Below are 144179 nucleotides of genomic sequence, written 5' to 3'. Positions count from 1 at the left end.
GTACCCACATCCTTCTTCAGCCCAGCAAGAGAAGCTGCTTACAAACTTGCTGTCACTTACGTTTCAAGACAGAAGGGACACAAATAATGTACAGCAAATAGGAGCTTCCAAAAATAATCCTGGGAAGAAACACTACCTAAGAACTTTTTTTGGTAATCTTTCATGTACATTATGAACTGCAAAGACTCCAATCGTTGAATAAATTGCCACAGATTTAACATTTCCCATATCAGAGAAGATTTTAATTTCTCTACTGGACTCATGAAAGTAGTTACAAAGATTTTTTAACTACAGATCATAGTTTAATTCCCTTCCGTAACGTTAAACATGCAGTGTATTTTTTTAATCTTAGAAATAATCCTCTGTTGCGGCTCCTAAACTCTGATGAGCTAAGTACCACTAGCTCTATTTGTTCCATCTTAGTAGCATTTTTATGTTATAGTGTTTTAGCACTGCCAAATATGTAGCTCAAACTTTGAGTATATCACTAGAATAGAGATGAAAATGGGAAGAGTTGTTGGAACAGTGGCTGGATCTTGTGGAAAAAATGGTCATCCATAATTCTTAGCAACCATTAGCAACTAGAAGTTCAGTACCTCTCAAGGCCAAGTCATGGTCCTGTAAGAAATCTCTTCAACTGAGTGTTCAACTTTAGGACTTATTCACCATGCAGTTACAAACGAGTCTCCTGGTCTGAGTTCATTGTATTAAAAAAGGAAAATGATAAGAATAAGAACATAAGAATTTCTTGGGAAACAGTTATGCGCAGCCCCAAGCTGCTTTTTCATTTGTTGTTATAGAAAGACTTGGTTAAAAAACACTGTTGCTAAAAATCGTTCGCTGCAATTAAAAGGTATAATGCAGATTGACTGAGTAAGCCTTAATTCAGCAGGGTGCTCAAGCCAATCCAAGTCTGTAAGAAACTGAGTAGCCTTGGGATGATTCGCAACCTTAAAATAACGCCTGTGTTTAAGTTTCTTGATGTATCAAGGCCCCTCTCTTCTGTTTGACTCCATCAATTTTGCATGTTTGTTCTATTAGATGGCATCAATAACCAGTCTCGTCTCAGAGTGCTATGTAGAAAAGGAGCATAACTGTCTGAAGAGAGGCCTATTAAGTGTTTGCTTTTAAATCAAAGAACACTTCTGAAATATTAAATAAAGGGGGACTACAATATATAAGTCATTCCAACCCATCTCAAAAATACTGATGCACATTAATGATTTACTTTGGGCTTATACATTTATTTGCTTTCGTATTCAAAACGTTGCATTGTTACCCTAGTAACCCCAACATCTCACAGAGTTTAGCTTATTCTCCATCTAAAGTACACCCTCTTAAGGAATTCATAGAGGTTCTCATGAGAACACTTTTCCCTTTTTCCCCCATTGTTTGTAAAGGAAGAAATAATGACTGGTTTTGTCGTGAATGGGCCATTTTTGTCTTTTCTTCCTCCCCTCTCCCATCCCATTAATGGTAGCTGAGATTTAAACACGACAGCAGACTCGGCCACTGTGTTCACTGTTTAACAACGTTCCCACTCTTAAATAAGTTAGGCTGCTTTAGTCTCACGTCGATGCATATGGATATGCCGCAAAAAGCCTTTCTAAGAAATTCCTCTCCTCATTTTAGATACCTTGATTGTCAACAGTCTGGCCTCTCCCATATGCCTTTAAACAAGGGCAATGCAGCTCTGCTCTGATACACTGGTATTTTACTGGGCTATCATTAACCGGGGCGTATTTCAGCCCTTGGGGCAATGGCAAACATCAAGAAGAAGTTGCCAGTGAGCCTCACAGCCCCGTTTCTGCCCCACGGCATTCCCTGGCAGGTAAAGAAGGAGTGGGGGAAGAGCAGTAAATACCCTGTGGGAGACTGTACGTGTCAGAAGCCCGAGATGACTTAAATTGTCTGCCCTGAAATTGTCTGGCCTCCCTCCTGCACCGGTGGCGATCGCCAACGACCCAGCTCAGGGAGCTGAGCCAGGCAAACACGATGGCCGCAAACTGGTGTTGGAGCTGACAGCTCTGGGGAAGGGGCACTCCTGCTTTGCCCCGGGTGCCGGTTCCCACCCTCGCTCTGTTGTTGGAGGTCACCTGGCAGAAGAACGAGCTGATTCAGAGGGCTGATCCAGCAGGAAGGCTGGAAGCCAACTCCAGGACCCTCTGCCCTCCAACCTCCAGCCCACTCTTGGTTGCTGGTGTCCCACACCTCCCCTCCTCCCGTGATGTGCTGCTGCGAGTGTTTCTGTGGCCACACATCCATCTGGCTTGGTGACCTGATCTGACTGTTCAGCTTTTGCTACATTATTTCCATACAGATCAGTTCCTGATGCTGGTCCACCACATGGTGGCTCACCACACCTTAATACAAGGGATAAGATGGGGACCTGCAGGAATGAGGGACAGGGAGCATGAGAGGGCAGGACGTGATAACTGGCATTGCCACCCTTCCTGCAAAGTGTGACAGGGCAGGTGATTTTGGGGAAGCAGGTCAGAGCTGGAAAGTAAGATAAACTCTGCAGTTTGTGCTGGGCAGACGGCCACCTGTACTGCTGTGACATGGCCCAGAGTTCATAGAATCATGGAATCACAGGATTAAGGTTAAGGTTGGAAGAGACCTTTAAGATCATCAAGGCCAACCATCAACCCCACACCACCATGGCCACTAAACCGTGTCCTGAAGTGCCACATCTACGTATTTTTTTAACACCTCCAGTGATGGCGACTCCACCACAAGTTACAGAAGACCTTACCCCAAACTCGACCCTGAGCAAGCCACAGGCAGCTCCTGAACCAGAAAATGCCATCCGCATCCCTTCTGTCTGCCCCCCTGGCACAGGGCAGCACGGGGCTGCCCACACGTGTCTGAGCACAGGGCAGAAAGATGCCAGCCAAGGGAAAGCTCTAGAGAATTAGGTCCGGGGGAAAATGTTCCTGACAAGGGCTGGATGGACAAAACCCTACAGAGTCCGTCCCCTGAGCAGATACAGCGCAGGCGCAGCCACACACTCACCCACAGCACTCTGCTACTGCCAGAAACAGCAAGAAGACTTGTCGATCGCTGTGGTTTACGTGACAAATCAATGTTTGTTCCAGATGTTGATTTTTTTAATTAAGAAGATTTATTCAGACTGATGCAGAAGAAATGAAAAGAAGTAAATGCAAGCTTAAAGCTTCAGAAGACTTTCAAAGCTCGTTACTCAATATTATTTACTTGCGCTGTAATCTCTTCTCATCACTCATTGACCTGTGGCAAACAGAGAGTTGGGCTGACAGCAGCTTCCAACTTCCTTCCTCAAGCCAAGATTCTAAAAAATACCTTCCTTTTAAAGTTGCATTTCATACACTACAGACACTCTGTCCAATAATGTCTCTTAAAAGCACCGTCCTACTTGTCTTTTGAATTTAAGAATCTTGCTAAGAGGACTTCACCATAAACTAGGTAGGTAGATTATCTTTTCTTAACAAGAGTAAAGGGGAAAAGATTCCAAGAGAAGTGAAGCCAACCCACTTGTACAAAGACAAAAACCTCTTTTCTTGACTTCTTTTTTCTTTGATTTTTAAAAACATCTCGTTAATCACTGCAGGGTTTCTGAGGGAAAAAATGTTTGAGATCCCTAAACAACAATATAAGTTAGACTCACATGGAGCAGAAAAGAAAAGATTGACTGATTTAATGATTAAACAAAAAGAGGATGTGTGAATGACTGAGGAATGTATCAGGGAAACATATTAACTGCAGTTTCTCAATATGTCTACCTTTGCATTCTTAATAATTCACTTAGAGGAGATGCTCAGGTGGAGTGTCTCAGTTAGATCTTGCTAACCTTACGTGGAAAGAGGTTTTATCCATTTTTATCGCAAGAAACCCCCATGAGAATATATTAACTTTGTAACAATTTATAAGTCTATCTGTCTCAGAGCTGATTAAAGCTTTCCAAATTTTGGATAATGCTATCTTCTTAAAATTTTGAGTTTGGATGAAACAAAGTGTTTTTCAGATTTTTTTCCAAAACAGTAATGATTTTTTTCTCAGATAGAAAATTCTCTGAAATTGTCCAGGTTCTGAAAAATGTTTATGAATATTTTAATGTGAAGAAAGAAATAAATTTTCATTAAAAGCTTTCCAGCATTTGGATAAAACCAGAGAAAATAGAGTGCATCCTAATCTAGGTAGAAATGACAACACACAACTACTTTTATTACCACAGTTTAAGTATAGAACTGCAAATACTAAGTGCCAGCAATACAGTCTCAAGGAATTATGTGAAAAAAGTAGAAACTGAATTTGGTGGTTTAGCAAAAGAAATACTTAGTTTCACTGAATGAATTGGTCAAATCAGCTTGATGAGCTCAAGGGACAGCATTTTTTCCAGTCACACTGCAAATGAAGGCATTTTCTAGGAGTTAACCTCCAGGAGATGAACGACCTTCTTCTGAGCAGAGATGGAAAGTAAATGGCTTTGACAACGGAAGTTACTCAGGGATCTAGAAGCTCCCATTGACCCCAAACAAGGACGAGCATCTCTGTGACCCCTGTGCGCAGGAGCCATTCCCGCCTTACAATGGGATGGCTTCCTGCGGCCCCGAGCATCGCTGTTAACGCACAGGGACTGAGCCTGGGCTGGTTCGCTCTGTAGTGGCTAGCCCTTGGAAAGCCCTCACGCTGTAAATCAGATTTGATTGACAGACACCAAGACAAATTTAATCTCCTCCTTACATCAGTCTGGGAATTTATTGGAAAATAATGTTTGGGTTTGCCCCTAGAACGAGCACAGCACAAACACCATCAGGCCCATATCCTGGGAGCTTTTCCCATACCAAGGGACAGAAAAAGCCTGGGTCTCAGCTGGCGTTCAGTTTCTAGCACTTCCACTGACAACCGTCGTAAAGGTAGAACCCTAAGACTGTGCCTGTTGAAAAGCGATCCGTTATCGGCTCCGTTGGCGCAGGACCAGTCTGTCTCGGGCAAGCTACCAGGCAGGGAGGTGTTATGTGTACCGGACGTTGGGGTAGCGGTCAGAAAGCCACGATTCCCTGTGAAAGATACACAAGAACAGGAGAGTCTCTGTCTGGGGGAGTGTGGCTGCTACCAGCTTGGGTGAGATCTGAACAGATGACCATCCAAGTCAAAAGGTTCTGAGGTTCATTAGTTGCTTCACACGCCAAACCTCTCTATCGCACCGTTTCGGATTAACCTTACTACAGAATGTGTCTTTATATACCGCAGTGGAGTTTTGCTCGCTGCAATGTGCGAACGTGAGTTACTGGTAGCCAGGGCTAGGGGCAGAGCTGCTCCAGCAGCACAGCAGGGATAAAATTGGGATAGAGAGTTATAATTGCCTCCTTGGAGTATTCTCTCCTTCTTGCTCTAGTGCTCAATTACTACCCATATTAGGGGCATATTACCTTCTCCTCCCTGAAATCTTAGCTGTGTTGCTTCACGAATTATTGGGAGAAAAGTCAAAACTCCATCCATTTATGACCACTGCCACGTTCCTCCCCTCCCACTCCTGCAAAAGCCGCCCCACAAAGCTTGCTCGTGCAGCCCTCACCGTCCCTCGCGCGGCGAGGCGGTCTCAATGTGTGCCTGCCAAGGGTGGTGAGACGAGAGAGGGGAAGCCATGGCTGCGAGTTGGAAGGGAGGAGCCTGAAGTCCACTTTCCTCCTTGCCTTGTCGGTTTGGAAACGGCGTGGGGGCCGGAGAAGGTAGTTTCTGGTTGTAGCGCACATTTTCCTAGCTCAGCTTAGGAGGAGTACGCATGCTTGTGGTTCGTCCTCACAAATGCCACGTCAGGCCCTGGGCCAATACAAACACCAAGTCTGTCTTCAATATATATAGTGAAAAAAATAGTTCCAGCTCACTCCAAATTAGAGTGTGTTTGCAGAGAGAGGGGGGAAACGAGGAGGGCTTTGGTAGTTGTAGCTGAGTTATGCCGATCTGTGCCCTTAATAGGTTATGTTGAGGAAAGCACTGCTATTTTCCCTAGTTGTTATGCTTTAGAGTTTATTGTAATACAAATAAAAATGCATTCAAACACACCAGGCCAAGGATCTTGAAGGAACATATCTTAATTCTGTAGAGTAAGAGTTTCTGTAGGATAAGACAGGGCTGTGTGGGAATTAAGGTGCCCGCACACCTCGTAATTTGAGGGAGATAGAGGTGCTTTATGCCACATGGCACCGTGAAACCTTCAGTGTTCATTCCTGGTAAAGACATGTTAACGAGCGACATGGTATTTGTTGATTTTGTCTATAAAATATTCCCATGTTGTAAAAGTCTGCAAAACCACCTCCCCCAAACTCAGGTGTTGGTAAAAACGTTCAAACCTGATATGTAAATAGGCTGAGATCTTGAAATCTTTTTAGTTTTTCTCGCACATGGAGATCCAGTTATCAGTGAAGCAGAAATTGCATGAATATAATAAAAAAAAGAAAAACAAGAACTTTGCAAGAAAGACAACAACTGATCCTGACGAGTGTTTTATCACAACTGAAGACAGGAAGAAAGAAAGAGAAAAGTTAATGTTGTTCGCAGGTGGTTGGTCACTAAAAATTAAATTGAAAACAAAAGTGACTATATAAATTAATAAATTATTCATGGAAATTAGTTTGCCAAGCATAAATCCATGCAGATTTCACTGAAAATAAAGATCCTAGTCTGGTCTCCTGGCCTGATTCCAGGTAAGGTAATTGCATTGTGCCTACTTAAATTTCCCCTTCAGTTCAGCATGATATATGTGTCTTCCTCCCCGAAAACTGCTGTCGAACAAATCTACAGCCTGCCACTCACCATTTGATGTTGGATAGCTTTGGGTTTTGCTACAGGACTCTTTATACCTCTACGCCAGTACGCTTCATATTTCTTAGCCTGGTAGCACTAAAAAACAGAGTTCAAGCCGTAGCATTTCTAAATTCCAATATTTCTAAGGTTTTCATACAATTAAATATTTTAATGCCCTTGAGTGAAGTCTCAGCCATGCCAAAAACACACAGTTCAGCCCAGAAAGGGCACTGGCTTTGCCCAGCCTCCAAAAGCTGCTGCATGTTTTTATCATCACTTAGAAACCAAATTTCAGTCGGGCTACCCTCTGCAGATATGAACCTTGCATCTTAATGCTTCCCTGTGGGCTAAGGATTATCCGCCTGTGACTTTACGTTTCAGAGCAAGCTTAAAAACGTTTCAAAAGCAGCTGAAGGCTGTTCCTGCAGCTCCACCTTTTGGGAGCTGGGAATCAACCAGATTGCTTGAGCTGGTTATTTTTTACTAGAGAAGGACTTAACCTTATTGTATTTGTGGCTGACATTACTCTCTAAAAAATAAAGAATAAAGCACCTTGGAGATTTTAAAGATGTGTTGATTCCTCACAGAACGCCCTCAAATGCATTAGGCTGGATATATTTTTATTCTGAGTAGTTTCTGAAGGCTGCTTAGTATCAGCAAGGACTCTGATATATATACTTCATCATAATAAAAACGCTTTCATCTGGCCTTTCTGCTTAAGATTCGCATGAAATCATTGTGCTAGGTTGAGATGTGACCATAAGTAAGTAGACCATATCAAATATAACAACAGGTCCACATCAAATTTAATACTATTCTTGTATGAGTTGGATTTGGTTTCTAATCGTCCACTTGCACGCTCAGAAACGATTGCAACCTGGAGACTTCATGTGGTAAGGTGCTGATGCATTCAGCACTCTCAGGTAATTTCTGTGCTCTGGTGCGAAGTCAAATTATCTGGCCCCTTTTAAAGAGGGCCCAGCACACTGGAGGCGGAGATAGTATCCTGTATTGGTGGGCTGAAGAGACATTTGAAATATGCAGAAAGCAACCTGGATGCCATGAACTTCCAAAATACCTAGATCTGGGCTACAGCACAAGACTACCTCTGCTGGAAAAACCAAGGGGTATGTTGGAGACCGCCAAAGGGCCTGATCCAGAGCCCACTGGAAGTTACGATACGTACGGCTACCACTGGGACTTGCATCAAGTCTGCAGTGAGTTTTAAGATGAAAAGATATTGCAGCAGCCAAGAGTGACCTTTAAGAGAAGAGAATCTCCCCAGAAAAAATATCCTCACTTCTTGGTTCCAGAAAGTGAAGGGATGAGTGAAAAAAATTAGTAACTCACAGATCAACAGCATTAAATCCTTTTTACCTCTTTTCACTGTTCAGCCGTGGATTAAATTGCTTTGATGAATATCAGACATATATTTGCCTTTCATCACTTTTCATATTCTAAGCCTTGCCCCCAGACTCAGCATCTCTGTTTCAGACTACTAAATATTATATGTGCACAGGAGCAATTTGGTGCATATAATGATAGGCATGACTGTTAAATTGGTTTCCAGTGTCTTTCAGGCTGCGTCCCTGCAGAATTGCAATTAAACACTTGACAAACCACAAGGCTATGCTAATCCCGCTTCAGAAATCTCTGGTGGCAAGGATGGCAGTCTGCCTTGCTTCTCCACCGAAGGACGGAGAGACCCAGCGTTGCTCAGGCTCTTCTTAAAAATACCCTGTTTTCCCCCTTGGCTCGGAGGTTCGTGTTTCAGCTGTAACATTCTGCCGGAGCTTGCTATTGCCATGTAACAATCTCCTCTTTGTTTAGCCCTGCTACCTCATTTCTCTCTATTAGCCTTTAATCCCTGTCAGGGTTTCACCTTTGCAACGATGAGGTCACAGCTCACGTTGATTGGGAAAGGAAATCCTGATGATTGTTGCTGACAGAAAGCTGATAATGCTGGTTTGGGCAGCAATAAATTCTCAGTCTCTAAATGAAGACTAATCTTTGAGCCAGAAATCACCTCTTTCAGTAGTTTTTTTGGGGCCTCATTCACAAATATTTTCCCATGCTCAAGCTGCTTGACCTTTGGAGCATTCAATGCACCTATGTTATTGTGCAGAACTGTTTTCCAGGGATCAAAATAAGCAGCCATCTATCAGTGAGAGGCAGGTGAAATTATGAAATAAATCAATGATGTTATCCTCACCGGGAATGCGGCACTCCGAGGTCTCTGTAGCGTCTGCAACTGTAGGTGCAAAATTGGTATCTGCTGCCGAGCAATTCTGGCCTGTCAGCATTTTTATTTCTTCAAATGACTGTTGTTGTCAGGAGCGGTTTGGGTTTTATTTTTATTTTTTTCAGGACAAAAGTACATCGTGCAGAGAGATAAAAGAGGTGAGCAGGAGGGGTTTGTGCTGGTAAAATCATGTTGCTGATCCGATGAGTGATTCAATAAAGATAGTTCTTAAATAACCCTGAGCAATGCAGATGCTTCTTTTACGACATCATAAATGCTGGTTTTGGTGAGGTTCACCACTTTAAATCAAGTATGGCCATTGAGCTGGCCCTTCACTGCTCCAGTATCCATTATAGGCAAAGCCCGTGCACCTCCCGCAACGGCACAGCTCCTTGCCAGCAGCGAGCCGCAGGGAAGTTCACCAACGGTTGAGTGAAAAGAACTTTATTGGAAATCAAACAATTGACAACACTGTCAAAAAACTTAACTTTTGCACATTATATTGTCTTCTTCTGTCTGTTCCTCCTGCAGTTCCCCAAAACAGATGTTCCTTCAGCACGCTACAATCTAATCTACTCCTAGTTGTTTTATCTACCCAGCAGAGCTTCAGTGCTCCCAAATGCAGCTTCTTTGTACATTAATGCACTCCTGGACAGCTGTATCCAGGCTCAGTGCTCCAAAAAATGAGAAGCAGGTAGTTGAAAGCTTCATCTCTCTCTCTGCCAGTCCAATCTGGCTATTGTTTTTGTCTCTGCAGCAGGCTGTACTCACTCCTTTGATCAAAATAACCCTGGACTTTGGTCTGAATGCAGATTCAAGCTTTACAAATTGGGTCTCCCCCAACTAACAAAGTGGGCATTTTACTCCCTTTCCTGCTAGCAGTAACAAAACTCCCTGCTCCCGTGCACAGCTGGTAGCATTTTAGTCAGGCAATCCCTATGTAATCTATTATAATTTTTTTCTTCCTTCCACAGTGTGTTGGTCTTCCCAATGGTGAAAATCCACTGTTGCCTGGCCATAATTCTCTCTGAATACAGGCTCCAGCTGAGCTCCCGAGGGAAGCAATTCAGGTGCCTCAACACAGATGTGCAGTGCCATAATAGATGGTTTAGGCTAGCCAAGATACCTGCACCGGGCCGGCAGATGTGATGTAGGAGCTATGGAAGATACACACCTTTCCGGAGGAGCAGCCAGAGCCCAGGCGGGCTGTAATACAGTCTTGAAAAGATCTCAGCTAATTTCGGACACTTGAGTCATTCCTGCAGCCTGTCCAGGTGACCCCGTGCCACCAGAGGGGCAGGTTGCTTCTGTGCTCATCAGCTGAACGGGCAAGTAAGTTTGCCCCGTACATTATCAAGAGTCAAAATGGATCGTTACATTATGGTATGGAAACCAGCACTTCAGTGTTTATACTGACATCCCCACCTTTGCAAGGACGAACATCAGTATGTTTGTGTTATACTCCTTTTGCCTACAGGTAACTACTTTATGTATCTTATACATGTCTGCATCTGTCTGCATGTATCAGATTTTCCAATCCTTTTGTCAACTAAACCGACTGTCCTGTGGATTATTCTCTTCAGAGGAGAAAGGGAAGCTTTGTTCCTTGAATTATTTTGACTTTAGGATTCTTTCTGATCTTGGTTTAGTGAAAACTCTTATCGTTAGCTACACTTCGTGTGCAAGAGAAATTTCTCATTAGAGAAACCACAACATCATTTCCAATTTCTCCTTCGAGATGGCTGGACCAATCTACTAAACCTGCCTAACATCCCCAGCCAAGAACCCCTCTTCACGCATCCGCATCCCACTTTGTCAGGGACAGCAACAAACACAACGGCTGTGGGGCAGACCAAAGGTCTCTCTCTCTGTCTAGGAGCACAGAGCATAAGCAGATACCTGGAAATGCTTCGGCAAACTCAGCCCAGGGTCCAGGGAAATATGGTTGTTGGAAAGCGGAGGCTGAGGAGCCAGCGCACACAAAGCAGAGATCCGCCGTCTCCTCGGGGCTGGGGGAGCAACGAGGAAGCAGGAAGGGGGAAAGCAGGAAAGCAGCTGCCATACAGAGAGCACATGCAGGGGTGGTGGCCCGCTTAGCCTGGTTTTCATTACCTGCCTTGGCTGAACAAGGGTGAATTTCCTTAATTGCAAGAACATTATCTCTGCAAGGGGTTGGGCTGGATAGTCTGGCCCTTGTTTCTGCCCTTCATTTGTATGCCCTGGGATGCTGGCAGGACGAAGTGCTGCATAAATGCATGGGCAAACATGCTGCAGCGTAGCGGTCAAACTCAACGGGACCACGGCATCGTCCCTCCCACGCTCCCGGGACTCTGCCCCGGGTTACAGACCCCACTGTTTTCTGCTGCCTCCTTTGAGCATCCGGCCATTTTCTGGCCATACTGCGCAGCTCTATTTCACAAAATTTAAACCTCAAACTAAAAATGGCCATAGTAATACATCCTGGAAGGGAGAGGTGTGTGGAGATATGCTCATTGCTGATGGATAGAGTCTCAATAGATGGCACTTAGTTCTCCTGGACCAGATCAAACTTCAATCCTTGCATTGCAAACAGCTTTCCGTGTGCATCCCTTTACAAGCAGCTCTTAACAACACATACACTCTCCTGCATTTCTTACAGATCTGTTGCTAAAAAGGACGTGCCTTGTGGTTTTAAAGTAACTTTTTTTGGCACCTTACCTTTTATTTATCAATATAACATAAAAGCTAAAGCTAAACAAAGTAATCCTGATATTGCTGAAACATACACCTAACCCATCCAAACTGGCATCCCAAATCTTATCAGAAGGGAAAAAAATAAGCAGCTCAAGATATGGAAAACCCTTTAAAAAAGAAAAATTAGGATGTCAAGTACAGTGCTACTATTCTGCAATGTCTTTTTAATCCAGTTACACAACTAGAAGTGAATAATTAAAGTCATCGCAAAGCTTTCTCCAGCTCTGCACTGAATTTGTTATTCCCATTTCAAAATACAATCACTTAAGCTAAAGTAACCACAGAGTTATTGTCACGGCTCTGTGCAGCTCCAGCTAGATAGGATACCTTTAATCTTCCTCAAGCAATATAGCTGAAGGCGGACTGTCGCAGCAGAACAGCTTGAATGCCATACCACAACTACATGACAGCCTTTGGGACTGAAATTGCCTTGGGTTTGAGAGATTTTATGTAAATAAATGCTCTGTCTTGAAAAACAAACAGTTAATTTCATCGGTTTTAACCCCATTGACTGCAGGCATTTTTCCTTCAAACCCCATTCTAAGATTTCTTCTTATCTTTTTATAATCTTTTTTTGTTCAAAGGTTTTATAACAATTACAACCAGGTCCCCTTCAGAATATTTGGCCTATCCTAGAGGCAGCATACAATTAGTCTAGTCTAGTGCCTGAGAAGAGGAGGGCCTGGCACGCCTGACAAACTAAGTTTTTCAGGGAACTGAGAGACTGCAGAGATGCCTGACCCGTGAATCCCACGCGACCAGGGCTGGAGGCAGGATTTTCAAAGGTCAGCTTGACGCTTCAGGGTGTGCTCTGTGGCAGAGACTTAAGCTTCTAGTGCACTTAGTATTGAACCATCTTAGTTTTCATTACCAAACAGCCTTGGTGAGATGTGATGATTTGATCTATAAACAAGCGTGCACTTAAATTCTACCTGAATAAAAAAAAAAAAGTGGCAGCTAGGTGCTAAAGCCTAACATATCCCTATTGACTGAGCATTTGCAGGTTGCTGGTTTTCAAAAGTTTCTCAGTTCTTGTATTTTTGTAGGCTTTCTTGGAGACGGAAGAAGTTGCCTTGGCTGACAGAAAGGCCTTCCCACCTGGCAACAAGGAGCTCTTTCTCAGCAGCCTGAGAGCATGTCAGGAAAAAAGAGAGAGAGAGAGAGAGAGAGAGAGAGAGAAATCCATGCTTACTTTAATATATAGGAAAACTGCAAATTTAGACTTTTCATTAACAACAGGCAGCGCATCATATGGCCCTCCATGGCAGAATGCATGTTCACCCCTTCTTCTGGCACCCTAATCCCTAGCCTCTAAGCAAAGTTTTGTGTCTTGGGACTCACAGGTATGAAAAAAAAACGTGCCAGAGCTCACACAGTCGATGGAGAAGGGGTTAAACTGTATTTCCTGCAACATCAACCAGGTTGATCGATAAACTGTCCACATTTTGAATTTCACAAAGAACATAACTGTTGCATGGGACTGTGGAGGAAGGCTGCTGGCTGAGGCCAAAATCTGGACACAGGAATTATAGTCACTACAAGCATAAGGACATTGAACTATGTGTAATTTTTTCTGTGGTAAAGCCAAAGTAATTCTTTAATATTTTTTTATACCCTTGTGTTGTTATTTGTAGCTGCTTTGTTATAGTTATGTGATCTTTTAAGATAACCTGTATACTGGACTGCTAAGAGCACCTGGGTTAAAACACCTTCCACAGCAAAGCAGTGATTTCTTAACGCAGACAACATGGAAGACCTGGTTTACAACACAAGTGCTTCAAGGGTTGCATCAGCCACAGTGATGGGACATCAAAGCACCACACAGGGTTTGAAAATACTGCCGAGAAGTAGGAGCTTCTCAAACTGGCTTTGAGAAGGAAACTTGTTACAGGGTACATAACCCCTCCGAGTACTACAGAGCTGCCATCTCAGACCTGGTTTGGGTCACCAGAACGTGGAGAAGTCTGAGCTTGGCCAACAGCAACTCTAGATGCTTGTGTCCATAAACTGTAGATTTATACTGCGTCATAGGGGTGCACTGAGGCGTTCCACCAGCAGCTGATTAAAAGCTTCAATGTGAGCCAGTAAGGGATTTTTTTTTTTTGCCTGTTTGGTGGGATGCTGAGATTTGGGCTGAACAGATTTGTTTGCATAAAAAGCATCTGGGTTCTGGGGAAATCAGAGTCCTGTCTGAAAAGGTGAATGCTCAGTCCCCAAAGTACTGAGGCTGAAGTAGTAATGTTCAGTTTTCAGTACTTTACTACTGCAACGTCGCTGAGACAATAGGGCTTTCATCCTTTCCCATCACAGACCATTTCCCAACTTTGGGGCAAGACTTGTGGCGTTATTGTGAGACTGTCCACAGAAGGAGCTCAGCTATTCTGGAAAAAGGAATATCCAGTTTCCTTCTCCCTTGGGAACCACAATATCATTTCCAAAGAGATATTTCAAATAAAAATAATTCAAAACCTGAATAATTGAAAGTATCTGAATGATTAAATTTGAAAAATCTAAAGGCTTTTAAAGAAAGAAGTGATCAATTCAAGAAATCTTATAGCATATTAGATCAGAGGTCTGTCTTGTGCCATTACCCTATCTCTGGCAGCCACCAATAGTGGCTACTCAGGGCAAGCATGCAGAGATTCTTCCTGAAGGAAACTCTCCGATCCACTAGTGATTCACAGCTTAGAGCTCCTGAGACACAAGAAAAGTCTTTGCAAAAAATATCCCTACATGAATTTTACTTCTGGGAATCTGTGCAGCCACTTTTGTGACCTTGTGAAGTTTTGGTATCTACAATATCCTGTAGCAAGGAACCCCACATCTTAATTCCCCATCGTGTGAAGAACCACTTTTTTGTTTGTTTTCAGTCTAACCTCTGCTCATTATACACCTGTTAACATAATTTAATCTTTGCTGAAGTATTGTCAAGTGAGTGCTGAAGTAAAGTATGCTATCACATCTGCTATCACCGTAGCTAAACATGTCACATAGGTGAACCTAGTACAGCAATATGCCTATGAGACAGCAGGAATAAAAGGCTTATCTGCATTAGCATTTCAGTTTGCACCGTCAGTGCATTTCTGAAGTTAATCTCCTGGTTGTCCCCACCTACCATGCTTTGGTTTATACCGTGGAGAGGTAATAGAATCACAGCTGGATTCACCCTGGATGAAACTAAATCAAGATGCGCACTCCTAATGTGCTCCAGCCTCATGGATGGTTGGTACTACAGATCAGACTAGACCTTTTTCAGAAAAAAAACCCCAACCTGCAGGGTTTGTGTGTTTGTGGAGGGTGCACATCAGCTCCTTATCTTCAACTGTTTCAGTCTCCAGATCTCATCCTTTTATGCTTCACTGCTTGCTAGTATAGACAAAGCCTACACAACCTGCTCAAGGCCATAGAGAGGATCAAGGGCAGCATGAAGATAAAGCTCAGCCCTCCTGAGATTCTTCTTACCTCTTTGAGACACGCAGCATAATTAAGTGTGCAGTTATAACCTACTGCATCCAAACATCTCGGGCTACATATTAGCCTCATATCAGGATGCACATCTGATCTGTCACCAGCTGCAGTCAAACAAGATGACCCCTCATCATATGGACCTGTCCCTCATCTTTTTTCTTTCCCCATAGAAAAGTGCTTTTATTTGCATCAATGAGCTTCACAGTGACCTGGGACAATTCCACCCACTGGCTTCTGACAAACCAACTTAGTCATGGATGATGGTATAACTTGACTAGTAATAGGTCAGCAGTGCAAATACTGTGAGGCCAGAAATATTATAGCATGGTGATGACAGTCTCTTCGTGATGAAAGGAAAAGTGGGTAGTATTACTTTTCAGATGAGATATATTGACCATAAGGTGAAGGTGAAAAGCCTGCAAGTCATTCCATCAGTAGCCATTCTTCCAGTGATTATTTGTTCTGCTGTGTAGGTTGTTTACAGTTAGTTGAATCATATTGCCTTGGTATTTTATAGAAAATCAGCATTTCTATTCCTCAGTCCAAGTTGAAGAACCAATACCATTGTCAATTTTCTTCAAGTATGTAATCTCCGGTTTAAATTTAAGGGTGGACAGTGGGAAAGTACATTACTTTCTAGCAAGCCCAATATATTTTACTTTTACGTTCTAGTCAGGAAAGAATGGTATTTTTAAAAATGCCTTTCTGAAAATACCTTAGCACATACTTTCTTATTTGCTATACAGCCAAATTTTGAGGACATTAAGGACTAGATTAAACAAAGCATTGGCATGCCTAAATATCAGATAGCTAATCTGTCTTGCCTAGTGAGATTGTCATAAGAGTCATCTGCAGATCTTCAGAAATCTGGCCATGGGGAAAATGGTTTTGGATCCACAGAGCCTGTCAGATACTTGTTGAGTTCTGTTCCCCCCTCAAAGTTTCCTTTTTGGCAAATAAATAATAAGATTGATGTGTTATAAAGGGTCTAATGCATTTAGCATTGTAGAAAAATCAAACAAAAAGAAAACAGGGGGTGGGGAGAGAGGCAGAGGAAGAGGTTCAGTCATTAATGTAATTCTCTAGTCAAAACTAGTGGCGATGCTCCGTTGACTTCAGGAAAGGAAATTCAGGCCATGAACTGCGATTGGAAGAAGAGAATAAAAGCATATTGTCTGGGCAAGACGTGTGTGCAGGGTAGGTTCAGATATGGATGCTACTCACTTATTTCAACATGTTGCATTTATGAACCAGACCCAGGGCTGCAATTACCTGAGTGCTCCTTATCCGAGCGTGAATTAAGTTTCATATAACATTTACCAGCTGTAGAACAGAGCAGTGCTTCTCTACGTCGACACAACGTCTTACACGATATTCCAAAGAAATGCCAAAGAGTGTGGCAGGTACTGAAGAGCTGTAGAGGGCAGGGAGGAAGAAGACTTGTGTATGCAATTAGAATTGCAAAGAAAATTAAATAAGCAGAACATAATTGCCAGGTTGGTATTTAGTCTGTAAAGAGGCTATAATATATCTGCTCTTACAAACTCCTTCAAAAAATCTGATGTAAACTCTTTGACATACTGCAAATAATTACATTCTTGGATTTCTTTTAATCTCACATGTGTGGGACTTCAAACCCTGAGTGAGGCATCTGTGGTTTGAAGCTGATTTGTTGAACTTATCTGTATCTGATAGTCCCTGACACAGCATTGTAAATTAGTCATGGCTAATTTGGTTATAGCTATGTTTTATCTCTTTTTTTTGTTACGACATCCTCTCTCTCAGAATGAGCGCTACCCTCACTGCAGTTACCACATCAGTGTTTACTTTTCCAAGTGTTTATGATCAGGAGCAGAAGTGGAGGAAAACAAGTGTTTATAACTCCCTCTCTTCCTGTCAAATCAAGACTGCAGCCTCCCTCCCAGTCTGGGGATCTGTCAATAGAATAAGTTTATTTTTTTCAGACTCCTCTTTTTGACTGAAGTCCTCAAATTCCATTTAAATGGGGCAGAACAGGGTGGTTTAGAGTTTTGCGTTTAAAGATCACACTGGTTTCCATAAAAAGACCCTGATATCAGAGTGAATTCAGTTCGAGAGCCCCTTTAGGAAGATTCAGACCCTTGCTGGCTGTCCAGTAAGATTCACTGGGCATATATCAGAGATAGAATTGAGTTCCTTCAATGACAGTTTCCTCTGACAAGACATTGATGGTCTTTATTTATGGCATGCAGTTTATGTGGCTTCCTGTATTATTCTATTTTTTATATTTTTGTAAAATGTCTCTATGTGTATTTTATTAAAAATAATATTTTAAAATGTATATAAGATGTAAGTTAACCAGGACTAACAGAATGACTTAAAAGAAGATGAGATTTATTTCACTGGGGCTTCATCAATAAGTCACCCTGAACCATAATCTTGATGTGCTTTCTGTGAATGGGGTAAAAAAAAAAAAATACTCATTTAACTCTGCTTTTTCATACATAACAGAAAAATAACAGGACCTAAACTTTGTAGCCTGCTGTTAGTAGTTCCTACTGATAGATCCACAAAGATGGATCCCACGGAGACCCTCAGAGGCACTTCACACAGAGGTGTCCCTGGGTGCAGCTTTTGGCAGATTGGGAGGTCTAATTGGGTTTTTGTCCTGACAAGAACCAGCCAAGTGATAGCACCTCTCCTTCATATACTGGAGTTTGTGGTCTATAACTAACTCGTTATCTGATTTACATACAGGTAGCTATCAAATGCTCTTCTTTCCGCTGAGCAGTTGCGCTGATATTATCCAGCAGCCACTTAGATGTAAACCCACTGGGATGAAATTACTTTAATCAGATGAAAAAGGGAAAAGCAAAACCATAAACTGCCAACTCTCCCCAGCTCCTTATTCAATCTTTCTTTCTGCCCACATTGTTCTTCCATTTTGGTCAGTTCTCGGTTAACATTTTCAGCTTCTCTGCCCAGTCGCTTTCCAGTCTGCATTTTCCATCTTCCAAGCTAAGTAAGATAATACTGAAAAATCATGTCCTCCAGATTTGCTTCATTGCTTATAGACACCTTCCCCTACTGATAGCATCTGCTTTTGCTTATCCTGAGGAGCATGATGAGATGACAGAAAACAGCTTATTTTTTGTCTACACAATTCTGTATTTTCCCGTTATCTCTGTCAGATTAAACCTCATTTTCCCTTTTAGAGTGGCTTGTCAACAAATGGTTATGAAAGCCCATCAGCATGAAGCTGTTCTGGCTTTTATTCTACTGAATTCAGTGATGAAATTCCTGTTGACACAAACAACTGGATCCAGCCCCGCATAAATAAAGCCAGCTCTTGCCTACTGGAGGCAGAGAAGAGCACCACCAGTTTAGATATGGCCATACCAAGCTGTGCCCACCCTGTGTCTCCCCACCAGAGCAGGCCCCAGGAGGGCTCGGTGTTTTAGGGTGCCCTGGACCTGGCACTGGGGTGGGGTTCAGATGCTGAAATCCAGGCAGTTAGTGACAGCCTAGATGCCCACTGGTCTCCATCCTCTTCCAGAAGGATGTGGGTCTCCTGGAAGTCCTCTGTCATATCCCAAGAAGCACGCAGGTGTCTCGGACATCCTGAGACATCTAAAACGGCACCACCTGAAGCCCATGGTTCAGCAATTGAATCCCAACCCATCAGGTCCTTGCTGACAGTGGTATTTCTGACTGAACATCCATCTTCAAAACATGTCATCTTAGACCCACGTGGAGGGGAGCAGGTCAAATTCAAACAAGACTTTTGCTTACTAGTCTGCCTGGGGTCATCATCACAGGACTGGGTGGGCTAGCTGAAGGCCACAGGGGGCTAATGCACAGGACTGGTATGTTGAGGAGGAGCGTCTGCAACTGGACACCATGAGCTACCAATTCAAATTCCCTGGAGACCGCAGACTACTCCTTGCAGATCAACAGCCCTGTCTTGCTTCAGTTGCATTTCAGGTGGACCTGCACCTCCATCAGTAGGTGTTTTCAGACTGAAGAGGGGTGGCTATTCCAGGGAGCTACTGTTGCCTTAGGAGGTGGCTTGACAACATGGTCTCTGGTCTCCCAGGCTGCTGCCGCCTCTCCTCCCTCCCAGCTGGCTCCGCTGCTTGGTAGACCTTTGCTTCCCACCCACTCACCAGGAGAAAACTACCTCTCCCACCCCAAAAGCAGGTATTTATGTCGTTTTAAAGGCTTCTGTCAGTTCAGGGAAAGAAGGACCCAGGGACCAAGAGCTGCAGGCAAGAGCACTGTGCTCCAGGTATTGAGCCCTTAGAGACTGACTCTGCAGGATCACCCTTTCGGGACCCTCCCAACTCAGGACATCCTGCTGCAGACTGCAGAAGCCAATGGAAGCCACCCCGTTCGCACGTGTTGATGAGCATCCCTCAACAACATGGGTGTAGAGCTGTGATCTCTGCAGAGCTCGGGACTGCAGGAGATGATACTTTTCTTTTTGGTCTCCCCAGTTACTATTGCCACCCTGCAGTGGTCCCAGGCAGCCTTTCCACTGTTTCCATGAAATTTCTGGATTATGAATATTATGAAATATTTTTTTAAATGGTCTTAACATTTTTATCTACTTGATAAATCTACTTGAAGATACATATTAAGATGACCCAATTAATTTTCATGTTATCCCTTGGAATTTCCGCCACCCAAGGGTTCAGTACAACTTGCTTTTATTAACGAAACATGAAAACGTGGATTTTTCAGGTACCCACCTACATAGTCTCCATAGACAGAAGAAATGGACAAAAAATGGTGTGAAGATGCAAAACACTTGCCCAAGGTCTCCTTATGATGTTGGGTCCCTGACAAATCACGAACTTTTCATTAACTACAACGGACACCTATTTAGGCTCGTAGTATGATTGACAGGAGATAAAACAAAAGTCAAAATGTCCTGACCCCGACGCAGTTATGGAGAGCATTTGGATAACATTGCTTTAGGTGGCACTGTAGAAGCCATCCAGACCGCTGCCACAGCGGCCGAGCCAGGCCTGGTACAGCAGCGGAGCGTGGAGCCAGTGTGGCTTCCCTGTACGCCTGGTGTTGCGCAGGGAGCAAAGACATGATGAGGTCTTTCCCCTACTGCAGTTGCGTTCCTCCCCTCCACGGGCACACGCAGCTCCCCTCAGCTGCTGCTGGACCCACCGCGGCTCTGAACAGCGCACAACCGGCCATCCAGCTCCGCCGAGCGTGTCCCAGCTGGGGGACCAATCCTCTTGGCTCATGTTTTTCCTCATCCTTGCTTCAGTAGGCGTGTTTTCTCCATTTTGCTAGAACGTAACTAACTTGAGGATGAACCAGGTGGTCCCCAGTCTGTCTTGCCAACCCACTGCCTCCGTGTTTCCGAGGAGATGGGGGTCCAGAGAAAGGGGGGTTAGTTTTGCTGCAGAGCTATCGGAGAGACCCTGCTGACCAGGCTGCTTTTTGAACTACTGTTCTCCCTCTGGTCTTCCTTACAGAAAGGCTCCTGCAGAGGCAGCCTCTAGACCAAGTATGGAGTACAAAACCACCACTGAAGAGAGGATGACCAGATCCCACCTCAGCTGACCCCTTGCGCCTGTTCTGAGTCCTTCTGCCACCGCCTGGGTAAGCCCATCTCTAGCCTAGACGTGGAGCTCTCCCTTAGCTCCTCTCTAACCCTGCCTCAGTAAGCTGTTCATCTGCAGATCTGGCAAATCTTGTGGGTTTAGAAAAGAAAAAGCTCATTTTGTCAATGCCCTTCAATGAGAGCAATCTTTCAGCCACCCACGCCTATCAGCTAACTGTGTCTGGCCAGACATCAAAAACAAAGTCAAGCCTGAACGACCGATGATTTCAATATAACCTTTGCCTAGGAGGATTTCAGGAAAGCCCACAGGTTTTCAGACTGCGTTAATGCCTGCTTCTTGGCTTGCTAACACAGATGCTTTCCTGCGTCTATCTGCCCATCTCATCCACCTAACCCTCTTCACTGAGTCTCCATCTGACATGGAGCCAGCAGGTCTACAAACATGGCGACTTATGGGGGCAGAACATCTCATTGCGGTTTGACTGACACAGATATCGGCAGCTGAAATACTCTTTCCATTGTTCCCAGCTGTTCCACATCTGAGAAGCTTAAGGAGGAGTAGGTGGAATAAGGGGTCAGGTGTGAAGCTTACTCAGGGTAGGGGTAAAAAAGAATTATAAACATTTACAGAGAGATCAGCAGCCAAAGGTACATGAGTTGGAAAGAACAGAATTGCCTGCATGAGTTGAAGAAATGCCACTGAAATAAGTCTCACAAATATAATTCAAGACAAAATGAAACTCACTGTTACTAAAGAAAGCAAAGTTCACCATGACCTGTGAACTGATGGGGTTTGATCAAAAAAAAAAAAAAAAAAGTGAAATTTAGTGGCTGCAAATGAGGCCTCTAATCCATAAGAGGCAAAGTGCATCGTAAGTTGAAGGCTACAGAGTCCATTTTTCCTCATGTTTTGTGCAGTTGTTCTACAAAGTACTTTGTCATCTCTTGATAAAACAGATAACCTGATGCTTCCTCGTAGAGCTGGACAAATGGTCACCAGCTCAACATGTACAAATGTACAGCAATTTTTCCACTTTGGAAGGAAAAAACATTCTTTTCTAATTTCTAAATACTAGACAGCTGGCCACAGTTAAAGCACCATCTAGTACTTTCTGGTTAGCCTTACTTAAACACATATTTGTAATTTTCAAAACCTAAACTGTAGTTACAGAGTTATGATGGTATCCATTACACTGGTGCTTTTTTATCATTATTACAACTTCTGCCCAAAATGTTGGCAGTATTAGGACAATTCAGCAGCATGTAATTTAACTTACCTCACATCCAGAGTTGAGGGTGGTCCCTCTGATCAGGTCCAAGGTCACTGATGGGGCAGGTTCAGAGAAAGTTGCTCTTTGCCTTTGCCACGGTCAGTCTGACCAGGGGAACCCAAAAGCATTTCTCTTTTATCAGCTCGCCCTCACCACCACTGGGTGACCTGCACTACACGTCACTCATGTGAGAGCCATCAGCTAATGGCAAAACAAAAGAGCTAATCACCATCTTGGGAATAAACCTGCAAAGGTCATTCTGTGAGAATTGCCACACCAAGATATGTATCAGACAACTATTTTTCTTTCTTTTTTTTTTTTTTTAATTTAAATGGAGTGAGGGAATCCATTTCCATCAGAGCAATACCAATGCCAGACTTAAGCTTGGTGTGATCATAAAATAAGTGTGCTTTGCCCTCATGGGATCTCAAACACTTTGCGTACCGTTAAATCCCACATTGCACCTTCGCGCCACGTGAATTGTCGGACACCAGCTGGTGACTGGCTCCTCTCACCACCGAGCGGAGGAGCTTCTGTAGCCCAGTCGCCGTTGAGGAAGCAAAGGGGAGCGAGTTGTGACTCCTGTCTCCTTGCTCCTCTTGGTTGACAGCTCAGTGAAGTTATGAGGTTACTAGAGCCACTAGCAGATGTGTAAGGGGAGGCATGGAGGGGCTGGGTATGCTATACCCAGTTACCAGAATAGCATCAAAGAGCCTAGATCTTTAATCCTCACTTTTTAATCACTACCAAACAACATTTCAGCATGAGCTGGGGCATATCTCAGTGGTATCATCATCAAACTTCCAAATTGTTCATAGTTACCTACATGACATTTAATTAGTCTAGTTCAGTGATTAAGCACAGTTCCAGAGAAGAGCTGTTCTTGTGCTTCTGGACCCCAGTCTACCCAGAGAGCAAGAAGCACTGGCTGCAAGGAGGGGAGGGAAAGTCCCACCTTGCTGTTGTTCAAAGTCCCAGGTCTTCTGATGGGACAAGCCAGCTCTGCCAGTTGCCTTTTAACATAAGCAGATGCCAAATGTCGTCTGAGAACCTGACTGTAGTGTGAATTCATGGAGGGGCCATGACATTTTGTGGCAAGTGAGAACATGCTATCAGTAGGACATGGGAATTAGTGTAGGGAACCTGTGTCCACAAGTGGTGCAGACTCCATGAGGTGGCTTCCCACGCCCCTGACCCAGTGGCCGTTGCTGCAATACACTAGTCTGGGCCCATGATGAGGGACTGGCCCCTTGCTTCAGCAGTACTGGCCAAAGTGTCACCTGTGAGTGAAGCTTGCAAAGAGTGTGGCTGGTCCCCCAAATGGCCATGCAGGCTTGAAGGACAGCAACAGATACCAGCTGGTTCTCTCATCTGCAGAACCTGCCTACCCCACTGCCCCTGCGAGAAACTCTCAGAAGAACCAGATCTGGAAGCAGGAAGGAGAAAGTGTGTTTGTATCTTGTGCTCACGTTGCTTCTCCGCATTAGCCACGGGCAGCAGGGGTTTAACCTGGATCCTCTGACCCAGCGTAGCTGACGCATGATTGATTGACATATTCTGCTGGCCAAAGATGCAGGAAGCTCAGCGGTGCCCTGTGTGGCCTGTCTTCCCATAGGGAGTGACAAAGAACCATCCCAAATGGGAGTATCTTACAGAAAAGGGCTTCTGAGTCTTCTCCCGTTGGCTATTGCACCTTGCAGTAATGAGGTACACGGACTTAACTGTCAGAAATAAATGTAAAAGTGGGTGGCCATAACCTGTCCCATGCAGGTATCTAACCTGGCATGATCTAGCTGTGACGCAGAGTGCCATGGTAAAGCACGTGGGGTACGAAAGCACAGCGTGCCTCCGTCTGCCTGCAGTGGCCCCAGGACGGGTTTTCTTTCCGCAGCCCTTCCAAGATTTCCTTTCTGGGTCCGGTGGACGTGTTTAACTTCAATTGCTCAGTTACAAGTAAACACTCGGTGATAGAAGAAAAAGAAGAAGATGGATGCAGGGAGTGAAAATAAGGAGAGGCAGAAGAGAATCCAATAAAGGGAAAGGGAGAGAGAAAAAAAAAAAGATTAAATAGGGTAAGGTGAAAGCAAAAAAAAAAGAGTTCATTACAGAACAGATAGTGCATTCTTAGCCACAGCAGGAACGAAAAATCTTTCATCAGATCAATGATTTTGGAGACTTGGACGGGTGTACTTTATGTCTCTCTTGTCTAGTAGCGGCAGTTTCCGCGCAGCCTCACACCTCCTGCGCGCACCGCCGGCCGCGGGGAACAAAGACGCTCAGAAAGCAGAAGTGATGGGAAGGGCTTCAGCATTCCTCGCCGCTGCAGAGCCGGGGGGACCGTTCACCGTCAGACCGGACGGGGAATTTGGGGGAAGGGCGTCCTCCAGAGGCACGCGGGGCCGCCCGGGGAGCCCTGACGGGCAGAAGCTGAGGGGCGCGGGGTGCGGGACTGCCTGCGGGCGGGTTTGAACAGCCGAACTCGGGACCCCGAGATATAAATCGGATTCTGGTCCCTCTCACCGCTTCTCCCTGGGAGAAACGGTATTTCTGACCTGACGGCTAAGCGCGTGCTGGCCAACCAGAAGCGGCTCTGGCATTTTTATGGGAACTGCGCTTGCTTCAGACTCGGCCAAGAGAGAACAACCAGCTGCTATTTTCGAGGGCAACTGACTGCAAGCCCTTGGAATGAGCATCCCTGGGAGACCTCAGCTGACATCTTTTAAAGAGCCAGCAAAAATCCCAGTTTAGGGAAGAGAAGGATATTCTTTTTTTTTTCCCCCCTCAGAGAGAATGGCCTTTTCCACAAATCGAAAGGAATATCTTTAATTAGTTCTGGGTGTTAAACATACTAAAAAACAAAAGCAAAGCTGCAGCCAGTGGACCCAAACTCAAACCTTGCTATGGAAAACAAATACCATTCAAATGACAAGACATAATATCAAGACAGTAGGTATGTCCCCAGTAGAAAAAAAATGTGGAATGCTTTTATAAGCAGATTTTGATTTTCTCAAAAAGAAGAAAGAAAATAATATTAAGTAGCAAATTTAGTTACTTTGATTCTACTGAATTCTGACAGCCTCATCTTGAATTCTGCTTGGAAATACCTCAGATTCATTCCAAAACTTAAGTTGGAATATGTCTGTCTGTAGCATCATTTGCTTATTATGAGATGCACTAGATCATCATGCAAAACACAGATAAAAGTAGAGTTTACCACTGCGTGAATATTTTTCCTGCTCTTCTTACAACTAGTATCCCCACCATTTGCTAGCAAAAAAAGTTAAATGAAACAGATCTGGGCGGGGGGAGGGAACAACCGAACAATTTTCTACATTAACTCTTACTTTTGTGCTGATCTAATACAGCACACGGACCGTATACAAAAGACAAGATCACTTTCCAGACACTTTACCATCTCATTTAGATGAAGACAAAATACAGACATGGCACGCGCTTACTGCAAGCGAGCCGACGTCCCTTGGTCGTCCGGCCACTTCTGTAGAGGAAGGGCGAGCAATATTTTACGTTCACAAAAGCTCTCCGAAATAAGTCACGGAGACACGACGTAAGGGGAATTGCCGCTGGAGGGGATGTGGAGGAATCTGTGCTCATCTGAGGTGAACGGCAAGGCCGGACCCTGAGCCCCGGTACGTACACAGGCTGCCGCGGGCGGTGGGTTGTGAGCCCTGGGACTTCCCACGGAGGCAGCCTCTGGAGAGCCCGGCTGTCAAGGGGTGCAGGGCCCACGGGGAGCCAGACAGGGTGTACCTGGCCACCAAAACCGGTGCACATTGCCCACTTGTGTGTGGGCTCTCAAATGCCATGTGACACCCAGCATAGCCAATGCAAGGGACATCCCTACAGGACACCTGGTTTTTGACTTCATGTGGAAGTAAGCTGAAGTAGTTGATGTTCATTTCTGAAAATCCTTGTGGTGCTATTGACTCTCTCGTAGGGAATTTATGAACTATTTATTGCCTATGTGCGAGTCGCTCTTGTTTCAGCAACCTATAAAAGCAGTTGCTGTGACTTGCCTAGTCTCTTGTAACTTCCTCCCCGTATTTTCCTTGCTCTTCCATTTCTCCATTGCCGTAAGATTTATTTGCCCATAATGGCAGCTGCGAGGGTACCAAGTCCTGTCACAGCCTCAAGTGCACCAACAAGCTGTAATTAGCACGACCAACCCGCCCCTGCAGCCATTTCCCCCCGCTCCTCCTCGGAGCTTGGCCCCTGGTGCTCCAAGCCAGCTTTGACGTGGGCCAGCTTGGTGACACGGAGCCAGTCGCTGTGGAGAAAGTGGTGTGAGGAAGGGCTGCCAGACGGCTCAGCTACTCGGGGCTCTGAGCAGCCTGATCTAGTTGAAGATGTCCCTGCTCATTGCGGGGAGGTTGAACTAGATCACCTGTAAAGGTCCCTTCCAACCCGAACTATTCTACGATTCTATGATTTGGTCATCATGGCACAAGCTATCACATGTGGAACGTACTGATTTGAAGAGTTACGAAACTTGTTTTTTCCTCATTGCTATCGTCCTTGGCTGTCATGCCCTCCTCTGTAAAAGGAGTAACTATGCTACGATTACATACATGATGCTATTTTGCCTCCTCTAGCTGCTAATAAATTACAGATCCATCAGGAAGTGATTTCTAAACTGAAGAAGTGAAAGTAGATCAGTCTATCAGCAGATTGATGTGAAATATTCCTGTCTTTTACTATTTTATCTGACTAAGGCTATGGCCCGATTACTCAGAACTATCTAAGTACACTGAATGCTTACTCAGGCAAACTGTCCTAATCCCACTAGAAATAATTTCAAGGCAACTTTCCCTGCCATAAGACTTGTCCTGGAAGCAGTCCCGGACAAAAAGTCTTCCCAGCTATGCAGGATGCCTGACTTTCGGCAGAACCACCTGAGACCTGCTGCTCCTCTCATCGGGAAGCTGGCTAGCACCTGTGAGCCGTTGCTCCTTTGAGTGATTTCTGTCCCTCCATACTCATCTGGTGCCAAGACAGTTTATCAGGGAATTCAATCCTATGCAGTACCTGCAACTGTGTGTTATTATTACCCATTCTTCTGACGGTGTGCGATTGTTTCTCCAACGCACATGGCATCATTCTGTGTATGACCGAGCAGATGACTCTTAAAAAGCAGCTAATGAACACTCGGCAGTCTATACCTGGTCTCCTCGTTTTCTTCTAAATGCTCATTTACTTGTGATTCTGTTTCCCCACAATTAAAATTATTTGAATCAATCCAAAGCCAGCAGATCTCAGTGACAGTTTCCTAAGCACATTCTCCCACTTGAACAGCTTTAATGATTTGCCAATAAAGATTATGAATAGTTTTAATTTGTCCCATTTGCAACAGATGAAACTTTAATGTCACAGGTTTGGATGAGAGAAATATTTAATCTTTCCTATCATTACTGAATTATCTTGTTTTTCTACGCTGATCTATTAAAAGTTAAGACACGTCACAGTGACCAAGGCACTAAGCACTCTTTAATTTTATTACACACAAAACATAAAATCATCTACTGGACCAATGTTCTCTTAAGACATCAGGACTATTTAAAAAGCTGCTTGCAATTTTCAAAGATTATTTGGGACAATAGTTTTCTAGGAAGTAGCGGTAATCCTTCTTCTATCCTATTTTTACTCAAAAACGCAGACAGAAGAAGGGGAGAGGTGTGTGTCTGTGGTGGTGTGTGGTTTCTCCTTTACAGAAAGGAGAAGTTCGTAAATTAGTTTGTTCATCAGTTTGATCCTAAAATTAGACTTCTGCTGTCCCAAAGTTCTTTCCACTGCAACTAAATACCACTTACAGAGGAAATAAAGGATCAAAAATTACAGTCTAGAAAATCAGATGGAAACAGTTTTTGTATTTTTGGTACTAAGGCTACTTACTTCTCCTACACTGACAAGAAAAAAAACCTTGACGATATCAGGAGAGTCTTTCATCCTCCTCTTATAAAACATTTTACTTTCCAATCTAAATCAGAATTATGTAGGCTAGTAATCCCTGAAGTCAATAGTATCTTTTGTAATCTGGAGTTTTCCAAAATCTCCATCAGTTAGTTGAATGATGAACTGCTACAAATAGAGCTGCTTCACATCATTTTTCTACAGAAAACTATTTATTGAAATCATAAGGACTGTAAGAGGTAGCCACTGACAACACAACATTTTAAGCTGATGGCATCCTAGAAAAAAGGCTACGTATGGAGCTGGGATGCCCTGTAAGTGTGGGGGGAACAAATACCATCAAGAGGGTATCCTTTAGTCAAATTTTACTTATGAGAATGTGTTATCATAAAATCTTAATTTAGAGAATGAGAATGCTGCAGGCAGAGAAGCCTCCCTGCCACGGAGAACGGAATGAAGACTTCTGTATGTAGACAGTAAAGTTGCTATGGTCTTTTATTTGCAATGGATCAGAGGGGACGATCTTTATTATCCAAAGATCACTCAAGTCAATGGAAAGATCCTCTTAAGTTTCAGGGGCTTTTGTATAAAAAAGTGTTGTATTTATTGTATATAAACGCCTAGCACCAATAATGACTGATGAAATAGTGGACTGTTTTGAGTGGGAAATGTGTATATATACCTATAACTAATTCGCTTACGGGATCATACAATTTTTCTGGTAAGCAGAAACCATAGCATACTTCTGAGTATTTCCCATCTGACTTACTTTATTTCCTTGTATCTTAACAAACATAACAAACTGAAACACGGAGCTATTTATTTTCTGTTCTGCAATAAAAAAAGATACGGTACTTTGATGCCCAGAAAATACATTAAACATTCATTTATTTGTGTGAGTTTCATTATATTATTACATATGCCTTGGCTTGGTGCATAGGAAGTGTACAGTTTAACATGCTGATTTTATTACCAATTTTAAAAAGGTAAGGAGCTTTACTCTATAATAAACAGGAGATACAGGTCTGAGTTTCCCATGTATCGCTGAGTACAGATGAGATTGGAATTTAAGCCATTTGCCTTATTATCCTTGTAACAGGTTAATTTCAGTAAGAGGTATTTGCTTAATTAGAATCAAACATAATCTTACAATCAAGTAATAAGTACCAAAAAAAAGGAGTATTTTTTTAATATGTGCAATAGCTTGTTAGTCTCTTACTATTTCTAACTCCTTTTGCACTTCCTCTTGTAGCCGTAGTTGAATGGCGCTTTTTAAATACCTAGGCTAAACTTTTCAGAAATGATTAGCAATTCTGGGTGCCTCTTCAGAGTTATCCTACTGGGGCCCAAAAGCGAACATGTAGCACTTTCTGACAATCTGACTCCTTCAAGGTAGTGAATATTGAGGTGAAATTACTAATCCTTACCACACGTCTTCCATCCAAAGACACCATATATTCATCCTAATGAACCCTGACATCTATTTTGTTCCACATCCTCAGTCGCTCTGGTTATCTGGCCAAGGAGCAATAGTTAACATCTGCCTAAACATTTAGAAAAGTTTTACATTTTACTAGGCAGCTGAGCATTTTTACACACTACTTATTTATACAGACAACTACATCAGGCTCACTTAATTTGCTCCACCCTATGTCTAATCAATGTAATAGCTTGTTATTTGTCTTAAACTATAAACCAAATATTTAAAAATAAAACAAAAAAACACTATTGGGTCTTACAAACAAGTATATGACATAATAGTTTGTGGTAATGATTTAGGTTTGGAGCGGCTTGCTTGTCTGGGGTTTTAAATGCTCTCTCAGAACCAGTACTCGGAGACAAAGATGTGAACATTGACGATGTTACGATGAGATACCACTCCACCCATGACGTAGTTCATCTCCAGTTTCAGGATGGCATGGAAAGGTCCAACAATGGGCCTCACCTGGCGAACTACACCTGTTGGGATAGAAATAACAATTGCTGAGATTTATAGGAGAATCAGATGGGCTTGGATGAACTACACTCCCCTTCGTTTTCGGCTTATGGCAAGTTATTTTATCTATGGGATCCATAAATAGCTCGCAACAAAGCTTGAAAAGTAAGAATAAACCACAACTTTTGAATCAAAATACCTTGAAGAAGATCTAAAAAGAGCACTAAAATGCTGCTAATGGCAGAAAAACTATATATTCTGAAATTAGTAATACTTTTTTTTTACCTTTTCTTCAGAGAGATAAATTCTGTAAGCAGTTTGCAACACTGCTTTTGAAGTAGGACACAAGGTGACTTTCCCTAGGTAAGCCAGCAGAGACATTGCTCTGAGGGGTACATGAGCGCGCACACCTGGGAATGCCATGCAATTTCTGGGACCGTGTTAAACGCTGCATTTCATTTGGAACAGTAGAAATTATTTGTAATGTAGCAGTAAAATCAACATCTTCCCTGTAAACATCAGATGACACTAATCTGTAAATTGTTAGCGTGCCGTATCATGGATGGACAACCCCACTGGAAGCAACAGGAATAAAAGCAGGGGAGTTTAACGAGGAAAGGGGGACCATCACGGCACCTGTTCCTCTGTCGTTCCTCACATGGATGGTGGCCTTCCCCTCACCATCATCAAGGCTTGATAATGAGGAAGGGAGTGGCAAGGGAGAAGTGAGCTGTGTCTTTTAGGGCTCTAGTCCTTTGGTTTGTTTTACGTGGAGGAGCCCCAGTGCTGGGGCGCAGTAGGACGAGGACTGCTGGGGGCCAAGAGTTGGTGGGGTCCTCAGGGGGGTGGCAGGGCAGGGCTTCTCCAGACAGGGCTTGTCCCACCACCCCAGCCAGGCAGCAGGGCAGGCCAAGGGGCAGCCAGGTTCAACCAAGGGTCCCGATCACCGGGCAAGTTCACGGTAATGATGCTGGGTCAAAGTCAAACTGTGGAGGCAACGTGTGGGTCAGGGTCCAGAATAACAGGGCCTATGGCTGTGATGGAGCTGGAGACCAGCCCTCTTACAGCAGTGCTCAGGCAAGGACTGAAGCTGAAATGGGGCTCCTGGCCTCTGGGCAGGGTGTGGGAGAGGACGCCAGGGAGGCCCATCTGGGCCATGAGGTCTTAGCAGTGCCTTGACACGGTGTGGCTGAACAGAATAGCGTTACAGTCTCAGGCCTAGACCAGAGAAAGTCAACAGGCGCTTTGCCATTGACTCTGAAGGCTCAAGATCAGATCGTAAACATGTTCTCGCTTCATGGTTATTTTCAAAGTCCGGTGTTACAGAGCAGGGAGCTATCAAATGGCTCCCACCTGAAAGGATGTATTCAAAAGGTCAAAACCCCATGAACCCCAGGTCAGCCAGCAGGCACAGGGAGTCCGGTGGAGACCCCCTCCTCAGTCAGGCACCTCCCTCTGACAACCGCCTTCTCTGACAGGGTGTAGCATTCAGAAGGAAATACACCGTTTAGGAAAGGATTATTTGAGACATATTCCTTCTGCACGCGGGGGGCTGTGTTTCATGAGCAGGCAGCACACCAGCGCCTTCCCCGAGTCCCAGCTGAACTCCCGCAGCAGTCCCCTACGAACACATTGGCTTGAGATCTGATGGCAGAGATAAACGTTTGCTTATGCAGGCTGTCAGCACCTTTTCAGAAGGCAGTGATGACATTACAGTTTTGTCCTGTTCAAATACTAACTAATATCTTCAGCATGCAGTAAAATTGCAAACTTTTCACCACATTCACTTCGCTTGCCATATTTGATGAATACACTTTTTAAGCATCCTTCCCCCTACAATTTATATGTACATACGTACATATATATATATACACACACACACACACTTTTTTTTCTTCTTATTTTAGCTTTCTTGGCTGCTCTCCTGCACCTTATAAAAATGACTGGGCTTGGCAGATGATATATTGAAAAAGAAAAGCCTTGCTAAAATTGCCCTCCCTTTAGGGTAGCATTTAAAGCATTTTGCTAGCAACACATCACATTATTGCAGGCACCGCTTTAACTGACAACCACGGAAACACAGAGCATTGGAATCACTCAGTACTGGCAAGCTGTTTAACCCACCCTGTTAGCGTCTCATGCAGCGCTCACCAAGCCTCAGATGGCAAAGGTTGCTGTTTCCATTTAGCAATCTTTTTATAGTGTTCTACACTTTCTTGCTTTACTCTAGTAGAGTCTACTCAAGTCTAGAAGTGGGATTACAAATTGTGGTTTTTTTTCCTGACATGATGCAATTCTACTCAAGACGGTTTATGCCACAATACGGCATCTATCCGTACACTATTATCATAGCATTCAAAGCAATTAGTAACCTTCTCATTCTTGTTTGGATGCATTCTGCTAATAGGCCGAAAAAATAGACCATTTATCTTCAAGGTGGAATGGGCAAACACACTGCGATCCACGTAGCAGTATTCTTCCACACAGTTCTCTTGCTGCCGTTTTAAAATCAAGCCTAATAACGGTCTGAGAAGCAAATGCATGTCAAGACAGCTATGCTGAAGCAAGAAGTTGAAGGAATGTACAAAGAAACACAACACTGTCACAATATTTATGTATTCAGTTTGTTGTGCCAGTGCCCTAGATGGTCCTGAAATGCCCACCAGTGCAAAGGAATTATTTCCCTTCCTCTCCTATTAAATAAATAGAATGATGCAGTCAGATGGATTTGCGCTACAGCCTGTGTATAAGGATGCAGTCACTCTAAATGAGCAGAAGAAAAAAAAAAAAAGGGGTGAGAAAAAAACCTTGAAATGTTCTACTGGACAAAAATTACAGGTTTTCAGCTATTGGAAGCTTTATGCATTTTTTTTTTGAGCTTTACATTTTTTTGTTGAAAAGTGCTAAAATGGAAAACCTGAGCATTTTTCTCCACCAAACTCAAGGACAAATGCAGGTGGAAGCCATGCAATAGCAAAGCTGCTCAGAGCCCGAAACCTGGCTGCACGCTTATCCAATCCCCAGTGATCCCGCTGCAGTGGTGCTAGGACTTGTCTCAGAAATGCTGTTAAAGGCTACCTGCTGTAACGTGTCACTGCCTTTTGATGCTACCTGTGCCTGATTCTCTAATGTCTTGTGCCCTTCACATCAGGTACGAGGGAGCCGCAGCTATTCCAGACCCAAAGGCAGCCAGCAGTGCCTTGTGCCTACCCTCACAAGCAGATGTCTGAAGAAAAAGCTTGAGACTCGGGCCTGGTACATGTAGCTCACATACATGACTCAATGAATCAGGCAATATCTCAACAGCATTTAGCACCCAACGCATTTGAAGACACCATATGTAATAATTCTGGATGCTTTTAAGCGACACGGATTTATCAGTTACTGCAACCTTTGCATAAAGATGTTGTTCCACTATGCCTTTTGGCAGACTACTGCTGGGTCCAGATTTGTGGTCTGGCATCCTTCAGCACTTATAGCTGAATATTAAGCATAAAAACATACTTTACAGTAATAGGAAGGTTACAATTTTTAAATGTACTGAAAAGTCAGGAAATGTAGAAATTAAGCAGCTGCTTTTTGATCTCTTTTTTACCAGTCTAAATCCAAAGTATCTGGATGGAGCCACTCAGATTTGACACGGGGATAACTGCAGAGTGGGACTTGGTCCTGGATCACTCTAGGAGTACACACTGTCCTGTGAGTCACTCTCTATAGGATGCCAGGAGAACAATGGTGTTGCTCATCAAATGACCTGAAAACAGAGTCTTCTCAAATACTGTCATCAGCTGGTCCTCTCTGGGACCAAAGCTGCAGACTTCACAGTCGGTAAATGGGGTGAGTTTGTTTAAGGAAATTCTCCCAAATCCTTTTCCAGCAAAATTAGATTTCAGCTAGGTTAGCATTTTGCAGAAAAAAAAGCCAGGAGAATATTTGTCTATATTAAAACAGGGTGAATCACTGGTAATAAATGAAGAAGGAGATTTGCACTGCTGCTGAATCCCATGTGCCAGGCAACCTCCAGCATCTGTGTTGTCTTGCCTACAGGCACATCTATGCAAGCAAGCATTGTTACTCTCCAGTCTGATGTGCTGCTGTTGCTGTTTATACTCTTTGGTTCATAATCTGTGACCCAAACACAGGCTCAACCTACAGAAAACCCTATGTGTCACAGGCCAGGCAGACTACTTTCCATCAGCTCACCTTTGTTTGGTTTTGGTTTCTTTGTTAACTGAGCAGAGATGTTATTACACGTCCCAAATCTGCTTGAGTATCTTCATGGTTTGCTGACCTCCTTTTAGAAAACAACGCTAAGACTTCTTTTTCTTGCACACTTTGCCCTTATTGTAAACAGGATCTACGCCAATCCTTTCCATCTGCTGATCTGTGTAAGCAAACAGCCATGGCTTGAGAGGCAGTAAGTTTTTGGATGTCACAGTTATTTCTGCAGTGATAGTCTGACCATGGCCCAGAACTTTTAAAGCCCTGTAATTAATACACGGAGCTGCTCTCTTGTCCTGTTTCTTTTTCTTTCATGTTTCATTTTCCGATTTCATCTAATGTAAAAGTATGTCACAATGTGTAGTGAAGACATTAACCTAAATAATATATAATACTTATTTTTAAGTGAGAAGAATGACAACAACCAACAATCTTAGCGCCACTGTCATTGGATTACTGAGGCTTTGCTTATCAAAGAAGATGTGATAAATGAGACAGCAAGGTTAATATTGTTAATCCTCCTAAGCCTTTCAGCAGAATTTCTATTATTGTAATCAGATGCCACAGGTATTCCTTGGCTTGTCTATACCTCTTTAAGATATCATTACATTTCTCTGCTTTGAAATATGTGAGACCCTCAGGCAATTCACCTCTGTGTCTGGTTTCTGCTTGTATTTTTGCATTAGGCAGCTGACTTGCTAAGAAGCTCCATTTTGAACTTAGCAGAAACACTGCTGTTTTGTTACCACATTAACCCATTCTGAATGACAAGTCCCCGCGTTATCATGCATTAACATTTTGTCTCCAGAAATCCAGACTCCTGATGCTGACTTCTGTGCTAAGCTCACTGTCCAGTATGCCAAAGGAGCACTTGCAAAACTCTTCAAAATAACTTTAAAAAAAACCCTTTTCTTCTGTTTTTTCCACTGCTAACCACAAAACCTGCAGCAATTACACTTGCAATGAATCTGGGTCATTGTGTTCCTTCTACCTCTTACTGAATGCTGCATTTGCATTTTCTTTAGAGAAAGTTCCTCTAGCAGGGATCTCCACGGTTTACCAGAAAGCAAAGCAGAACCAAAGCAACTTATTTTCACACTGCCACTAGAAAAGGCTGTTTTGGGTTGGTAAAGAGGACGCATTATGTTTTCTGTTCCAGAGGTGAAGGTCACAGAACTTTCCACAGGGTTTGATTCTTGAGTCTAGTCAAATATTTAAATCTGTATCATCGTAAGAACACAGTGTAGACATAAGTTGCACCCATTCCTCAAAAAGAGAGCCTCATGTAACCTGAACTTTTAAGGATCCCCACAAAATCAAGCTGAGGCGGGTCAGTGGAGCAGGCAAGGAATGGGAGGCTGAGGGGAGAGGCAACAGGGACTGCCGATTACTGGGGAGCTGTATCCGACGACTGCTGGAAGAGGGGATGCGCTGAAGTAAACCTCCTCTTGCCTTACCTGCATATGCATATGAAAGCATATGTATTTGTGTATATATAAACAATCCAAACTACTGCCAAATCAAACGTTATTCTTCCAAACAACCTGTGAGCTACGCTCGGGAAAATAAAATAAACACAGTTATCAAAAATGTGATCAATTCCCTCAACCACATTTCAAGTTTTCTGTTAAGTAACAGGCACAAGAGCTCTCTTCCTCTTACCACCTTCCCATCTTTTCCCCCACACACGGGGTTACAGCTGTATTGTTTTGTTCCAGTCATCACATACCAAAGGACAGTAACAGAACTACCTTTTTTTTTTTCCTTTGTGCTCACAGCAAGCACACAGTCTCCTTTCTGTGATTCTTCTCAGGTGGCAAGTTAACAGAGGGACATGCAGCTTTTTACTATCAGTTGAATCCAGCAGTATTGCCCCTTTTTCATTAGTGCAAGACTTCATACTTGATGTCATAGGCAGGTACTAATTTAGCCAGTTTTTCCAGAACAAACAAATTATTTAGGAAAATTTGCCTTTTTTTTTTTTAACATTGTTTAATTGTATGATCTGTGGTCAGCTAAAAACTGACCACAAACTGACTAAAATTGGGATGGATGGTGAAGAGTTACTGAGAGAGCATGAAGTGGTGCAAAGATGAACAATCCACTTTTCTGAATCATTAATCCATAGTTAACATATTAATCAGGTCCTAAATAGAACAAAACACATCTTCTTATTCATTCTGAGATCTATTTTAAATTAAACACTCTGTAAAAAGTATCTAAAATAATAAGAATGGCATATATGTTTGAAATACCAAAGGCAGACAAACAAGTCTGAGCATAGCTCATTGTTTGCTTTTCTTTCAAAACAAGCACACACTGCTATTGAAATTTTGTGTGTGTGTTTGCATCCTGGCCATGCATTATTAAAATTACCTTTCACAAATCAGTACTAGTAGGACAACTGAGAATTAGTCTTCATTCACTCTACTGCAAGTGGAACTACTGACCATATATAAAAAAAGGAATATTTTGCATTAGTTAGAATTAACAGCAACTTGGTATGTGAAATATGATATGAATTATTGTGTGGAATACAGCTCCATAAGACCGTTAGTATCAGCTCCATTGTAAAATATAGTCGTAGACAGCAAAAGGTCTAAGGGCTGAGGAAAGCTAAAGAATCTCCTAGGACCTTCTTGGTAATTCTTATGTGCAATGATGCTTCTTTGCCCCTGATAAACCGCCTGTTTCAGTGGCTGCCTAGCTCTGAGGTCGCAAGCAATTTCTAATCAAGTACACACCAGCAAGCCAGGCAGGACAGCGGGGTTGAAAAGCTGAGCAGGGTATGAGGCTTAACAGGTGAGAGGCAGGAATATACACTAGGGCTGAAAAATGCATAGCTTGTTCATGTAGAATGTATGACATTTTCGTAGCAATAGACTCACTTCTATTCCTCATGAGATAAATAAAACCCCATGTGAGATGCATAAGAGCCCAAACAAATCAGTTTTTCCCCTACATTTCCTAATCCTTGGGCTATGAGTCTACAGGTCTGATGGTAAGCAAAAGCTGAAGTCCATCACAAAATGTGCCCCCTTTGGAAAAAATCCTACAGGAAGGCTTGTCAAGAGAATATGCGATTACATGCTGAGAGATACTGTTGTCTGTTTTCAGGTGGAACTTTTGGGATGAGCTCCTACTGACACCTACAAGAGAGATTTCAATGACACAAAAAACACTTTTATAATTTTTCCTCTAGCCATTTTCCCTGTGCTTTAAATAGATACTTGGAACATGAAATGATTAATTTGGAAAAATTCAAGTACCAGAGAATGTGGTGAGAGCTGTGGAGCTGGAGCCTAAACGCAGCTGAAACTCAGGTAATTTATTGGGCTTTATATTAACTTCCAAATAATCTCAGCCTATGTTCTGAAGTCCTACATTTGGCTGTTCTTGGATCTCCATTTCCCCACAAAAAACACTCTGGTCCTTTTTACAGCTTTGTCAGAGATGAGTAGTCCTAACTGCCACAATGCAACAGTAACTACCCTTTTTTAAGCAATGGATCTTCATGAATCAGAAAAATAGCCTTCAAGTAGTCCGATAGGCTGTATCAGGCCATGGGTATGAATGATTATGTACAAAGGATGGACATAGGCTCTCCCCTAATGTTAGCAAACTTCTTTAATCCCATGTGTATGTTGCAGTAACAAAGCCGAGAGGTTATCGTCTCAGATTCTCAGAACCTAAAGCCATTGCATGGCTATTAAAAAGTAGCCCAAAACACCAGCACGCTAGCAGTAATGTGCAATGAACAACTTTTTGGAGGGGAAAAGCATGTTTATGAGTTTCCCTTAAGCAATACAGCAAGACTGATCTCCTCATGTTAATGCAAGATCCTGGACTATAATTTAAAGTTTGCTTTTTTCCTCAAGGCCTCTTGCTTTATACCACTGGCCAAGATTTTAAAAATTAAGAGTAAATATCTCAGATGTATCATTGTTACTTAAGAGCCTAGCCATAGTTTCAAAAGAGATGTTCAGGCAATTAGGAAGTTTAGGACTAGAGAAATGGTCGTTGCAGTGGCTATTTTAAAAGGTACAGTTGATAGGATCATTCCAGAAATGAGCAAGAGAAGAAAACATCGAGCCACAAATAAATGCTTCCTTGGATCAAACCATAGACAACAAGTTGCACGTTAGGCTTGAATACCAGACTATCTCAGTCTACAACATGTAAATACATATCTATAGTGTGAAGCCAAAACTATATAGCCAAATTGGTTTTTGGCTCTGTAGACCTCAACTAAAAGAAGTCATGTTAAGATTTGTAAGAAAAAAGTTCTTTCTTATTCAGTATTCATTACAAATACACAAAGTTCATCAATAAGGTTGAAAGATAATTCACATCCCGGTCACAAACAGAAAGTACGTATTTTAGGATATTTTATCCATTTTTTTCTGTAAAAAGCTTTGGGGCTCTGCATACGTTAAAGTTTAATTAAATTCCTTTCCTAAAGGCTGCTCTTTATTCCAAAAGATTATGCCAAAGTAATGATTTTCAGTGCTTAAATTGCTCTGCCAACACAGTTACTCGAGTACTTACTGACTGACCTATACCATGCCAGGGGAGAAGGGAAGTGAATCAACCATTGGGTAATTGCTTAATGTATCCTAGCTTTGAAAATATAATGCTTCAAACATTGCACATTAGGGAATGTCACATTTGGTAGAGTGAAAGCTGCAAAGTTTTTCCTTTCATAGCAATCAAGTCCTGTCATGTTTTCAACATCACCGCAATCCATGATCAGGATCACATGACAGTTGAAGCAGGAAGCACCTCTGAAGGCCATCTATACAATCTCTTGCTCAAAGCAGAGTCACCTAAAGCATGTTGCTCTGGGCTGTGTTCAGTCTGGTTTTGAGTATCTCTAGGGATGGAGACTCCACAGCTCAACGCAACCGTAGCGTTCAACTACTTTTACAGTAAAGAACTTTTCTTGTAGGTTTAAATGGAATGTCCTATATTTCAATTTGTGCCCACTGACTCTTGTCCTCTCCACACCGCTGAGGAGAGTCTGTCTCTGTCTTCTTTACTCCCTCCCATTACATTGATCACATTGCCCCTGAGCCTCCTCTTCTCCAGGCTGAACAGTCCCAATTCTCTCAGCCAATCCTCATATGACAGATGCTCCAGTGCCTTAAATAATTTTCATCACCCTCTTCTGGACTCTCTCCACTATGTCCATGTCTTTCTTGTACCAGGAAGGCCAGAACTGGACACAGCAGTCCAGTGGTGACCTCACCAGTGCTGAGTAGAGGGGAAGGATGACCTCCTTCAGCCTGCTGGCAACGCTCTTCCTAATGCAGCCCATTGGCTGCTTTTGGCACAAGGGCACAACATTACATCATGATCAACTTGGTGTCCCCCAGGTCTTTCTCTGCAGAGCTGCTTTTCAGCTGATAAGCCCCTAGTGTGTACGGGTACACAGGGCAGGACTTTGCATTTCCCTTTGCTGAACTTCATGACGTTCCTGTCAGACCGTTTCTCCAGACTGTTGAGGTCCCTCTGAATGGCAGCACAACCCTGTGTGTACCAGCCACTCATCACAATTTTGTTTCCTCTTCAAACCTGTTAAGGTGCACTCCATCCCATCATCCAGGCCATTAATGAAGAAACTGGCCCCAGTATTGATTCTTCAGATACACCACTGGTGACTAGCTCCTACAACCGTTTCAGCCTGGCAGTTCAGCCATTTTTCAATCTAATCTACCTCACTGTCCACTTATCTAGTCTACATTTCCTTGGGTTGTCTATGAGGATATTAAGGGAGAGGGTGTTGAAAGCCTTACTAAAGTCAAGATAAGCAACATCCACTCATTCTTCTCTCATCCACTAATCCTGTCATCTCTTTGTAGAAGGCTGTCAGGTTGGTCAGGCATGATTTCCCCTTCATAAATGCTTGCTGACTACTCCCAGTCACCTTCTTGTCCTTAATATATTTGGAAACGGTTTCCAGGTGGATTTGCTCCATGACCTTCCCAGGGTGTAGTTCGCTAGATCCTCCGTCTTAGCCTGCTTGAAGATTGCAGTGACATTTGCTTTCTTCCAGTCCATGGGAACTTCTGATCACCACAATCTTTCAAAGTTAATTGACAGTGGCCTCACAATGACATCAGCCAGTTCCCTCAGCACTTGTGGGGCACCTCATCAGCTTCCATGGACTTGGGTATGTCCAGTTTGTTTAAATGTTCCCTAACGTGATCCTCCTCCACCAAGGGTGAGTATTTCTTGCTCCAGACCTTCCTATTGCTCTGAGGGCCCCGCAACTCCTGAAGGCCAGTCTCATCAGTAAAGAATGAGGCAAAGGCGGCATTAAATACTTCAGCTTTCTCCATGTCTTTTGTCACCAGGTCTTCTGCCCCATTCAGAAGCATGCCCACATTTCTCCTAGTCTTTCTTTTGCTGTTGATGTACTTGTAGAAGCCCTTCTCATTGCCCTTCGTAACAGTGGGCTGTGCCTCCATAGGCAATCTCACGGCCATTACGTTCCTCCAGTCCTCTCTAGTTCATGACTGTGCCTAAAGGCACAATCTAGCTGTCAAACTGCAGGCATTTCCCAGACCACCAGATGTCTGCTGACTTAAGAAAGTTAATGTACAACTCAGATTCCTCCATCTCTCAAAAGCTAAATAGTCCTTTTCATTTTCTCTCTCTTTTTTTTTTGTGTGTGAAAGCTATCTGTATTTCTCTCAATTATTTGTGACAATAACAACGTAGGCTCCTGCTATGTGGTGCTCTATAGTTTCTGATATAATCTGTTTTATTAGTAAGTGGCTGCTCTTTGGAAAATGAAATATTTCTTGGTAATCATCACTGCAGGCATCAAATCATATACAGAAAAATAGCTCTGAAGATATCATTAATCCTTGAGCTGCCACACCTGACAAACATAAATATGGTTAAAGGATTCAGAAAACTCATTAATCAAAATACAAGTACTGAAATAGATTTCCTCTTGCTTTGAAGTATATTGCCCTCATAACATTGTGAATTAGACCTTCATTCAAGTTTGATGGTGAACATTTCATAAAATAATAGATTTGGAGAATCAAGTTAGAGTTGGATGTTAACAAGGTTTCCATGTCGATTAAGAACTTCTTCACAGGAATGTGGCTGGTTATACATATCTTTGCTGAAGTATCTGGGCACAAGATTTTCAAAAACATGTAGTTTTCAAACATGGACCTCCCAGATCTTTATTCACATTCCTAAGAAAATGGCCTAATTTCAATTGTTGAGCAACCAAGTGCTTATAAAATGCTTCAGAAGTCAGTTTGGACACATAAAATCCCATAAGCTACGTGACACGCAGGGCAATTTCGCTGTTGGTTTAAGCTGATCAAAAATAGTGGTCCTCCACCCCCTCCCTTGGATTCACACCTGAAAGACAAGAACCAAAAATGTAGCTTGCCGCACAAGCACTAATGCCGACAACCAGGAAAGGGCTGGAATGTTTGTTCAGAGGTAGACAGCAGAAGGGGAATTTCCCTCTTGAGCAGCAGCAAAGCTTCAGATCACTTCATATAACCCCAGTGTTCCCTATCAGGAACAGAAAGGCGACGGTGATTTTGGTACTGTAACAGTGAGTATTGCACCAGTAGCATAAACAGGACTCCTAATGACTTGGGCCAGTTGGTGCAGTGCTGACCACATGTCACCTCAGGAACAGGCAAAAATGCCTGTGTCCCTAGAGCAATTCAGTAATTGCTGCCCAACCGCGCAGCTCAAAGCTGTACCATATGCTCCTCTGGGAGGTGTAAAGCAGGATCAGGGGTAGGGCAAGACACCCCTCAGAAAAAAGAGCAGTGTAACAAGGCGCGCCTGCGCCTGTGACCATGAGAAACACCTATTGCTCAGATCTCTCCCGTGCTCAGGGTACCTACTGACCACAGTAATCATTTATAAACCACGTAAAGACAAAGCTCTCCTTTAAAGACTGTCCAAACAATTGCGTCTAAGACTCTCCAAGTACTCACAGCCTTTGAAGTTTCCACCTAGAGTATAGGTCTTAGTTTAAGTTTAGCTAAAACTGAATCTACTTGTCTTTTCACCTCTAAAGAAAAAAGGAAATTACAGTACAGGAATTACATTTCAGCATGAAAAAGGATCTTTCTGCCGTATTCAACAGATGAGATATTTGGGATTCAATTTATTATAAATGCTATCCTTCAACCACTCAATGAAGTTTAATTTCATTAACACTTAGGCTTCTCTAGAAAGCTTTGATTGCTGAAATGCATCAAATAAAGAGGCAATAAAGAGGCCTCATGGTATTAATACATTTTTTGGCCAGAAACAAATGGTAAATATTTTCAAAGCTATTATCTGTCATGTTGGATCATATGGAGCCTTGGTATTATGAAAGAATTAAAAACAACCTTTGATTTTACTGAGGTTTGGCTAGTTTACAAATACTATGATCTTTATTAAGGATACCAAATAACTTCAGAGAGATGTGCTCTTATCTTGGTTTGGCAAACTTGAAGTGCTTTTAGATCTCTGGTTTGCCTTCCAGCCAAACCTCGCAATGGGTTTTAATGTTGACAATGCTGCGAAATCACTCATGCCTAAAATGCAATAACTGTACTTGAAGTAGCCTCATTAAAAAATAGTTTCCACCGTATATATTTTTAATCCTTCCTGTTCCACCTTCGGGAACGTGACATGTAGTATAAGAATCTTACATATTACAAAAACAGGTGGAAAAACTTCACAGCTGAATATCCAAAACGTGCAAAATCACGTCTATCAGCCTCCTGATACTTTATTCCCACTGTCTTACTTACAAGGGGTTTAGTGTCCATCACGGTACATCATCATGTACACGCAATCTCTTCATTTAGTGAGAGTGGCTTAGTTTACCCTACCTGTCCCACAACCACATTATTCTGTCTCAGCCAAGCTTTGATATAGCAGTGTATCCATGACACCTGGGCAATTAATTATGGTAACCCTAAGTATTTCTTGGCAAAGAGCCACATTATGGCACACAGCACGATATGGCTCTGTGATTCAACTTACCATGGAAGAAAAAGTACCTAATTCTGACGATTTGACATGAAAGCCCTTACAGAGCTGCTCAGTCATCACCTAGAGGCAACAGCTCTGCTGGTATTGTTAGCAGAACTTCTGACAAGGGAAGTTTTCTGAATCTTAATGTGTGTTAATCCCTGACCAAATTCTCAAAACAAGGCTGAAATAGGGGGTCGCTTCACCACGTTTGACCCCTTTAAAAATAAAAAGTTAGGGTGTTTGTTTTTTTTTTTAAGTGAGCCATGCATCTGTGCATCATACAGGGAAAGAGTTACGATATGCCTTGAGTCTCTTACCTCCCGTCTCCATGTTTATAGGGTGTGTAGGAGCTACTGCAGGAATGAGATGCTTGCTATCATCACACAAACTCAGGAGCAGCAGCAGAAGCAGCTGAATCAGTTGCACAAATACTTCACATTTGGAGATCCTCAGAAAAGCAGGTCTCTGACTACTAAATTGGAGCAAAGCACCTCAGAAGGCTGAATCCACACAGACATCTCTCAGAGGAATTGCTACAGTACGTTTCTCGGTGTACTGGATTCCAAATCTGGCTTTATTTGCTCATTTATGTAATATCTCAGCCCACTGTTTAAAATTAATACCAAAAAATGTATGCTCTGTAATCTGAACCAAGGACCTTTGGCGGTCCCCTGAGCTGCTCCCTGACTCAGTCCATTTCTTTCCCAAGTTGGCAGGTTTTATACTTCACGCCACAAGTTCAGAAAACTTCATCAGAGTTGGAGTGTGATTTATTTGTCTGCTGGCTTTATGGAAACTGTAACCGAAGGTGGTCTGTATGAATGTTTTTGTATTACATTACACTTTCCTACCCAAGGGGTGAGATGAACATTGACCAAGGAGGAGCATTTTGTTAACCAGATACTTGCAATGCACTAGAGTGAAATTTGGCATTTGGAAGGTTGTTCCACTCAAGCACAAGACTCATTCTCACCAGAAAAGCACCTTCAGCATTTCTCAGATACGAAATGAAAATTCACCTCCTGCTTGAGTTGCTTGTTTGCCTCCAGAAGAGCTCTCCGTCTGACATTTTTTCTGGAGGGGAGGGAGGGTGTTGAGAGATTTGACTACTGAACAACGCAGTCATCAGCATCCCAAAAGGGCAGGTTCAGGCAATAAATCTAGGATCCCGTTTACCAAATGGCTTCTGGGCACCCTCGTCTCAAATGTGCAGCTACTAATTTTGACAGGGCAACCTGGCATAGAGAAAAACTCACAAAATGAGGGGCTGAGGGGCTCCTCTTGCGAAAGGGGCACGCCTAGATGAAACCAGAACAAAGATACTGAAAGGGACTGTGTCTTTTTTAATGTGAGGCTGCAAGACCCTGTCGAAAAACCTGCTGAATTATGTCCCTGCTCTGTGTGCTCACTGTGAATGACCGGACAGCATCGGTTTTGTATTGCCAGACACTATTGTTGTTTCATGCTAATGACATTATAGTTGTGACAAAAGGTGGCTATTGTTGCTTACTTTCTAGTAAGAGTATCCACACAGGGAGATGATAACGTACGTGCTGAAATCTTTGCCCCTGTGAACAGCGGAGCTCTCCTGGATGCCCTACACCTCGCCTCCATTTCCCCACAGAAAAGCAACTGTAGGTGAACTGCTACTTTTAGCATCACAGCTGTGCCAGGAAGCCCAAATCAGTTCGGGAATCTCATTATGCTAAACACCGTAACAAACGCACGATAAGAGCCAGCCAGCCTCTGGCCTAAAGATAAAGAGTCTGGAGCAACAGAGGATAAGGGAGAACCAGAGAGGAATATGAAGGTACTTGCCCGGCACTGCAGAGTGGGTGCAGGGACAAAGTTCAGTACCAAACTTTTTGTAACCTAGTGACTCTGAATTTAATGTCAGACCATACAAACGTTTGTGTGGCAGACTGCGAAAAGACTTTGCCACACTGGGAACGGCCAAACTACTTTATGAGATACAGAACTACCACCCCTGTGCTAAGAACAGGTTTCCCCAAAAGGCAAATAAACCTCCAGTCTCCTTCTCCTGCCCCAACCAATATGGGATCCCACAATCACACTTTCTTACGGTATCTGTTTTTGTTTACCTTCTGGTAATTTTGTAAAAGTCTCTCCCCAGCCTCTGGAACGTACGAAACAATCATGATACCAGAAATTAGACTACTAATAAATCCAGTGCTTATTATGCAACTCTTTCTGTAATGGTTCAAAGGTAACATCATGAACTATCACATGCATAAAAGAGGCTGGAAAGTCAGGACAGAGATAGCAGTGAAATCCTTGCAAATAACAATGTAGTTAATACATATCTGTAAAATTATTAGCAACAGGAACATCAGTATATTCAAGCACCAGCACAACACCCCTGAGAAGCTCTACAGGTACAAGTGAAATTTGATAATTGCATTGGCTCTGGATGTTTTTGATAACAAATAGTTATGCTTAATAGGCAAGATTATATGCTCAGGTTAGTATAACTCCATTGTCATAGAATCACAGAATCTTTGGGTTGGAAGGGACCTGTAAAGGCCATCTAGTCCAACCCCCCTGCAATGAGCAGTGACATCTTCAACTAGATCAGCTTGCTCAGAGCCCCGTCCAACCTCACCTGGAAGGTTTCCAGCGATGGGGCATCTACCACCTTGGGCAACCTGTGGTGGCTTCACCACCCTCATTGTGAAAAATTTCTTCCTTATATCTAGTTGAAATCTGCCCTCTTTTAGTTTAAAGCCATTACCTCTTGTCCTATCGCTACAGGCCCTGCTAAAGCTTTCAGCCTATCAAAACTCCTTTTAGGTGTATTATGAAATTTTTAAATCTTCCTGAAGTTTACCAGAATACAAGGTGGTATTACAGTCACCTAAGGAAATGAATGCAATAGCTGAAGGGGAAAATGTTTTATAGTATCTGATAATACCTCAGGCATTGATAGGACATTTTTGTACAGGTTGAAAATGCATTCTTCATTTTTCACTGACAGCTGGTTAAAGGAGGAATGCAGTGAAAAGTCTATAAAAGCTTTTAAAAAAAACCCAAAACCTGGATAGGTCTGCACTTCTGTTTTTCTCCCGCCCATGCTAATAAGTGATGTGCAGTTCTTAACAGTATCTTTTGGATGTGGTGCCACCTTGGCCTGTAACCACACCAGGCAACAGAGAGCCTACAGTGCTTCTTGAACCAGGAAAGAATGAGGTTTCGCACCTCTTTTTAATACAAGACGGTAGAAATACTGGAGGCAACTTTTTCCACAATTCTTTTTCTTCAGCTTGCATGAGGTCTACGCACTGTCACTCCAGCAGGCTGGCCTTCATTCCTTCTCTTCCACTGGAAAATACTTTATGTAGGTCAGCATAGCTAGTTTTGGAGTCTGTTCTTACTTCTTTTGTCTCCTCCATGTCTGATACTGCTGATCATTGATTCCCATTTGATGGATCTTCTTTCCTCCCTTTTGCAATACTGTCCTTGCCTCCTTCTTCTAGTTTTGTGCCTGCTCCTCCTACATGTCCTTTAGGAGACCGTTGTCCTTCTTTTTCTAACATTCCCTGGGGTAGCTCTTTCCTCTGTTTCTAGTTTCTTCCTTTTCCTTCCTCACAACCTGCTCCTACACACTCTGATCTCCTCCTATGACTTCAGCTGCTATCTCCCCATCCACAAATCACAAACCAGCCTGATCAGCCACTCACCATCCAATCCTACATATTTTGCAGCTTTGCTAACATCTTCTCGATGTCTCAGCGTCAACTTAAACAGGTAATGGCTAAAACTGATAACCTGACTCTCTTCAGTCCACAATTATCTGTCAGGGTTGAAGTCCTCACTTTTCTTCTGTAACTCCATCTCTAACAGCTCCTCCCACTCTCTAAACCTTTACCAAGAGAAACCTGTACATTTTCACTTTTTTTTAGTTTTACACTTTTGAGAGCATCTTGTTCCTTTCCATTCACACAAACACAGTTTAGGACATGCAGGTCCTTCTACAGGTATCGTCTCTCTTCTTGTTTGTGACAACCTAGCAAAAAACTGTTTTACTAATGAAGGACTTCCTGCAAGGGCATCTTCATTGATCTGTCCTTTCTCCCCCTCTTTTCCTAGGGTTCCCTCGTTTCTTTGATTCCCTTCATTGGTCTCCTCTGCTCTGACATCAAGTCAAGGTTTATTACACTCCACTCTTTCAGTAACACTAGTAACTATTTTCCTGCTTTTTTCCATATGCTTTTATGGATTTCATCTCTCTCTGAGCTAGTCCATTGTCTTTTCTTTAAAAAAAAACCCTCCCATAGAGGTTTTCTATCTTTTCTCTTGTAAAGAACATTTGTCTTGGAGAGAAAAGATGTGTGCTGATCTAATTTCCATTAGCAGATAAAATAGCTTTGATACTCTGTCATTTCTCCTGAAATATTTACAACAGAATGAAACATGCTTATTATTCCTTTTAGCCATGCATCTGTGATTTACTATCAGAGTAAATGTATTCTTTCCTCTACAATATAGGCAGCAAAAAAAGATTAGAAAATAGGCTACACAGATTGAAGAGGCATATGTCCATCAGTGGTCATCAAGCACAATGTGCTTTCCAGAAGCGTATAAACTGATGATTGCAGCAAGTTGGAACATTCTATCTGGAGAGAGATTCTTGTATACCTGTTGTCACTAGCCCATACATTGGACACTGGTTACCGGGGTACTTGGGCATTCGCTCTGCTGGAGTCCCTATGCTACATCCCCACAGTTCTTAAGTTCCTATAACTTAATGGGATAACCAATAAAGCTTTCGGATAACAAATAAATTTTTCTGATACCGTCTATGTCCTTTGTCTTTTGCCACCCTTATACAAACCCTTCCCCTTTCATTACAAGAGGGACTCACTTTGTCAACTCCTGTGGACTAGGATCCCATCTTATGTATTTGTCTTGAAACTTCCCAGGACTTCTATGGGAACACCTACCATTCTGATTATTAGTCAAAAGAAGAACGATAGTATGATGAGAGCAGCAGAACCGCTGCTGGCACAATTATTTGCAATCCTAATTTCGCACATACAACATGCTGCCCTGAATCTCTGCCCCTCCAGGTAGTATCAGCTGGGGTTTTGTTTTGTTTTTCCTCTTCCAATTCTGCTGCAGGCAGTTTACTTTGCAGCTTCCATCCATTAATCTCAAAGTACTTTTACATAGAGGAATTAATTAAGACTCTTACATACAAGAATTAATTAAGACAGTAGGAGGCATGTTTTATCATCTCCATATTGCACATGGGGGAACTGAGGTGAAGGAAGAGTTGCCCAATTCTTTTGCAGAACTGGGAATGTACTTACGCATATATCATATCCTCTCAACTTGGTGTATAAGAATATTCTTTCTCTCCTAACTTTGTGAGGCAGATATCCAGTTTACCAAGTAAAATACCATTGACACACAGTCCTATTATTCAAAATGGAAACGCTTCCCTCAGGCAAATACCTTGGCCAGTCAAATTTCTAAACACATCCTTCTTTCTTATTTCAGACAGAAAGAAGCACACAGCACGAAAAGCAAACTACTGTAACTACTGTGGGATCTGATAACATTTATACTCTTCTAAAGAATCAACCCAATACCTGAAATCTGTAATCTTATCATCCTGCTTTAACAGACTCTCCCTCTTTCTCTGCATTCACATGTATACTTCTGTTTGATAAAGAAAAAAATATAAACCTAATGACTTATGATTTTTATCTCCAGTTGATAAAACCTTTGCACAGCTGACGCTGAACTATCATGCTTCTGAAATGCAACAGTGCCACCTTCAGATCATACTAAATATGACTTTTTCACAAACCATCAGTATGGACGAAGCACAGCAATGGTTTTTGTTCTCATCCAGACAAGTCCTCCTACAAAGCCCAGAAGCACATATATAAACCTGAGCAGAACCTGCACATTCACATACCAAAACACAAATGTTCACTGGGAACAGTGGTGCTTTTATTTTCATAACTAAACATTAATAAAGAGCAATCAAATACTACTTTTTAATACCTGACATAGTCACTCTCTAAGCATGAGAATCATAGCATATTCCCCTGCCACTGCACTAGCAACTCACATTGGGCAGAGCAGCACACCAACTGGGATCTGCTCCTGCTCTGCAACTTTCACATAATTTGCCAACTACTGCTGGGTCGGTTGGGTCCCAGAGTGAGAGCCAAGCTACAGTATACACCAGAAATATCTATCTGTATGCATGTATGTATATATACTAGATACACTATACACATTACATACTGGATACAAATGGCCCTGCTCTGAAAGAAACCCACCAGAAAGTACGACCCCGGGTTGTGTTGCAGCCCCTCCCTGCTATACGAGGAGATGCAGGTCCAGCGCTATGACCCATGTACACAGGTATACCTCCTGCCATGTCTCCTCCCAGCCAAGCTGAGACTGTAAATCAAACGTGTATGTCCCATTCTGCAGTTTCTTGTAAACCATAGCATTTGACAGATCCCTTTTACCCTGAACAGAGGTATTTATTTAAAACTGAACCAGCCAGTCATTAAATATTAAAACAGGTAACAGTTTCAGTGAATTCAGTCCTGCCTTAAAAATTTTGATTATTATCCAAAAATTGGTGCAATGCTGTTTGAACGAGAAAGAACAGTTAATTAAATTTACAGTCTCTTTGCTGACATACTACATATTTTATATTTGGTTTGATTATAATGGGCAAACCTCATCATTTTAATGCAGAGCCATTTGCATTTGTAATTAGAGACAGTTCTGAAAAATGTTAAAATACTTCTCAAATTAAAGTTTTTATTTTGAATAAAAAATTATCTGTGATATTACTTCAAATTACACATGTTGGACTGGAGAATATTAAATCGATACAGGCTTGAAAATCAAGATGGGAAATAAATTACTTGAGTTAATTTCTTCAACCTTGTTCTACAATATTATTGACAGAGGAAAGTAAACAGAAAACACTCGACTCACCCACTGTCATGCCGTCCATGTAACGCTTGATGATATCAAAGGAATCTCTTAAATTTCCTTCTGTTATATCAAATATAATATCTGCCTGGTTGGCCGGATATGTAGGTGTGATGGCACGAAGAAAAATAATCTCTGCAAATAGAAGAGTATCACAGAATGTACTGAGAAGTATCTGAAAACATCACTGAAGAGCCCGACAGAATTTGATCCAAAATGACTTGTCCTCAAAGCTGGTGGAGGACACCCCTCCCCCACCACTCCCAGTTTGTCCTTTAAAATGGAAAGAAAGAAGATCTGGGGGAAGGGAGGATTTGCATAGATCTATTTTCTCCTCCTGCACCATCTAAGAAGCCCCAACGCCAAAACACTTCTAGAGTCCAGAAAGACCACTCTTAGAAACCCGTCAGGCTTCCCAAATGTACCCAAAGAGGACCACACTGAGGGCCCCCAGTGTGGGCAACGGAGAGGCACCACACAGGTAAACCCCTGAGCTCCGATTCCCTTAGGCAGTTACACAAAGTATTGTCGTTACAAATGACAGAGTCCTTTTGGGTACTGGAGGAAGGTTTTAGGTTTTAAAAAAAAAAAGTGAGACTAGTTTTCAAGCCCCTTGTGAGGGAGGCAAGTATTACCATTCTCATTATTATCCTTGCTCTTACCGATGATGGAACTAAACCACGGGGCTGTAAGAATTCACCCAAGGCCATGCACCGAATTACAGCTTAGGAACGTCTCCTGGGCTTCGGCAGCACTCTCAGATCGCTAGCTCTCATCTCTTTTTATTAAATCATGAGGATGGACTAATGAGGGAATGGTTTGGGAAGCATCCTGGGCCAAATCCTTAGCTCTGCTGCCAGTACACCTGGTGAAGCTGAAGGGGTGTGTATGGGAGTAGAAGTGGCTATGGGGCATTCCTCCATTGCCTGTGAAGTAGGGCCAGCCAAGGCCCGAAACAGGCCTGACGCAATACGTAGCAGCTCTATGCGGCTCGGTTAGTGGTGGCTAAATTGTTCCTATACGTTCCTATATGCCCCACTCCTCCTGCCTGGTACAGAAGTGAAGAATCAGCTTCGGCTTACGTTGAGGACAGCCTTCTGAGATAGCAAGGCCCTGCGTGCATCAGAACTAGGGACTGAAGATCTGTAAGAACCCCTCCAAAATAATCTTCCTTTCCTCTGTCCCCTTCTTCTCTCCCTGTGTCAGCACCACACAGCAAGGTGCCGAGTGGCTCATCCCACAGCGCAGCGGGGCCGAAGGCAGTCATCCCACCTCCGGATGCGTAGAGGAGCTGCCAGAAAATGAATACAAATGCCAAGGAGCAAAAATTGGCTCTTGATCTGTAAGTTTGTATGTGAACTAAGCAAAGTGAGTGCGATCCCTATGAAACTGCAGGATTTAAGAACTCACAGGTGCTGCAGAGGCGGAAGGAACTGAAGAAATACACGCGTGCCCATCAGAATGCAGCATCTGGGGCTGGAAAACTCGCTTTGGGTGACTGGACAGCCACTCACTTGGATGCTTTTTGAAAATCTTAGCTTAAAAACTTTCTGTGCAGTCCTTGGAATTTCCATTACTTTATTCCATATTTTAAAAAACATCACTTATTTTTTTTCATAGGTCAAAACCAGGCAAATCACAGTACTAGATAGAATATTCGATATCATGTGTTTTGTGATTAATATTTGCATGTAGATAAAGGCTATGTCCTTGGAACAAGTCACCTGTCAATAGTGAACAACAGACCATAAACAGATGAGGGATATATAATGAGCACCTGTCTCCTATGGCAAAATATGCAAAAAAAGGAAGAAAAAGTCATGGGGCACATGCCTATTATTGTGAGTGAGGTAAATGGGAATTCAGACTCACTATTTCCTTACACTGGGAAGCTGTATGAGTTAGAGCTCAGAACGACTTTCTTTGCTCCATAAAATTAAAATCCTGGTTATCGAAGGTTTTAATTAAATGAAAGTACACTATAATTTGGAACTGTGCAAACATTTTACTGCACCGGTAGCTAGGCTGGCTTTAGGCAAGGATTTCCGGTGGAGGTTTTATATGTTGTAGTCTATTAAATGGAACAAGGAACAAACCACTTACCTTCAGGTCTTGTAAACTCTCTGAACGTGGGCAGTGAAATGACAGTGTGGGAAATTGTGTGGACCGGATCCAAAACACAGTTGACATCATTTGGTCGACAAGACTTAATGCAACGGATAGTATCTGTCTTTTCAAGTCTGACACTAAGAGAAATGAGAGAGAGACGCATGTATATCCTGAAAATGAATTACTTTGTGTTTTGCAGTCTGGGGAGCTAGAAGCTATAATTGACACAAGTGCTCATTCTTCACCTCAAAAACTTAGGCAAATGCAGATCATCAGAACTGCCGGACCACTGAAAAATCTGGCTTGGCTAACAGTTGCAGTCAAACCCCCCTCAAAGCCAGTTCTTCAAGCCAGGCGTGTAAGAACAGGGAGAACTGTCGTCCGTAAGATGCCACGTAAAGTCGCTTTCCAACTATGAACAGGACCGAACAACTAAGCCCAGATCCTCAGCCACAGTGCACTCGCGTGGTCTCACCAATTCTAGTGGAGCTACACTTATTTGCAGAAGCCTTTTTGTACTCCATGTGATATCAGTCATATAAAGCAGAAACAATTGTTTCCATTCTGGAAATCTGGCAGGAAATATCTGAAGGGCCAACTGTTTTTCATGATTTTCAGCACAGCAAGAGCCAGAAAAGCCTCTCTTCAGTCGTCTTCTCACATCCCCCCCTTTCCATCTAAACTGAGAAAATAGAGAGGAATGGAAACTGGGGGAGGAAAAAAGTTAACCACATTATTTAAAACCTCAAAGACGGAATTCTGAGTTTGGGGAAATGGTAAGGGTCATTTCATATTCCACCTCAACCAGCTGCTCATTCGTCCTTGAAAGTCTATTAAAAGTTAAATGACTTCTTCTCACCCTTGTCCACTAGAGTGAATTTAAAGTCACTTACAGTTCAAGAACTTCACACAATACCCAGTCTGTGTTCATGCGAGATGAAAGGGCTATGCTGGGACTTACAATGTGACTAAGCCCCACAAATGATCTCAACTTTGACCTGCCCATTTCTTCATATTTCTAAGTGGAAAAAAGACTGCAGTGTCAGAGGGGGGGAATGAAAAGATTAAAAGGAAGAAAAATTCACTGAGTAAAAGGGAAACAAAAACGGAAGCTTTAGTTTGTCAGATACCTCTAGAAACAAACGGTTCTTGCTCTTTTCAAAATGTGTTACCCAAGTCCACACCTACAAGCCATCTTTTTTCAGATGTTCAAAGGGACTTTAAGGCTCTATTAATGATAAATACATCAGTAACTTCTTCTTATATGCTACCCACATTTGCTCATCAAAGAAAACAAAGCCAAACATGCTGATATTGTATGAAGCTAAAATAAAGATAAAAGAGAAAACATGAATCAATATCAAGGAAATCATGCTTCAACAGATGTGAAATGGCATAGTCCACGGGAAGGCAATGAAGCTGGGTTAATTTACACCAGCTGAGTCTGGCTTGTTATTCTCACTCTGTAGTTGATGTTTTGAGACTGGCCAGGAGATACAGGCCAGGAGAGACCTCTTACTTTCCACTGTTATCTGGGTACAAAATTTTGTCATTTCCTAGGCATCTCACAGGGAACAAAATAGGGCTTTCTGCTGAAATGCCTCATGCTGGTCATTTTAGAACAAATTAATTCTGGATATACGGACATTATAGTCTGACCTACGATAACAGATTCCATCCCCTTGTTATAAACCTTAGCTGCCAAATTAAGAAAGGACTTCCAGCTAGCTGACCCTCATATCTGTCAAATAAGGATCAACTAAATTACATAGTCTAGTTCCAGCGCAAAATAATCCATTTCAAAATACATAACAAATAGAATTGAGGCAAAACGTGCGTCATTCATGTTGGCTTCCCTCTCTCTCTCTTTTTTTTTTTCTCCTTACTGTGTATAAAGGAGTTTGGATGACATTTACATCTATACAGCCATACAAACAAACACTGCATCTTTTCTCAGGATCCTACTGAGCTGAGGCCACAACAGCCAAGCCAGACTGGTTTTACTTCCAATAACATGTTTACAAATTCTGAAAAAGTTCTTATCTTCGCGTTATGTAACACATAGATAATAAGCATAGCATCATCTAAAGGCTTTAGGGACACCCAATCAACAGTAGCTTGCATAACCCATTTTGGGACATTATTACTAATGACATATTGATAAAATATATACAGCATCCTAAATTCCCATTGTATTTAGATAATAGAACTTGTATGCAAAAACATTGTGGTGGGAGTGTCTGAAGCATTCAGTATTGGTCTGCCTTTGCTCCTTCCTAGGAAGGAAAGGGAGCTTTACTCTCGACTTCAGCGGGAACAAAATTTGGCAAATACAAACACTTCTGAAATTCTCATCCAATAAAGCCATGAATTTGTTTAAGGTGAAGTCTTAAGTAAGACTTACATTAATTCTCACTTCTGATTCAGTGGAGTAAAGCATTCTGACATGAATTAGTACCCTGCATACAGAAATGGAGGATCACAAGTGATTTGTGTTAGTTCCTAACTAAAACTAGTTTCTAGATCCATCCAACTTGTAACAATACATGTGACAGACAACTATTTCTGTCAGCTCTATTTCTTTGTACCGTTTCTCTCTCCTCTTATAAATCCCACAACCTTTTCTTTCTTCTGCGTGCTCTGTCCACACTGCTAAACTTGAGTTTGTGCTCTCATTTTCCCCTGCCTAAATATTCATTCTCTGATCTCCTTTCTTTTGATATCCCTCCTAATTGCTTCAGCATCTCCAAGTGCAATTGGTAACACTTTGTTCTCTCGTTGCTTGGACAGCACATCTTTAGACATCTTTTGGAGCAACTTCTTTGACAACCAGCATCTATTTCAAATCCTGATATTTGCTATTAATGATGTGCTGTGATCTCAAAATACTCTTTATTTTATCCTTACACATCATCTTTGCATTTGATCTTCTGATCAGCTGACATTTTTGGTTTTGCTCATGTCCTCCTATAGTGGGAACTGTAACTGACATAAGTCTCTCCCTACGTGCTGAGAACTTTCTTTATTCAAATTATTTCCTTCAGGTTTCCCCCCCTCTAACAAAAATTGCAGCTTTGGAGCTGGTAACTCCTCCAGGCCTTTTTCATTTAAAAAAGAAAAAAGTTAAGAAACAGCTCAGTTGCTTGATTATTTTGCAAATAATCCTTTCCTGAATATAATTTTTTCTTTCTTCTGGGTTCTGATATCATTCGTTTCCATATTCTCTGTCGGATTCAGTTAGTAAGTTCTTTGGACCAGAAGCTGTAATTGCATTTTCGTTTGGAAAAGAGCTATGCACATAAATGGCATTACATAATTACATACACGTTCTTGAAATTTCCAGCTACACTGCAGCATTAAAGCATCCAATACAGGAGAATCTGAGCTCCGTGTTCTTGAATTACTTGTTGAATGCAATTAATATTGGTAGCATTTTACAATACAATACCAAATTCTCACACTCCCTTCTTTTCCTGCCAAACAAATATATATTAATGCCTGCAAAAATGAAGTTTATTTTTGAATCTTTATCCTACTTAATTATGGCCTCATAATGAACTGGTAGCCAGAGGGCATTTATATACAAGCAACTTCTGTGGCAGTAAGAAACCCCATTAGCTCAAGTAGCACGGGCTTGTGCTTTCAATATTTAAAGCTGGGACTCTATTCCCACTGGCAACTTCTGGCAGCTTTTTAAGTATGTGTCAACAGACTTATTAAACATTGGCATTCCTTGTGAGACTTGAACTCCTGTCAGCCAGTTGGGATAAACTTTGCCTTAGGGAACATGTAAGAACTCTGGCAGAGTGCTGCGATCATGCCCCAATCTAGTCCTTGGCTGATGATGAGCCCGAGAGCCCGCAGCTTACAGCTAACAGAGTAATTCCTTGTGTTCAGGTGATTAAGGCTTGTGATCCTGGTTTAGACGGTTCCCAGTTTCTAACCTTGTACCTTGCTGGTGCTGTCTGTATTTATATAGTGAGGAATCTTTTCTGTATGTGCATTCACATGGATTACTCTTCATTCTTCTGTGGACTGACTACTCTGCGTATGTACCAGGCAACAGAGATACCTGAGCCATTAATTTTTAGATCGTATTTCTGGGAGTGATCTTTTAGTATTTATCAATACAAGGACTGAAGAGTAAAATAAATCCTTTTCCAGCTCATAAAACAAAAGAATTCCAAACAAATCCCAGCTGTATTGTCTACATTGTTTTTGATGTCATAGAAGTAAAAGAAAAAAGTCATAGAAGTAAAGGAAGAAAGATTTGGCTATCGGAATTCTGGCTGACCTTTCAGGGCTGCTAGGGTTCGCTTGGGGGTTTTCTTGGTGATGGAGGTGGGTCAAGTCTTTACAGTTAAAAATTTATCAGCTTTGACACGGAGTTGGAGAGCCAAAAATGTTACGAGATCAATTAAATATATTTTTCAAACGTTCCTGTAGACACATTTCAGGAGAGAGCCTGTGAAACAGAAAGGAGCTCTCTGCTGCTAGCTGAATGCTGTTATGAAGTTCATTGCTGTTTTCCCATCATTAGTTTTTCAATTCAGTGGAAATTCCACAGAAAGGAAGATGAAAAATCTCCAACATAAATGTTCTTTAGAGGAGATTCTCTTTTGTACCATCCTTAAAAGTTAGAACTGTGATCTGTACCTGGCGGAGATCAGCACAAGCTCACTGGCTACAACAGCAACGATAACTAGCGCAGCTTGGGAAACTGGCTCCACACTTTCAGACTGACTTGTGCACTGGGGCACCTCTGAGGTCCCAAGGGAAGGGCCCAAGTTATGCCTTTTAATGGATTTTCAGAAAATGCACAGCATTTGCCCCATAACTGATGAAACCCTCTAAAGATGTCTCTGTTGAGACAGCTCAAATTAGGTACCTATTTTGTTTTGAAAATTTAGACCTAAACATGTGCAGCTGTGTATCATCAGATGAGACCAACCCCACTATTGCGTGAAGTAAATGAATAGCTTTCAGTCCTCAGTATCTTCAGATAAGAAGTTCTTGGACACCAATTTCTGCTTTTTACAATGTTTTTTACACGTAAGAATCTCCCCATATTGAGACATTCAGTGACAGGGGAAAGTGGTGAACTGTAACGATAATGGCAAATAAAATGCAAGTGCAGCATGCAACAGATGAACTAAAACTTTATTAAAATTGGGAAAAAAAAATCTACTCCTAAAAGAGAAAAAGTAGCCACTGACGCCTGTAAGTTAGGGATCAAAGCTGTGCAGAGACAAAGATAAAAAGTTTGGCAATAAATGTGTTGACAGTTCCGTGGCGGGAAAGTTGCATTTGAATTGTCAGAAGAAGGTCTCTGGGCTCTGTGATTTGCCGCTGCATGACCACAATGCCACTGTGGTTGTTCACTTTTTTTGTGGTGAAAAACCCCTCCTGGTTCCCGCTGATGATGGACAGCAGAATTTTATCCCCAGGGACAGCATTGGAAGGGCCCATGCGGAAAATGTCGGTGGGTACTTGAATGTTGGTAGGAAAAGAGAGGTGATAGTAGGTTATTCTCAGAGGCAGGCTCTGGCACTCCTTATTTTCATTACAAGGCAAGCGCTCACAGCGACTGCAAGAAAAGTGAGAACACAAGACAAGAGGAAGATTAGCGTACATTTAGCAAGCGTGATAGGAGAGCAAGGGCAGTGGGGGTGGGAAAGGGTATGTTGACTTGCATACTGTATCCATTCTTCAGCCTGGCACCTCAGTCATATTGCAAATGGACATTTATTAAGTAAGGATGAACTTGTCTGTAGTTGGTGCTTTTGGGGAAGCGTTGCCATTTTCAGAAGTGTTGCTCTTTCTTTGCAGGCACAGATGGATTGAATCTGGCACCTCAGTGTGGGTGAGGGTTTATTTGCATTTAGAATAGCTAAGCTCTTCCTAGGGAGAACACTGGCTTTTTCCCCCCTCCTACCAAGCTTTACGCTTTTGTGGATTGGACCTATGTTAAATAAAGGAAGAGATCCTAAGTGGTTCGTGAGTTGACTGTGTGCTCCTTGGGGTGTCTGGCTGGATTTTAAGACTGAGCAAAGTATTGTAAAAAACACAAATGCACAAGGAGTCGGTCTTTCTGAGAGAGAAGAGGCTCTCTAGAGACTGCACTATATATATTTATCTCTGACAGCATACAGAGGAATGTAAAATTTATTTCCAAACACTGCCTGTATGTTAAGGTTTATTTGCTTTGAAGACAAAGCACAGTATTTGTGCTACCAGGAGAACCAACCTGAGTCAGTCTAACACACACCTAGGCAAGCACCGGAACCAAGATCCAACGGCCCCATGTCTCCAGCGTGCGCCCTACACACTCAGCCCACTCTTACGCCGTCTTCAGTCACACGAATGATGCTGGTGAGTGAGAAAGTTGCCCTCTGCTGTTTCCTCCCCTTATCACTAGGCACTGTATTACAGCATGAAATCCAGACAGCTAGGAAGAGATCACCCATACAGGCTGAAAGTGAACAATGAATATCAGCGGTAGGAATCACGATCTGTATGGAGGGAGCAATCTCCTCCCTTTCTGTTACTGACAGAAGTGAAGTTTGTCCTGCAAAATATGGCACAGACAGGTATGGGCGATAAAGTTACTGCTATTAAAGAATGTTGTAGTTTACCAGCATATGAAGATCTGACATGTCATGATACCTGGTGGATTTAAGAAGTCTTTAGAGAATTGCATACAAGGGAAGGTTATATGAATTTCAAATTAAAGATATGCCCAAATCACCACATGCGAGTTGGTATATGAACATTCAGACAGGTACCTGGAAGTAGAGGTAGACATGACGATCTTGGCTGGATGTTGACTTTGCAAAATTTGGAGATGATCAAGTTGTGCATTTAGCTCCAAACCTGCTTCAACTATGCACAACTATGAATCAATTAAATTATATACAAGAGTCTCTCCACTCAAAAACAATATTCATTCCACAGGCTGAGGTTTTGGAACCTGAACTATTCATTTCTTTACTAAGAAATGCTCCAGCATGAAAGCATGGTTTGCTTCTTACTACCTCAAGGAAATTTGAGTGCCCATTTCATTTATTTTATTCTGACATGTAAAACTGAGCTCCTATCAAGAGTATCTGGTATCAATAGAACTTGTGGCTTATAAGCAAGCACCACTTTGTTGCCAGTGCATGGTGACCTGAATTCCAGGAACTTCTCATCAAAAAAGAGTAGTTAAAAGCACCCTCAGTTCTTCAGTTAATGTTTTCTATGTTTTCTCTTAATACCACTTGCAAACCAAAGTACAAAGCAATTCTTTGAAGACTTAAATGCATTCTTAATTTTATTCATGTGTGTAAAGAGCACGCACAAGTCTTCACAGGATGGTCGGCTAATTAGGTGTGGATACTCTTGGAGTATTTTCAGGTACAGTGAGTTCTGCATTCTTTCCTGAAATGTCATCAATAACTCCACTAAAAAGAATGACTTTGTTTTGCTGAAATCATGAGGCTACTTGGTTTTGCTGAAATCATGAAGCAAGTCAAGGCAGTTAATTTCTTAGCTGAAAATGTGTTCTTCATGTAAATCTTCTGGGAAGCACTTACGTGCTTATGAGCGCTTACATGCTCATAAAGATGCCATGATTTATTCTTTTATAAAAGTAGAATGCATTTTATAATAATAGCCAGAATTTTAAGAGAACAAAAACACAAAGTTCCCAGCTTCTTAAGATTTGAAAAAGGACATTCTGCTGATTCAGAAAGTTATTTGTGGAGACAGATATGCCTGCGGGTAGGAGTTAGAATTATTCAAAATTCATCATCTTTTATCTTATCCTTTGGTGGTGCACACTACACACTGCACACTTCACTATATGTTTAGTTAATGTGCACTAATTGTTCCATCAAATAACCACAAAGGAGAGATAGCAAATATTATTGCTTTCAAGAACCAGAGTTCATTCTGGGGTCATGTACCACAAAGACAAAAAGCAATGAGCATTTAAATCCCAGTGTACTCTCTAGACCTTAGTTAAATGCTTCACTTCAGCGGGCAGAATAAAATCATACAGCAGGAGAATCCAACAATCTACTGCTAGTGAGTGAGCAGCCCAAGACCCCAGGGTGCTGCTCCAGCTCTGTAGCATCTCAGGATGGATGAGCTGGCCACACAGCTGCCGTGCCCTGCCACCACGCCGTGTCGCTGTGGGAGAGAGCACGGGGGACCCGGCCGGAGAAGGGGAGTGCTGAAGAGGCAGCAAGATGCTACCAGGAGAAACCCAACGCAGAGCCCAAGGAAAAGATGCACTGCTTTGCAGATAGGCAATTTTACATACATCTTTGCAAACCTCTGCAGCTGGACACATGGGCTAGAAAAATAAGCATATACTGCTGCTAAATGCTTATTCCTGAACTTGTTCCTGATTATTTTAGCTCACTTACTACTCTGGTCTCTCTGATTTATTTATGTGGCTGAAATACTGGTTTCAAAGAGTCACTCATAGTTTGAATTTCATGTACCAAACACTGGTTACTCAGAGGAAAAGAAAACTATCAAAACTAGAGAGATTCCTTTTAGATAATGAATACAACATTTCCTAACAGAGAAATGAGGAGAAAAGATCTTCTGCTTTCCCTCCTGTTAACTTCTGAGCCTGGTTTTCACTCCATTGTGCCCAAAGGATTTGAGTGGTATACAACAATTCCTCTTGTGCTGAAGGGAAAAGAACTTTTTATTAGCAGGATTTATGGCTTTATAATTTACTTCATACAGGGAATCCATCTCAACACGCTGAACAACTAACCAAGTATCATTACCAAATTATACACTATCCACCTCTGAAATACGACTCCACAGATTTCCAGAGCTGTAACAATCTTCCAGACCTCCTAGAATATACTCCATCACAAAGGCACTCCCTATCATCTATGTGTATTCCTTTTCAGCATGTTGCACCACACCTTGAGGCCCAGATGAGCCATCAACCAGGCTGTATCACCGCATTGTGGACCTCTACATTTATGTTAATACAGCAGCTGTCTAGGGAAGGTGGTTTTTGTCTTAAACAGGCCAGAACTTAAGGACAATGAAACCAACTGATGGTTGGTTTTCACAGATACTTCTTAACAAGAGGAGAATCTGGAGTCCCACCTCAGGTTCAAGTGGGAATACAGTATACAGCAGCACAGTAGACAGGATGGACAAATAGTCTGCATGTTCCTCCTGCCTGGAGCTGGAAAGTCTCAAGGAGTTTTCAAACTACAGAAGAGACAGACCCATCTTCATTTTGCCCTCAGCACTGAGCCTTTATGTCCTATCCTTGTCTCCTTCATCTGTCTTTCCTAACCTGACTCCTTCTTGCTATCCCCTTTCCTTGCCTACTGCCCCTCCTGTTCACTCAAACATTTGGCATCAGGAATGTCTACTCAGCCAGTGCCAGTCGTCGTCTTCTTGCTCCATTCCATCCTGGCTGCCACTCAGTTCTCTCAGTTTCTACCTCACAGCCCTAGTCCCAAAGCACACACCCCTTCCCTCGGTATCTTTGTGCAGCCATCCCAAATTATTCCTTGCTCTGATGGTCTTCATCCAAACCTGGCATCAATCACCCTTAACCATAAGCTCCTGACTCCTGTGGTTGGTTTCCCCCTTGTCTCTCAACTGTTTTACCCAATTTTACCTTCTACCCCTCAAGCACCTCCCAGATTCATTCTCCTCACCTGGTCATACCTTCAGATCCTTCCCTCCCTACATTCAGTCTCCTTATCCCTAAGTACGTCTTTCCTTCTGAGTTGGCTCTTCTCTCACCCGTGCCAGAAACAGCTTTCTTATCCATGGAGTCTGGGTGGCCTTTGAAAGCACAGGAGAAACAGGCTCTGGGGTTGTCAGTGCCAGCAGCACCTGGCCCAGGACACATAGGAGCTGACATTATGGGGAAGATTTGGCTTCTTTCCTGTGGCCAAATGTGGGAGCAGGCTCAGACAGTCAGCAGAGTTGGTACCTGCACATTTTAGACTGCTTTAAAGAGCTGCAAGAAGCTCAGGTCTGCCAAATCAGAAGGGAATTGTTCATTGCTAAAAAAGAAAGACCTCTCTACTGATAGGAAGAATTAAATTGCACTGAGGAAGATAGTCAAACACAAAGAGAGATTGCCACTGAGGCTATGAAATCCTTATCATTCAACTTGAAGCAAAAGTTAAACAACTCTCAGAAACACTTCAGGTAGACCTGACTCAGTTTTGGCATACAGAGGTGGATTAAGACTACCCATCAAGGTCCTCATTTCCTAAGGTTTATGAAAAAAGCTAACTGCAATTTTATAAAGTTCATGATTATAGAAGTTTCAGAGGTAAGGATGACAAAAAAGCGCCAAAGTAATCTAACAAATTTCAGATTTCTGCTCCAAAACATGACATCAAACTATTAAAAGAAAAAACAAACCCACACCAAAATGTCTCAAACACACAAAACAATGTGTTCCTCTTCTACCTTTGTTCCTGGAAATGAGTGAAGAGCTTTGGTTAAAATTTGCCAAAACTTGAGCCTGTCAGACACCTGGCATGCAACATTTGAGCTGTTGGTTACGTTTCGGCAAAATTCTAAGCAGTTAAAAACAGGTCCTAATAATGAGAAGTGACAGGCAACCTTAATTATACACAGACATGTCCAAAATATAAAAATACGTCCCAATCTGGCTCAGTGCAGCACATATTTCTGACACGCCGCCATAACCACTTCTTTATCTTTTCTACTATTTTTCCTGGCTTAAATATTACAAATGTTAGACTTCAGTGTCACATAAAGAGAATTTAATTGTTATGCAATTTGAAAACAAAAAGCATTTGGCAAGGCAGTACAGCAAGTTAAATCCTATTGTGAGTAGCAGTAGATCTTAATTATCCTTGGAAAAATACCAAGCCTATAGGCTGATCAAGGGAAAAAAAATGCAGAATTTAAGCAAAAGAGATAAGACCTTCAATAAAATTGTTACCATTAAGGATCAGACCATGCCAGGCACTTTGCTGGTCTTTGGGGAAGGTTATACAAGTTGCTTCCTCCTGAAGCTCAGAGTATCTATACAGCACCCTGAGCTTTCAGCCTGTAGCATGGGATGACCCTGCTGTTACTTCACCTGATGACAATCAGCACTGCAACAGCCACCATGCAAAAATCTCTGCTTTAATGGTACTGGGTAAGGAAGCTTCTGGATCACTGAGGGCTGTTGCCTGTACGTAAGGTTTTTAAGGAAAAATGAGAATGAACAAACTTGGATTTGCAGGACTGAGGCCTATTAAATTATAGCTGTTCCGAAGAAAATACTGGAGAATAGGGTAAAAAGTCCCATGAGGTGCCAACCTGATGTGAATGGAAAATCTGTTGCCTTTCTTATGATGTGCCAAGTTGGTGAAGCTGGAAAGTGTTTTGGATAAAAAGGAGAGGAAAATTGTATCTGTAATAGATACCATGTTATGAGAAGCCAACTATTTTGATTTTAGAGTCCTGGCACAAGGTGGGGTGAAAAAGTGATTTAATGTCATTATCATGCAAAAGGTAATGAAGATGCGCTAGCTATCAGCTATGCTGGATTATAGATGCAAAAATAAATGATTCAAGAATATGTAAATTAGTTGGGATTTAAAAAGGGTGCTAAAGAGCTATTGTATCCCAATAGGCACAAGATAACCCAATACGTAAGCCCTGATTCTGGCATGTTGGTATAATACTCGTATACTGGCTAAGTATGAGAGTAGCTATCTCCCCATTGAACTAACTTGGATTTTTCGCAGTAAAGATAATGAACTCATATTCTCTTTGGTTTATGCAAACACATTTTCTACAACAAATTTAGTAACTGTGTCTGTAGCTGTTGAGAGGGGAAAACCTAATAAATCCAACAAGATAATAACTCGAGGAATTAAAATAATTAGAACTTCACCGAGCAGCTACAGGATTTGCATCTGACTCATAGCCTAATTATAGCCCTAGCATATCACAAGAATCTCTCCCTATGAGTCTGAGTTAGGCAGAGTAAGCCATTACAGTGCCACAACAATCCAGACACAGAAAAACAATTCAGACATTCTACTACTTCCCCAAAAGATCCCGTACATCTCAAATAGCCATTAATTTCAACACATGCATAAAAATATAGATAAGAAAGAAGATTATTTTATAAACTGAGCTTTGCAACTCAGGGATCTCCATAAGAGTAGGAATCTCCTCATTTTGCTTAGTGCAAATGACTTTTTTTCATTTAGGATACAAATGAACCCACAATATTACAAATAAAGAGAACATCTGCATCACAAGGCACTGCTTCTTTATTGATGTGACAAATATAATTTCAAATTTTATTACTATTGACACTTCTCAGAATACAAGCGTATCTTATGAATACCTGCTTTTATACCACGAACTCCATCTACAGCACTCTAAACAAATACATTTGCTGTGCCACTTATATGGCATTTCACAGCTTAAGGTTTAAATGCAAACTAACTAAACCCCCCAAAGTCCCTCTGATGAAGACCAGCATTAGCCTCATTCTACAGAGGAGGCACAGAGTACTCAATTTTATCAAAAAGATGATGGGCATATGAACACTGACTGTGAAAAAGCAATAGCAGGCTGATGACGAATGTGGTTTATCAGCTTTCCTCCCTAGCTGGTGGAGCATACACTTACCTGGGTATGGGGCACACAGAGCATGGAGCAGCCTTCAGAAGAATCGCTGGAGTACCGTGTGGCCATAAAGCCCCAGGTGGGAGGAAAAGCAGTCATCTGCATCAGCCATAAACTCTAGCTACTCGACTGACATTTTGCAACTACTTCTCCATAGTGCTATCACCATTTGATAGGTATAAATGAGCTGCCAGCAGCTCCTCCTCCCATACCTATGTCACATATTTTTAACACCAGGTTGCATGGACTTTCTCTGAGCTAGGTTAAGAGACTTAATTATGGGCAGCAGCTAACATACCACTTTTGCTAGGCTTCCCAGCTTTTTTAACAGAAATGAAATGGTACATGAAATGTATGAATATGAAAATATGAAATAAGACATTCCTGCAATGCTTTGCAACAACGCTGGTAAGACTTCAGAAAGGGAGCTAAAACCAACTCTTTCACTGGAATGTAAGAGTAAGGAACAACTACATGTGAAAGGAAGTAAAAGTCAGAATTTTGAAGCTGAATGTAACCCTCCTAACAGGTTGCCTGCAAGGTAGCTGGAGAAAGAACAGAGCTTACGGCTCTATAGTTCATTATGATGCAAACCACTGACACATGGCATTTCTTAAGGGAATGCATTTTTAGACTGAAACAGGAGCATGAGAAAGGGACCAGACCTGTGTGTGCAAAACATAGGGTAGGCCTACCAACAAAGTACGTATTTGCCAGAATCCGTTATGTATTCAGTCAACAGTGGTGTGACATAAAGGAGATCATGTCACCAAAAAACTGTTCAACCTTGAAAAAGGAAGTACTTACGTATCTCCCGACTTGCGGTAATTTTCTGGACATTCCAAAGACAGACAGCGAAAGCCCCCCTGGATGTTAAAGCAGGTCTCATTGAAAGAGCAGTTGTGGCTTTCTGCAACACACTCATCAATATCTGCCAAATGGAAAAAGGTGAGTGGATTAAACACACGCCTTTCTTCTACTTGCAGGTGCCAGATGATAAAAGTATATTAGGTACTCCAGAACATGGGGTGCAATTAAACGCTATTACAGGATTGGAAGGGGAGGGCAGGACAACAAAAAAGAAGAAAACTAACACAAACAACATGCAAGAAAAGGAAAAGGAAGAGCAGCAGTACCACTAAGTGGACAAGACCTAAATAATTGCTGAAATGTTCAGAGTATGATATTTCCTTTTAACAGCTAAGCTAACTCATACCATTTCACAGTGGGAATCTTCATCTTCAGAATTTGTTATAATTATTTAAGGATGTTATAAAAAGTATTCTCTACTGCATTCTATACTTTATAAGTGAAATTTCCTGTATATTTATTATAAAATACTGGTTTCTTCAGATTTCAGATTGATGTTTACTGCTTTACCTATAATGTTGTAGGAAAGGCATTTTTTTGAACATAAAAACTTGCTAGAACTTTTCAGAAGTCCACAATCTAGTTAGGTCTCCCTGCAGTTATTGAACTCACCTTGGCAGTTGCGTGCATTGGGTGCCAGCCTGTAACCAGTGGAGGGACAAGTACATTGAAAGCTCCCAGGAATATTAATACATCGAAAGGAACAGATATGCCCTCCAGTAGGTAAAGCACATTCATCAATATCTGCAAGAAGAAAACACCACTAATTTACTGGGTGTTCATGACATTCAACCAAGGGCACAAGTACAGTGTTCCCACTGCGAACTTCAAACACAAGTTCATTATTCTAATTGCAGGGCAAGGAAAAAGTTCATCAGATAGGGGAGGCTCTAGTCAATAAAGGCTGTCAGGAATAAATGGAGGTGTGAAGAAAATTAAAAGCAACATAAAGGACCAAGAGACAAAGTAAATGGATAAGAGTAAGCACTTTACAGTGATGTGTACCATAGTACTTTACAAAAGGGAAGGAGAGGAATAGTTTTCTCCCTGTTCTTACAAAAAGGAAATCAACATGAGGTGTTCTGCCCAAGGTCTTACTAAGTCCTGGAGGCCTGAGTCCAAATTCAGGATCTTATCCACAAGGTCACACCCACATCCTCCTTGTGTTTGAGGAAAACCCACTTACATGTTAGTTCAGAACCAGCCACAAAAAAAGGAGATGTAAAATACTACCTAGTAATATTATATATTACATATGTAACATATAAATGTGTTTGCTGTCACTTGCTGAAAACCAGAAATTCTGTTAGTTCCTCAGGGAAAGAAAAAACATTTCTGGCAAGTTACAGAAGTATGCCAAGCTACAATTCAGTGTCAACACCAAAACTGACACCACACAGGCAGAGATATTTCTAGACTAGGACATTTTATTTCATTAAATACAGTTCATAGTTTCATAGGAAAATACCAAAGAGAATCAAATGTTAAAACGAAACAACTACAAGTACATGGAGCTGTTCATGTACGTTACGGTGAGAATACAAAAGGCTCACTCATGCTCTATCTGCAAAACCATAATGCTTACCTTCACAGGAAATCCCATCTATGTCACTAAGTTGAAAGCCACGGCGGCAGTAACACTGATAGGAGCCATACACATTGGCACACTCTTGACTACAGGGGCTGCTCTCACACTCATTTAAATCTGAAATGCAAAATTATATACCTGAACCCCAAATTTCTTGCTATATTCGTCACTCCTATTACACAACTAAGGCAAAACTGTGGAAGACAATTTTTTTAATTAAAAAAGGATGATATGCATGTCACTGAATAAGCTGGAAATAGAGTTCTTTGGGTGTAGTACTCTGAACATGGTCTGGCAGTATAGGTTAATCAGCATTGTGCTATTATTTCCAACTGTCCTTCAAGGTGTGTGACTTGGAGGGAGTCTTTAGGACCACACTTGCATTTTTGTATCTGGGTATCAGAAAGGGTGATTTTAAAGGTCTTGAATCTGATCTAGCTGAATCACCCTTCAAAATACAGTAAATGCAGACCCACACACCTCTGCATGATCCAGCCAAAGGGCAATATATTGGAACTGTGGGCTACAGTGGCCTTGATTAATCATAACACCATTCATGTAATCAGAGACCACACTGGGTTGATTTCTCATGCCATTACAGTGCAGTCTTACAAGCTAAAATCAAGTGGAAATAGCTAAACAGCAAGGAATTGTATCTCACACTGTGTCACCAAAGCATATGCCATACCTTCACATGACCTGCCATCAGCCGAAAGTTTGAATCCCACGGTACACGTGCAGTAATAGGAACCAGGAGTATTCTCACACTTGTGAGCACAAAGGCGTCCTGGATAGCGTCTGCATTCATTAATATCTGCAATGATAAATGCATACAGAGGTCTATGTACTGGCTGGCTTTACTGCAGTAGTAGTCTGTCCAAGAACATGGTCATAAAAGTTTGACTTTTATTTTCTAGATCTAAATTTCATACTAGAGAGGGAAGGACTTGCTCAAAATGCTCATTTAGAAGCACTTCAGTGCATAATTGAATTTGATCTATAAGGATTTCATCTTCCAAAGGAATGTTTTGCTGTAGGTGCATATAAAAGTATCACAGAAAACAATTACACACACTCTCATAATCTTACCTTTTAACAGGATAACAGATAACGTGTTGACAATACTAATACACCTTCCTTTGAAGTATCAACATCTCTTTAATATGGTATTAGATTTATACAAATAATATAGCAGTCAATTTTACATTCAGATGAAAGAGGTTATGCAGAGAGCAGTAACATTCTTTACACGGCATCATTTTTTAAAACCCCATGGCTGCATGTGTTGAAGTCGATAGGTGCAACTTACCAATACAAGTTCTACTGATGACATCAAAAGAATAGCCAGATTTGCACTCACAACGATAGTTGCCTGGGGCATTTATACAAACATGTCCTTCTCCACAAGGCTGATTAGAGGATGAGCACTCATCCACATCTAAAAAAAGGAGAGAAGTGATTGAAAGTACACTTCTGAGCATGCAAGTTGAGAGAAGAGCAACACGTTAACATATTTCTGTGTCCCTTAGTAGTTACAAAGTGTTTGGAAACGGAAAGCAAGACCTTGATCTAGCTCTCAGCTTCCATAAGAAGATCAGAGTCACAAATCCAAACTATTCTTGCTGAAAAGGGTTCTCTCTCAGGTGTCCTGTTAATGTTCATGGACTTGGAAGGGAAAAGAAATCAGACAATCTTTGGAGGAGGTCAGGTGCAAAATTGTTTTATTACGCATACTCAGTATTCATGGATCAGATCCTCAGCTGGTGAAGATGCCAGAGACCCACGGTCACAAGTGCTTTGATAAACCATTTACAAAGATCGAAAACACATGCAAAAATACCCCTCCTTGCAAAAGCCACCTTAGTTAAAAGCCAGCCAAAGGCATATTTGCCTTTCAACATTACTTGAATGGCTTCTGTGGGACATTAGGTGGGCCTTGTCTTACACGTCCGTATTGGGGAGATTTGAGACCACACAGCATTGTTCCAATACACTAATATAATCACAGACAATGCCATTTTGGGGGAGTGATTATCATTTAACAACTTTTCAGAATATAGGCTTTCATGAGTTATATGAAGGACAGAGTGTGGATCCTTGTCATTCTTCACTTGTTGGGACTGCCATGAGGGAAAGAACAGGATCAAGAATTGACTGAGGGATGAGAAAAAATTGGGCAAAGTGCAAGAAACTAGTAAACATAAACAATAGATGTGATTTATTTTCTTTAACTGTTTTTAATTCCAAACTGTTACTTACCTACGCATCTTGTTCCATCTTCATTGAGATGATAACCTCGGCCACAGCTGGGTGAGATTCGCTGGCAGGTATACGAGCCATCAGTGTTAATACAGATCTGCCCAGCTGGGCATGGCATGTTGGTGCTCAGGCATTCGTTGATATCTACAAAAGCACAAGTCATCAGTGTAACTATCTGCTGTCTGAAGAAGTTTAAGTTAAAATGCTTTCCTGATGTAACCCTTCAGAGTTTGAAAAGTTCTGCCCATGGGAGAATACAACTATTTGTGCCATTTAGCTTCACTGATAGGGTGAAGATTGGGAGCGGTATGAGAGGCCCAGAACCCACTGAAAAGCAGTAGAAATTGGGTACAGAGCTTGTGTTTGTTTAAATGCCTTTGAAAGTCTCCCCGAAAGATACAAAGAGATGACCAACAATTCAGTTCACCAGCTCAACCAGTTATGCTACAGTCTATGGGTTGTGGCTCACAGTGAATGAGCTATTTGGTAGTATGTGCTCATACAGGTAGTAGCCGACTCCATTTTTACAGAGAGAAACTACTGCTCACAGGTATTCACCATGAATACCTTACCTTGTCTTATGGTAAGTTGTCCATGTGCACACGTAAGAATGTGAATAGCTTATCTATGGATTCACAAGACTAGGCAGCCCTCTACCACCCATCAAATGTATGTCTGTTTTTTTACAAACTGGACATCATATCTCCTCGTGACAAAGATGTCTTTACCTGGTAAGAAGCCACTATAAAGCAAAATCTCAGAAAACGTAATGAGATGAGACTAAGCTGTATTAGAGTACGATCTGGTGTGGTGTATTTAGCCAAGAAGGTAAGGAACTCACTGTTACACAAAGTTAGCATGTGCTTCAGTCTGAGGGAAAGGAGTTTCAGAGTCAATGAGAATCAGTGGCTACAGGAGGTACTGAGGCAGCCTTTGACACCTGGAAATGTTAATGTAACTAAGACTTGACAGTTTGTAGGAGCAGCAGTGTTTGTGAGTGCATGGGCTTGCATCCCATAACCTTCAGCAAAGTCCAGCTTCACATGAGTACTTCTCTACCTAAAATTTTCTCAACTATTTCACTAGGATATTATCATCATTTTACACAGCAGTACTGTTAACTGTTGAAGAGCTACTGCTTTCCAGTTGGTATGGTATGGTATTAAGCACAGCATCCAACCTGCAAAACTCTGGATGCCTGAAGATGGGGAAGGGGACATAGTATAATATGAAGCCAATCCCAGCTCACTAGAGTGTAAAATTTTCAAATTACAAAGACACCGGATGGACAGGAAAGTTTTCATACTTTTTCCCCTCGGCACCACATAGGGCAGCATTTGATTCACAGTGTGTAAAAATCAGTCTATGAGATTGTTTTGGTAAATATTCCGAGCAAATGGATTTTAGGGAACGTAACTATTGCTGCTGCAAATTGATGTGGCTTTACAATGCCAGTGAAGGCAAGCAAACTACTAACTACCGTGGGCCTGGTGCTAGCTATGGCAGATACACGTCTTCAAAGGGTTTGCTGTGCACAAGCTCCGGCCCCCTTCATTTTAAAAACTGCAATTTTATTTCCAGTCTCAGTGCTTCGAGTGTCAGATTTCGGCACTACAGGGTATGATACGGTCAGGAGAATGAGGAGTTGACAATGAGCTAGACTTGGCAGCTGCCGCCACCCAGCCAGTTCCACAAGCCCAAGACATGCTACGCCGCTGGGGGAATTCAAAGCTAAGTTGAGACTTGAAAATACTACTCAAGGGAATAACTGATAGATTTGTAGGTCACGTTAGACAATACCATTTAGAGTCTGTTGGAAACCAGTAATTCTAACATATTTACATGAAGGTTATAATTCTGTTCTGTAGGAGTCTTGGAAACAAGGCATTAGCCCGACAGACTGTAATCAGTCTTTAAAATAAAACTCCTCTCCACAGTGTTTTATAACTGGCCCATCGTTCTCATACATAATAAGGTTCTTGATAGGCTGTAACTAACAAGGCACAGGTCTGGAAAGACCTACATACCTGTAAAACCACACATACTAATACAACAAAGTGTGTTACAGAGGATGTCATAAATTACAGCTTTTTATACTAGGCTTTAGCTAAAACTTTCTGGATAGAGAGAGATCATAATGTATCACAATTTAGCACATATGTGATGATATCACATGTGTTGTGATCGTATCACATATGACCATGACATATCACATATGTTTTATGAAACGTATCACAATTTTTAAAAAAAATTTGTTTCAGATAAAATACCCAAAGATTTAAGGAAAATGTTCAAATGCAGCTAAGTGCCTTAGGTAATCAAATCTCATTAAAAATACAGGTCTAGTATGCCTTTAAAGGCGCAGAAAAAACACACAGCTGAGCAATACATACATGCGTGAAGAATGACTTGACAAGCTCAGAACTCACCCAGTGAAACCACAACTTATCTCATAGGCAACGTTTAAGTATTCACTGAGATAAGAATATGTCTTACCAATACAGTTGCCTAGCGCATCTTGTATAAACCCATTCATGCACTGTAGCTTGGGTCGGCAACGGAAAGATCCTGGAGTATTCTGACAGATAAAATCGGGGGGGCAGTTATGAGTACCAGTCTCACATTCGTCAATATCTGGTACATCACAAAAAAAAATTGTTAGCAGGAGTTTGACAGAAGCTTTTTCAGCACATTTAAAACATAAGACAGAGTTAAAAAGGTCAGACAGATTAATCCTCAGTGCACCTTCATACAATTCAATGCAGTGACCCAAGATGAATCTGGTCTACTATCTCAAACAGAATCTGAGTAAAAACAGGTAGAAAAAGTTGAGGTTTTTTTATTATTTCGTTATTAATGTTACATATGGGGGCGTGTGTTTACTATGCTTTACAAGTTTAGTTCTCACATCTAATTGATTCAAAATGATTATAAAGCACCTGAAGCATCATATTCAGCAGTGTTCAGCCTTAATTCAGCAGTGTGCTTATACATGGGCTCAGCTTTGAAGTCAGTAAGGTTTAATTATATGTCCAAGTGCGATTTTATTTTTAACCTTAGACTTAATGCAGGCATTGCTCATTTCTTTTGTAAGTGAATTAATTGGCCTTGATTCCCATCCATTATCAAGGCTTGCAATATCTGTGCATTATTGTGCTTCAAAATGCACATAAATACGATTTCTGCTCACTTTAATATTCCATTCCAGATCAGAATTGACAATAAATATTTGTGAATAAATTATGGTTCAGATAAAGCAGACAAGGGCTAACGAGGCTTCATTCACGAATGTAACCCTGTCCACATAAAAGTAACCAAAATTTAATGTTTGCCAACTTGCAATGGCATGAAATCTCCTAAAGCTATTAAAATGCAGAAAATGTCTAGCAATAGGATGCCTCAGCTTTCCCATTTATGCAGTTGACACAACAGTAGATGCAATTGCTTATCCCTAGAGCTTTGTGAGACTTAAATGATGATTGTGGAGCCCGTTTTAAGTTTAGGATGGGTTAATAATGAATTGGGTTCAGTAGGATTCTACACGTTGCACAATTCAGTCATTTTACTTGGCATTTAAAAATAATACATGGAGATTATTCATTTTCTATTTTTATTACTATTAACATAAAATTAATAATTAACATTTTTAACATATCTTATCCAGATAAGACATTTCTAACAGTAATGGCATGCGTAATTTACTGCCCATACTCCTTTTTTCCACCAGAGAAAGATTGTTAATACTTGCTGGTAAGCTATTTGTTGGCCTAAATCTGATGTCATTCAAATAAGCAGAAATTTTACTTCAAAGGGATCAAAGTTAGACCATGATACTTTGAAAAACGTTGTCTGTATGTTCTGCAGGTTTTGTGTTGGAGTTTGTTCTTCATTTTTTTTATTCATTCTATTTTTCACCACTGATCAGTTCCTACAATAAAACCTTACCCAGAGTTTTGGTTGAGTTCATTTACTCAGTGGAATGAAATTACTCTGTTTATAAACAATTCTAAGCTCTGGAGGAACAGACTTTCTCATAGTGGAAACCAATTCCACATCAAAAGGTCTTTGCTGCTAATTTATACCTCTGTGAAGGTAGCATATCAGGTGAAGTTATAGATGCATGTAACAGCATACTTTGAGCTAAATGCAACTTGAAATCAGTCATTTCTTTAGTAAAAAAAAAAAAAAAGACTACTACCCTTGTGTTCAAACATAACTAGTCAAGAACAGTGCTTTTAACCCTTTTTTCTTTTTTAAATCCTTAAGACTGTTGTCGTTAAGAAATCAACCCCTTTGTAACAAATTTAAACCCTCTGTGGATAAAGCCTTACTTTTCTTATAAAATACATCCACCTTAGCGTTTTCAAACTGAATCACCTGATCACTCCACTTGCCACACTTCGCTTCACACTCTGAAGTGTGCAAATGTGATTCCTCCAGGTGAAACTAAACTATTAGGTATGCTCCAGGAGCAGAACTCAGGCGCTCCACTCACTAAATGAGCAACCAATTCACAGGACCAGATAGTAAACACTAGAAAAATGTGTATAGTGTGAGTGCTGGGCCTTCAAAATCAACTGTTTCAGTCCCCAGAGCAGCTCCTATTGCACAACACAAATTGCCCGTGTAAAATAAATGTAGTTATCTCTCCTGGAAGTCTTTGCAGTAGTCCCCAGACAGCCTGATCTGGTATCTGCAAGGTGACAGGTGGAAAACTACTGTCGCAGAAGAACTAGCACCGTCTGTGCGCCCCTGTGTAACTACAACTTACACGTGTATTTACCAAAAGTCAAAGAGCATGACACGATGATGTACTTATTTTTTTACGTAAGCCTGGAAGATTTCAGTTTGTCTGCACAGGACGTACCTTTGCAACGACTGTCATCCGTTAGTTCATAACCAGTTCCACAGCTTGTGTCCCGCTGACAGCGAAAGGATCCTAATGTATTGATGCAAGTTTGTCCAATCCCACAGCTGTGTGTCCCAGTGATACACTCATTAATATCTACAATATGAACATTTTTTTTTTTAAAAAGAGAGTAAGTAAGAAAAATGAAATCACTGGGAAGAGATGAGGTCCAAGGCTAGCTGTGGGCACACCTCCAACCAGTCATTACTTTGAGCATCAGGATACAAAGAATGGTGTGGATTTGACCTCATGCTCACACACCCACACCCACACCGTGGCTACTCACCCCTGTTGTCACAGCACGAGCCAGTAAAGACTTTTTGACCCTGTCGGTAACACAACTTATGACTGCTGATTCACAGTACTTAAGAAAGAAGAGGAAGTTGCACTGAGTGAGAGCAAAAGACCCATCTCATCTGACTGGGTCCAGCAGCAGATGGTTATAGTCACTATATGAATGAGGCAAACTTTCAGAAATCCTTTCCTTGCTTTACCTCCCACCGACATACGGCTTAGGCTTAGGGACTCTCTGAGCCACAGGTCGCAACTTTCTACTTTATAGCTACTGATAGACATTTCTTTTGTGAATTTTTTTGTTTTCTCTTTGAATGCATGAGAATATTTGGCATCCGCATGTAGCACATGTAAAAGTTATTCCTTTTTATATTTCACACTAGGTTAGTGTTAGTCTGACCAATTATCAGTATCTATTTTATATTTTGAAGTTTGTATCTGTGCTACTTACCTAGGCTCCCTTTTCAATGAGACAAAAAGGCACTCCTGATGAGTAATGCCTTTCATCCTAGAATAGCTATGCAAAACAGGCAAGATGAACCATGCCCTCAAAGTGCTTGTTTCTCTCAGTTAGCAACAAAAGGAGCCTAGGCTGACTAGCTCAGAAGCAGATGTCTACATTGCACATGTCTGAAGTCAAGTCTGATAAGCTCTATCCCAGCCCATTGCATTTGATGTCCCTTTAAATCTTCTTCTGGGAGAAATGTAACAATTCTTCCCCCTTGACTATTCCCATGCCACTCACAATGTTCAAAACTTTCATCCTTTCTGTCAGTTGTGTCCTTAACAACCTGAAGAATCCTACTCTATTTCACCTGCCTTATCAATTACTACCTACTATTATAAAAAAGAACAGGTACTTTCTTTGTTTTTATTCACAACAATAAATTCAAGATCTTCTGCCTCTTGTCCACTGTAAATCCTCCATCTCTTCTACTCATTCTTTCTTAACTCCATCTTCCCACAACTCTCATTCTAACACTCTATTTAAATCAACTTTTTATGATCTCATATTTTTGCCCAGCTGGCGTAATAATATTCTGATCTCTTCTGTTTGGATTTTTTTAATCTATTCTTGATCTTTTAAAACAAGGATGTTGATAATAGAGGCAATGGTTTTTAATTTTTTTTACCTTCACAGTTGACACCATCTGGTTGAAGCTGATACCCAACAAAGCAGGAGCAGACGTAACTGGATCCTGTGTCTCTGCACTGCTGAGAGCAGGGACCACCACCTAATTGGATATTTTAAGAAGTCTTATATAATTAAGAAGCTCTTTGCAGGAACTGAAACAAACCATTGATTCACAGGACGCTTGCTGATTTATTTAGAAAAGCAGGTAACTAAACACACACATACACAAAAGAAGGAAAGGGTTAAACACTAAAAGAAGTGTTTGTAGTCACTGGATTCTTTTAGCTCTAAAAATGAATACAAGAAGGAAGTAAGTTAAGGAGTCGCTCATAGCCCATCATTGTTAGAAATTGAAGGGAAAATGCTGATGAGCTCAGACACCTCCTCAGGTTTTGGCTGGAAAGTTAAAACTTTGTATGGCGATTACTGTAAAATAAGGAAGACAAGCTGCATCACCGTAAGTTAATGAAACATTTTCACTATTAGCTGCATTAGGCTTTATTTTTAGCCCATCATTATTAGGACCATACTCCTGACTTAGCTATAGCATATGCACTTTTCCTACTCAGCAGGCAGGAAACGTGAAAGGGAGAAGAGGGTACTGTGGGTGACAAAGGCTTCAGAGAACCTAAAGGAACCAAGACTTACTACTGGGTTATCTAGAGAGCTGTGTGCAGGAGTCACAAAGGATGTGAGAGCGCTGGGGTTATTCTGGCAGACAGAAAGAGAGGATACCATAGGAAGTTTACACAAAATTTGGCTCATCGTTAAGAAAACTTACTACTTCTGATCTTGTTAAAAAAATAAATTAATATTAAAAAAATTTAATATTCTCATAGTAGAGAAAAGGTTACATACTTCCAACTATTTGTTGTAAGAGTATTGATATTCTTAGTACAAATAGAATCTGTCTTCTTCCATTTTTCAGAATGGCTGGATAGGCATTAAACAAAAGGTTTTGCCCACAATCAATGTGAGCAAATGCAGTTATAATACTCTAAACTTTTGAGTGAATTAAAATAATTTTTTGAAGTGCAACAATTTCTAATGAGGACAGGGCCATTAATATACCAGAGAAAACTAGGTCTGTACACAGTACTTGCAAAGGCAATGACATTAGAAGGAACCATAGTCTCATGATCGAGATGGACAGCTAGCACTTTCTGAACCTTTGCCGATACTGTGAGCTCCTGTCAGCCACAGTAAAACCTATCGTGGAGGCACTGGAAGAACAGAATTAATTTCCTCATATACCACAAAGGTGCTCCAAAACAAAATGCTGGAAGTTCCACTGCCTAGGAAATTTAAGTTTCCCCATGTGAAATCACAAGTAATTTTGGCATGACAAGTTTATCAGAAAATATACTGTAGACAGAAATTAATTTGCAATTAGTCATACCAACCCATCTCTTGCAGCCAGCTGATTAACTGACAAATGCAACAAATGATTACATAAGAAACAATGCTAGGAAAATACATGACACATTTTTCTATGTCATCGCTTATAATTAGCAGCTGGAGACAAGGAGGAGAGCCAGTGTTGGCTTTGACTAGCTAATGACCTAGCAGACATTTCCATCCTCTCTAAGCTATACAGCATGTAGCACAGTACATCATCTCTCAACTGGAATATAAGACTATTAAATTGATTTTACCCTAAATACATTACTTAGTTCTGAAATGTTTGTATAAAATAATATATCACTGCTGTTTTAAGTTTATAGACATGTAAATCACATGTGACAAGCAATAAATCAGAATACTTAGCAGAACAATATCCCAATAACACATTCTTCCCAGGAGGCAGAACAGCCTGGCTAATGAGGACAATAGCCACTTTTCTTCCTTTTTTTCAGGTGATGAATCTCAAAAGGAAACAAGTTTCATTTCATATTCAATCACCCTGATCATCACAAGAGGAGAATAAAAGAATGCACATATTTAATATAGGATCCCCATGTTCTGAGGAATCCAGAGTACTCCATGGGTTCAATGGGTAACACCTCTGAGGTATTACCCACTAGGAGTTAAATAAATTTAAATGTATAGTCTAAGCTTCAGTTGGGTAAGACGAATTCCACTATGGGAGACAATGCCTCCCTTGTATCAAAGAACTATTGAGGAATCACATAATGGCCTACTATTTCTCAGAAAGGATATTCATTCTGTTATTTTTACCCATAAATAGCCTAGGCAAAAGGTTTTGGCTAATCTCTAGATCCAAGTTTGCTTCACTTTTATTGGAGGCAATCACAGAAGAGCTGGCTAACAGGACTAGTCACCTGACTTACCTCTGCAGCCATCATGCAGATAAGGATCTTCTTGGTCTAGTTCCTCCTTTGAAATTTCAACTAAAAAGAGGAGAGAGAGGCATTAGAGGAGAAAGCACTTTTCTTCTCACAGTAAAAAGCTGCCTGCTTGGGATGGGACTCAGACCAGGGTTTTGGATAAACCAGGACAAAATTAAAGAGCATTATTTACATATTTTACAGCTATTTCATACTTAAATTTGACATTCAAATGCACATGGCCATGGGGCATTTTCCATCTGACTGATTCAGTATGAAAGTCATGCTGTGATCATAGATTACATATGGGCTGAGTTTTTCAAATGCAGGTTCTTAACATTAGGCTTTTAACCGAAGCTTAACCTCATTTTCATAAGACACATTGTTGGGGCATGCTTGGCTTCCACTGACTTTATAGTAGCTTGGGGTACTCACAGTTTTAATGAAAAACAGATTAACCTCAGTTATTTATTTAGACTTCATTCCAAAAAGAACTCCACGCCCAACTTCTGGGCACCTACTTATGGCATTATTTCAAATGTACTTCATATACCTTAACTTGGAGAGATTTCATCAGAGGTACTTCTGCTACATGTGTGTGTCCTGAGAGTTCTTTCTGGACACACGGAGGACATAAAAGGGCTGAATACATCCACTGCCTGAACCAATTGCTTGCCCAAAGGACCAGCTAATGGACTTTCTCCAATCCTGCCACTTTGAACACAGGAGAAATGGTAGGTTGGTAGTGAGATGTGTTAGAAAGTCTCAAAATCCTCTGTCATTGAATAGGAAGTTTAGTCTCTTTTCAGTGTTTGTCCATAAGCCGATTCAACCAGCAGTCACTTACAAGCAAATAATACATCACAGATGTGAAAGCAAGTTTTTGTGCAGTGGCACAAGGCTGGGTTGGTACATTGAGTCCTCAAGCCATAGAGGTACATTTTGGTCACACAGAAGCTAATGAAATCAGTTTGCCCAAGTCTGGTCTGATTTTGTAGAGGTCTCTGGGGACACAGTACCAGAGATTGCTCTTTACATTACTAAGAAAGCGTCATACAGAGAGTCAGCTTGCCTTACCGTCTGCAGCATGCCTTGCTATTGCATAACACAAACAGAAGGTGCTAGTCCAAAAAGCTGCCTTACAAAATGGAGACTGGTCTCCCCTTCATGACTAACAAAGGTGTCTATTCATGTTGCTTGCTCTGCATTTCTACAGGCAATTTTTATTTATCAAGAGGTATATTTGACTTACGTTCAACCACTTGCTTATTTCTTGGTTTAACAATGAGAACATTGTCCTGCCCTGCTTGTTGACATAGACCCATCTTTGCAATGCGTAATGGTTATTACATGTGCCATAATAACCATACTAACTATATGCGTAACGGTTATTATGCATGCCACTTGCCCATGAGGGTGAGTGGGGAAATACTGTACGCGGCACTCACAATTCTGGATTTTCAAGTGTTGACATATTTCTCACGTTATGCAGGCACACAGAGTCTGCAAATTTTTGTTACTAGCAGAGTGCTCTAAGTACAAGGTATCTACCAGCCCAGTCACTTCACCCAGTGCTAATGGACAAGCGGAATTCCCCTGCTGAGACAGCCATAACACAAAGAAACTGCCAGGGCATTTCTGAATGTTACTTGATAAAGGTGTACAGTGACATAAGCTTGGTTTGAAAGACCTGAAACAAGTCTGAAAACTCACCACCTCAAGCAGACCAATGCAAGCTTTTGTGGTGGGATTTGGGTCTGAGTTTAAGTGATTGATTAGGATAATGTCTCCCAAAATCTGTCACTGGTGATCTGCAAGCCAGACTGCATGTTTTCAGTGCTCAACTGCCCATGAAGGAGGCAACATTATACAGCACGACTTTTTTGCAGTTTCAGGTCTGTCTCTAAGTGAAAACAGCATAAAAACCCCAAACCCAGTTCTGTAACGGTCAGTAAGTCCACACTCATTCTCTTCAGCTCTGTGGACTAGGTATGGAGAAGGGTGTAAGGAGCTGCTGCCATCTAGATGCCCCTCTAATATCAAAGAAATGCAGATACCATTTTTCGCAAAAATGTTCAGTTCTCCCATGCAGTCCAGGTATTTCAAATGCCCCCAGTTTGTGGGCATTTGCCTCTCGCACAAAAGGCAACATTTGAATTCTGCCAAGCTGGCAAAGGCCATCTGGCTTTTAAATACAATTAAAAAAAAAAAAATCGGTTGTCAATTTTCTTTTTGATTAAGAATTTATCAGTGGGCAAAATGCCATTAAAAATTAATAGCTTATACTCAATTTCCATTATAAGATCATTAGTGGCCAAAATAACCTATCTTATAGTTAACTTCTGACACCAGGAACTGACCGATCACTTTCCAGCTCTCTTAGCCTCCTATGGTAAAAAACATTTCAGCTATCACTAGCCAAAAAAATGACCTCCAAAACATGCATCATTAAATTACTCAAAGGAATTCCAAAAGATATAATTTAAAGTACAAGTACTCCTTGTACCCCATATCATTTTATGTTTCGCTCTTCCATAACCTGCAACATAAAATACCTTGCTCCTTTTTAGGAACATCATCACTGATGGACACATCAATGCCTTCTTGACCCTTCACACAGCAAGCTCTGAAGACAATTCCACACTGGTATCCTATCTTCGGGTTGGGTTCACAACTCTGTCCTTGAACTTGAGCAGCCTTTCCCAGCAAACAACAGTAACAACATGTCTGGTTAAAAAAAAAAAAAAAAAAAAGGTCAAATCCTAGCCCTGAACAAATAAATGTAAATTTTGTCAGCAGTGTTATCTCATCTTGGCAAACTGAAGGAAAATCTTCTGCAAACTCTTTGAGAACTGCTGGTATAGTCAGGCTCAGTTTTAATTTGTAGCTGAGTTCAGTGAGCTCTGCAGCTGGCTTACACACAGCCAAGCACAGAACCTGGATCCAGTTCTCACAAATATTGTGTATGTGTGAATGTGTGTGCAGGGTGATGTGGAGGACCAGAATGGTCCACATATGTATATGGAATTTCATTGCTCCCTGCCTGCATAGCCCAGTTTCAAACACCAGCAAGCAGCGGGAACTCTTAATACCTCTGCTTCCCTTTCGTGTCCAGTTCAATTAAACCAGGACACGATCAATGAAGTGCATGACTCGGTTTATAATTAAACTGCCTACTCAACTTCCCAGCAAAAAATACCCCTCTCTGAACTAGCAGACAAACAAGCGAACAAACATGATTCATCCAAGGTTAGTGTTAACAGGTCATAAAGAGAAGCTATTCTGCTCTGAAAAACAGATTACATAGTCAAACATTATTTAAAAGCATCACAGTCCTGACATGGCTTCCAGCAATGAAACATGATGCACCTCTTCCAGACCTGCTGAACTACAGCCGCGGAATACACCACAGAAGGGAACACAGGACAAGTTAATCCTGTGGAGGTTTCCTTCTATTTTAAATTGAGGGGACACTGCTTGATTATTCAGTTTTCTTCCTTGCTCTTAGAAGGCAGCAAAGATGTTCGGTTCTCTGGAACTGGTGTCTGCCAATTGCTACTGTCACATAAAAGCAGATTTAAGCTTTTATTGTTAATTTTATTATTCTGCCAGACTCTTGCCTGATGAAAATAGCCTGCACCATTAAACAGAGCAGAGAGAATATAAAGTAGCTAAACATTGAACTAAATTTCTGTAATTTGGTGCTTTAAGCACCACACTTACTGAAAAGAAAGCAACTATTAAATTTCTTTCACCACTCTCAGATGCATACCCTGCCTATACTCTAAGTTTTCCCTTATAAGGTATTATATATGTTTCTCCCTCTCTACTGCAATGAAAGGTTCTTTTAGAGCCTAGAGCAGCATTAAAGTAAAACAGTAAGCCTTTTTCCTTGTTTCTTCAACCTTTTTTTACTTTACAGCATTTTGAAGTATGTAAGCATGCTATTTTGTACTTTGTCTTTAAATACACAACTGAATCCTTTCCCTGCTGCAGAACGCTGTTTGGCAGGAACTCCTCCCTCCTGGCCAGTGCTGGGGTGGTGTTTTCATGCCCGCCATAACAGTAAGATACATGTTTTCCCTTATGAACTACTGTTTGGTGGGATGGTTCCTCACTACCCACATTTTTTACTTGGTTCTCCAACTACTTCCATACAGTGGCAGATGCTCTCATTTCATCCCTCCTATGTCTGGGATACTTCCACCTTTTCTGGCTTTTCTGGTTTACTTTAGAAATAAGTACTTTATGATCTCTTCCAAGAATTGCGACATTTCTGACTATTTATTCACTCTAACACGTCTAACATTTTCCTGAGGCATCTTTCCCAAAGTTTTTAACATCTGTCTATAATTTTGTTGTATTTCCAATTTTCAGAACCATAAATTAGAAGACAGAAATGAAAACTGAGCTGAAGATTCACTGTTTGACTTAAGCTTGCGTGGTTTTCATAACTGAATCTTAAGTTACTGAATACAGCTGATACCTTGCCAAATTTTGACATTATACACTTCTGGATATACTCACTGGCTTCTACTGTTAGGGGTATGAATTGACTAAATCTATTTCTTTGTCTTGTCACACAATGCTCAAATTGGGAGTTAAAGAGTTTCTCTGGATTTTTTTTGTAAAGAGTGATCATTAATCTTGCCATTCTTGAAGTGCTGGATAACGTTACGTTCTTCTTTTCTGCCAGGTCGAGCCACTACTTGAAAGACCTCTGTCTCCAGTCAGTGTGAGTCTTCAAGCACAGAGCTTGCTAAGTCTTGCAATGTCTGTAAGAAACTGTACCTTCGTTCAACATAATTGTATGCATCAAACCATTTGTTCCAACCTGTATTTATTCTAACTGTGCATGATGCATCTTGATTTAACATCTTGATAGTAATTTATGTTGCTATACCACAGCCAAAATGATCCAGAGATGGGAAGTGTCAAATCTTTTCTTAACTGATGTTTATGGTAACTGGCTTTTAATATTGACTCTAGAAGACTCTGCACTGGCACTCCTAAAGGCTAACATTTCCTGTTCAACTAAGGAAAAATATGGAGAAGTTGATGAATGGCCTCATGCTCAGAGCACACTCAAGACTCTGTAGACCTGTTGTCCTGGTTTTGGCTGGGATAGAGTTAATTTTCTTCCTAACAGCTGGTGTAGTGCTCTGTTTTGGATTTTAAATGATGAAAATAGTGTTGATAACACACTGATGTTTTTAGCTGTTGCTAAGTAGTGCTTATATTAAGTCAAGGACTTTTCAACTTCCCATGCTCTGCCAGCCAGGAGGTGCACAAGAAGCTGGGGGGGCACAGCCAGGACAGCTGACCCAGAGTGGCCAAAAGGATATTCCATACCATATAATGTCATGCTCAGTATATAACACTAAAACTGGAGTTGGCTGGGGGTGGGAATCCCTGCTCAGGGGCAAGCTCTTGATCAGCGGGTGGTGAGCAACCATTGCATTGTGCATCACTGTACTCTTTTATCATTACCATTATTTTCCTTCTCCTTTGCTGTCCTATTAAACTGCTTTTATCTCAATCCACAAGATTTTTTCCCCGATTCTGTCCCTCATCGCACCTCGGGGTGGGAGGAGAGTGAGCAGCTGTGTGGTACTTAGTCACCAGCTGGGGCTAAACCACAACACCGCATACATCTCCAAATACCTCACCTGTGAACCTGGAAAGTCACTTTTTCTTTCAGTCCTCCCACTGTGGAGAGATAATAATATAGCAGTGATAAGGCTAGTTTAACTCATGTTCACGGAGCGTTCTGGTATTCTGAGACACAAAGCAGCATGTCATTATAACTATCACTATCCTTGTAAAATTAATCTCAACATTTCCTTTTTCACACTATTTTTTTCAGGTTTATTAGCCTATTCTGAAAAACTTTGATCCTTTAGTCCAGAGTGCAGTCTAGGCTCCATATTAGTTCAGTTCTTGATGTGTTTGCAGCCATTTTCCAAAGGTTGCCAGCTGCCTGGAGGCAGGTTGCGATGACCGTTCACCCATTTGCTAGAACCATCGCTGCCTTCATGGAAGGTACAACCTAGCAATCGAGTTGGTATTACACACTTTCACTGCCTGTAAGCCTCTGCTTCTTAAGTGATCACAATAATAATCTCAGCCATTTTTCCTTTGCACCTCTCCTGTTCTTAACAAAAGCCCATGCAGCTTCAAAGCCTTATCTTGATCTTCATGTTTAGAGAGCAAGCTGTGTCCTACCTGCTCTTAGACCTTACCTTCTCACAGAAAGGAATAAAGATGGAAGGAATAAAGGAATAAATAGTTACATGTGAGAAGTTTGAAGATTTTTTTTTTTTTGGGTGCAACTAGGAAGCACCTGGAATTGCTTTCATCCATCAGCTCTCTTAGTTAAATTTTATAACAGTTCTTTATTATTTATGTCACCATTTAAGCTACCAGAAGCATGAACCATGTATTAACACTGCTTTTGTGTATCTGTCCACAAGAGGTCTCTCACTTGCTGAAATCCAGACTAACTCAGATGCTATGAAAAACAGACTGAAAAGAATACAAATAACTCAGCAGAATTTTTCAGAACTTTTGAAGATCTGGACAAAATTAAATAATATGTTCAACGTCCAAAGCAATAAAACTTTTGTGCTTACCTAATATACACAACCAAAGTATTCTTGACAAAACTGGTGAGATAAGGTCATACTTCTATCTTTGGAAAAAGAAAGTACCTATGACAAATTTGGGGGAAAATGTCCAAGCACCATAAAGAAGGTAAAATTTCTACAAGTTTCACTCTTTTCTGCAGGGCTGCTGTCATAGAAACTTTCATAAAACCACTTCTGCATCTCCTGTATCAGCAACAAGTCTGGAAATTGATTACTGTCTTTTGAAGAGGATTTTAAAGATTAATGATTAATTTTGCATCCTTTTTGTAAAGGCAAGAAAAGCTATGCTTCCAAAAAAACAGAGGAGCAAAATTATGCCCATTATTGCCTATGCCTACTGCCTTCAAGTGTAAAAGCTGAGGCAAGTGTTTTCATAATATGGTCTTTTTATCTTCTTTCCAATTGCAAGTTTTGTATTCAAAAGAAAGATCAGCTGCCTCATTTGCTGCAAGTGTTGCAATTAATCCTACTAACTGAATTACTAAATCGCTCTTTCTGCTTTCTTGAAGGAGACAGAGAGGATCCAAAAGATTTCCCATGCTACTTAAGCTAAACTAAAACAGACCAAATTAGGCAAAATGAGATTCAAGCCCATGTGAGACAGGCTTGGTGTGCATGTAAGCTTAGCACAGCAGGGCACAACTGCCAAATAAACTGTATGTCTCAAGATCATCAGATTAAAAATGTATTCAACAAAAGAAATGATGAATTGTTCACTGATACTAGATCATAAATCATTGATGTCCATCATGATCAAAGAGATTATCTACAAAGATACTCCTACAGACACGTCAGTACAGTTATTAAGTGTAGGATATTCCTATTAGGAAGAGGGGGGAAGCAGAATGTGGCTCACAAAGATTAAGTAACACTGACTGTGTTTATATCAGTGAATTAAACAGGGACAGAATATGGGCTCAGGCACTGTCCCACAACCATCTGTAATGTTTAAATATTAGCAAGCTCTAATGGCAACTAACATCCTCTCAGACAATGCTGATGCGTATCTTGGGCTTAGCACAGGCCAGCGAGTGTTCCCAACAGCCCTCATGCACCGTGTTTTGCAGGGGAAAGACGTCAGTTATGTGACATGAGCTGTGCTGAGCCACTTATTCTCAAGGCCAGAGATCAAGGCACAGTCCATTTTTTTTAATAATACAGCTGTCACCATGAAAACCTGCCATCTTTAAAGAAGTCTGGCCATTTTAAAAACCAGTGTAATTAACTCTTCTTCCTCATACTGACAGGCCCACATATGGAAACATCAATCAATTGATGGGAAAGTGGGTTTCCTGCTCCCCTTCAGAGTACTGACACAGAAGGCTAAATATTTTTTCAGGCCACATTCAGATTGGGATGGACAGGCTTCTAACGGTACAGGCTGCAGAGAGGAAATCTCCATGCCAGGAGCAGGGCATACCCTGGATGTGGTCAAGAAGTGACATATGTCCCCTCTGGGACCTGCTCCACCGTGGGACAAAATCACGCTGCACATGCAGACAAGTTTGTGACATCCCAACAATGCCGGCCTCATCGGCATGTGTTACCTTTCTTCTATTCATGGCGAGAACGTGGATTACTTCACAGCCCTGGTACCAGCACCACCCTACTGCCAGGAACATGATCAACCCGGCATTTTGGAGAGAGACACAACTTGTAAGTGTTGTCTGCCATCTCCTACACAGTAGATTTTTTTTTTTAACTGAATGAACCAAAACACTCAGTATCTTTGGCAGTGGGCAGAAGTAAAATCCCTCTCATCTATTTCTATGACCACTGAAAGAAATGTGTAATAGGAACAGAGCTGTTCATGACTGGGTCATGGTCAAGCTGATGATCTTACTGGTGGAACTTTCTTTCGAAATCACTCTGCAGAGTGGTATGAATATGTTCACTTTCAAGAAAGGAGAGACAAAGATAGTAAAGAAGGTGGAGGGCTGGGCACAGGTTAACTAAAGATGCCAACAACAGGCGTTCTTATTCTCATATCAAATGCTATTACCACAAGCTTACAGACGTCTCCATTCAGTTGTAAATCAGAGTCATGTTAACTAAGGACATGTACACAAGCTGGAATTATAAGTACGCTGAGAGGATTAACTTCAGTCCTACCCCTTTGGACCACCAATACTGAAAACCGCTGAGTTTGACCTTAGGCCATGAAGCTCTAATGAAAGCTAAAGCCTGAAATGAGACTTGAGTTTCTTACCCACCCCTTCTTACAGTTTTGATGTCTTCTTTTCATGCAAAAGTAGTTTCCTAGCCAATTACCCATTCAAGACTTTCCACCCTTTTGCACACCTTCTGCCTTTGCTAAAGTGTAAGGAGACAGTCTGTTCCACTCAACTAGGAACTGCTTCTCCCAAAGCAGCACAAAGTGCTTTAACAGAGACAGAAGGTGGAGGTGGGAAAAAAATGTTGATGTGCATCAAACTGAGTATGGCAACTTTCAGGGTCAACCCTTAATACCAATCTAGACAGTCAATACCACTTCTTAAAGATGAACAGGAGCAGCTCTAATGTCTCACCTTAAAGTATTCAGCTTCACAGGTGGAATTTTCACCGATATGTGAGTCACATTCCTCACGCACGTTGGCAAATTCAATCCCATCTGAACAGTACTGCTTCTCCAACTGGCTGTGGCAGCACTGCACCTGAGTCATGCTGATAAAAGGATGGAAGCAATGGGAGAAGAACGTCACATATAGGTAAAGAACAAATAATGCACGTTTTGACAACTAGCACTTGTACTAGTCTCACGGAGAGAAGTTGCTGTGGGCATGCATTTTAGTTACATAGTAAAAACATTCTCTAGGAGAAGGCAGAATGTCTAGGTGATATGTTTAATACAGTTAAGGTGATATGTTTAGTGCAGTTTAACTGCCTGTCTACCTTGCAGTCTGTCCTAACAATTGTTTTTTAAGCAAACGGGTAACTTCAGTCACATTTGCCACAGGGCTCAACATTTCCAGGACTTGCATTCTTGCATGTTTTGTGACAGCTGGTGGCTGAACAGAGGATGGCGAGAACCAAATCAGTTCTCCGACTGATGAAAGGAGAAGCCAGGCAATGGACATCGTGAGAGTCTGCAATCTTACGGCCAGTCAACCCTGGCGCCTGCTGCCCCTTGCTCCAACAAACAGGTACGGCATGTTGAAGGAACCTCACAGCGCTGCTCTAGGACAACTGGCGATACGGGGAGAAGTGAAGAAAGTCATAGTGAGAAATGGAGCGTACTGCAAGCAAGAGGCAAAGAAAGACAACGGTGAGAAAAAGAGTATTACAGGGCATGAAGACATGGAGAGGAGACAGGAAACTCAGTTTTATTACTTCCACTGCTCATAAAAATCATTCTATTTTATCCCAGTTTCAGTGAATAAATTGAAAACTCCTTCCTGTGGAAAATAATCTGTGTGAGGAGGCTTTAAACTCCTCCACTCCTGTTGCTACTGCCACTTGAACGCAAAGCCCATTCAAGGAGCTATCTCTCCTCTCTCCACTCTGTTTTTACATGCAACTTTGCCTTGCTGTGGGTAGCACTGTGGGTGAAGCTTGCAATTTAAAGCTCTTCCACCACTACCTCCTGCAAGAGACACTGGGAAGCACAGCAAAAAGTTAGAGAGTAACAAATCAGATTACACACGCAAGGATATACGCATATCCATGTGTTTTGTGATAACCCAATTTCCCTAAGAATGGTGTTACTAGGGGAAAGGAAACTATCCCAAAGGCAATCCAAGCTCATAATTCTATTTACAGTACAACAGGAGCACCTAAAAGGCATGCCCTGATATGTTAGAGCTCTATAAGAAAAGCACAGAAAAACCCTATAAATGCACTTTCATCCCCATTGGCATCAGAAGCCTTACACATCTGGCAAACTGATAAACCATAAAGACCAACAACACTGGATGGATTCTCTTTGCTGTTTTTCCCCCCAAATCTAGTTACTTGAGCTGATGAGTAAAATCTTTTCAAGTGTTACCTAGAAATACATGAAATTATGTAAAGATATTCAGCAAACCAATACCCTTTACTCTTAAAAATCTTTTCTTTACACTGTTGGAAATTTTGGAAGAATAAGGAAGAGGGGTAGGTTAGTTGCACCACTGAACTACAAGCTTCTCTGCCTGTCATCTGAGATAAGTGGATTCCCATGTATCACCTCTGGAGGAGCTTCCCAGCTCTCAATGACCACAGGACAAGCTTTCAGCTCCCAGGTGGCGTGAGGGACTCCCTCATCTCTAAGGCCTCACTTGGACAAAAATAGCTATGAGATTTCAATGTATAGGAACAAAAACCAGGATAAGTTCATGAACAAAGTGTTCAAAAATACACTCTAAAGTCATAGCAAGAAGTTAAGCCCAGGACAGTAACTTTATTTGGCAGAATATTTGAAGTTTTTGATATTTGATTTAATTCCAATTTGGAAGAATATGTAGCTTTTTTGTTGCTGAAATTCCCTCTGAAGCAGAATTTCCATTCCATGCCCAGCTCTGGGGTGGTCTGACTATCAGGACTTTGGAAGCCTATAAAACCTGAGCTTCAAGCCCAACAGTGTGGGAGCTGAGACTTTCCAGCTCCTTTAGCCCTCCAAGTCCTGTTGAGGAGCTAGATATGTTAGCCACAGACAAATAAACAAGAAACAGCAGTCCTTCAGTAGATCTGTTTGATTTCCAGTGTGGCTTTTTTTTTTTTTTTTCAAATACAAGTCATCTCTTTGAAATCTCTGACAAATTGGCAATTTCAACCAAAACAAGAAAGTTTCTTAAAATGTTTCCCACAGCTGTATTCATAAGACATGTGGCCCACCCCAAACCGTAATAAGGAATTAAACATCAACTGAATACTAGATTAAAATAACATTTGTTCCATCTCAGAACAACAACAATAAAATCACACTTCATTGCCCAAATCCTACCGTGTAGTTGCACCAGTAGCAAATATTGCTTGAGACTGTAAACACTTGTGTGGCTGTAACAGAGGTAGAAATCCTTGAAAGATGGCAGAGAAAAATGCTAGAAATATCTGCACAGTGCTGGTCTTCTAGCTGCAACTTAGCCTGCCCAGCTGACCATCCTTTTCCCTCTGCACACTAGCCCACGTGCTGATGGTCGCTAGAGCACACCACCACAAGCTCTTCAAACTCAGATACTTTTGAGATGAAGAGCATCTCTCCCTGTCTTTGCCAAGTTATGTGTGTCTCCCTGGCTTAGACCCTAATATAGTACATACCCACTTTCCCCTTCACAGCAAAGGAGCCATCTCTACTGGCTAACAGGAATTGTCTCTTCATGTAAAACCTTTCAACTCTTCCTGGGTAGCATTCCTATTAATTTCATGTCTACAGACAGCTTACAACATTGGTTTCTCAAAAGAGAAAGCAGACCAGTACCTTCCTGTGTTGGGTTTTTGTGTTGTTTTTTTTTTTTAATAATAATTCCTAATAATTAAAAAACCCAAAGGCTACTTTTTCCTTATCTGCCGTATTCTGATTTTCAGTTAAAACAGTGCAACAGAATGTTATTGAAATTAATAGGTATTTACAATATAGCTTAAATCTTAAAACACTAAATATGGAAGCATGAGGCCTCACAACTGACATTCACTGAGGATATTTCCAGTAAAATCATGCATCTCTGAAAGATGAGTTTTATTCCTGGCTCAATAGTGAACAGAAATCACTCAGACATTAAAAAAAATCCTTATTCTTTGTTGTAGATGCTCATCTAAAATTAAAGTTCTTCCATTACTAGTAATTTGATTATAAATCTAGTTAAGAAATCATGGTTTATATTCTCACTTTTACTTCCTGTTAAGATCTAACCAATGTTACTGATTTTCACAGAACAAATTTCCAACTGAAAATCTACATGTCCACTTACCTCCACAATCCTTTCACATTTATTATTCTCCTTCCCAGAGGATGCACTCCTAAACCAGCACAGATTTCATAATCACCTATTTTTCCTTTCATTTCTTTCCATAAAAGCATTAAAATTTGACTTTGCTCTGAAAACAATGTCTTTGTTGTCAGCCTAATTTCATTACCCTCTGCCTCTCTCCTTCTACTTATTAGCCTGTCTTCAAACTATGTCAGTGCTATTCATGTGCACAGTGGAAAGTCTTGGACAAAAAATATGAAAATTAAAAAGGGAATAATTCCACTCCAGAATTATTTTGCAAAAACAAGCTGGGCCTTCTACCCGTAGTCCTTTCGGTTTGCAGTTTAATATGCAACAGAAATGAGCCTAGGAAAATTAAGAGCAAGAGCAAGATCTGGTATTATGAGTGACACAATATGACAAATGAAAAAAATAAAGAATGCCTCAACAATGAAAATATACATGTTTGATCATGTGTTATAAATTAGCAAAGGACTCAAGTAAAAATAATTTATTCAACAAAGCTCAAACTTAATTAGCTGCAATCCATAAACAACTTTGTAGATTACATAATAAAAATTTTCTTGAAGGTAAAGGGTAAAATTATATTGATATCATATGTTATGTAGAGAAACAATACTGATAACACTGTGGCAGAGAACGACTGAGTTTGACATTACTTGCAGAGCGAGGTAAGCGAGTTATCCTAAATGAGTGGCAATAAACTCCTCACGACATAGCAGGCTGTTCTTCTATCCCTCTGACCGTGAAACCAAAAATCTTAGTGATTGTGAGGCGCACTGAGCAGGCTACAGAGAAGAGATAATTAATAAAGACAACTTCTCCAAAAATAACTTTAAACAGCTTTTTCAGACACAGAGCTGTCACAACTTTGATGTCGAAAATCTCAGGCTCTTCCAGACTTACGAATGGCATAAATCAGTAAACATCTATCAGCATTTAAGCATCTGGTGCCTATCACTCCGAACACCCTTGTCGTACTACTTCCTTGTGTTCCCGTCCGAGTCTGTCTGCAAGTGCTGCCCCTTGTCTCTGCTTGGGAACACAGACCACCTTTTCGTTCTGTTTTCGCACAGTACCTAGTAGAGTGTTCTGTAGCTTCTTCTTTTATGCGTTCTTGCAACACTAATAATAAATAATGCTGTTCCCGATGTAACTCCAAAAAGACCTTACATGGTGCTAAAGGCATGCAATTCTCGTATGGAGATATGTGGTTTCTGGCCCAGGAATTAAGTTCACTTGCTAAGAGCTCTGGGCAGGGGAAATTCTTCATTTTGAAAGGAAGAAGATTTATTGGGCAGGTTGAGTTCCAAAAATAAATGGCAGCTGTTTCCAACTGCTGTGATTTTAACCACATCACAAGAAAATGGATGAATGGGCAAAAAGCTGCTGTTCTGACAGCCAAAGATATTATTCATTAAAACTCTACACTCATATTTACTGAGTCATGAAGACACAGAGAAAAATACTGTCATTGTCCAGAGTGATAATACAAGGAGGTATACTCATCTGTGCGACAAGCAACCACAGTAAGAGATTGCAGACATGACTGGACATTGAGCCCGGAGCCTTGTTTCAACTTAAACACAACCGATTAACAGCAGCCAGATAGATCTTATAAATTCATGTGAAGTTCAGACACGGGGCTGGCTCACCTCTGGTGCAGGACAAGAAAGTGAGCACATCTGCAGATCAAGCTGTACCACATTCAGCAAGTGACACTCACACAGACGGCAAGTCCCTCAAGAACCACAAGAAACTTTGGGGGAAGGATCCCAAAAAGATGTTGAAACCCAGAACAGTCAGCTTGTTTCTTGGATGCATGGCAAATATGAAAATGTCAGTGCTCACGTGGAAACCCTTCTTGATTACTAGGCATGTGCTTTAAATGGTTGGGAAAGGTCAAGGAGGTGCAATTCTGACAAGGTAGCTTGTTCCTCACATGAACAAAAGAAAAGCAAAAGAAACTCTAGCAGTGGGCTTGCTCTGGAGGGAAGGACTGAATCCGAGATCCCGTTATTACTACTCTTAAGCAAAGGATGCAAAAGCAGCATGTAAATTCTTGCAAAGCATGTTGGGCAAAGTGCTCACATCCAATCTGTTCTGTGTTGCACGGTCTTTGCAAAGTAACTGCACAAAACCATTTTTACTTCAGTAACTTCATCAAATCTGCTCGCTTCACAATGTATTTTTCCCTTGTGTTCAACTGCTAACCTTGCAAATCCAAGCTGAAGTACGCAGGGCAAACAGCTCCATCTGGCCTGAAGTAATATGGCTTTGTAGACCCAAGAGGCCATGTTTTTTTGAGAGCAAAGTCAGATGATCTACACTGTCCAACACTGTGCTGCACTAGAGTCAAAAGATCCCAGCTGGGGTTTAGCAACCACATAAATGAAAATGATAGATATTGGTTCCCCAGCAGCTCCCACTGCATGTAGGCATCTAAATAGGAAGTTCTTTTGAAAACTTGTGGCCCATAAGGCATCCTGTGCCATATTCTCATCTGCCTAGACCTCAGCAAGTGCCATAAACCCAGTTTTGCTCACATCTCTGTGCAGTAGGAAAAAATGTACAAAATCAGTGTCATTACCCTCAAGTGCTTATAAAAGGAATCATGCTCCCTCACTGTTCAGTCTGGCTCCAGTTACACCAGCAATTACGAGTAGAGTCGGTAGAGTCGGCCCTACTTTTGTGTCTGACATGGCATCATAAAGTAACTTTGCTGTACCTCTCACAGATATGCCAGTTTGGAATCATAACTGGAGTAAAATAATATTGCTGTTAAAGAAAGTAGTCAAAGGTGCCAATTCTACTTAGTCATTTTTAGAGTAGAGCCAAGCTTCAGGGGGAGGTATGCTCATTTATTGTAGTGTCATGAATAGATGCATGAATTTATCCACTTTTTTTGTGCGTAAGTGCTCATGCCTCTCGCAGAATATGTGAGTTTACCCATTTCTAATTTACCATTACATCACTATAATTTTCTTAATTACCTATCAGTTACGCACAAAAGCTAGATGAAGTATTACTAAGCTTGTTTCAGTTCCTATGAAGTCCTGAAGACTCTCTAAAGTGGCAATCTTTAAAAGAATAAATTTACAGCAGAATTGCAACTCATGTTAATCAAATTATTATTAAATCATCAAGATTCTTGCTCCCAGATTGTTCAATAAATTTGGTTTCCTGTTTTTCCTGCCTCTGTTTTGTCTGTAACTCTTCTGACCCTTCAAGTATGTCCTAAATTGTGATTTAAGTCCTATCTGTCAATTTTTCTGAGTAAGAGACTGCTTTCAATGCCAATATAAATGCAAAAGTCAGAAAACATGGACAAACTTGCCTGCAAGACACATTCTTTCCACAATAAAGATCAATCCAACACTTCTACAGTTACCAAAGTTAAATAGATTTGCAATCCATTTGAAAAGATAGAGGGGAGCGATGTAATGTGTTTTAAATATAAAGTCTTCTGTGAAACTGTCCCCAAACTACCAACCACAAATTTAGCTCCACAAATTAAATCTCACAAGTGTGTTTAACAGCAAAAATAACACAGTCATCAACAGAAAAAATAAAAGAATGCCCCGATCATATAAGAGATTCAGTTTAACCAAAATACTCCTGTGCAAATAATTTTAACATTTAACGTCATTATTCCATTTGCTAGATTACGTAATAGAAATTAACATCCTATTAAATGTCAGTAGAATTAAGAAATCTATTAAGTAAAGTTCACTACTTTCTACAGTCAAATACATTTGACAGAAGTCGGACACTACATAACTAGCAATCTCCTTGATTTAAGCTTTAAGTTCCCCCAACCAGCAATACAACTAAGAACTGCAAGACAATTATCTGTGTGGCACCACACAGGAGAAGCGGTTTTAAAAGGCTGTCTTACATACATATGTATCTATGCAATCTATAGATTATTCATGTACAGGATCTGCTGTGTTTCTTGAAAAACGTTGGGCCAAGAATCTGGACCATCACTGGGCTAGATTCACAGTATAAACTGCAGAAGCGTTGCTGACATTAGTGGAGCCCTGCTGAGATACATTGACTGTAGGCAGAGTCCAAGCCCTGTGAGTACAGTGGAAAAACTTCTGACTAAGAGACGGCACATGTCAAACAGGTTAGAGCTGGGTGACTCCACACTAGACCAACAGCAAAAATTAGAAGGACTTAATGGAAGAAAAGTAGATACTTAGCTGTTCCCAAGGCTAGACATGGATCTGGAAAACTCAGGTTTAAGAGCTGGGTGCTTCATCTTATAATCAGCTTTTATACCTGCCATCCCCATGGTTCAACATGAAAATATATACAATAGTTTAATATATAATACATAACTACATACCTGCATTCTCTGGACTCCGGTATTAATGGTAGAGAAGTACACATTCTGTTTTTATTTGCCCATTCAATACCCTTGTCACAGCATTCTTCCATTGAAAGATCTGCAGAAATGAGAAAAGAAAGAAAAATACAACAATATATTTAATACAACCTTCATAAATGGTATTGCACCTGCCAGTTTAAAAAAAAAAACAAACAGCAAACAACAAAGAGGGTCAGTTTGTTTTTCCCTCCCTATCTACACACAGAATAGTGCACCCATCCAAAAGGCAGCCATGGCCAAATGAAGCATCCACTGGCACCTTGTAATCAGCCCAAGTGCTGGAGGTATTCCTTCCTCAGTGAAGCAAACCGCAGTTTCCCTTAGCCTTCCACGTAAAGACACAGCCCAAGGACTGATACTCCCGCAGAAAACAGTTCAGATAGAGTCCTGCACAATGAAAGGATCTGTTGGATTGCACTCCTTTATTATCAAAGGTGGCAGTAGCAATAAGCAACCTCTTAAAATCCTGAAGAATACAGGGCAAAGCACTGTCTCATATGAAAGACAGATGAAACTCATTGCAAGTTAATTTCCAGAACTACTTTTTCCTGAGGTGGTTATCCAATTAATCTGTTTTACTCAAAAGTATGTCTGTAAATTCAAAAGTATTGTACACAGAGACAGAAAGGTGTATGGTATTTTGATCACTTAGCATATGAAAGAAAAATTAATATAGATACTGATACCAACCCTGAAACAAAGGGGAAAAGTATACTGAAGAAAATAATTTGTGCAGAGTAGGATTTTTGCAAAAGTCTCTAATTTAATAAAACTAAATACTATTAATGAACTGACAAGCACTACAGGTTTGCTTCGTATTCTGAGTGCAAAAGTTCACTGCACAGCAGGTGTATCAGAACTTGGAATAAAACATGAGTCACATTTTCCTATTAATTATCTTGTAGTCCCGACACTGAGCAGCTCCTTGTATAACAAATACGCAATCTGAGTAAAAAAACCCATCTGATTATCAAGAGGGACAGCTTTCTAATGTTTTCTCTTTGTTTCCTAAGTTTTTTGACTGATGGCCCTGACTGGCTGTAGTCAGGAACGCTGAGGGAGCTGGCCTATGTCACTGGCAGGCTACTCACAATTATCTTTGAGAGGTCATGGTGAACGAGAGAAGCTCATGAAGAATGGAAGAGAACAAATGCTCCCCTGTCTTCAAGAAGGGCAAGAGAGAAGATCTGGGAAACTGCAGGCTGGTCAACCTCTTCTCACTGTCCGGGAAGGTGATGGAGAAAATCCTCCTGGAAACAATGTCCAAACACACGAAGGACAAGAAGGTGATCAGAAGTCAGACTGGATTTATGAAGGGGCTATCATGCGTAACCAACCTCATAGCCTAACCAGACTCAACCTCAGGAGGTGGCTAGCTTGGTGGATGAGGGGAGAGCATTGGATGTTGTTTACCTTGCCATCAGTAAGGCTTTTGACTGTCTCCCGTAACACCCTCATAGACAGGCTGACAGTGTACAGGTTAGGTAAGCGGACAGTGAGGGGGTCTGAAAACTGACTGAATCGCCAGGCCCAGAGGGTACGATCAGTGACACAAAGTGCAGCTGGAGGGAAGTCACTAGTGGTGTCCCTCAGGGGTCAAGACTGGTTCCAACACTGTTTAGCATCTTCATTAATTACCTGGACACTGGGAAAGAGTGTATCCTCACAAATTCACAGATGATACAAAACTGGGAGGAGTGGCTGATGCACCAGATGGTTGTGCTGCCATCGAGAGGGATCACAACAGGATGGAGAAATAGGCAGTGAGGAACCTTGTGAAGTTCAGCAAAGGGAAATGCAAAGTTCCTCCCCCCAGATATGGGGAGGAATAAGCCCCATGCACCAGTACACCCTGGGGGCTTACCAGCTGGAAAACAGCTCTGCAGAGAAAGACTTGAGTGTCCTGGTGGACACCAAGTTGATCATGAGCCAGCTACGCACCTTTGCAACAAAGGCAGACAACACCACCCTGGGCTGCATTAGACAGAGCACTGGCAGCAGGCTGAGGGAGGTCATCCTTCCCCTCTGCTCAGGACCGATGAAGCCACACCTGGAGTGCTGTATCCAGTCCTGGGCTCCCCAGTTCAAGAAAGATATGGACTTACTGGAGTGAGTCCAGTGTGGGGCCACCAAGACGATTTATGCACTGGAGTATGTTTCATATGAGGAGAGACCGAGAGAGCTGGGACTATTTAGCCTGGAGAAAAGAAGGCTTGGGGGGATCTGATCGATGTTTATAGATATCTGATAGGAGAGGATGAAGAAGAGGGAGCCAGACTCCTCTCAAGTGTCCAGTGACAGGACAAGAGGCAATTGACACAAATTATATCACATGAAGTTCCATCTGAACAGCAGAAAACACTTCTCTACTGTGAGAGTGTTCAAACACTGGATGATCTCAAGAGGTCCCTTCTAACCTAAACGATTCCGTGACCAACCACTTCATGGAAAAATAAGGCCCTTTCATCTGTATGTTGCTGTGCTGCACAGAGGAAGGCAAATCTCATTTATTTCTTTTTGATGGAGAAGCTAAAGTACAGAAGGATGAAATGACTTGCCCAAATTACACAGCAAGCTGGTGGAAGAACAGGGAGCGCACACCAGGTCATTCCCAGAGCATCTCTCCACTGGATATAAAATGACTCACATAATTTGTCTCATTCTTAGCTTTGCTCCAAGCCCATCTAAGGGGTGCAAAATTCAATAAGCAGCAGCATTGTATTCAAGACTATCCATCTTTACAAATGACTTCCTGCAGAGTCTGATAAGGACAAGCACCAGTCTCCTCTGGCTCTCCCTGTACCAGGTACACAGCCATCGTTCCCCAGGTGCTCCTGATGTACTGGACGTACAGCCTCCTTCCATCTATCCATGTATTCACCTGCTGCAGTTATCAAAGTAAGCAGCAACATTATTTACCCTATTCATGATCACACTTACTTTGACACACATCAGACAGCTTACACAAGTACCCCAACTAGCAGATTTTCGTATGTGAGAAAGTAAAAAGCAGCTGAAAGCAAGAAGAGAGGCTAACCCCCTCCAGTAACCTGGTTATTTGCAAGGAAGAACCTATATTCCCAACTAGTGCTTATAATCCAACAATTCAAAGCAAAAAGGAAAGAGTTAAATGAGATTTTAGGATGCATCAGTTGCTTTAAGGTAGGTACTCTTAAGGTAGTTATCAATTCTCCAGTGCAAGCTCTGGAGTACTGAGCATAATTCTGGCTATCCCTCTTTAGGAAAGATTACATCAAAATGGAAAATGTGTAAAGTCTAGGGGGGTGGCCAGAGGAATCAAAGCCCTATTATATGAGGAGAAACTGGAAGAAATAGAGCATTTTAAGCCTAGATAAGTAAAGCTTGTGAAAGGATGTGGTTCCTGTCAACAAATATTACAGCAGTAAACAATAATCAGAATTATGCTATCAAGTAAACCAAACATTTTTTAATAAGAAAATCATTATACTTTTAAATAGAATTACATTAAATGTTCGTTTATAACAGAGCTCTGTACTCTATGACCAAGGTCACCCTTCTAGTCTTCCTGACAAGCTCACAATAATGGTCAAAATTCTGTCATTATGAAGTCAAGGCAATATTTCTCTTGAATTCCTCAGTGTGTCCAGGATTTATGCCAGTGTCTGAAAGTTAATTGTAGTTTATAATGCTACAGAGAAAATCAGTCTTGTAAATAAATAATTGCCTGTGGTGAAAGACATGAATTTGCGTCTGATCTCTTCTTTGGGAATAGGACCCTGTCTGGTGCTCTCTGTCTGCCAGTGTATTGCTAACAAACATTATATGCATCAAATTTCATACAATGTGTTACAAATAACCGTATTTTTGGTGCTGTTGTCTGCAATCAACCTTAACTGTGTTGAAAAATGATACATATTTAACTAAAGTGCAGAGCTGGCTGCAGGTTTTTGCAGGGCTTTGTACAAACGGGTCTTTAGCCAAGTTCCTCCCCAGAAGGACAATCCCTGGCTCTGGACACCAGTTCTTCCCTCCCAGCTCTGGCAACACACCTCTACTCCAACCAAATAACTCAAGAATTCAAAGCAGGCCAAGCTAAGCAAGCTCGTCTGTAGGAGTGTATCCAGACAAAGAAGGATTTCGGATAGTTTGTTGAGGGAGAACTGTGGTCCAGGCTCACTTTCTTGGTGACATCACAATTCATATCCTCCAAAGGTCCTGCCAAAAATCTCTTGAGAATAGAGGGAAGTGAAAAACAAGCAGTAAAAAAAAAAACGACTCCACCCTCAAGGCCATCCTTCTAAAACATAACAATAAACCAGTGCAAAACATTTTCTCTAGCTTGGCTTTGCAGTTTGCTTTTAAAAATGGTCATTCGTGGACAAATCCCTACTCTTTCAAAATCTCAGAAAGTGCACGTCTCACGCTTTGGATGTCAACTCCTAATTGCACTGGAATTGGTTATGACTATTTTGGCATTAAGAGTTGTTAATGAGTATTTAGAAACAGGGCAGACTTATCGTCTCGTAATTGTGTTTTTCCAGCGCTGTGGATTTGACCGTACATGTGCATATTCATGCGGCCCCCAGCTGGAAATCTTTGGGCAAAACAGTTCATACCGGGGGCGTCTGTGCCTCCTTACACCCTCTTCAGGGGACCAACAGCATGGAGGGGCCATGGCCTCTCTTCAGTTTCTCATAACTAGACGTTTGCTATGCAGGGTGTCTGAAAGGAAGGGGTAGTGGAAAGCAGATGGCAGAAACTACTCTGATTACAACATCTCGAAGAATCTCACTCCCTGTGCAGAAAGGGATGGTTCTTTTCTTCCTCTTGAATGCCACCACGTGTCTTTTACTGCAGTTGATGGGCTCGTGGCATCCCTCAGAGCTGGAGTGCCAAAGATGATCAAATATTAATTACAGTACTGCTCTTCTGAACCTGGTGTCCCTTCAATTGTTTTGCCAAGTGCATAATGTTTCATGCAAAACAGCCAGAGAAATATCAGGCATCTGAAAGACGAAACACTTCTGGGAAAGGCTGATGATATTGTCTCTGTTCAGCTGAAATGTGGCCTTTTATTTGGAGGGAGAAACCCCACAGGAAAGTTGTAACACAGGAATATACTCTCTGGTCCATTTTGTAAGTTTGTGAAGCAACTGTTCAGCTTTTTTAGTAACACGAGACAGAAAAATACGAAAATAAACCTGAGATCTGTTAAGCTGGTAGCATGTTCACTTCCTTTTCACTCAGATATAGTAATTTTGCATGCTAATTGACTAATTGAGAAAATCCAAGTCGATTTGGGGTAAAATCAAATGCAGCTTCATCACTACTTTGTCCCTGCAGAAAAGTATGTGCAACAGGACATCCAAAATAACTTGAGTCGTGTTAGTATGATAACAGCAAGAACACCAGTCCTGATGTTTAAGGTTATATATGTAGTATTCTGAGAGAAACTGCAGGGGTCTTGGGACGAGGACAGTAGCAAGACAGCTGGAACTCAGAGCTCTAATTTTACAAAAGCTGTCATGAAGACGACCTCTCAGGTAAGAAGTGATTAAAGGTCATAAAAATTAAAACATTTTGTGCATGTGATGCATTCATGTGCTACCTATGAACTATGCTTACATAGACAAAATGTGTACGAGCATATGTTTTAAAAAAAGGTAGTTTGCTAATCTTAACAGGATTGCCATACTGTGTGGGAGTTCAAAGCAAGAAATGCGGTTAAAATCTGTGTAACTTTAGACTTCTATGATGTAATAACTGCTTATTCAGCTGCTACAGTGAATATTTTCTGCAAAAGAAAGATAAGATTAAGAATGTTACCCAAAAGCATGGTTCCCGGAATGAGAAACCCTAAACTGTTTCTGGGAATTGTGCAAAAAGTAAGCAGAAGTAAAAAGGACTGTATGATTTTCATGGCAGTAGCATTCCAGCTAGATCAAAAAGGGCCAGATTTTTTAAGAAACAATCTACAATAGCAGCTATTGCGTACGGATGATGATCATGGAAAAGCCTGTGTACAATCCAGGATTAGACAGCTGTTCATTACTCAGTGCTGATCTATGGAACAGTAAGAAAGCTGATGATAGTATCAAACCAAACCTATACCTGAGCCTAGATGGGCTTACCAAGCTAGTGCCAGTAAAGCTTTCCAGTTCTTCAGTGCAGTAAGTGATGTGAGCATCAAATTCATCAACTTCCCAGCCTACATAACCAGCTATAGTTGGCTACGGATTTGTGAGTCCAGGTCAAGGGGTCAAAATCACACCTGCTTATTAAGATGCTTTTAATCTTTTAAGCACATTATTGATTGAGTTTGTAAAATGTGATGCATGTCTTGCCCTTCACTCAATTGACTCTATACGAGACTCAGCACTGTGGAATGTGAGAAAACAGAACATGATTATCACTTCCCAGCATATGCAGATACAGGCAGCAGATGGACTCATTGAAAGCTCAGCACTAGTCCAACATGTTTCAGTACTTCTGGAACTCATGCTTACAACAGACATGCATTGGTTTAGATTTCCAGTAAGAAAAATACTTTCAACTTTCACAGCATACCTTTCTGACAAAACCTTTCCTGTCCTGTCAAGAAAATTCTTCGCAGAGATGCTCATCCATCTAACTGTCAACTGAAGAAAAAAAAAAAGTCTATATACAGAATTTGATCCCCAAAATGACAGACTGGACATCTGTATTATTCAGAGTCACACTGTTTGCCTTCCAAACTCCCTTTACATCTGTACTCTCCTGACGCAAAGCCAGAGCAACTGCATACATATCTCTTTGGCCAAGGCTCCACTGTGCTATAGATTCAGGGCACACAAAGCTTGCTTGGCCTAATTTGCTATGCCATACCAACTGTTCTTGCCATACCAACTGTTCTTGAAACAATGACACCTGGCTAATATAAGGTGGACAACTCAGTTGCCTTTGTAGTAGGGACAGCAGTCAAGTGCTGGCAGCTGGGATTTGTAGTCTTGATTTTTTGGCTGTCCTTACAAACACTGGAAATGCTGTTTCTGGCAATGCAAATACACTCTGGCTGGACACTTAAAGCATCAACTAGACCCAGAGACATGTTTAGACAAGAGGGAAACCAGCTGACTTCAAAAGTCCAACTGGTAATAGACTAACATGGTAAGTACAGCTTTGCTGCATCTTGATCTCACGTGTAAACCTAGGAATTAGGCACACAAGAGTAGAGGAGAAGGTGAAGGAGACCCGAAACTATGAAAGAGAAAGACATACAACAGAAAATCTGGCCTCATGATTCCCTGAAGAAAATGCTTTGAGTTGGGAGTAATGGAGCGACGCAGGAAAGCATTACCATTCTCCATCTGAGACGATGTGAGTATTTCCTGAATCTCTTCAGGCTGGAGTTGGAATGAAGATGCCCCTCCTCCATTTTATATGCAGAGAAAGAAGTGAATAGGAGCTTTTCTTCTTCTGCAGAGACATCCTTGCTTACCTTAAGACCATACCTCAAATATGCCAATATACTGACGGAGTAAGATGACCTGACACAGCTCAGCTGTGGCATTAGTCACCTTTGGACAGTAAGATATTCTTCGTTCCTCTACTAGGTTGTTCCGACACGTTCCCTTAAAGAATATAGCAGCTTGAACTTCATAACAAGTACATGAAACCTGGAACCAGGATGCCCTCTCTTGTAATCCCCACAACAGCACGAGGCCGGAGGCAGCCTCCAGCACGTCTCTTGCAGCCTGCAAGGCTGTGTTCATCGCCAGCTGTCACCAGGGTTTGAACCTGTACCTTCAGATGAATTCTCAGCTGAGTATGATTACTTCAGGATAGCTGAGGAAACCCAGTCAGCACACTAACTAAAGTAGCAGCACCCTAAAGGAAATGCCTGGTATGTTAATGTGTTTTGTGGTTGGTTTTAAAACAGCCAACATTTTACTGGAAGTTTTTTTTAGCTCTGGAGAACACTCATTTACGGGGAATGTGGCTCTGGTTGCACCAGCATTGGCCATCACACAATTGGCCATATCTGAAAAATCTCCCTAAACCTCATTTTATGAAGTGTCTGTTTGCAGTTTATAAAAGAAGCTCTTAAAATTGTTGATGGCAATATCTGTTGAGGTAGCTGCTGTGTTTGGTGATAAGGACAGGCCTAAGGGAGGCAGCGGTCTGTTGCAACATGCCTTATTTTCTCTGGTGGGGAAAGTGAAATGCTTTACTGTGGGTTTTTTTATTTTGTCTAAGTTCTAATAAAAAAAAAATTTCAAAAAAGAAGGCAACTGGCTACTAAAAAATTGCAAGACTCCACAGCCTAAAAGACATCCTATATACGTATCAAAATACCACATAAAATAGGGATGTAGAAGCCCTCAAGAGGTTATCTTGTCCTACCCACTACCCTCAGGCAGAACTGATAAAATTTGGTCAGTTCTAGGCAGATTTCTATTTAGCTGTCCATAAAAATATGAAGTGAGGGTGATTCCACAACCTCACAACAATGTGCTCTTGTGCCTTAACATCCCTAACGACAGAGAATTTCTAATAATGTATTACTACACAGTCTGCTCCAAAAGCCCATTTAAACCCACTCCTTTGTTGCCACCTCCTATACACAGGCTCTTACACGCTGCAACAACCCATATCTGAAGACTGGTACTCCATGCGGATGCCTTTTCAAATTAACTTGAATCTTTTCATCTTTCTGGATAGGTTATTTTTTGGACTTCTGTGAGGAAGCTGGAGTTTGAAAGATACTAGGACTACAGGAATGAAGGCTGCTCTGCAGGCTTCTAGAAGACACGAAGAAATGCAGAGAAATTTAACATTGGAGTCTGCTGAGTCAGCACCATATAAACAACTTAGTGTAAGTAACAGCTGTCCTATACTTTACATAACCACAGGAACATGAAAAAAGAGAGTGCATTCACAGCTCCGATGGGCAGAAGTGGCCTAAAGAACCCAGCCTCACCAAGATGACATGGGTGGACCTACAAAAAAAGACTCATAATTGCAAGAAGAACAGTGCTCTTTCTGACAAGCACATGCTAAATTTTGTCCTTCACTCCTCCCTGGATGAAAAAATCATGCAATAATGAAGTTACTTCACAGGGTTTTGATAGCCTGAAGTGGCACTTTTTCTCTCCCATTCAAGAAGAAATTTTTATCTTCTCTTGGCTCCTCATTTCAAATCTTAAAATAAGTGTGATTAGAAAGTTTTATATAATATGTTACAATCGATCTATTGTTAGTCCTGTTCATTTGTATGAAGGCCATGATCCAAAATGTACTGTAGTAAGTGGCAGTCTTTAGAAAGACCTTGAAGAGCTTTGCATCAAGTCCAAAAATATGTATATATTTAAATTATAGCAACTGAAATCGGCGGTACATGAGAATATGACAGATCAGCACATCTCAGAGTACCAAACATATATACGCTCAGGCCTTTCTGTATTTTCTCATGTAAAATGGCTACAGGAAAAACATTTTCACACTGGGGTTTCTCTATTTTCATCTGACCAGAAAATTAGCAAGACTGCCTATGCTTTTGTATACTAAGTGACACATATGTACTCTGCAGGCATACTTACTGGTAAATATAAAAAAAAAAAAGATGGACAATGATGAAAGTTTCTAATATTCTACTACTGCCATATTTAAAGAATAGTACAGAAACACTACGTAGATGGGATAAAATTTATAGCACAATGGGACAAGGTTCAAGTAACTAATGAACACGGAAGGAACTGCAGACTTCACAGAGCAGGGAGAAAATAAAGATCCATTTTTTGTATACATTTATATAGCAATGATTTAGGTAAGGTTTTCTCTTGGAAAAGACATTACTAAAACCCTTCCATGAGATTTTCCTCACCATTGAAACCATGTATTCTGAGTTGCAAATTGGTATCTAGCTCTTCCAGATTTTCTGCCAAAGTATTGGTATTAGAAGTACTCACTACTGTGAGCTTAGAATGTAGGCAAAGATGGAAGACACTAGTATTTTGAACTGATGTACTGCTGGTAGCATTTATAGAGTATATCCTTCTAGCGCTTAGTAAATCCTAGGAAACATCCTAAAAAGCTAGAATATGCCAAAATATTTCTATATCCATACACTTACTTCAGCATTGATACAAAAGTGGATTTTTAGGTATTGCTTGCTTTCTTAATATGCTTAAGGCTTCAATCTAGATTTTGACAGTACTAGACTCAACAGTGAATCCTTTAGCAGGGAACATCTTACACCCTTATGCGGCATGGGTCATTTTGTGGGTGCTGCAAGAATCCATGAAATTATGTACTTGCTGTATTTGTGGGAGGAGTGGCTGGAGAGCTGCCCATCGGAAAAGGACCTGGGGGTGCTGGTTGACAGCCGGCTGAACATGAGCCAGCAGTGTGCCCAGGTGGCAAAGAAGGCCAACAGAGTCCTGGCCTGTATCAGAAATAGTGTGGCCAGCAGGAGTAGGGAAGTGATCGTGCCCCTGTACTCGGCACTGGTGAGGCCGCACCTCGAATCCTGTGTTCAGTTTTGGGCCCCTCACTACAAGAAGGACATTGAGGTGCTGGAGCGTGTCCAGAGAAGGGCAACAAAGCTGATGAGGGGTCTGGAGCACAAGTCTTATGAGGAGCGGCTGAGGGAACTGGGGTTGTTCAGTCTGGAAAGAGGAGGCTGAGGGGAGACCTTATCGTTCTCTACAACTACCTGAAAGGGGGTTGTGGCGATGAGGGTGCTGGTCTCTTCTCCCAAGTAACCAGTGATAGGACGAGAGGAAATGGCCTCAAGTTGCGCCAGGGGAGGTTTAGATTGGATATTAGGAAAAATTTCTTCACTGAGAGGGTAGTCAGGCATTGGAACAGGCTGCCCAGGGAGGTGGTGGAGTCGCCATCTCTGGAAGTGTTCAAAAAACGAGTGGATGTGGCGCTTCAAGACATGGTTTAGGGAACATGGTGGCACTGGATTAATGGTTGGACTTGATGATCTTGAAGGTCCTTTCCAACCTTAGTGATTCTGTGTGTGGTAAGTCCCTAAAACTTCGTCAAGGATGTCATTCAGCTTTTTCTGACTGAAAATTTTAAACTAATTTGAATAACTGAAAAGAATTTGAATAAGAATTCCTGAGAATATAGAAACTCCATTTCTTTTTAAGATCGAACAGCACATACTTGAAATCCAAAGGGCAATTTCTCAAAACTTTGAAGTCTAAAGTACATTATACTCAGTACAAAGCAGAGACAAAGCACTCATGAGTGCTGGGGAAAAAAATGTTACTTGTAAAAAAAAGTGAAGGACAGAAGCTTCACTAGCCGCATTAGCCAAAGGTGTTGCCACTGTATTCAGGAAAGCATTAGCACTGGAGATCCTTCTTTAGAACTGTTGCATCCTGTTGATCAAAGACTTTCAACACAACTTTTACTGGACTGTCCCAGTGCCTTGCCAGAGACGATTTCAGCAGGACAATGATCATCACTTGGTCTGATAAACAGGCATGTTCCTATCACAATTTTTCCCCTACTGTACATGCTCTTCCTGTCACTGCAAATTACCCAGTACATTACTTTTGTAGCTAATACTTTGACTATTCCTTCTCCACTTAACCTGACATTACTCTGAGCATTTCTAAACTGATTTTTCCTCACAAAATATTAAGTCCAGTAATTCCTTACACTCTTCTAGGGCTCATCATTGATCTGTACTGACCGTTCCCATCCTTCATTTCCTGTCTTTTTGCTTCTTGTGCCCTCTTCCAGCATTTTCCTTCTTGCTCCCGACAACTCCTTCGTTGACTTCTTTGTGGACAAACTTCTCTTTCTCACTCTGCAGTCTTCTCAAGTCTTCTGCCTCCACTTCTACATTTTATCTCAGAGCAATGTTATCCACTCTCCTAGTTTAATTATATGTGATTACTCAACTATTACAGTCTTAACACCTGGCCTAATTCCTTCCATCTGGTCTACACATAAATACATGTGCCTGACACTTCCCGAGCGCTTTACAAAAACTTTTGTCTATTCTGGCTAAAATGATATGCTTATTCTGTTCTTTCTTAACTTTACTCATCTTCCTTATTCCCTGTCACTGTCAAATATCGCTTTTTGCTATCTTTTCCACAAAACTTTTGTTCATTTATCTCTTTTTTATGAAACCACTCTATGCTACCACTAAAATTCTTGCCCGTGTTCTGATTTCTTTTGTTGTTTTGATTTCAGCTCTCTCTTGACCTTCTCTGACCATCCCCTTTTATTCTCTACAGGTATTTTACTACATCTAGTAAACTCATCTAGTCAGTCCATTTACTGACTTCATTTTGCCACCTACTTCTTTACATCTATCCACCACTCATAAAACCAAACTTAAACTATTTTAGGGTCCCGGGTAACTATTTCTGTCAAGTCCCTGAGGTCTAAGACTCATCTTTCATTTCAGAAAATGTTAATAAAAGTATTGTAGAACAAGTTGGTCTTAACTATTCTTCATATGAAATTTGCAGAATGGGCTAAAGTGCAACAATAAATAAATAACTTTTGAAAATGCATCGACCTGCTATCAGTTAATGCCTGAAATCTGAAAGAATAGTATAAATATACTGCAGTAACTTGATAAGCTAGTTTATGGATTTTCATCTTGGATTTCACTAACATGTCTGCTTTCAATTACAGAGATGAAAAACAAGAGTTTAACATCTTGCTCTTCCCTGACTGCAATAAAATGTCATGTCTGAAAGTGAACTATTAAAAAGAAACTCAACTGAAAACTAATTTAGAGATAGCATTCATTTTAGAACTGTATTTTTTTGTAGTATGTGATTTTGGGGGAGATTTTATGTATGATAGCAAGCAGGAAAGCACAGATCTAGCTTTTTCTAAGTCCTACCTCCACCCATACACTTCTTATAAATTTACTGCTATAAAAGCACATGTAAAAATCATAATCTTAAAATAAAACTCATTCCACAAAGTCAGTGGAACATATTTTTTTTTTTATTACAAACTATAAGCTCACCCTGAAAAGACATGTTTCCAGATGTTTAGCGAGTTAAACTGTCTGTGCTTGTAGTACCAAGACATGCCAAAGACACAGCTAGAGGATGAACGACTCACACACTGACTGGACATAATGATATAAGAATTAGTTGTCTTCAGTAGATGGCATTTTACACCATAAGCAAAAAAATGTTTAAAAAATATGCAACGTTTACAAGAAAACAAAGCTGCATTATAAAATTTAGAAGTTTTATAAGATCTTTACTTTTCCGAAGCATGACGTGCATATCTATATTCACATGCACTGGGCAGTTCCAGGGAAGGCAGTCCCTTCTTTTTTTTTTCAGAATGCAGACTTTAATTAACAGATACTGATGATTTGATGATTTGTTACTAAGGAAAAGCAATTAAGAAAACTGATGGTAGCCTAGGAAGAAGCTGTATTTCAGAAATATGTTTTCCTAGCAACTTGGCAACCGTATCAACTAAAGCCCTTAAGAGCTTGTCTTAGCCTCAAGCCCCTTCATACTAGTCACACAGAGGAACTCAGGCCCCAAAGAGCCTGCACTTAAACAACATGATCTCACAAGGTAATTACTTCCTTTGACTGCAAAACACAGCCAGCCATGTGAAATAAGGCAGAAAGAAAAAATCTTTCCTACAGCAGTTACAATTGCTAGTAATTATTAAATAATTAATTACAATTATTTCACCTGAGCAAAGTCTACTCTTCAAAAGTTAGTATCCTAAGCAAGGATCCTCATCTGATTTTAAACATTTAAATCTAATTTTATGCACTGTTCTGTTTTGAAAATTCTAAGGATGTACAAATTCTAGGTTAACTTAAGAACACGGATTTTTATTTGAGAATAAAAACCTGATATACCATTTATTGCCAGATTTGGCTATTGTGTTAAGAAAAAAACTTTGAAAACCTGAACTTAGATATCTAATTACTTACCAATTTTCTGAAACACAGCCCAGAAGTTAAGGCTAAATGCACACTGAGACTACAAAATTAAATTATTCAGTGTTTTACAATAGCGTTGAACGCTAAAAATCACTATGCCCATCCACCGTGATACATCAAAGCCACAGTTTTGCCGACGTGCCCTGTTGCCCCAGAGAAAGTAGGAGCTATCTTAGGATTTTGGCACTAAATACTGTTTTTCTAACCTTCTTTATTCTGTCCCGCCTTCTTTAAAAGGAGTGGCTAACATCTCTCCATCAAAAGCAAATCTTTTGAAGAGTATCTGTGACACATACTCTGCAATATGAAAATCTGAGAGCCAAAATACTGTGATAGTAACAAGTAATTTACCTCACTGGCTTTTGCCTGCCATTGTTAGGCCCAGGCCAGAGATCATATGTTGGTAAAGGCTTGCCCGGAGCGCAGGGTAACCGAGCCTCAGCTCCGAATGGCCCCTTGGGGTTACTCTACCAGAACGAGTCGCTGATCTGTTACCTGCGATAAATTCATTATGGCCATATGAAAAGTAGTTTCTTTGTCACGTCGGTTATATTTTCATTGGATGACCACACTGAATTAAATCAAATTAATATCCTCTATTTACACAGTATTAGGAGAACAGGAGAAAAGTGCACAGTGTGCAAAGCGAGTGACGGCCCGGATCCAGATCCCTGCTTTCAAAAGCAACCACATCACACAGAATCACTCACAAATGTTTCACGTCTTGTCTTCAAAAAGCCCGCATCCTTCGCCTCGCTTACTCCTCCCGCTCCAATGAGCTTCCAAGGAACTGGCGATCCCGTCTCCCGGTCCCGGTCCCCAGCAGATCAGACCTGACACCCCTCCGGGCCGCCGGTTTCGGGCCACATCCCCTCCGCGGGCTGCAACTAAACCCGACGCCCACCACCGGGCGCCTTTCGTGGGGCACCGTGTGACGGAGGGCGGCAGCGCCAACCGCCCCAACATGTCACGATTCCCGGGACACCAGGCTGCAAAAGCCTCGGGGCCCGGCCGGCCCCGGCGCCAAGCAGCCTGAGGGGTGCCGGGCCCCGGGAGAGGGGGGCCGGGCCCACAGGGCAGCCCGGCTCCGCCGCGGAGCGACTCACCAACTCCCAGCGGCAAAGTCTGTCGCGGCGGAGCCTCGTATCGACCCTCCGGGGCAGGGTTAACCTGCTCGGGCGGCGGCGGCCCCGGGCGGGAAACGGGAGCCGGCGGTGGCAGCGGGCGGCTGCGGCGGAGCCGGTGCAACGCCACGCCTTTCTGCTCACTTGGACGTGGCAGCGGCGCTTTAAAGCCTGCCCGGGACGTCCCGGGGCACTGAGGGGACACACACACACCAGGGAAAGCCCCGCTGCCCCATTCCCCGTGGATCCGCTCCCGTCCCGCCGCTGCGGGACTCCCCTCGCAGCCCGCAGCGCGCCCGCCCGCGCCCTCCGGCCCCGGGAGAGGGAGCAGGAGCGGGCACCGGCGGGGCAGGCGGCCCCGGGGGGCAGCGAGCGCCCCGCCGCCGGCAGCCACCCGGCCAGGCGGGGCTGCGCCGGCGCCCCGCAGCCCGCCGGGCCCCCGCGCCGCCTGCTCCGTGGGCAGAGCCGGGCCCGCGGGCGGCGGGGCCCCGCCGTGGGGTGTGGGGGAAGCGCGGCGCAGCCCGGCGGACGCCCGCTGATCGGCTCGGACTTACCTTGGCCCCGGAGCGAAGGCATCAGCGCCAGGAGCAAGAGCAGCCGCAGCGGCCGGGCCCCGCGGAGCGCGTCCATCGGCCGGGCGCGGCTCCCCGCCGGCGGGAGCGCTCCTGCAGCGTCCGCTGGGCTCCCCCCTGTTCGCTTGCTGCTGCCGCCGCTGCGGCTGCTGCTGCTGCTGTTATCCCAGCCGCCTGAGACCGGTTGGAAAAGAGCTTGCAGGAACCCCCCACTCAGTGGGCTTTACAAAGATTTAATTCACTGCCTACCCGGTTAATTACACTGCCTGCAAGTGCTTAGCAGAACAGAGCCGCCACCGCAGCTTGGAGGCAGAGACCCTGTTGCTTCTGATACCCCGACCTCTCTCCCCGCCACCCACCCCCACGCTGTAAAAGTGACTCCCTTTTAGCTCGGAAAACTTTACAGATACTCAGCGTGAACCTAGGGCCGGCGTGACTGATTCTGTGCAGGAGAAATGCAGCGACTGCCTTCGGTGCCAAGTAGGAGAAAGCCGCAAACAAAAGCAAAGCGAAGAAAAACAAAAGAAAAGAAACCACCTAGCAGAGAAGGAAAGGTTTAACCTCTGGAGGGGAGATTTTTCAACCCTCGCTCGTGGTCTTTCCGTGGACTTTACACCAACACAACTTGTGTCAGTAAAAAGGATTTTTAAAAGGAGAGCTATTCTAGAACCTTTCAATGAAATTCATCAGAAAAAAAAAAATCCCTTTTTTCTCCTCCCTTTAAAAAGTCATGATAAGAATCTCAACCCAAATGAGGCAGTCAGCTCTGCTCTCCCTCTCCCCTCCCTCCTTTTTTTTTTTTTTTCCCCCTCAAACCTCCTTATCTTATTTAAACAGGAACACAAACACTGATAGTGGTCAAAGGAAGAGCTAGAGTTGAAAGCACCCAGTTGGCTATGCTGTTGCCAAGATCCTTAAGATAATGTGGGGGATATTTGCAGGCAAATGTGCACAGAAACAAATGGAGAGTTCATCACCCTTCTATACTTTGCCCTCAGTTTTACTCAGATAAACAGTTGGAAGTTAGTTTGTATTTACTTGATAGTTGTGCCACATGGACTCTGATTGAACTATTCCTCTTGGAACTACTCAATAACTCAACTTTTGAGTATCTAACTCCCCTGAAAATATCCAACTGGATAGAGCATTTAAGCCAGAAGGAGTCGAAAGTGTGCATGTTTTCTTCTGCCCCGGGTTACTTGCTCTTTTCTGACACAAGAATATAAAAATGGCCATATGGCCAAGGGTCCAACTAACCTAATAGCCTGTCTTCAGCAATGATTATAAGTGGTCACCAAAGGAAAAGTATGAAAAAGGAAAAGACATGTGATAATTCTCCCAACTACTCTCCCAGCCTCCAGGTGCTTTCAGTTTGGAGCATTTTCTCAGTGAAATGTGGTTTCTGTGCACTTAGTAGCCCCCAGTGAATTTCTATTCCAGGTATTATCCTGTCTCCCCATGAGTTCTTGTAAACCTTTATCATCCAAACTATTCTTTGGCAACAGGTTTCGTGGATCTACTAGTGACTGTGTGAAGGGCCATTTCCTTTTGGTCCTTTTGAACATGGCTCCACCAACTTTCTCATGGTGCCTGCTAACTCTACTGCAGGAAGAGACATCAGAGAACTGGCCCCTATCTACACTCTTAATGCCTGGGTCATCTTTTTTCAACTCCTGTTTCCCTTTTGTTTGGGGTTGGGGTTTTTCCCCCCCTTCTATTCTATTGGGAAGGGGCAGCTGGAAAAGGGGAAGAAGGATGGAGGGCTGACTTTATTTGGTGGTATTTTTTGCTTCCTTTTTCTACACATGCACGTGTATTTCTTTCTCTTCTTTAAATGCCCTAACTCAAGTTTACAAGGATCTTACATCAATTATAGTGGGACCTTGGCAGTGTCTCATCACAACCTCCATGCTACTGTTTTTCACATATCAGACAGCTGCAGGAGGCAACTAACAAAGATCACGCTTTGCCTAAAGTTTGTACCAGCTTAACTGAACCGGTGGAATCCCCTCTATAGAAACCTTGGATTCAGTTCAATATTGGCTTATTTCACTTTACTTTAAACCCTTTCCTAATTGATTAAAGACAGGTAGAAAGAAGTTCACCAGTTTGACTAAAACAGTGTAAAGTCATACATAGTAGCCTGTCCACACATGGAGTTACCCTGATTAACACCATGTGTGGACATTCTTACTCCAGAGTAAGAATTCCTTGTTCCTGTTTAGTTTGCCACCACAAGCTGTTTACCAGAAATGAGACAAATTCAAGTAACAGTTTAAGAAATATTTCTAGAAACTATCACGGCTATGGTCATCGGCAAGGTTTTTCCTTGGTTTGGGGTGGGGGTTTTTTTTGCATTAATACACATTTCCAGAATAAATTGGCACTCTCACCTACAATCAGATTCAGTGGCCTCGAGTACATGTGATTCTAATTACTGACCCCAAGCTTTGTAGTGAGCTAAGCCATGCACTTCAGGCTCAATTGAAATCTCCTGGAAATCAATGGAAAGTAAAGGCTTATGAGAGGGAACATTTTGCATAACCACATTTTTTCTTACATCTGTTTGCAAAGGCCCTGTAATCCTTTGTGTAGCTTTTAAAACAAACAAATTCTTTAATGAGGATTTTATTTTTACTTCAGAAGAATAAAAATCATTTGCAGAAGCTCAGATAAATGAGTAATGACAGCGTAACAAATCATTGCGCAAGTCATTTCCAAGGGTCTTGTTGAGAGTAGATACATGCAAGTGGACTGACAAAGAATTTAGAATGACTCTAACAAATCCATTACCATCTATGGCAGCAGGTTCACAGTTGTCATTTGGCTGCTTAGTTTTCAGGGGAACAGGAATTCTTGAGATGGCCTGAATAAGCCTATGTAAGGACATCAACCTCTGCCTAGTGAACAAAGCAGCCCCATAGTCCCAGCTGTTCTGTCTCCCAGCTCCTCTGTTTTACTGCAGCTCCCAAATCCTGGGGGTTTTTTTTCCTCCACCCATCTGTCCCAGCAGCTGAGCAAAAGAGAAGGAAAAGAAATTTCTGTATCTTCCCTGTTTTCAGAAAGGATGTTGCAAGTAAAAAAATAGATTCACCTAGAAATGAAATCTCTTTGGCTCCAATGGCAAAAAATGAAGCTACTTTTTGTCTCTCATTAAGGTAATGTGCCACACTAAAGATGCATAAAAAGGCCTCTTCTTAATAGGGAGAATACTTCACGGACTGCTATGGGCGTACAAGAACTAGGAAAAACCTGTGTGGATCTTGCCATGTCTCACAGTAAAAATAAGACCCCAAACTCTGCATTAGGCAAATCCATAGCTACTGGAGTACAAATGACCCACTCAGCTTAGCTCCAGACACTAGTATGTGTAAAGTACAATTGGCATTCAGCTTCTTTCCTGGAGAAAACACTACCTGAATCTTTTATGAATTAAAAAATCATTAGAATAATAAGGAAGACCTCTGTCCAAAAGACAGGTGGCAACAACTGTGTCACATAAACATTTTAATATTGGAAGTTTTGGAAATTTTTAGATTTTAGCTTCTTAATATTGGAAATGGATTTTTAAGGTTTATGGGTACCATTCTGACTATCTTGCCCATCCTTCTGAATAGTATAGGTGGGTTTTCTGATTGAACTAGAACACACCTTTTACAAAAAAACGTCAGTTTTCAGAGACAGAAGCACCATAACCCTTGGTTATTTTTTTAAATGGTTACTGGCATTAGAGATACTTTCTTGCTTATTTTGAGTCTAAATCAATCTGGTTTAGTTTTTAATAGATCTCTGGGCTTGTATTCATGTTGAAGATATGGTCACTATGTACTCAATACTTTGTGCATCATCAGTGACCATCAAAGCACCTTAGGGTGGTGTAGCTTGTGGACACTTCATACGTACCTAGCATATCCTTGTTAGGGATTAGCTTGGAATAAAACCTCCCCTTAGATAAGTCAGTCTGTCCCCCATGCTACAGGCTCGTCTTCATTCTCAAACTACTGACTATCCACACCAAATGGATGCCAGCCTGAGTCATACCAGGCCCTTGATAAGCAAAGGGGGTGGGGGGACTGAGAGCCCCCTCTGTTCCCTAGTATGTACGAAACTGTGCCTCCAAGTCTAGTCAAGAAGGCTGACCTAGCCACCGCCTTTATGCCATCTGGCTTATGATGGCATCTTGTAGCTATTTCAGGCAGAGAAGCTGGCTCAGGACTCTTTCCAGAACAATTACAATGTCAGATCAAATTTATAACCATCCTAAATTTGGACTTCTCTTTATATAAATAATATTAAAAATATATGTATATATATAAGTAATACTAGATATATGCATATATATAATTATGTGGATGCCAATAGCCCAGGCTACTTATACCATATGGCTACTAATACATATGCTTGTATCCAAACCAGGGTATCTACCTGGGCTCTATGTTTCAAATACCTATTTAGAGAGGCTTGGCTTACTTTATAGAGCTTTCCTTGTACAGACAAATCCTTTCTGGATTAATCTCTGAACATTTTTTTTCCTCTTTGCATGGATCAGTTAAATATTCCGGGCTGGGCCTCATAACCCTGAGCCCGTTTCAACATCATTGCTTCTAAGCATTTTGAGTTTTTACGCATTTTGAGTTTTTACCCATTTTGGAGTTTGTATCCGTTTTGTAAGTGTTGCCTACATTTTCTGTTCTTTCCAGTCTGATTAAGAAAAAAAATATATAGCTATCTTGGATACTCAAAACACACACCGGCTTTCTATTAATATGTTTAGGGTCTGCTTCTAAGACGAGGAGTTTATTGGGGCATAAAGGAATGCTTTGATGATCAATGTCATTTCCCTTGTGGCATTGCTTGTAGAATTCAGGAATAACTCAGTCTGACATTCATGGGGTATTTCCTGCCTCTCCTTCTAGAGATGCATTCTCCCAGCCTCTCAGCTCTCCCCCTTCCCATAAATTTCCCTTCCCCTTCTAGACTCTCTCATGTCACTGTAGGCAGAGCTAGTCTCAAGTGTGAAGAGGCAAGGTGTTTTCCAGGACTTGAGGCCTAGGAAGGCTGGGCTCCGTTTGGATAAGCGGGAGAGCAATGTGAGTCATGTGCACATGGGTTGGAGGGGACAATGGCATCTGCCTTAGACTCTGCTTAGGGCCTCCACAAACATAACAACAGCAAGGATCAGTCATTATTTTAGCTGCAGCCCCTCAGAGGATGACTCTTAAATTTGTCAATCAGCATCTGTACCAGTGGCTATTTTCACTGTTCAAACAAAAATAAACTCTCATTATAAAGGGTGGGGAGAAGCCATCAATAAAGTAAATGGCCACTCTGGCAAAAGGCCATTTCCCTTCCTGACATTCCTGATAAATCTGAGCTCCATCCCTGACAAACAAAAATAATATCCAAGTATGTGGATATTATAGACCATTCCCAAAGACCATTTGGTCTTTGGGAAACAAAAAATATACAAGCGAGTAGAAGACATTTCAGGTTTGCATGAATAAAATTCCAGAGCCTGTTGTATCTGATAGCTTAAAATAAGGAGCACACAGTTTTCAATATCTCCTCGTGATCATGTAAAATCTGCTTCATTCAGTGCTATTTCATTATTGTTTTACGAATTTGATGTATTATTTACTAATGTTTTTGCATAAGTCTAATAACAAAAGAAGCCATCCTATCCATCTGCAAACAGTCCCAGCCTGCCAGAAAACTTTTATCTTACCAGTAGAAACTGCGATTTAAATTCAGTATAATGTAAGCAGATAGTCAGGAGAAAAAGTATGAACACTGATAAAGCTCTACAAGAAATTTATGTGTACTGGGTTTCCTCCTTTTCCCTCAGCTTCATATACAGCCTCTGTTTCTTTTCCTCAGTGTCAGTTTCTTTAACAGAGGATCCCAAACTTTATTTTCTCATGTACCACATCTTTTAGACTTTACAGCCTTGGGCTGTAGTATCTTTGTCCCAGGAACCCAAGATCGTCCTTGGTGGCCTGATTCTACAAACACATGTTAACAATATTAGACACAGGGAGTGGAGCTTGCATTTACACAATGCTTACACAATTCTGAGCAGTGGCTATGGGAGGGCACCTCAATACAAATTAATTTAAAACTTACTGTAGTGTAGCAAACTATTTGGAAGAAAAATATTATAAACTCACCATATTTTCTGGCACAATTCTACAGAAATTGGGTGACATCTGGGATATGCAGAGTTGGTGGACACTGGCTCTTAATTGGAAGGGTGGACGTATCCGAGTATCTTTGGACACCTGCAAAAGGAACAATAAACAGATTAGGCCTATTAAATTAACCTAATGGATTAAGTTGTTCTATGCTGCATGTACCCTCTGGCTACCAGGTCTCAGGGCAGACATTTTCATTTGTATATACCACATCATTAGCCACAGGCCATGTAGATGAGGAGACTGGCTCAGAGTCTTTGCAGAAGAGCTGTAGTATAATTTAAGTTTTGCATAAAAATTCAGTTTTCTGTCCATTGGGGACTACTCTGACACTCCTTTCTTAGCTCCTGGCTGAGCTCTGGAAGCAGAGCTAGCAACAGAATTTAGGTTCCATCTAAAAAAAACTTGACCCAACTGGCCCTGTACTACCCATTTTATTCCAGAAAACCCTTTCCTCCCCCTCTTCTTTCTTTCGAGTGTGATCTCACAACTGTTCTTAGATCTAGTCATAAAGCTTGGAACTGGGTCAATGAGATAGTCGTATGAGAGGGGAGAACAATCCCCAGTGCAATATATAAAAAAGAGGATGTGATATACAGACAGCAGCAACTTACGCCAAAGGGGGATCGAAAAAACGTGCTCAGTGTACTCTCAGAAATGACCCCCCACCCTGTGCAAGTCCTAACTATTTAGGAATTAATTATCTGGGAGAAATGTGGCCTGCTAAACAGCAAGTTTGAGCAGACTTTAACATAGGTTCTGTTTCCAGCTCTCTCTCTGGCTTATGAGATGTCTTTTGGCAAGATCTTTACCTCCCTGTGCCTCATTTTATCTAGAAGAATAACCTGATTTGTAAAATGTTTTGAGCTCCATAAAATTAAACATGCTGCATAAGAGTTAGCTGTTATAAACTAGCAACATTGAGCCATTAACTTCCCATGAATGTGGGATGAAGCAATTTAGGCCAATTTTAGCTTAACTTCTATTTCCCCTGTTTAAAAACAACATCCTATATAGTCGTCCATATTAGAATGTTAGTGTTCAGAATAGCTCTCATATTCTTTTCTCTAAACTTAGAAATGTACAGACAGCCAAATTTCCAGCTGAATAGCAGATATATACATTTGCGTTGATAGTTATTCCATAATTTGTACTTTACTTCTGAAATGTTCCACAAACATACAGCCCAGTCATTATGAGGATCTAACTTGTGCATGTAAGTAATAGCTTCATTGCAAGTCAGGAAACAGGATTCTTTCAAGATTTTAGATTTCCCATTAAATAGGTGTATTCTCTGTGTATTCAGGAGTAATATAAATTGTGTCTTAACTCTCATAAAGCAGATAGCATTGGCAGAACCATTAACATGAATCCCGAAGAAGAAGTTTCTTTAGTTGTAGCTTTCACCTTTTCCCTCAGTTTATGCAATAGACTGTATTTAATAGCTCTGCTAAAGACGAGTGAAATCTTGGCTCTATGGAAATCATTGGCAAGATTCCCACTGACTTCAGTGGGGCCAATACTGCTGTTAACTCTTCCCTACAAGGAAAATCCAGATTGCCTAAGAAACTGACCTGCCTCTGTTAAGACCAAGATCCAGACTGCGTACAAGTTGAACTGACCTTGTACAATTCCTAAGGCTGTTATTCCTGAGAGTTTGCCAAATCCTTCAGACAAAACTAGCATCATAAATGATCCCCAAACTTTTACCCTGGAGTAAAACAAACCTTCTCGCTTTGTAAGTGAAAGCACCTATGCAGACTTACATCTTCCAACGTTTTCACTGACAGTTTTGCTTTTATAGAAATTAAAAATTCATTCTCAGTTTCAGAAATAAATTCATGTTTCTTAAATGAACACTGATGAAATGTTTTGCCCTCAGGTCCAACATTTCACTATAAATACATTAAAATATACAAAATTTGCTGAAATGTTAGTATATTATTTTGTGTCTCCTGAAGCTATCAGGATTAAGGATGATTTAAATATATGTTTACACCAACCATTCATTACTAAGCTTGGTATGTTACAGCTTGCTTTTTCCCATCAAAATATAAAGATGACTTTGTGAATAGAAAAAAAAGTACTTAAAGGACATATATGCACAAAATACGGAGACACACAGGTAACACTTCCACACTTTCCATCAAACACCTAGCAAACTACTTCAGTAATCTACTGAAGTTTCTACACTCATTTAGTTATAATGTGCCTTGCTCCTCAGATCTGATCCATCTAGCAGCAGCAGCACCAAAAGCCAACACTGTTTTGTTTGCATCATCTACTGAAGCCAGGGCATTATCAAATATAACTCGATCTTATACTGCATATTCTACTACTTAGCTATACATTACAATCATGACTGGTTTGGTAGCATTATGTTTTATATGACACATTGTGTGTAACTTAATTCTGCTCGTTCCCTCACTGCTATAGAAGGATTGAAAGCCAAGTCCTGAACTGTCACCAGATAGCAAGAAACTCTGCATTCAACATGTAACAGAAAATTCAGCAACATTGTCATAATGCAACAAACCCCCCTAAAAATCTGGCCATGGAGAGTTCTATAATGATATACTGAGGATCTTCCATATTTAGTGTGCTTTGCTAAACACACTGAATGCAGATACGTGTTAGTGGTGATTGAATACATCTCCGTGTCCCCTTGACAAGTCTTTTTAGCTGCTTAGATGCATTTTTCTTTTGAACTCTGGTAAGTTTTGCAACAGATGTTAAAGTACTGTTTTTCTTTTCCTAGGTGAAAGAAATTTGACTGTTCGCTCTGAACCAGCAAAGCTAAGAATAGCTTTAACTTTGCAAGTAACTGCCACTGAAGTAAATGGCAATATTTCTATTGGAGTGCTCTAAGACTTGTTCCCATGAGATGGTATGTAGTCTGATTTCAATATAGCAAAACACTTCATCATTTTTTAATAGTCTTATTAACTTCAGTGCGATTACTCACACACCTTAATTTATATATGCCCTTAAATTCTTTACTGAACTGGGTTATATAAAGTGTCCTAAACAGAAAAGCTCACTCATGCTTTTCAATTTCCACAGTATATGTTGGGAACTGTAGTCTTTCAGTACTATTTCTCAAGTGCTATTGAAAAGATAGCATTTGCCAGACTCCGTCATGGGTCAAAAGAATCTTTTTCACATACACGCTACTCATGCCTCCTTCTGTATTTTCTGACAGCTCACATAATTTGAGGTCCTTTTGACTTCATTTGTTGTTACAGTGATCTATTTCCTTTTCTAGAAAAGCCAGCCTTACTAGAAATGTCTGTAAATTCTCTCCTGTTTTGCTGTTCTGTTTCTAGTAACAAAATCCATGCTGGAGCTTCTAAAGTTTTCACTGCTAGATTTAAATTCAACTCAATATTGGGGAAGAGGACATGAATAGTAATGTCAGCATTGCTTTTATATATCTAAAAATGACCTTAGATTTTGAGAAGGGGGAACAGTCTGATTCTCTGATATTCTGAGTTTATTTCTTCTGTGAAGGAAGCAATGCCTGTTCTCCTTTTTAAAGAGCTAGCTAGCGTGTCATGGAACCTTTCTTCAGAAATTACTTTCCAGGAGAACAGACACAAGAGTGTGTTTGTGTCTCAGGAAAGGGTATCCCATATCCACTTTAATCAGGAGTGAAGACACAGTAGTAGGGACTTTCAGTAGACCACAGGCAAATATACTGTCACATCACCATGACTATTGTTCACTGTGTTAGCTGAATGTAAGCTGTTTCAGGCATGGTTGTACATGGTAGAATTACTCCTTTATTTGATTACACAGACTTTAGCTGTATACTCCTAGAGTATCTGGCACTGTGGCATCCCATTTGTAAGACAGACCCCTCAGTCTTACAAATTACTATTGCAGTCTAATTACTATTGCCTCAGTCTACACAGTAACAATAGTAATTATGGTATATGTACTTTCAATTAAAAAAACAGGGGAATCCCTTTTTGATAATAGCCTAAAGAATTCCTTTCCTCTGTTCTCTCTTCCTACGTTCCATGGCTCCTCCTTATACAATATACTTAATATTTGCCTTAGACACCAGTTAAAATAACTTGAGCTTTAAGCCGTCAAAGTTGCTAACAGCTTCTCATCAGATTGAGGCTTTTGAGATAGAAGACTAACTAGAGATCTTTCTTGTTGGAAGAAGTCTGCTCTTAAGAGCACAGCCAGGATGGACATCAGACTTAATTGTGTATGTGATTGTATACGGTCCTCACTATTTATCCTAGCACAATAGCAAGGTCAAAAAAGTACTTATCAGAAAGATTCTGTATCAGCCTTTATACTGCTTTCAGCATGGGCTCTTTGAAGCTTATTGTGAGTATTCACAGTATTTTCTAAATGTTTTCCTATAGTCTTATGTCCTATATGGCACTTACGTCCGGACGTATGATGACGGGGGAACCTCAAAATACCTCTTCCTACAATTAATTTTTTAAACTTAATACAGGTACTAGAGAAAGCTTCTGTCATATCTATGAACAACCATCTATAAAGCTTTCATCTCAGAATATAGCCAAAGAACGGCAAGTCAGTTGTAATTTTCCTGCATCTCGGGCTGTTGTTTTAATTATTTCATACCTGGTATTCTTTGGGGTTTTTGCCTTTTGTTTTGTTTTCTTTGCTGTCATTTTGATGATTGCTTTGGCTGCCATGGAACGATTGTATGCCATGGTTACTCTCTGCTTTTGTGACTGATTAACAAAGTCACTTTAAAGTTCCTTTGTTCTGTTCAAAGTGATGCACGAGGGTTTTGTTTACAATCTCTTTCTTATTAACAGACACAGTTGAGCAACATATACAGCAGCCTGAAGCGATTTTAGGTTACACGTTATGACTGCAAAGGCCTTATACCGCCTGAGAACCAGAATACACACATAATGATTTCTGTCTGTCTATCTCTGTCTGTCCCATGTTACACTGTTCAAAATTTATACTTCTTTTTTTTTTTTTTTTAGAATATGAGAAAATGCTCAGCCAATGTCAGTTTGTCTGTCTCATATTTTACTCAGTTTGTACTACTTTTGGCTTTGGCATTCCCGTTTACCACCCAGGTTTTATTTTATTTGGAGGCATTTTCATGGTGCTCCTCTCTAACTTCAGAGGACTCAAATAAAGGTAAAAAGAATAGCTGTTTTCCATTGTACATAGGATAGTGGACTGACATTTCCTTTGCAATTTGGGATTGGAGCTGTCACTATAGCACATATAATTACATTTATACAATGAATTGTTTAAGCAGTCTTAGTTATTACAAGAACAGGATAGGTATTTTCTGGGACACACACACAGAGCATTACTTAAATATACTTAAATTACCACCTTCTCTTTTGACCCTAATACATATGAAAAGCACCCATAATTATTTGTGAAAACCACAAAAATGCTAAGTTTGAGCATGTATTTCTTCGCTTGTTTGTGTATTTATGTATATATGTGTGGATTTTTATGCTGGCCTGTTTTTTTGGATCAACACATCCCCAGTTCCAGCTGAAGTGCATGGGAGGTTAATGTTCAGTGTCTCTCAAAATGAAGAATTCTTGTTTAAAAGACCATTTGCACATTTCAGCAAGTTAGATGGTTTTGCCTCAGGACTCCTGCACTCCAGCCGTAACTTCAGGGAAAAGACTGAACAGATACATAGTCTAAAAAGTCATCCATGGCATGAAAAAAAACAGAAGTGATATCATAACCAAAAATGCAAAGGAAGTATAAATATATATATATGTTAAGATACTCAACTGTGTAAATCCTCATGGCTCCACTCATTTCAACAAAACTGTGCCAATTTACAACAGAAGAGGATTTACAACTCTTGGAAAAAAAGGAGGTGTAGTATCCTATATTTCTATACGTAGGATAGGAAGTTTACTAGTGTTTCTTCAAAGATATTCTAGTTCATCTCTTTAAAAAAAAAAGAAGAGAAAAAGAAAAGCCTTTTAAGAAATCCTAGCCAAAGTTTTGAAAGTTAGACTTGGAAAAATACCAATCACTGTAAAATCAGACCTTTAACACATCATGGTATAAAGCACTACACTTAAATATAATACTTAAAAATATTCTGACACTGCTTGTAAAATCATATATAGGGCTTGGATTTGAAGTTCCTTCTGTAATTACATTTCCCGTCTCCTTTTTTAATGTCTTTTTTTTTTTTTCCCCAGAGTCAAAACTTCTTAAAGTCTCTGCTTCAAATGAAAGAAAATCTGGTCCCAGATGTCACTAATTGGGAACAGGTTAGCAGAGAGATTTAAACAGAGATGCCTGAAGTTACAATTCATCATGTGGGATCTGACAACAGCCTATTTCACTAGGCTTTTTCATTTAGTTTGTATGATAATAAGCTTTAACTAGTACCATGGAAAACACAGAGGATACATTTAAGCAGGAAAAGTGACCTATAAGCATTAATACAGGTCTTTCTAAATGCTATTAATGTTTGCAATATACTATATACCATGTAAACATCTTTCTATCCATAGGTTTGGCATATGCACACATCAAAAAAGAAATCCATGAATGAAAGTATTTTGTACCTCATATCAAGCAACCTGTTTCTTAACTTGTGACATTTAAAAAGTAAATTTAAATTGAAAGAGTTAAATGTCTTTCAGCTGATGATTAGTTAAAGAAAATTTTAAAATTAATTTTCTATAATAAACAAGATATTTGGAGAGGGAAGGAGGAGTAGGGGACTTGTGGTTAGTTATGATGTAGACGTGGTTTTGCTGCTGAAATCAGCAGGAATTTTGGCATTAATTTCAAGCGTAGAAGTATCAAGCTAACTAAATTACAGTTGCACTAAACAAATCAATGGAAATACTTACTGTCTACAAGGTTAAAATAGGCCATACTTAATTTGAAATCTAGTCTTTAAAAAAGTAAAAACATATAATTACAAATAATCAAAACAGTTTTGTATATTTACATGCAAGTTTGGTCCAAGACCACTGAAGTCAACTAACAGTTCTTAAAACTTTTCAACTAGTTGAAATTGCCTGATATGGCTTAGTATCTGCTGATTATTTAATTGAGTAAGATACTAGCATTTGTACTCAATTTAAAATGTTGAATTAGTATTTATAAGGATTTTCCCTACAATACAATGTAAGTAAACATATAAATTCTGGTATGCTGCAAATTACAGTATTTTGTGAGCCTTATTATCCATTTTCCTGTGTTTCATGTTAGTCATTAACACTGGTGCTAATTGCAAGTAAGACAGAATAACAGTGCGGTTTTTCTTTCATTTTCTTTGCTTTGTCTCAAAGGACTATATAAGCATCTGGGCAAAAGTTAGGTCCATTGAAGTCAATGGCAAAATTCTCCTTACTTCATAGGAAACAGGATCCAATCCAAGTTATGTGAAACATTTGATATTGTAAAGATGACTTTAGACATACCCTGTTCTTCAAATAAAATGAAAAAAAAAACCTAGCGGGCAGTTGGTATGTACACATATACTGTAATTATATTACACATATAATATTTATTATTCTAGGATGTAATTTATTAATGTGTAAAGTCTTTTTACTCTTAATTTCATGGTCTTGTGAATATTAAGATTTGCATACTGCAGTTGAGATACACTGGTTCTGAAAAGAAAGGTTTTAAATAGTAAGATCCTATTTTCTTTTTCAAGATCACTTTCTATTGCTATATCCATAGCTCGTTAGAGTTATTCTGATATGCAATACTAGAGAGTCTGACTTTCTTTCCTGTTATAGTTGTCTTTGCTCTCACTGACAAGTATATGAGAGCCAGACAACCACCAGACACTGCGGAAGGTGTATCCCCTTTGGAAGCCATGGCTTAGGAGAAGGGGAGATGGAACCTGAAAATGAATTTCAACAAAAATTCAGTTTTTCACTTAGAAGAAAATTGATGTAAATTTTTCACTTTGTGCAACTGGCAGCTGCACCTGAATTCCAACACAGAATCATCTTCCTGTTGGTTTAACAAGATTCTGCAGTTTTTCTGTTCATTTAATTCCTGTTTTTTTTAATGTGTTCATATAAAGTCTCCAAACAGAAGTGCTCAGAAGGCTTAACAAGGTAGGTGAAATGCAGAAAAGCAAACTGCCGCCTTCTTATAACAATTGTGCGAAACAGGCAAGCAAGGCTGCAGCTAAGTTTTCACCAGTTTTTCTTAGAGGATATTTCAAGATCTGGAAGAAAGTGTCCAAAGTACCCTTTCAAGCTCAGAATGTCTTATCTTCAGCATTTAGTGAGGAAACAAAATGGTATCCACCCTGAACAATGGCAGAAGTGGCAACTTTGGCTTGTGGAGGGAAGAAAAGGAAGATGATGGGAGTTGTCGTATCTGCCTTGTATTGTAGCCATACACCTCCACACCAGACTGGAACAGAAGCAGGCACAGCCATAGACATTTTCAGTGCATGCAACAAGCTCACATGAAGACTTAAAGCAGATCCTCGTGACACAAAACACTGAGGTGGCAACACCACTACAGAGTGCAATGATTTTTTTTTTCCCCGTGAGCTGGGGCAGGCAAACGCTGCCATATGCCACTCAGCTCCCATCAGATTGTAAATATATACACGCAACGTGACCAAACACTGGAAATACATGAAGTACAGCTGTTTGAAGGGATAGCCAGACATACCCAGCATAACCAGAGGCTGATGTCTCATAACTAGCTAACGCAGGTGTACAAAGGGACAGGAGCACATCACTGAAGTACTTGCTCTGCTGCACTGGAATTCAGGGCCTTCCCTTCCAGCTCCGTGACTGTATCAAATTTGTAAGGGTCTAACAGGTCCCCACCTGAGGCGCTAGCAGAAGTGGAACATGATTTTGTCATGGACCTTGGAGGGGTCAGAATGAAAAATGTTAGTTGAAGGCAAAAGGTACAAAAGCTATTTCTGGTTTTATGACGTCTGTGGTGAGCTCAAAGCACTACTGGTAGTTACGAGTTGTACATTAAATTCATTATGGAAAATAAATACAAACACTGAGATTACTATGAGAATGAAAATCAACATTATAGCATTTGTACAATTCTCTCAATTCTTTCAGTTCATATGAAAAGATATTCACACAGGCACAGGTCTCAAATCTACAGGGCTGAAGAGAATAAAGCAATGCAACTTCTGCTGTAGACTAAAATCTTCATTGCTCCTAAACTAGCCATTCACAACTGCTTTAGAATTTGAATTTCAAACAGATTTGCCTATAATAGGCCCTCTGATGTACTAAGGGCAATTTTTTAACAATATGAGAAGGACAATATAGTGGAGCCTTTTTGGCAATTTGCCTGAATCCAAACACATATCATCTGTTGGCAAAATAGATATTGTTTGGTTATGTCAAAAGTGGCATACATTATTTTAAGAAACAAATCTCCCATGCAGCAAGGAATTTAAACACAAGGGTAACTTTTAAGTACCTGAACAATGCTCTTAATCGAACAAGACAACTCCTGTTTAAAGTGACAAACTACGTTAAGTATCTTCCCGAATGAAGGCCCAATACACAGGAACTGATGCACTCTGTCATGACTTAAGCAATGTGCTAAAATACTAAAAATGCTAAATGCCACCAGGCAAACTGGCTAATAGCATTATTTATTAGAGCTAGAGGAGGAGAAAAAAATAAAATAACAAAATTATGATCTACTCAGCTTGTATTTTTAGCCTTGAGTCTTGGTTGCAGTAATGTTGGTAGCAAAATTCTTAGCGAGTTTTCCCTCCATTCAAAATTTCAAAAGTACTCTTATTCCAACTCAAAAACTTTTGCACTTTATTATTTACAGAATCACAGAATCATTAAGGTTGGAAAAGACCTTTAAGATCAAGTCCAACCATCAACCCTACACCACCATGCCCATGAAACCATGTCCCCAAGTGCCACGTCTACACATTTTTTGAACACTTCCAGTGATGGTGACTCCACCACCTCCCTGGGCAGCCCGTGCCAATGTTTGAGCACTCTCTCTGTAAAGAAATTTTTCCTAATACCCAATCTAAACCTCCCCGGCGCAACTTGAGGCCATTTCCTCTCGTCCTATTGCTAGTTACTTGGGAGAAGAGACCAACACCCACCTCACCACAACCTCCTTTCAGGTAGTTGTAGAGAGTGATAAGGTCTCCCCTCAGCCTCCTCCAGACTGAACAACCCCAGTTCCCTCAGCTGCTCCTCGTAAGACTTGTTCTCCAGACCCCTCACCAGCTTTGTTGCCTTCCTCTGGACAAGCTCCAGCAACTCAATGTCCTTCTTGTAGTGAGGGACCCAGTGTTTACTAGATATGTAGACCAAGAAATAAGGTGTTGTCTACTATCTGATATTGTTTTATTGTATATTAATCTGACATTAAGAACTAAAGTGATGTGCTAGCCTTACAGAAGATTATTGAAGGTTAACATACAGTGCAAGCAACAAATAATGTACGCAAAAGCCTTAATGTAGTAAGAAAATTCCCAATTTTGTATAAAAATGTTGTACTAGATTGCTAGATATACTATATATGTGGGTATGTATAGATATAAAAATATATTAATTTTCTCATCAGTCAGCAGGAGTCTTTAGGTGGAATTCAGAGTCTTAGTGTGCTAACTAGTGTGCTTACTTAACTGTAAACTGAGTATGCATGTTAATGATGGACAGCATGGTAGCATCTGGATAGACAATGAATTTTCAGTGGATAGACAGTGAAACAACAGTGATTTCATATCTATCCCTTCATTAGTAGTTTTATGCTAATATAACAGTATTATTTTCAAAATCCTAAACTTGCGTGAATCTCATGAAGTTGAACAAAAAAGGATTAATTGCTGTCATAGCATTAAGCTGAAGTTAATAATGTAAAATATACTCTTCTTAAATCCCTGGAATTCATTAAAGAAAATGTTATGCATTGTAGCTGTGGTGGACTGAATGCTAATCTAATGCATATGCTTTGGGAATGTCCCTTCATACATAAATTCTCAGATGAAATATTTGAAAGCATTAATATAATCTTGGACAGCAATATTCTTCTCGATCTTAAGCTGTTTAGTTTGAGGTTTTAAGAAATATGTGCGTTAAGGAACCACATAATTTTTTGTTGAGTCTTAGCTGAAAAAGAAAATGCCAGTTAGTTCTTCAGAAAAAAGACATTCTAAAGGGTTACACATTCTGGAGTGTTATAGGAGACTCAGTGAATCAGCAAATGCAGAGAGCACTATTCTGCTTGAATGAACAACAGAATACATTTATGGAACAGTCATGTTTCCTGGAAAATCATGATTAACATCAGCTTGGTTTTGAACTTTTTTTTTTTTTCATTTTAGGCTTTGTGGATGAAAATTTAAAACAGAAACATGAGTTTCTACTCACCCTGTATTGAAAGTATGTATGGCAGCTTAATAGTCATAAAGAATGAGAGAAGAGATCAGTCCCTCATTAAAGTGGAAAAGTCAACATAATTTTAACTGGAATCATAACTCTCTAATATTGCCTGTATGTTACTTTATGCCCCAGTTTTCAAGGACAACAAATACAATCAAATACCTAAACCTGACTGCAATTCAGGCAGATTTGGAAGCCAGACTCCCTTAATGTTTTATGAAAATACCAGCTCTAAGTTCTTACTTATATATCTAAACAGGCTAATAACACAGAAAACCACATGCCCAACAATCTCTAACTGGGTGACTTTGGTCTTTATTGTTTTTAAAAAGGAACACATCAGTTGCACTTCTTATATTCCCAGCATGAGTGCTCAGCATCTGGACCTGAGCAGAAGTAAGGCTCATATAAGATCAGAAAAGCATTTATGGATTCAAACCAGGGGTCCACTTAGCGTAGTATCTTTTTTCTAACAGTAGCCATAAGTGGATGCTCAGCAAAGAGCAACAGAGAAAAAACAGGCTTGACTTTCCCTTCACTAGTGCCTCAGTCTCCAAATACTATATTCAGGTCATGCAATTTCCTGAGCTTAAGGGAGTATTTCTGTTTAGAAATCTTCAGTGGATTTCTTTTCTAAGTGCTTGTCCACTCTCTCCTAAAATACACATAAATTTGAGCATCTACAATGCCTTTTGGCAGACAGTTCTATGGGTCCACTACCCTTTGCATAAAGAACTATCCTATTACATTTGTTTTGAAGTTGGCTTACCCAGCTTCATTTGATGGTCCTTAGTTGTTGTATGAGATGAGACAGTGAGCAGCTGATCCACATCAACTGTCCCCATGAAAGCCAGGATTCTGTGGATCTGTCATCAGCCCTCTAAATCACCCTTTTCCAAGTTAAAAATGCCTAGCCTGCTAATCCATCCCTTCTACAGAAACTCCATACCTTCATCACCTTTTTTGCCTTCTCTGAGCATTTCCCAGTTTTAATATACTCCTTTCTGAGATCAAGGGATCAGAACGTGCACAGTACTCAAAACATGGCTGAACTATAAATGTACCTGGTGGCATAACGGTGTGGCATAATGGTGTTCTCTGTTTTGTTTTCAGTCCTGAAAATGCCTAACAGTTGATTTGGTTTTTCGACTTGTCATTGAGCAATGAATCAATGTTTTATGAAACTAAAGATCATAACCTCAGAATCATGATCTTGAGCGGTAACAGCTGGTTCAATTTTACATATGACCCTGGAGTTGTTTTCACCATGTGTATCACTTCACATCTATCTACACTGAATTTCAACTGCCATTTTATTGCTCAGTCACTCAGTTTCTTAAGTTCTTCTTCACAGTCTTCTCTTCTCCTTTCTACCCTCAATAACCTAGTATCTGCGACAAACTTTTAATCTCAGTGTTCTCTCTGCTTCCAGGTTATTTAGGAGTATCTTGAATAGAGTAGACCCTAGCACAGACTGCTGCTAAACTTTGCAAATGACCACTGTCCATTGTAAAACTGACTTTTTACACTTACTCTCCTTATTTGATATTTTAGTCAACTGTTTAGCTATGCAAGGACGTTCCTTTTTGTTCTATGGGTGATGAATTTTCTTACAAGCTTTTAGTGAGGGACTCCATTAAATGCATTACATATCTATACAGACTATACTGTCTGCAGTAACATTGTCCACAGCTGTGTTGATCCTCTGAAAGATCACCCAGAGGTCTGTAAGGCAGAACTTTCCTTTATAGAAGTCATATTGAGTCTCTCATGTAGGCCATATTTAGTTAGTTTTCCACTCATTTTAATCTTTGTTATGAATTTATAACAGAATTCTGCATGGAACAGATGGCTGCACATTATAAATGCTAAGAAATTAATATTTCCAAACACAAACAGGTAATGTTTTTACAACCATGAGGGCAATAAGGCAAAGAAAGAAAGGCAGTGACTTAAGGAGAGTCAGCCGATAGATACATCCTTGGCATAGTTCCAGTGGCCTAAGGTATAAAGGATAGGGTAATACCTTATTGTCCTGTAGATTTCTGGGGAAATAATTATCGTTCAGAAAATCAAGAAATTCCCTCTTGCTATTTTGGCACTTCTGAGGAATACAAACTGACTTACGGGCTGTGCTAGCTGTAAATTTGCGCTGTCATGTGCTAATATTAGCTGAGCTCAGCAAGTAGCTCACCAAAGCTATGTTTAATCCTCCTCATTTATGCTTAGGCTGCCTGGTCTGGAAGGGGAGCAAATTAATACGTTGCACCTTTTACTTCTACATGAACTGATGGAAGATGCAAGGAGTGAAGAATATGAGTTTCTGAAGATGTGTTGTTCATGTCTGTTGGTAATAGCCAGAGTCTGGTCAGCACTGAAGTGTGGAAACCATATGGTAGGCTTCACAAACACTCTGAAAATACTGCTGTGAAAACTACTTTAAGACAGCAAGGAGCATGCTACAATTACAGCATTCTTACCATAAGCTTCGTCAGCATGGATGAAAGAGGCAGCTATAGCAACAAGATGAAAATCAGAATATTTTAGGGGCAATTGCTGGGTCTTTGGCAATAGAAGCTGTGCACATGAGTGAAGAACCTTTTGGCCTTTAGTGGTTATAATAATAGTTACAATTAAACACCATTGCATAGAAAAAAAGTGTGGGTGTGTTGTGTTGTTTTTTTTAAACTTACAATGTCCTGTAATGAGTTGTAGGTTTGATTTGTTTGCAGGATATCTCAAACAAAAAACATCTCTAGCATAAGTACACTTTTTGTCTAAAATAGTAGCAAACGCCAACATCCATTCAGCTTCATTCAAATAATTCAAATAGCCAGTTCCCCTCCCAATCTACTGTAGAGCAAGTAGATATTCAGTACCCCATAGCTTTTTTGTACCTAGACTTAAGAACTGGGTGGGGGAAAGGAAATCCTTTGCTTTTAACACCCCTGTGAGCACAAAGCCTAAGCTACAGTTCTGCACCTATAGTTACACTTCTAGCTAAACAGATCTGTAGGGAATACTTAGCTGTCCCTGATAATGGAGGCTTATCGCCAAAGCAAGTTTGAAATTCAATTTGCCTATCTCTTCAGTGCACCATATAATGTGAGATTCAAGAATCTCCCACAAGAGAATAATCTTACTGAGAAGAAACTTCTTAAAAGTGAAGAATCCCATTAGAAATCCCTCCTTTCTCTATCCAAACACCGTAACTCAAAGTACAAATACTGCACCTCAGCTTCAGATAAAGACTATTCTCTACACAATAGAAAACCCATAGGTAAATGATCATGACTTGTCTTACCAATGAATGGCAAATACTTCCCAGTGTGAACTGCTGCTTCCCTGGATACATTTAGGTTGCATAAAATCTTAGGGAGCTAATGTAAGGCGACTGGTCTATTCAGCACCCTGGCAAATTTGCAAAATAATTTTACCTCAGCATGTTAAAATTTCCTGCCTGCAGCTGATTCTTGCTCTGTGTTACTCCACCTGCATTACTGCAATTTCCTTTTGCATTTAACTCTCCTGCATGATTTCTAGTTGAGCTGGTATAATCTTTGTAGATAAAAAGTCTTCTAGAGCAAACATTAAAGGCTAAAAAAAAAAAAAGGAGGCAAAAAGGAGGTTAGATTGTCTAAAATAGTTTCTAAAAACTAAATTAGGTTGCTCTTTTGTTTTTCTAGTGTGTTCACACTTCTGTCTCTTGTACATTATGTTCATAGCCTGCGCCAAATTCAACAGACACATAAATGTGCGAAATATTATTAACTTCCATTAAGACTTGTGACAATACGTACTTGGATAAAGAATTACTTAATCCCAGGTCACTACTTAATTATATACCAGAGAATTATTACATGAGAGGTAGCAGGTAAGAGAAAGAATGTACAAATTTCTCAACCTTGGGCAAAGCTAAATAAGCAGCTAGAACTTCTTAGATTCCGAATTAAGACACAAATATATTTGAAGCAAGCATCATTAGTTGTTACTTTGCACATAATTTTACAAAAAATATTAGTGATAAATTAGTAACTTGCAAACTGCAAAATGATCATACACAATCAGAGATTCTCAGCAGCAGAAGATATAATCCACACAGATTGCTTAATTTCTGTTTTATATGAGGAAGGTTGCATTACAGATGATGAAGAGATTTTCTACCATGCTGTAGGAAAGTTTATTAATTCCTAATCACTGGGAGTGGGTCTGTGCCTGGAATGTGCCATTGGCAAATACACATTTTTGTATGTACCTATAACAACTAACAATAAGCAACGAGATCTTGGATTCTGTCATTAAGTAAGAAAAAACAGGTCATTTGAAAAGATGGATTTCCCCCCCCATCCCAATTTTAAACAGCAAGTTTTGTGGCATCTACACAACTCCATGGCTGCCTCAAATTTTAAGTGACATGGTTTCCATACTCTTGAGAAGGCAGGAATCCACTGAGTTGTAGATTTGCTCTTCATATTCCAAAATAACCTCGAATATTCTACCTTAACTGGCAGAGCCATGTCTCACAGCAGCAGAGGACAAAGAACCACCTTCCCTGTCTCCCAAACAATGGTACCTTTCCTTCTCTGTCCCATAGGGCTGCTTCAGTTGTAGTCTATTGGTAGTATTTATGCAGCTTGGAGTGGTTTTTCCTATTCAAATGATAGAAAAATATTGGTTCTGCTTCCCTGTAACTAACAAGAATGTGTAATTTCTGAGTCTTCGGAAAACCTACGCTTCATATATGTATGGGTGGATTCATTATGAAGGTAGAATGATTAACTCTGTTCACAAAACCACTACTGAATAAATTTTGAAAACCCTACTAAGTTTTGGAACTCTAAACTCTTCCCAGAAAGGATTAAAACTTCCTGTTTTTTCATAGAAGAATTTTACACCATCAGTTTTTTCTCCTCAATGGATAGCTGTTACTTGTATTACAGTATTCATTTAACCTGTTTTTTCTCCTTTGCTTTTTTCTTTAGTTTTCATTTTTTTCTTCCCCCTTTTTTGTTATTTTCTGTTTTTCCTCTATCCAAGACCTTTTGAGACTAATTTAATAACGAGAAAGAACAAATGAAAGCAATGAGAAACCAACCTATGGAAACTAACAATCTATTTTGCTTGTATATTACCTCAGAAATGGTTTATAATGTCCTACTTGCCTTGATAATTATATTTATGCAAATGGTCTGGAGGTTGTGCTTTACAATGGTATGGTACGTAGCTGACATACTGATGCTCCTTCTTTGTTCCACTGAATGTCACAGTGATATTGAGATAAGAAGATGTTTAGATACAGAGATGAACATTTTAAATGAAAAAACCCTACTTTGTATAGCTGCCATTTCTTCTCTTTTCTCCTCCAATCTTCCACTTCCTTTCTTGTTTTCTTCTCATAATTTTTCCTGGACAACAGGTAAATATTAAGACAAATCACACTAAAATAGCGACAATAACACTTTGTTCCTGATTTTTTTTCCTGTCATTATTTGAAGCAGATGTTTAAAAAGATACAAACTCCAGTTAAAGTGTTTCCTGTGGCTGAAGAAATTAAGATTTTTTTTCTCCCATGTAGGTTTTTTGGCGATGAATATAGCTGCAGGTTTTTCTTCAGTTAGACCTTTAATGAATCATTCTCCATTACTCACATTCAGACTTATGGGAACTTCTCACTGAGACCTTTCCCGTTCAGTCAGATGTGTTTGAAATTGGCTAAGGAGTGCCAACTTATTAGGGGAGCCATCCAGATAAAACGACACACAGAATAGTCATATACACTTTTCTCCAAACGAGACCTGTAAATTATTTTCTGTGTTGTTCTTACCCTCACTTGCCAAATGTTTGCCTGTCTAGGATATCATGCTGTCTATTTGGTTGCACTCACCAGTTAGGAGGACTAAGGCTGTTCCCCTGTTCTTTTTCTCAGTCCTTATCAGATCTCAATTAGAGAAACAGTGAGTAAAGTCATTTGCCTCTTCTCCCCCTAGCAACTAATAGGTAGAGAAAAACTGAAGGACAATGAACAAAATCGAGAACCATGCTAACTTTTCTGCACTGTAAAAGTTTTTCACCGTGACATGCTGAGTACCTTCACAAAGATAGCTCTGAATCCTATTATAAACAGAATTCTTCATCTTAACACCAACACATATATTCCCTTCTTTTTTTGGAGGCAAGAAATTAAATCACAGAATCAAAGAATGATTATGATTGGAAGGGACCTCTGGAGACCATCTGGAGACTGCCTAATCAAAGTGGCACACGCTAAAGCATGTTGCCCAGGACCATGTCCAGACAGCTTTTGAGCGTCACCAAGGATGGAGACTCAACAACCACTCTGGGCAACCATTCCAGTGCTCTGTCATCCTCATGGGAATGACTTCCATCCCAAGTACGAAACGACAGCCCCATGCAAAAATGGCATTCTACATGGTTTTATAATGAACTAGAAATGTTTTGGTAAAACCAGAAATGCTAAACCTGAAAATTCATGTTGGCAGTCAAGTAAATCATCACAAGAATATGCTGCTCATTCTACTTCATATCTATTTGTATATCCCCATCTTCTATTAGGGGTACTATTCTCAACGAAAAAGTTTCAGTTCGTGTTTATTCTCTCTAAAATGAAGATAACTCTATATATTCACACTCAATACCATCATACCCTTTGATTATATTATAAGCACTCATCAGAAAATAGAGGACACCAAAAGCACCGAGATCTTACTATTTAATGATTTTGCATGTGGATATTAAGCACTTTGAACCAAAACTCACGATGTCTCTTCAATGTACATATCCTTCAAGATTCCAGAAAAGACATCAGTTTAGTCAGATGAGTAAACTTGTATATTGATGCAATATATGACGTCTATACGTACTATACATATATTTTCTCTAGACATTCAAGAAAATACAGCTACAACTTAGAAACACAACTATGCTTTCCATGTAAAGTAAGGATAAAAAAAGACTTCTATGGTATCTAATTTGTGCACAACTTACTTAGGGCCTGAAGCTTCAGCATTCCAATCTTCTCTTTCTCTTGCACATAGCTCTAATTCAGATCACATTATGACAGTGCTATTTAGTCAGATGATCAGAATTTGATTATTCTGTGCATCTAGGACCTCACGTTTTAGCATATTAAAACTATTAACATGGCTCCATTCTAAAGATAAACAACAGTTTCTAGACACAACAACAGCTTTTGTTTGCATAAATGCTTTTTACTGAATCTGAGCAACATTTGAAAACCATACATTCTTTGTTTAATATTACTTGCCAAGAATGAGAACACCATTTGGGCTACAAGCTTAGTGACATCATTTCTCAGGAATGAAATGATTTTCCCATCTACTTAAGAAAACCTGGATGCTATATGTTTAAAAAAAGTAATCTCCACTGTCTGTTCCTAGTATGTACATTTCTAATAATTTACATTCCCTAGTGGATACACCTATTTTTAGAGAGGTCAAACAGCTCATGCAGAAAACAGGGCTCATAATTCTTTTTTCCTCTGTGCATTGAAGAAAAACAAAACTAGCATTGAAAAGTTGCTAGTTACAGGAAAATATAAGAACACAAACTACCTGTTGGATCAGACCCGTGGCCCATTTATTGTAACATCCTGCCTTTGACAGTAACCTATACTATTTTAGGGGAAAGTCAAAGAAAGACATAATAGACATCTTCAGAAGAACCTGCCCATAGTAGTATTATCTTTCTACTGTTGAACTATTAGCTCCTGAACCAGTAAAGCACTTAAGTGTATACCATCTTTAAGCATGAATAGTTCCATTTCCTTGAATGAAACCATGCACTTCTTAACATGCTTTAGTGATTTATCAGATGGTGGTCTTAATAATTGGCTTAAGCCCTGAAACATGACTGTTTACATAATTTTCACACCATGCCCAAAGTAGTTCAATAGATTCTCATTAACCATATAAAGAAATTATTTCAGATTTTATTAAACAGTCTCAAAGATTCCATTTCCTTACATTACATGTTGCTTTCGAGCATTTCGTTCTAAAATTTTAAGCATATTGCCTTTCAGTTTCATTGCCTTATATCTTATGTTACCAGAGAATAACTGAGATGGCCCATTCACTTTGTCTATGTTCTCAGCTATATTATTTGTAGAAAGCTTGAGTGACTGGAGACACCTAAGCTAGCCCAAACTAGGACCAATTTAGATTGCAATTCTGTGTGAATGCAACTGCTCTACTTACAAGGTTGGCTGCATTCCAGAAGCAGTTGGTGTTATCACATGAAACAGAAGTGTGATAAGTCTCTGTAAACCTGAGAAGATGCTCATGAGAACTACAGAGCTACTAAATCTGAATAATATGAGACCTGTAATAGCTCGATGTATGTGTGTATTAACTGATAAACATTATATTTATACAAAAAGTACTTCCTAATGTGTCTTATGTGTTCAGAGACCTGGGCTAGAGAAGGTATGATATTTATGCTATGTCCATAGATCAACGGGACTTGCTTGTTTCTTATGGAAACAAGACTTGCACAGTCACAATTTCCCAATACAACTTGAAGTCTATTGTACCTTTCAATTTCTCTTATGTTTTTTTATATCTTTCTATGGTGACATAAAATCTTCAGTATATTTATCTTGTTCTAGTCAGTTCTTCCCCTTTAGCTGTCTTTAGAATTTGATCTTGTTTAATCTTATGATTTGACAGTAGTGCTGTGAAACAGTCTCTTCACATTTCAAGTGAGCATAGAAAGTAGATATAGTCCAAGTATTTGTTTATATTATTTTCTACAGAATTATTCTAATTTTGCAGACTGGAAATCAAAGTAGAGAAAGCTTAAAGAATGCTCTTGTGGTCAGATATGAAATACGTAGCAGACCAAGGATATGCAATCATGGTCCCCACTGTTCTAAACTATTGCACAAAATACTTTTTTCTGGGATTCAAACTGCTTTTTTTCTTTCTCATCTCCAAAACACCCCTCTCTCTACTTTATTTTGACAGAGGGCAATCAGAGCCAAGCCAAGGTATTGGATCATATGCTACTGAGTCACCTAATTCCTTAATCTATTGTTTGAGTTTTGGGGAAGTGTCAAACTGGCCATAAGCTTTCCCCCATTTGTCTGTACTTGTCTCAGCTCTTTTTCTTCAGTGGCTACAATTTCTACTTGGTAGGTATCATTATTATTTATAGCATGCATTGCTTTTCACTAGGTTTAATGTATTATCATGCTGCTTACTGACTTAATCAGCAGTGTTCTATGCAGTTACTATTATACAAAAGTACTTCCTAATGTTTTCGGAGACCTGTGCTAGAGAAGGTATGATATTTACGCTGTGTCCATAGATCAACGTGACTTGCTTGTTCCCTATGGAAATGTTCCCTTGCACAGTCACAGTGCCCATATTGCCTATCTTGCATTCCTGCTTTCTCTTCACAGTAACACATTGAATCTCTTGCCTGTTTCAACCAAAATAAAAGAAGGTAAAGGCTTCAAATATAAATTCCTTTGAATTTCACAGGTTGAGCTTGGAGAAGATGGAAAGAACAAAGCTAATTGTCCCATTTAGGGAAAGGACACAGCAGGAGCTCAACACTTCTGTTTAATGTGGCTTTGCGGCTACTCAGTCAGCACACTTGTAGGTCTGAACAAACCACACAGTTTGTGGTTGGGTGACACAGGAAGGAGACTGGGAATTTTATTACAAAATTGCATCATTGTAGGATAAATTTAAATACCGTTATTTCATTTATCAGTGAAGTCTTTTCTATAACTATATGATAGTATTGGAATACGCTAAGTCTCATATGCTAGAGACCTATTGTACACACCGATTTTTAAGTAGCCATGCTAGCATTACTCAAATACTTTCTCTTGACATTTACCTTCAACAGAACATCAACAATACAGTATTTAATCCTACAGTAGCTAGTTACAAAATATGAAATTTTCCAGTAAACTGAAACACATGAATTAATACACACAATGAAACTGAAAAACATTTAAATTCATAGTAAGGCAGGTCAATAAACCCTGGGACAATGACTGTTATACAGGCATCTTTAACAGTCCATCTTACTAACAAATAATACTAGAATAACTAGAGAGAAGTTATTTGCTGTGCTGGCAAAACTTGGTACACTTTATTGTTCATTAGCTTTTTCTAATAAGCTGATCTTTTGTACTGAAATACGGCAATAAAACAGTCTTCTAGCACTTACTAAGGCACTGAAGAATGAGGTTGAGGCCTTTCTTTTTCCCCAAGCCTTTGGTGTCTTGAGCTATAGATTAGTATGTTCAGGGCATATGGGTTTTATCGACAGAAAGGCAAAATATATTTTCTTTAGCACAAATCACACGTCCAGAAAAGAAAAATGTGTACTGTTTCTCTAAAATCTTTTCAGCCTTACTTATGTCTAACAGAGGCTTTTTTGTGCTCCACTCTGATGCATCTCCTCATAAACCAAATTATTTCACAGTTCTGTGGCTTATTTACAAGCTAAATTTAAAACTGATGCTGTATTCCAGACTTAATATAAGGGCTTTTGTCTTCAGTGAGCATACAAAATCCTTTGCTTCCTCAAGGTACACAATTCAAAACTTGAGTTTTAAGAGGAAAGAAAATTGCAAGCCAGGAGAACATTGCTGCGAGATCATCACTTTTTCTATACTATTCACTTTTTGTGCTTAATTTATTCCAACATGGAATGTAAGTTGAAATACATGCCCAGTTAGTAGCCTGTGATTCTTCCATCTCTATACAACCTGGGTCTTCCATGCAGGAAGAAACATGAAGATTTCTGTTCCATGTCTCAAAAAAAAAAAATCCATATTGTAAGAGGAGTAAGTCTCTCAAGTATCCTTCTGTGTTAACTAAGCCTGTGCAAAACATGTAATTTCTTGTCAAACTGACAGGTAGAAACAGCTAAATCAGGAATGAGCAAGGAAGATACTATAACAGGTGTGTGGCAAACCATGACATCTTTGCAGAATACTGATGAATCAATGCACCTTGTAAACTACAGAATAACAGAGGCAGACTTATTTCAGAATGAAAGATAAGTTATCGGTTCCTTCCACTGTCTTGAGCTTGGTACATGATGCTTCTCATGTTTTGGGAGAGTGGTCACATAGCTGTACACATTTTCACTTTCAAATCATGTCTGTAGCCAACCATGTCCATAATCACAACAAGAACCTCAGTGACCTCTGCTCAATTTTGTTCACAAATTACTTCTCAACAGGCTCAAAAATGCAAAAATTAGAAGTATTAATTATTAATTTTGTAATTTCCCCAGATTTTCATACAACCAAGCTTTGCAGTTTCTGTTTTTTTATTGATTACTATTTACATAATTCTTTTAAAACTTTTTCCATTCTGTTTCTTGGTTAGATATCTGAAAACACAGATGATTTAGTTAACTAGTGTGAAATCTGTTTTCCCTTGTCTAAGACAAACCTTGCCCTTAACCCTTTTATCAATGAAATCCTATCCCACCATCTTACAGAAAACTATAGTTACATTCTATAGGAGATGCTGAGGATAACTTCTTTAGCCAGGTAAAAGACAGCCCTACCAGAGGGGATGCAATACTGGACCTGTTGGTCACCAACACAAATGAGCTAATTGGTGATGTCAAGATGCCTCCAGGCAGCCTGGGCTGTAGTGATCATGCACTGGTGGAGTTCACAGTCCTGAGGGATATTGGGCAGGCAAAGAGTAAAGTCAGGACCCCAAATTTTAGGAAAGCAAACTTCCAGCCCTTCAAGGAGTTAAGTTAATCTTTAAGAATGCTTTCCATAGGGCGCAAGAGCTCTCAATCCCCCTGTGGGAAAGGAAGGCAATAAACCAGCATGGCTGGGTGGAGACCTGCTGGTCAAACTAAAGGGCAAGAAGGAAATGCACAGGCAGTGTGAGCAGGGACAGGTATCCTGGGATGAGTACAGGGATGCTGCCCGGTTGGGTAGGGATGGGGTCAGGAAGGACAAGGTGCGGCTGGAGCTGAACTTGGCAAAGGATGCAAAGAATACTAAGAAGGGCTTCTACTGGTATGTCAGACAGAAAAGGAAGGTCAAAGAAAAGGTACCCCCCGTGATGAGCAAGACTGGCAAACTGCTAACAATGGACGAGGAGAAGGCTGAGGTACTCAACGACTTCTTTGCCTCAGTCTGCACTGGCAGTGTCTCTTCCCACGCCTCTCGAGGGAATGGATCGCAAGACGGGGACTGGTGGAGTGAAATCCGAGAGCACCTGAGGAACCTGAACATGCACAAGTCTATGGGACCTGACGAGATGCATCCCAGAGTCCTGAGGGAATCATCTGATGTAGTTGCCAAGCCACAATCCGTGACATATGAAAGGTCATGGCAGTCAGGTGGAGTCCCTGGAGACTGGAAAAAGGGAACCATTGAACCCATCTTTAAAAAGGGTCAAAAGGAGTACCATGGGAACTACCACCCTGTCAGCCTCACCTCTGTGCCTGGGAAGATCATGGAACAGATCCTCCTAGAAAGCTGTGCTAAGGCACATGGAGGACAGGGAGGTGATTCGAGACAGCCAGCATGGCTTCACCAAGGGCAAGTCCTACCTGACCAACCTAGTGGCCTTCTATAACCCATGTCATCTGTCTGGACTTCTCTAAGGCCTTTGACACAGTCCCCCACAACATCCTTCCCTCTAAATTGGAGGGAGATGGATTTGATGAGTGGATGAGGAACTGTTTGGATGGTTGCATGCAGTAGTGGTCAATGGCTCAATGTCCAGATGGAGATCGGTGATGAGTGGTATCCCTCAGGGGTCCATATTGGGACCAGTACTCTTTAATATCTTCATCAGTGACATAGACAGTGGGATCAAGTGCACCCTCAGCAAGTCCGCAGATGACACGAAGCTGAGGGGTGCCGCTGACACGCCTGAGGGACAGGATGCCATCCAGAGGGACCTGGACAAGCTCAAAGAATGGGCCCATGTGAACCTCATGACGTTCAACAAGGCCAAGTGCAGGGTCCTGCACCTGGGTCAGGGCAACCCCTGGTATCAATACAGGCTGGAGGATGACGGGATTGAGAGCAGCCCTGCCGAGAAGGACTTGGGGTACTGGTGTATGAAAAGCTGGACATGAGCTGAGAATTTGTGCTCACAGCCCAGGTGGCCAGTCATATCCTGGGCTGCATCCAAAGCAGCGTGGCCAGCAGGTCGAGGGAGGTGATTCTGCCCCTCTACTCCACTCTGGTGAGACCTCACCTGGAGTCCTGGGTCCAGCTCTGGAGCACTCAGCACAGGAAAAACTGTTGGAGTGGGTCCAGAGGAGGCCACAAAAATGATCAGAGGGATGGAACACCTCGCCTGTGAGGACAGGCTGAGAGAGTTGGGGTTGTTCAGCCTGGAGAAGAGAAGGCTCCAGAGAGACCTTATAAGCATTTCTTATAAGCCTTAAAAGGAGGCTTATAAGAAAGATGGGGACAGCCTTCTTAGTAGCGCCTGTAGCAATAGGACAAGGGGTAATGATTTTAAACTGAAAAAGGACAGATTTCGACTAGATCCAAAAAAGAAAGTTTGTGAAACACAGTTGGTGAAACACTGGCACAACGTTGCCCAGAGAGGTGGTAGATGCCCCATCCCTGGCACCATTCCAGGTCAGCTTGGACGGGGCTCTGAGCAACCTGATCTAGTTGAAGATGTCCCTGCTCATTGCAGGGGCGTTGGACTAGATGACCTTTAAAAGTTCCTTCCAACCCAAACTATTCTGTGATGCTATGCTAACAATGGTTTATCATCCTAGTACTGGGTGGTGAGTAGGAATGAAAGAACCTGTTTTGGTAACTCCACATCGTGTGGAGTTAATATTTTTTAGGAAACACAAGTCCTTTATCAATATTTTGCATGTCTGCACACAATTTTGCTAACTAAAAATGTGCAGTAAACAAACACTTTCCAAATGAGAACAAAGTGTTCTTCAGCTTTAAAAATGAGAATATGCATTATGTAACAGAAACTTTTTCCTACTAACAATATTAGTACTTATATTAATTTGGTGGCTTTTTGAAAGCTTTTGATATTTTTCATTTACATTTCAAATCTGTTACAAAAGATCCTTGCATTTTTACTGTACCGCCATGTGTTGATTGTTTAGATCTGTTTTCTATTATTTCCAGATCTTAAAATGTAACATAGGTCTGGAAAGAAGAGTTTACCACCTTTTCCCTCTATTCGAGTCTTAATTCTTCATGTTTTCTTCCATCATTTGATATGGACAATCTAACAAATGAGGTTCTAGTAACGTCATCTTCTCCTTTTGCTTTATATAACTACTGAAGGCCTTATCTAGAGCTTATTGGGGAGGGGGCAAATCAAAAAACAACAGGAAGAGATAATGGATGACATTTTGGTTTCACTCAGGGGTTAGGTCTTCACATACTATATACCTTTTAAACATACATAGGTATACACCACCAGAGCTTACTTGTTTGAACCATACATGACTAATGCTCTCAGTTTTGTAACAACATTTTACTAAGGTCTCAAAAATAGAAAAGCTAAGAGCCTTTAGTATCTGCCTTAATGCAGTTCATCAAAGAAATAAGTTTTATTTCCCAGCTCTACACCAGCTGTATAACACTTGGCTAGCCTTGGCAGAATCTCCCACTCTTCAGTCATTTAAGCTTTCAATGAAAAACATTTTCTTTGTAGAAAAAAAGCTTATGATCTCTGTCGGAATGAACTCTGTTGCTGGCCATCCTTCAGGAAGCCCAGTATAATTATTTTCTTCTTTTTAAAGTCAGCAGGAGCTAAACAGATGGCTTTGAAAATTGCACTTCCATTTATGTGTATGTATAGGCATCTACACTTACACATTACATGCTCATATATGCAGTGGTAGGTTAAAAAATTGATCCACTGCAATTTCAGTTATCCTGAGTCTAGACTTAGTACGCAGATGTGAGCTGGACTTGGGTAACTACAGATACAGGGAGACCTGAATCTCCCAAGAATTCACAACTCAAACAATTCATTGATTCAGACTGACTATTATCCCAGCAGGAGCATGAACCTGGGAAATGACGATGGAAAGACAAGACAGCATTTTCCAGCTAGGTGGTTTGCTGGAGACTGAGGAGTAGCAAATGCGTAAAATAATCAAACTCCAATTATTATGTGTTTGCGCAGTTTCTTTTAACTGGAATTTTCTCATATACTACAGTATTAAACTGTTCACCAGTTTATGGTTTTCTCATCTATCTTTTCACTGATTTCCTCACTCATTCCAATTCCAGAGCAGTGTCATTAGTTTCAAGTATTTTAACCAATTTTCATTACATCTATGCTTTAATATCTCATCACTTAATTGCCGATGACAGCATTAAAACAACTAATATTTTAGTATTACCAATGAAATCTTTTGTTTTAAAAAACTGTAATAGTTTTACGTTGCTGGCTGCCTCTTTTTGTCAATTTTTCCCACATATGCAGTATTTTCAAATCCTCACTTCCTTCCTAGCATTTTCAATTAAGGAAATGGTATTAACTCTTAAGTTGTATTGATGGAAAAAGCTCATAGAAAATTTAATAAAGCTTAAAGCTAAGTAATTTTCATTTCTATATGCTGTGTCATAAATAGATGGCTAGTACTTACAGTACTCTTTTAACATATTTCAAACCCGACCACTGTAATAGCAAATACTCCATTAAGAAAGCCAGAGCACATATTGAAGTGCTGTTTTGTTTCAAGTTGGTGTGATGATGATATATCTGGATCCTCAATATTTCCACTTTCCTATATTATTGCAAAAT

At 40.8% G+C, this 144179-nt stretch overlaps 1 protein-coding gene across 1 annotated transcript; it reads right to left on the bottom strand.

Moving 5' to 3' along the window:
- Positions 1–29810: 29810 nt before the first annotated feature.
- Positions 29811–110880, bottom strand: FBLN1 (fibulin 1; the record flags this gene model as incomplete). The annotated part of the gene is made up of 17 exons (XM_082014025.1): positions 29811–29950; positions 50157–50288; positions 52257–52399; positions 65718–65841; positions 66393–66524; positions 67366–67485; positions 68057–68182; positions 68678–68806; positions 69628–69771; positions 72124–72261; positions 74495–74632; positions 75964–76065; positions 78257–78316; positions 80809–80980; positions 87429–87564; positions 95161–95260; positions 110805–110880. The coding sequence occupies 17 exons, from the start codon at positions 110878–110880 to the stop codon at positions 29811–29813; spliced, it is 2112 nt and encodes a 703-aa protein (XP_081870151.1).
- Between the last annotated feature and the right edge of the window lie 33299 nt (positions 110881–144179).

The sequence above is a fragment of the Phaethon aethereus genome (assembly GCF_964289735.1).
Source record: "Phaethon aethereus genome assembly, chromosome: 1".
NCBI classification, from domain to species: Eukaryota; Metazoa; Chordata; class Aves; order Phaethontiformes; family Phaethontidae; genus Phaethon; species Phaethon aethereus.
This window is presented reverse-complemented; position numbering and strand designations above follow the sequence as displayed.